The sequence below is a fragment of the Pseudochaenichthys georgianus genome, chromosome 3, assembly GCF_902827115.2.
Source record: "Pseudochaenichthys georgianus chromosome 3, fPseGeo1.2, whole genome shotgun sequence".
Classification (NCBI taxonomy): Eukaryota; Metazoa; Chordata; class Actinopteri; order Perciformes; family Channichthyidae; genus Pseudochaenichthys; species Pseudochaenichthys georgianus.
In genome coordinates, this window is record NC_047505.1 from 32,043,027 (window position 1) to 32,177,014 (window position 133,988).

Here is a 133,988-nt window from a genome sequence, read left to right on the forward strand (position 1 = left end):
TTATTTTCTTCTTTTTCAAAGGAGCAACAGAGTCTAATTTTATTCGCAGCGCATCTATAGCACTATCAACAACATGATCAATTTGGGGTGGTGTACATTTTGTATAAGTTTCCTTCCCTACATGCAGACATGCTATCGAGTTAAGTATTGGTGGAATCTCTTCCTTAAATGTGGCTATAGCACTAACAGATAGGTTTCTGCTGCAAGAGCTTTTGACTAATGCTTTGTAGTCTCGTAATAGTACTAAAAAAGTTACTAAGAAATGGTCGGATAGAGCAGGATTATGCGGTTCGACTAATAGTTGCTCAATTTCAATACCATAAGTCAGAACAAGGTCGAGAGTGTGATTATAGCAGTGGGTTGGTTTATTTACACTCTGACAGAAACCAACAGAATTTAATATAGAGTTAAATGCAACAGTAAGGCTATTTTTATCATCGTCAACATGAATATTAATGTCACCTACGATAATTACTTTGTCTGTTTTAAGAACCAAAGTTAATAAAAACTCAGAGAATTCTGATAAGAATTCTGAATAAGGACCTGGTGCACGATACACTGTAACAAATAAGATTGGCTGCAAAGTTTTCCAGGTCGGATGCGTAAGACTAAAAACGAGGCTTTCAAAGGAGGTATAATTTAATTTTGGTTTAGTATTGATAAGTAAACTTGAGTCAAAGATTGCTGCAACTCCACCTCCTCGGCTCTAGACAACAAAAGACTAAGATCGTTTTGCATTCTGTATTTATCGTTGCAGTTTTCACTCCATGTCATGGTGAAGGAGTTACCAGTAAAGTTTCCCAACTACGACGACGACTCTTTTTCTTCATTTTGAGTGGAGTTTAACTTTGTGTTAAGTCTGCGGCTTTTACGTCCGGATAAGAACATTATAGTGAAAAGACAAAAGAGATCAGTTTTTACAAAGGATAAAAATGGCTTCCAGAAAGAGTGGAAAATCATCAACCTCTGGAGGAAGATCTTCAACCTCTTCGTGAAGCAGTGCACCATGTGCTCGTGCTAAAGCAGAAGCAGCGAAGGTTAGAGCCGCTTATGCATCACAACAACTAAAACTAAAGCTGGAGTCAGCTAGGAGAGATGCTGAAGTACAGTTCGAAAAAACAAGAATAGACGCAGAACTAGAAGTATTAAATCTACAGTGTGAAGCAGAAGCCGCAGTAGCTGAAGCACAGGTTTTGGAAATGGCAGACGGCTTCAAAGTTAAAGATGAATTCCGAGCACCAGAGTCTGAAAATAAAATGGAACGCATAAGTGACTATATCCGTGAACAAAACGCACTGAAACAAAGTGCTCACTCCCAACATTCACGTGAAATGGGCCAGCCACGCATGGAGCTAGAAGAAGGATTCATACCTCAGTTGTCACCTGCTGAAGACATTGTACAACCACCACCATTAAGTAGCCTTAAAACCGAATTTAAAGCAGCCAGTGCTGTACGCTTACCTTTTCCTACCAAAGCTGACGGTTACAACCAACCATACTTATCTCAGTACACGGATGGAAAATCACAACCGTACACACCAGAACGAATAAATGTGCATGCTCAGCCCTTTATCCCGAGACAAGCTTCTCCAGCTATCTCAACACCTGTAGCAGAACCATTGGCTCAGTATTTAGCCAGGCGAGATCTTACAAACGCGAGCTTGTACCAATTTGACGACAAGCCAGAAAACTACCGGGTGTGGTACTCCTCATTCACAGACACAATTAGTGACATACATTTAAGTGCAGCTCAGGAGCTCGACCTGATGACAAAGTGGCTTGGTAAAGAGTGATGTGAATATGTCAAACGCATACGTTGAGTGCATGTGGGCAATCCAATAGAAGCGCTACGAAAAGCTTGGGAACGTCTTCGTGACTGTTACGCTGCCCCAGAGATAATGGAGAAGTCACTCTTTCAACGGTTAGAGAGTTTCCCAAAACTCAACAACCGAGATCACATCAAGCTCCGTGAGCTGGGTGACTTGCTGTCCGAGATCCTCGGTGCCAAAGAAGATGGCTATCTCACAGGTTTGTCATATTTGGACACCTCACGAGGTATCTTGTCGATCGCAGAAAAACTGCCCTTTGGTCTCCAAGAGAAATGGTTGTACAAGGGCTGGAGTTTCAAAGAAGATAACAATGGTCGGTTCCCTCCCTTTGAATACTTCTGCAAATTTGTGTGTTACGAAGCCAAAAAGAGGAACGATCCCAGCTTTATGATCCAAGGGAGTGCTGAAAACTCTGTCAATCCAGAAAGACTTGTCTTAAAGAAATTTGATAAAACGTTACCAGTAAACAAAACAGATGTCGCCAAAATAAATACCAACAAACAAACAAATGTTGACCCAGCCAAGAATTGCCCAGTGCACAACAAACCACACTCACTACAAGATTGTCGAACATTTAGAAACAAACCACTCCACGAAAGAAAGGCCTTCCTCAAGGAAAAATGAATTTGTTTCAGATGCTGTGCATCCACTTCACACCTTGCTAAGGATTGTAAGTCATCAGTGAAGTGTCAAGAATGTGACCACACTAGGGATGTGCATCTCCATCACTGAGGCCGATGCGATGCGCATCTCGATACGTTGCCAGGATACAATACATTAACGATACATTTGAAACACCAGGCGATGCGATACGATACGATTCACCCCTGTGGCGATACAGTTCGATACGATTTGATTCAACATTATGCGATTCGGTGCGATACGATGCGATTCAACTCGATGCAAAAATAATGATACTTCAATATGGTACGACAGAGGATTTTTGTTTTATTCCTTATATGCTTATATACATTAACAAAAAAGTGCTTTACATATTTGGTACTGCACATCCCATCATGCCGTTTATTTTTTTTCCTTTAAAAGCTCTCCAGAGTACAGTACAATTGTATAACACCTCACAGTTAAACAATGTAAGGATGCATTGCTCATGATTAACAATGTGCAAATAACATAGGCTGACTCACCAGTGAGCAGAAAGCAGTGGGTTCTATAGGAACAATAAAGAATACAAATAACCTTTCACAAACAGGTATTTCATAACTGCTTACAGTGAGGAAGACATTTAAACTGTTATTGGCCGTCACAGGCTGCTGTAAATTAAACACCACTCTCTCTGACAGAACACCTCACTGAGTGATTTAACTCATAATGTCTAACTTTCAGGTTTCTCTTTTCAGCCGCAGACCCCATGTCGCCTCTTTATGTGCGTCGCTAAGTTCCTCGTACTACGTGTGTACTTTAAAGCGGCTCGGCATCGTTAACAATTTGCGAGCGATTTTTCAAGTTGACCGTCTGTAGTATATAGTGCCGCGCACATATACCATCAGGACGTTACTGATGGCGTGCGGCTGCGGAGTGATACTGTGTGTATGCAAGCCCGCTTCTGGACGGATCTATGTATCATGGCTGTTACCTGTTAAGTAATAAAGATACCTCATACAAAGGTCTACGGATACCTTATTACTCTCCATGACCTGCGGTCAACTATATAGCATAAAGGACTATTACACCGTCTTTCTTGAACAATCCGAAGTATTGCCAAACGTTTGATTTGTAGGTATTTTTCGGTGCGCTGTGTTTCTCTTTCTCCTCAACTTCCGTGTGTGTTGATAACTGAGACTCTCGGCCTCCGTAGTGGCGAAGCAAATATCAAAGATCGTCTCTGCTGAGCGTTGACAAGATGAGGGGATTTTGAATCGTTTTTTTACCGATGCAAAGACGCTACGCAATCGATGCATCGCGAGTTCAACCCAAACTGTAGCCGATGTGCACTCTTTCAACCGGTGCACTCGCATCGTGAACGTTTATGCCGGTGCACCGATGTGAATCGGTGAATCTTAACATCTCTAGACCACACTTATCATGTCACAGCCATGCATCCTGGCCCGCCATTGCAATATCCTAAGGCTCCTTCACCGTCACAACAGGATGGCGGGGAGGGAGAAGCTGAGGCTAGCTACGATGATGTTAACGCAAGCTGCACAGAGGTTTGCGGCAAAGGCCAATGGATTCGCTCCTGTGCTAAGATTTGCCTCACAAAGATATATCCTAAGGACTCTAGGCACAAGGCTGTCAATGCCTACGTGATTATGGACGACCAGAGCAATCGCTCACTAGCCAAACCAGAGTTCTTCAACCTCTTCGAAATAGAAGGCAAAAGAACCCTGTATCGGCTAAGAACATGTTCTGGTTTGATAGAAACATCAGGGAGACGTGCTGAAGGATTCCAAGTTGAATCACTAGATGGAAAAGTGGTCATTACACTCCCATCACTCATTGAGTGTAGTGATATGCCAAATAATCGTTCGGAGATTCCGACACCAAGTGCTGTAATCCAACAACCCCATCTCTAGCATATGGCCAAACACCTCCCAGAGATTCTACTGCTTCTCGGAAGAGACATTTTGTGGGCTCATAAGGTCAGACAGCAAGTCAACGGTCCACACAACGCTCCATTCGCTCAACGTTTGAACCTTGGCTGGGTGGTAGTAGGCGAAGTGTGCCTGGGAAATGTCCACAAGCCGATGGTCGACAGCTTCAAAACCAACATACTGGAAGACAGCCGCCATTTCATCTTTTCACCCTGCACCGGTTACATGCATGTCAAAGGAACGCACGGCAACATCAACCAAACAGCAAAGGCTACAGAGGAGACACTGGGAAAAACAGTGTTCAACAGAACAGGACAACAGACCAGCTCCATTGATCGAGGATACAATTTTCTTGGACATGATGGATGCTAGCATCTACAGGAGCAGAGATAATAGGTGGGTTGCCCCCCTCCCATTCAGGGAATTCCATCAGCACCTTCCCAGCAATAGAGAGGAGGTCGCCAAAAGGTTAACATCTCTGCACAGAGTACTGAAAAGGAAACCACACATGGGGGAAAAATACTTTGCATTCATGGGGAAGCTCATCCAAAATGGACACGCTGAAGTGGCACCACAACTGAAGAACGTGGAGGAATGCTGGTATCTTTCTACTTTCGGAGTATATCATCCTGGAAAACCCCCAGATCTTCTCTCCATCGATGCTTTTCACCCAAAAGGCCGGTGTTCCACCACCCCTAGGCGATTTATCCGAGGAATGGTGGAAAAACAGACAGAAATGGACATCACTTCGCAGAAACCTACAAGTTGGGGATGTGGTCCTGTGCAGAGACAAGCAGGATGTACGCAACTCTTGGCCTATGGCTAGAGTCTCCTTAACGTTCCCTGGAAAAGACGGAAACGTCAGGAAGGTCGAGGTCAAAATAGCCGACCGAGATACTGTGAAGACATTGCTCAGACCAATTTCCGAAATTATGTTACTTCTCTCAGAGAACAAGGCCTGACTGGCTTGTATATTGTATTATGTGACCTCACTGAGGTCAAACGGGGAGTGTGGTGTTTTCGAAAACACTTGTAACGTTTGTTTATTTGACACTGTTCATAAAGTATTTTGAATGTATCACTTCCTGTCAATATTGCATCACTTCCTGTCATCCTGTTAGAAAATGGTAGAAACAATAGGTTACTTACGTAACCCCAGTACTCAAAGTAACATGACGTGAGATGTCTCACTATGGGATGCACCTCAACGCGTATGCAAACAGAAGCATCAATCTCATTACGCCAATCTTGATTGGCTGGTGATCTTGACATCAGCGTCAGGGAATCCACCCATCCTTTAAGTAGCTTGCGCGACGTTGCAGCGTCATTTAAAATAAAAGCGGACAAAAGTGAGCGGTGAGGACCAGCTCGCTGCTGCAGAAATGTGACCTGCTCTATCGAAATCAGTCGCATTGACCTGAAGACACATTTTGAGTTGTATACACTGTTGGAAAGAGGATATTCCTAGCTTTCTAATGATATCAGGATTGTTTTTTTAGGCCTTCAAAGTTTTCGGAGGGAAGATATTTTCGTTTGGAGGGGAAGCTCGCGAGTGTGTGTGTGTATACTGTGCATGTGTGTGTGTTTGTGTAACTTTGCGTTTGTGTGTATTGTGTTTGTTTCCCGGGGAAATCCCTCACGAGAAACACCGGCTGTTGTTATGCCTGCTGTGACGTTAAGTTACTCCGTTCTCCGCTTGTAATTATGCTTTTACAAGCTTCAAAGTTGTAGTTATCATCTGAATTTGCCGAAACAAGTTTAATATTCTGAAAGCCAAGACTTTGTTTAATTGAAATCAGATGAAAACAAACTGTAACGGACCCTGCCGTGTTATTTATGATTACTATACTCTTACATTCATAATTTCAGCCGGAGGGAGGGGGGGCGGCGCTGTGGAAGAGCAGATTGCGAGTGAGAGGTGCCCGTCTTCGTCCCTTTACAAGCTTCAAAAATGTATTTATCATGTGATTTTGGAAATAAAAGTTTCATATTCTGAAAGCCAAGACTTTGTTTGTTTAAAATCAAACAAAACACCCGAACCCTGATGTTACGTTCCCTATTGGGCTAGGGGGACCAAAGGGACACGACACGACCAGATTGGAGTTGGTATATGTTACCGGTGGTTTATTTGTAACCAAAACAAAGAACACAATAATATCCACGAACAGCCTGGACCAACAACGGACCAAACTGTTACGGTTTAACAAAAGGCGAACTCCAAAAGAGAGTTGCACGATATGATACAAAAGAAAGAAAGTACCTCACTTCTAAAGTGGAACAAAACACTAAACAAAATGAGGAGGTGTGGGAACCCAGCTGTTGCTGATCAACAGGTGCCAATCACCTGGGTCTAAGCTGTGTCACAATGTCAATAATCCTAAATGCTGTTCTACAGGAGCTAAGCAACCTGGATCTAAGCAATACACACACAACCCCTATACTAAACACAGAACACTACGACACACTGCTAATCAGTGTGCTCGCACAGAAACCCTACTGAACACACTGCTAGGCAGTCTAACGAAGCACAGAATACACACTGCTAGATAGTCTAACGAATCACAGAATATGGCAGTGTCACAATGAGAGGCTTGAGGCGTCTGTATCACAATACAGAGCCTCCAGAATGATGTCTTTGTACTCCTCCCCCGGATGACGTGGCAGAAGCGGGCGGAGATTGGGTGACGTCCGTCCAATCACCGCGGATGTTGCGAGGTCGGGACGGCCAATGACAGCAGAGGAACTGCACAGCTCATTTACATATGCATACACAAACAGAGTTAATGGCATAACAAAAGTAGCGGCTGTAACACCCGAAAAAATAGTTTTTTACGTAAATCCACTTTTATTTTGAAATGAGCCGTTGCGACTTCCGACTGATTTCGATAGAGCGGGTCACAAATGTCTTGGATGGAAACACCCTTGAACAAAGCCCAGGATGTAGCCAGTCCACGAGTAGAATGAGCATGCAGGCCCGTTGGTGCCTGCAAACCCTGACTCATATAAGCCAGAACAATCGCTTCCACAATCCAGTGGGAGAGCCGTTGCCTGGTAACGGGCTTGCCCTTATGAGGGTTAGCCCAGGATATAAAGAGTTGGTCATTGCAACGAAACTCTTTTGACCTGTCCATATAGGTGCGTAAAGCACAAACTGGGCACAGCAAATTCGGCCGCTGTTCCTCAGAGGAACACAGCGGCGGAGGAAATGCCACAATGTCAATGGGGGTACATGAGCCAACCACCTTAGGTACAAAGTCAGGGTTCGGCTTCAGCAACACTCTCGTTTGCCCCGGGGCAAACTGAGTGCATGAAGGATGTACAGAGAGCGCATGAATGTCACTCACTCGCTTGGCAGATGCCAGAGCCAGTAACAACACTGTCTTCAGTGACAGGTGTTTCATGTCAGCTTCATCCAGGGGTTCAAATGGAGGTCGAGTGAGCCCATCTAAAACCACTGCCAGGTCCCATAAGGGCACCAGTGACCTGGAAACTGGGAGGAGCCTGCGAGCCCCTTTCATAAAACGGCAGACCAAAGGATGTTTTGTTTAGCCGTCTTTCCCTCAAAGCCCACATGGCATGCAGCAATAGCAGCCAGGTACACTTTGATCGTAGAGAAAGCTCTGTGTTTATCAATTAAGTCCTGTAGAAATGATAAAATCACCCGACAGGACATTGAAAAGAGATGTGTCCTTTTTGAAGGCACCACTCCTCAAACACCCTCCACTTACAGTCATAAAGAGACCTGGTGGAGGAAGCTCTCGCACTCTGAATAGTGTTTATCACCTTCTGAGGGAGTCTCACTGTATTCAGGTTGTACCACTCACGGGCCAGGCCCATAGTGCCAAGCGCTCTGGGTGTGGGTGAAAGATCGTCCCCCCCGCCTGAGACGGTATGTCCCTGTGTAGCGAGAGCTGCCACGGCTGCCCGCACAGCAGCTGATATATCTCCGCCAGCCAGTACATTGCAAGCCAGTGCGGAGCTATCAGGATCAGTGTGTGGCGTTGTTCTCTCTCTTTGGCCAGAGTTGGGGGTATCAGAGCCAGGGGTGGGAATGCGTACAGAAGGGCCGGAGGCCAAACGTGCGCGAGCGCGTCCACGCCTAACGGTGCGTTTGAATCGTGCATTGAAAAGAACAGCTGACATTGAGCATTTTCTTTTGATGCGAACAGATCTACCGCAGCTCGGCCGTAACGCACCCACAGCTGACTCACAACCATTGGATGTAGAGTCCAGTCTGCATATAGTGGTGTACCTCTGGACAGCAGATCTGCTCCTGGTACGTGCGTCGCTCTCAGAGAGAGGAGACGTCCGCAGCTCCATAAGATCAGTTTGCGTGCCAGCATGTGTAACTGGAGAGAACGCAAACCCCCTTGGCGGTTTATATACGATATTGTGGTCGTGTTGTCTGTCCTCACGAGGACATGATGTCCTCTGAGAAAAGGCAGAAAGCGTTTCAGGGTGAGGAACACCGCTAAAAGCTCCAGATAATTTATTACGAAACCCAGGTCGAGCAGGTGTTTTACGAGGACATTCGTCTGCGTAATAGCCTCTTGCTCCGACTGTGCGAGAAGGAGCCAATCGTCCAGATAAGTTGCCAGGCGAATACCCTGTTGTCTTAACGGGGCTATCACGGCTTCCGTACACCGTACAAACCCTCGCGGGCTGAGAGATAGACCGAAGGGAAGTACTCTGTACTCGTAACAGACACCCTGAAAAGCGAACCTCAGATATTTCCTGTGTGGGTAAAATACTTTGCATCTTTCAGGTCGACTGATGTGAACCAGTCGCTTTGGCGCACGAGATGCAACAGAGATGTGTGAGTGAGCATTCTGAATTTGTATCTTTTGAGATATTTGTTCAGAGCTCTCAAATCTAGTATAGGCCGAATTCCGTTCCCTCCCTGTTTGGGAACGAGGAAATACTTGGAATAAAAGCCACTCTGTTCGGCAGGTAATATCGATATAGCCTTCTTTTCCAGTAGCGAGAAAATCTCTTGCTCCAGAATATGGGCCGACTCTCCCCGGGCCTGTGAATACAGAATGCCCGAGAAGTGAGGGGGGGTGACAGTGAATTGGAGTCTGTAACCCCGTGTTACTGTCTTGAAAACCCAAGCAGAATCTGTGAGCATCTTCCACTTTTCGCTTCTCAACGCGAGCGGAGATGTCACATCTCTGTCGTCTGCCCTCAGTGTCTTTATTTTTTGTGTTATGGGGCCCTCTAGTGTCTGAACACGGTGGTACCCCAGGTTGACATCCCCGGCCGACACTGCGCATGCGCGTGACGGTGGTGCCTTCACAATCCCGTCTATTGTCCGCCTTTTGAGAGAGGCCGTAGCCGCTCTCAAAAGAGGGGTAGACGACAGACTGTTTATTGTTTTTATTGTTTTTCTTTTCATTTGTATTGACTGCGCCCTTGGCTTCAAGCCTGGAAACGACAGTGGAAAATGATTTATTAGGAAACAACAATGATGACATGTGTTTTTGTGACTTAAACAGGCAGCGGAACTTGCTGTCTTTGATGTTAAGTCCATTTCCCTGATGGCGTGAACTTGAGGATGAGGTTCTGGCATCACTCAAGGCGGCGGGAAGATGGGGGCATGGTGGCACCCCGAAAACACATGAGCAACTAACACTGGAACGTGTTCTGGAGCTGGGGAACAGGGAACTTCCAGCTCCTTCGTCGAGGAGAGGAGAGGAGGCTGTCAGGCCGCCCGCTCCTTCTTCCTCGCCTGGTGGCTAAAAACCTGGGTCGGCTGCGCCTGAGCGGCAGCTGCCGGAACCGGAGATTTTCTTGGCCAGCTCGTCCTCGCCTCGTGCCTGGGCTGGGGACCCGGGACGGGCTGTGGTCTCTGCTGCTTCGGTATCTTGAACCGGGCAGGACGTGAGGCAGCTTGAGTGAAGGCCTGCCGCGGGACCATTGAAGGTGGCGCCTGGACCCTTCGGGGGAGACGGAGCTGGAGAGCCTCGTCTCCCTTCTTCTTTGATTCGCATCTCAGCTGCATCGAAGCTAGAGCGGAGCCAAATATGCCCTCGGGAACAATAGGCATGTCCAGAACATCCTCTTTTTCCCGTTCTGGAAGGTTCGTCAGGTTGAGCCACCTGGCTCTCTCCTGTACCACCATAATTCCCAGTGCTTTGCCCGTGGCTTGGACTGCACAGCGCTGCACACGGAGGCAAATGTCCGTGATCGCTGCGATCTCGTCCCACGCGGCAGGCTCAGGTTTGCTCGACAAATCTTCGCAGAGCTCCGCCTGGTAGGCGGTCAGCAGCGAGGAGACGTTGAGCGCCCTGGCGGACAAAGCTGTGGCTTTATAGGCCCGTTCTGTCATCGCTGACTGGAACTGGTCTGCCTTTGCCGGTAGCATGGGGTTCCTGCTCGGTGTCGAAGCCAGCCTCGGTTGGAGGTGGGCTGCCACCAGCGGTTCCATGGGCGGCATGCGGAGCAGGCCGAGCCTCTCCATACCGTCACAGTCCAGGGAGGAGGCACCCTGGATTGGGGCCTTGTTGCTAAAAGGGCGGTCTCTCCACGAGACCGACACCTCGTCCAGCATCTCCGGAAAGACTGGAAGGAGCTGCCTCTTCGTCCTCGCTGCTTGGGGCAAGTTCTTCCCCTCGTAGCGAGATCTGGAGGTCTCCTTGGCCACTTCAGGCCATGGGATGTCTAGCCTGGACGCAGCGCGTTGACACACGGCCTGCAAGTCCATACTTAGGAAGGGCAAAGCTGGTGTGCTTTCGCCCAGGAGAGCGGACATCGCTCCCGGCTTTGCAGCCTGAGCCGATGAAACGAAGATGTCATCCTCATCCGAGTCGGACAGGAGGAACTCAGGGGTATCCTCTTCGTCCTCCATATAGTCCAACTCCAGGACATCCTCCGCGGGTGGAACCATGATGAGGTCCAGTTGGGAGCCCCAGCTTGACACAGCGCGGGGCTCAATCTCTGCGGCGGACGCCACCATGTATTGATTGCCGGCCAGCGAATCAGCGGACATGAGGGGGTCCTGTCCCGACAAGCTAGCTTGGCATGCTAACCGTCGGCGGAGGCTCTTAATGGTGAAGCGGGCACAATGCCCGCACGAGCCGGGGTTATCGATAGCCTCCCGGGTGTGTTCCAGCACGAGGCAGGACGAGCAGACCTGGTGTGAGTCTGTGCCTGAGATCTTAAACCCGCAGCCGCATAGCCGAGCCTCCGAGTCCCTGACTCCTCTGGTGTGAGGGAGAGAAGGGTCCATCCCCGTTTGCCGGGGTGTCGGCGCGGAGGGAAAAGCTAGTAACAGGTATGTTACCAAAAAAAATCCAACCTTATCGTTATTCCGAAAGGAAAAACGACGGGGTAGATTTTTCTTTAAAAAATATTAACTGGTGTGTTAATATCTTTCTTATCTCCGTCTCCTCTGGTGTGAGGGAGAGAAGAGTCCGTCCCCGCTCGCCGTGGTGTCGGTGCGGAGGGATAAACTAGCAACAGGTATGTTACTATTTGAAGAAAAAAAAATCAAACCTTACCGTTATTTCGAAAGAAAAAACGGCGGGGGCAGATTACAATATTAACTGGTGTGTTAATATTTGTTCAATTCTTCTGCAAAGCAAAAAAAGTAACCGGCAAGCGCCCGTCGACCGAATGTTACCTTGGGTTCAGTCTGTGGACCGTTAAGCTAGCCCGGCTACTGATATTCGAGATGTGCTCTGAAGCGAGAAGAGGTGTTTGAATGACGCTGCGACGTAGCGCAAGCTACTTAAAGGGCGGGTGGATTCCCTGACATAGACGTCAAGATCACCAGCCAATCAGGATTGGCGTAATGAGATTGATGCTTCTGTTTGCATACGCGTTGAGGTGCATCCCATAGTGAGACATCGAACGGAGTGTTATGAATGAGAACTCAAGGAAGCCACATGTTTAGGCACTGTTAGGATCCATTTGCATCTGCATGAAAAGACCGATCAATCAATGTCGTAAGTGATTACATTTCATTGTTAACATGTTGTAGTTCTTATATCAATGCTTATTTGATGGAAAGATGTTTAAGAAATTAAGAAAAATGTAAAGTTATATTGTATACATTTACAATGCAACTAAGGGTGTTTGAATAGACAACACAAGACTAAGATCGTTTTGCATTCTGTATTTATTGTTGCAGTTTTCACTCCATGTCATGGTGAAGGAGTTACCAGTAAAGTTTCCCAACTACGACGACGACTCTTTTTCTTCATTTTGAGTGGAGTTTAACTTCGTGTTAAGTCTGCAGCTTTTACGTCCGGATAAGAACATTATAGTGTCTGACTTTATGAGCCCCAGTTGCTGTGTTTTTGTCGAGGACAGCGGAGCAGTATTGTGACCTGTTTCTGGAGATCGCACTCGAGGAAGAGTTGCGGTTGATCCTTCCTTTTTCCTGTCCAGATGGCAGCTACAGCTGACAGCAGATATGAAGTCTCTTGTGTTGACATGTCTATCTTTGAAGCTCTTACAAAAGCTCATTGGTGGCAGAAGTGTGTGTAGGAGTGTGTGTATGTGCGAATTTCAGTGGCTGTGGCTGTGTATATTTTTACATGATTTTGTTTGCATATAGAATTACGTAAGGAAAAATCAATCAAAACAGGCCATATTTTTCATCTTTCTGAACTTGGCTTATTTTTACACATTTGTTAAAGTATTGCCTTGCACAGCGCACACAAAGTCCTTTTTCATTAGACTTGATCCTTGGATAATTTGGATTTCAGCCCCAGGAACCCATGAGAGAACAGACATTTGAATACTGTACTTGTCAGCCAAAGACAAATCCCCTCTCCTCCTCCTCCTACCCATCCTGCTCTGGGGAGATAACAGAGCTCTTCTGTGTCGCAGAGAGACACTCTGCTATGCTCTGCCAGATCGGCTACCAAGTTTTTATTTTGGCTACAATTTGTTGGCTTTTATCTTGGACTGGACATAAGTCATGCTAAAGAGGAATTTACAGGAATTTGCAAAAGTTGTATATTCATTTCAACCTATATGAGGGTAAATACAAGTTCACTCTTCCTAAATTTTATTTAAATAATTTGTAATAAGCAGTAATCAGCACAATTGAGTTTTCATGTAAAAGAGAAAGGTCCATCATTTGTGTATTCTAGTAGCATGACTTCAGTCTTTACTAGGAAACACATGACTTGACAGCAAACTGAGTTTGATCAAATGTACTATCTCTACTGTAACAGTTACAACAAGTTGCGCATTATCAGGACAATATGTCGTAATGCACTATGTCTCTGTCATAGCATACCTGGATTTCGTGTTCTTCTGTTAAAAAACAAGTTACTTAACATCTTCTCTCTCTCTCTTCTTAATTCAGTGACCTCTGAATTCATTATGTGTTGTTGACATCTAATGTTAAAAACAATACAATCTGATTTAATTCAGAACAAGTTAAATTACTATTTGGTGCCAATACAGTCTGAGGTTGGGGTGGATTTGTGTCACAGTCTGTTTATTTATTTTTTTATTACCTTATTATTGTTTTATTACCTTATTATTGTGTCTTGTCTAGTTTACTTCCTGTCTTTAGTTTCCCTCCTGTGCCTGATTGTCTTATTGTGTTCACCTGCTGCCCCTGTTTCACCTCTCCTACCCAGCTGTGTCTCGTTTTGTGATTACCCTTGTGTGTATTTAGTCTTACTTTCCCTTGTGTTCTTTGTCAGTTTGTCATTGGTGGTCATGGTTTGGCTCTTAACGTCTATTTCTTGTAACTAATTCACCAGCATTTACTATGGTATGATCTTGTTTGAAGTGAATATCTGCACTTTCTTTGTTGTTCCGACTTTGAATCTTTATGGTTCTTTTATTGTAAATCGCTTTGGATAAAATCTAAATAAAATGTAATGTAATGAATGTTGGAGGGACATCCCATGATCACAATGTCCAAATACAATGTTCTAATCTCATCAACTTCTAAAATGCTTTTCATAGTGAAACCACCAACAAAATTGGTGAAAACATTTTTTTATTCAGACAAATCAAATACACAGTGAATTCAAGGGGATGAATACTTTTACGATGTCACACTTTATTTGCTATAGCTTTATACCTAGAAAGAAAAACAATAACAACAGCTCATAGATGGAACATAACACTGTAGCATCTTGACAACAGTGATACCACAAGTGTGGTTGATAATACAAAAAAAGTAATATAGTATGTTAAGGTAAATATCAAAGAAGCACATGTTGTTCTTATCCATCAATCCCAACATTAAAGACTCCGGAATTTAGTTAAACATTAGGCTATTTAAAGAACATAGTGTTCAGCCTCTCCACTACAACATGACAATGCAAGTAGGCCTATAGTTCAGTGGGGATAAAAAAAAAACAGCTTCTTACATTTCTGCCACCTTGAGTAAACATGCCATTAGATAAGAACAAAGCAGTCTCTGTGAAAGCCAAAAAGGCTAATAGGCCAACTCGACCAGTCAATGACATATAAAAGTAGGTTTGCCTTTTACTCCTCACTTAGCAATGACATTTAGGTTTCATAGTGGAGTGTGCTCCTCTTGCAGAACAGAGGAGAAAATAGCCGACAAGTTTAACTCGGGCTCGTTCACAGAGCAGATAGTTACAAAAACACAAGACAATGTACGCTGGAAATGCCAATTTGGGATGAAACTTTAAAGAAACAATTATTGTAACTAATATTGCTCCAATTGTTAACTGAGACCGTGAGCAGGAATGTATCAGACATCAGTCTTCAGTCACTTCATCGGGAGAAAACATACTCGGTGTAACTGGTCCACAGTTTGTCTTCCCCCGGGTCGTTGCTGCCGTATGAGCAGGTCCCGGTGGAGTTACAGGCCACCATGTGGAAACCGGCCTCTGCCAGCCGGTCAAACGCCTGCTCCAGAAAGTTATACTTGAGGTAATACCTGGCGGTGTATTTGTCAGCAGGGCGGTCCGGGTCGCGGCTCTCATTCAGGGTTTCTCCAAAAACCTCTTTAGCCAGAGATATCTTGCTGCACACGGTAATTCTGGCAACCCTGCGGAACTTAGCGTCTGCCTGGATGTCCCTCCCGATAGTGTAGCTGCCTCTGTACCCAATGGTGATGTAGCCGGCGCTAGCCCCAGGAGAGCGCAGCGTAGTGCCCGAGGAGGAGGAGGAGGAGGTGACCGGGGAGCTGAGCTCAGCCTCCTCCGGGTCCCCGCTGTCCTCCGTGAACAAGCTGTCTTTGCTGCCCGATGCCAGTCGCTTCGACAGCTCCGGTAACTGGAAGAATTCCGCTTCTTTTTGCAGTCGTCTCCTCTCTTTGAAAAATTCGGGCAAGAAAAGCTCAGAGTCCCGCATGTAGTCCAAAATGTAGCGGAAGAGAAAGCCGTCCCGGTCGAAGAAGAAGCGGCCCTTTCCGTCTTTAGGCAGGTCTCCCGGGGAGCTCTGGGTGAACTTGGTCCACAGCAGAGAGTTGGGGACCGCAGTGAGAGTTTCAAACCGGGTCACATACACCTGCCCACCCACGTTTAACTCCACTATCTCGGGGAAAGTTGAACTTTGGCTGTCGGTTTGAGCCATCTCGCTTTCGTTGTGTCCCTGTAAGAGCCCTAACACGGACGGACAGCCTGAGAGTCACTCACTGTACAGTAATGTGTTTACTGCTATGGTTTACTGGTGTGGCTGTGTGGGAGGAGAAGGAAAAAGGACGGCCACCAGAGACATTAACTGTTCACTGGAAAGCTCTGTAAAACATAATGGTGCCTTCGAGGGCCCTTTGTAAAACTCAACGTTATACTTGTAAACCTTGACATCATGCATGCATTGGGGTGACAAATAGGTATATACATGTTCTTAGAAAACAACATTGTCTTTCCAAGAGTTGGATGAGAAGACTGATACGATGCACTAGGAAATATATTTTGTATTAACTAAATGTCCCAACAGCTGGCCTATACAGTATCAAGATGTTTCCATGCACATCTTAAAACATGCACTGTTACAGTTTCAACTACCAAACGTTAAAGCAGAGTTTCATGATTGTGTTGTTTAACAGAAGAACACAACATCCAGGTGTGCTATGATGCAAACATGCATTATGACTTAATTTGTCCTGACAATGTGAATATTATTCAGTTAACTTATTATTACAACTGTTTATAATGTAGCCTTATGTCACTATAATGGATGGTTAACATCTGTATTGCCTGCTGTAATGCCTTTATGATAAGTCCAGTAAGGATGTGTTTATCTCTGTAACAGGAAACTTGTGTCTTTCTGTAGCAGCGTGCAAAACAGTAAGACATGTCGAAATGTGACTTAAGTTCATGAACATTATTCCTTCAGGCTGCAGAAAGAGAAAGATTGTGGTCTGTTTAGAGGCAATTGGTTAATTCATAGAAGCAGTGAAGCTGTTACTATATGAAGAAGACGTTATGAGTTAGTGGAGTCATCATAAACACCTTGTGATTCTTCTGTGTTTATTACATGAGGTTTAAAGTTCATTCTTGACCTGGGAAACAACTTTCACCACATAATGCATTTAGTACTTTAGTTGTTCTGCTTTCAATCACATCACATGATCCTGAGTAGAAGTCATTCATGGTTAGAGTTATGTTCGGGTCCATGCCTAATAACTGTGCTCAGAGGTCAAAGAGACCTAATGCATGATATGTTTTGTACAGGGTACATTATGTTGTCAATGTTGCCATGGAACATTTGTATTCTGGGCCCCCAGGGATGCAATCCTTGGCCCTCCCACTTTTTTTGAACACTGCATTCTTAGCAAAGGAATGCTCAAGTTATTTATATTGTTATAACCAATGTTGAAAACATGTCCTTGGCTAGGAGTCATTATTTTGTTTCAAAGATAAATTGCAAGAACCCAACACTCCTGTACAACTGAGAGGGGAGATTTGTGTCTGGGGTCTTTGTGTGTACACCCCTGCACTAATATAATAACAGGCAAAGGTCAGTGCACAGTGTCTCAAAAACCTAAAGGGTAAAATAAAGCTGGTCTGACGGACCTGTGCTGTCTTCACAATCCCCTTAAAAGAGTCTTCCTCAAATCCACTTAATTCTTAACCCAAGATTGATTTTAGCTTAACACCAAAGAGCTCTTTGATTTACTCTTAAAGTGCAGTGTTTGCTGTATCATATTTCAGAGAGCACATCAGTATTTCTGCTGAGGAGAACCACTGGCACTATCGCTCATCATCTGAGTCATTGGCCTGCTATATAAAATGTATGATTTAGTTTAATGCATAAAAAGCATCAGCTACTTTTGAGAGAAAATGTTGCTAAATATCCATCTGCATTTTTGGAAACAACACAAACACATTTAGAGATACAGCTGCAGTCTCCAGAAATAATACAGTATATGAAAACAACCATAACAATCTTACTGTCAAAATCCTGTTGATGCAGTTGTACAATAAATATGATTATGGAATAAATCTTGCAGAGTTTTTGAAGGTCTGAAAGAAAACTGTGTTCATTTAAAGATGAAACACAAAACATGGGAATGAAGGTAAATATTTTTGATGAAGCAAAACTGAGTTAAAACATCTGTGTATTCTGTCAAATCCAGGAATAATGTATGTTAAAATAAACTCTGTGAAAACAAAGAAGCTCAAATTAAGCACTAAAATACTTGTATATGTTTTATGTTGAATCATTTTGGTCCAAATATACAAAAATTACATACAAACAATGATTGTTCCATCGTGTCATCAAATAAATTAAGTATTCTTTTTATTAGCACATTACAAGCTCCATCAAAGACATTCAAATGATTGTTGGCGTTTCTCCTCGAGATATCTCAAACGTAAGATTAGAGCGACATCTAGTGGACAATTAATGAAGAAGCAGGTTGTTTTTGTGTGACGATACTACTTGTGGACAACCTCAAGCGCAACTTCAAGATGACTGGCAATGCAAGCAAATAAATAAATAGATTAAAAAGTAAAAAAAAGTATTGTTCATAAATGTCCCAACAAATGTAAAACTGACCACTGTATATAATAAAGGCACCATGACTGTTTATGGGTGTGTGAAATGTTTTCCATTTTGATTACAGATCATTTGTTAATATAAAATAAATGATCAAATCTCTTTCTCTGCATATACACCTAACAGTTGTCCTCTGTCCAGACTGGACCTCATATCTGTGCTATGGTCTTAAAGGTTAACATTTCTCTCACTCTGGCTGCAGATAATTGGACAGATGAAGTTGTTAAGTGTAGCTTTTCAGCAATTGCAAGAATATGAAGGTTAAGATATTGCAACTTGTTTAATTATCCTTCTGAGATTCCCTCTTTAACAGTCTTAGACATTCATCATTTGGTTTTGGTTATTTAGGTATACATTATTAAAGGTTATATCCTGATTGAATGGTTTGTATATAGAATGGTGTGTATGTTGATGTATAGGCTAAAGCATAACATAATTGAAGGGGGGACACATTTTGGAAGTTATGTTGGATTACAGTGACTTTTCAGCACTTGCACAGTGTGTGTGTGTGTGTGTGTGTGTGTGTGTGTGTGTGTGTGTGTGTGTGTGTGTGTGTGTGTGTGTGTGTGTGTGTGTGTGTGTGTGTGTGTGTGTGTGTGTGTGTGTGTGTGTGTGTGTGTGTGTGTGTGTGTGTGTGTTAAATGCTGTATAACTGTGAGCAATCATGTGACCTTCTGCCTGTGACATAACGCTGCGTCCTGATGTGACACCCAGCCAAACACTGTCAGTCAGCAGTGTGCTGGAGCCGGACCCCATCAACACAGTCTCTGTGCTCTCTAAAGCACCCGGCCCATCATCCATGGTTGGTCTCCCCTTTCTCACCTCCTCTCCAGTGAACCTACTCCTCTCTGACACAACCAAAAACAGAAAACCCTCTAGTTCAGAAGTTATTGAATATTTTCCACAAAACAATCACCAAAAATAGGGAAAGCACATTTCTCCGAACTTAGTAGTGTAGTATAACGCAGGAGACTAATGTGCTAGGTGATTTTGGCAGCACTTGAATGTCTAACAGTGGAGTTATTAAATATTACAATTATTTAAAAGCATATTTCTTCAAATTAAGTGTTGTAGTTTGACCACTGGTAGTCCATAAATGTGGGAATATATTTTTGCTAGCGTTTTACTGTATGACAGACATAAACAATGTTCAACAAAATTAAGCAAACCAATTGGTGTTGACGGTAAATGTGCTAAGTGGTGTTGGTAGAACTTGAATGTATAAACGTGGAGTTATTCAATGTTTCCCAAAACAAACAATTATTTAAATGTTTGAAAAAGTTTATTTCTTAAAAATGATATACAACCAGTGGGAGAACATTAATGTGTGAAGTGATTTTGATAGCATTTTACTGAATAACAGACGGGAAAGTAATTAAATGTTTTCAATAAAATTGTTCAAGGCAAGGCAAGTTTATTTATATAGCACTTTTCAACACAAGGCAATTCAAAGTGCTTGTTTGTTCAGCAAAACAAAGCAAATTCATTTTTTTTTAAACGTATTGGTGCAGTTTAACTAACAGGAGACCATTAACGAGTACAATGATTTTGGTAGCATGGTACTGTCGCCCATGACGGGGTTATTCTTGAAAATGTTTGCACTATGTATTTTCATTGTTGCACTTAGTCCCTGAGCACAGCTCAAATTAGTGGTTTTTTTATGACAATTACTGTGTAGAGTGTAGCTTGTTGTTTACCGCATTAAGGTTGTTGAGATACGTTTTTTTTTGTGAATGTTTAGTTGTTTGATGTATTGATCCGTCAAGTTCAAATGTATCAATATCTTTCCAACTGTATCAAACTAAACCCTCTCCTCTGTCAAACTGTCCTAGCCGGGTTGTTCCTGGGAGTTGGAGGGGTTTTCAGTTGGCTGCAATCAATGTTTATTTATATAGCCCAATATCACAAATGTTACATTTGTCTCAGTGGTCTTCACAGTTTATACAGAATATCAGTATGACAATACGACACCCTCTGTCCTTAGACCCTCACATCGTACAAGGAAAAACTTCCAAAGAAAACCCAGTTTAAAGGGAAAAATGGGAGAAACCTCAGGGAGAGCAACAGAGGAGGGATCCCTCTCCCAGGACGGACAGACGTGGAATAGATGCCGTGTGTAAATTGAAAAGATAATACATTTGCAACATAGGTAGTCCAAATGTTTGGAAATGCATGTGTGTATAATAGGAAGATGAATCCACGAGGATATCCATCCAGGACCGATGATCCAGGACCACAGCCACGACTCAAGATCCAGGGCTCGCGATCCAGGACACAGGACCGCAGGATCATCCATGTCTCCGGATCCCGGCGTATATAGACACCAAAAAGAAAGACATTTGGGAAGCTGGGTTAATCGAGATTAGTCACCCTGATCGCAAAATAAAATAAATGAAAGACCATACAGCAAAACAAATTGAACATAGAACATAACACTTGGAGCTTATAAACCTTTTTCACAGAATACACTTTAAACCCAGCTATAAAGAATGAAAGCAATGATGGGGGGTGGCAGTTCCAGGGTCTATGCAGAGCCGTCACTTAAGTTATTCGTAACACCTAGGCATTTTTCCTTCTATATTTAGGTGTCCATTTAGTTCACACACGCACGCACGCATGCACGCACACACACGCACGCACACGCACACACACACACACACACACACACACACACACACACACACACACACACACACACACACACACACACACACTATGCCACTAGAATCTGGCAGAACTTCTAAATATTTTTCAACCAATCTTGACAGGTTTTGCAGAGCTGCTCAGTTTAGATACATTTACAACTGCTTTTCTCATCTAGGGTCAGTATTACGAAATATGCATGAGCAGATTAATACATCATAAAGCTGTGTGTCTGCCATTTTAGAGGTCATAACATTGACTTACATTTATGGAGACTAACATAAACCAAACGTCAAACCAAGTTATAACTCTAAAATGTAATAATTGATTTCAACCCTGAGAGAAGGTGACAAGAACACACACACATGCACACGCACTCATGCACGCACGCACGCACGCACGCACACACACACACACACGCACGCGCACTCATGCACGCACGCACGCACGCACACACACACACACACACACACACACACACACACGTGTGTCACCTTCTCTCAGGGTTACGTCTGCACCCTTGTGCTCTTCAATCAGCTCTAATGGATCCTCTGGCTCAGACTTAGCCAGGGCACTGATCGTGATACTAAAGACGTTCAAACACACAGGGCGGGGCTCGAGGCTCGATGTGCGTCGTGATGAGCTAAGAGGTACGACAACTGTCCTAACATTTTCTTCCTGTCTTTGTCCTTTGTTTCTTCTCTTGTGCTTCACCATTGTAGTCCCTTAACGCTGAACCTCCTACATTAAACCTACAACAAATCAATGTTACACTGTCGAAACTAAAATCTGAAACCAAATCCCCAATGTGATGGACTTACATTAAAACATATCTTGATTTCTCTTTCGTCCAACCCTTAAGGCCATGTTACTGCAATAATTGCATGACATACAAACAGTACAGTATGTTCACATCTTCCTTCTGTGTCTTTGTGTCATGAACCCCCCACCCTTCACCACCACGAGAGCCCTTGTGTGCATGTGAATAGTTCACGTGGGTCCCATCCACCCTCCCTCCCTCCCTCAACGTCTTCATTCTGGGAGTAAACAAGTCCCCTGGGGCTAATGTGTGGTTTTGTGTGTGCGCGTGTGTGAGTGTGTGTGAGTGTGTGTGTGTGTGTGTGTGTGTGTGTGTGTGTGTGTGTGTGTGTGTGTGTGTGTGTGTGTGTGTGTGTGTGTGTGTGTGTGTGTGTGTGTGTGTGTGTGTGTGTGTGTGTGTGTGTGGTTGAGTGCGTGGTGAGTGAGTGTGTGTGTGTGTGTGTGTGTGTGTGTGTGTGTGTGTGTGTGTGTGTGTGTGTGTGTGAGTGTGTGTGTGTGTGTGTGTGTGTGTGTGTGTGTGTGTGTGTGTGTGTGTGTGTGTGTGTGTGTGTGTGTGTGTGTGTGTGTGTGTGTGTGTGTGTGTGTGTGTGTGTGTGTGTGTGTGTGTGTGTGTGTGTGTGTGTGTGTGTGTGGTTGGGTGAGTGCGTGAGTGTGTTTAGATGTTACATTATTCTCCCCACTGACTTTCTATGGGATGGGAAATTGACCGTCCATCCAGCCGCCCCTTTCTCGCTGTCTTTAGAAAAGAGAAGGCTGAAGGGGACATGATGTTCGGCAGGACAGCCTTCATATGACAAGTCTGTATACATACATGTTCCCATGCATCTGTTACAGTTGCTTTGGCTCAATTTTCAAAACAATATGCAACATTTCTTAATTTGGCCTTGAAATGTCACCGAGCACACAATTGAAAGCATCTGTATGTGAACTGTTTGCATGTTTATCACCACATTAATTTTAACAATAAGATTTTCATAATTAAATTATTTTGTAATGAAGTAACTGATTCCCATAAATAATACATTTTCATTTTGTTAATCAAATATGTTGTATTATTGTTAATATGGTTAAAACAGTCTAGAGTTGACCTTTCACAGTAAATCCCACATTAATACAGCAATATTATAGTTTTAACTGCATCAATTCATCTTCTCTGTTCTGATTCAACCATAACATTTGGGTTTAAGAAATCAAGCAATTGACATTATAATAATTTGTAAGTTAGTGATCAATTGTACAATCACATTGTAAAAATGTAAAGCAATTGTTTGTGAACCCTAATTGACTTGACACTAACAGCTAACAAGATATTGCAACATTTTGACAGGTATCAAAAGGAAATAAATTGTTTTACTTTGAAATTCCTCCACTGCCGGCATCTGAAATGACAAAATGTATTTAAAAGTTATTTGGCAAGGCTACTCAAGAGGGTAATGTGAAACAAGGTGAAACTCTTGCAGAAATATATTTGAGCAAATACATATCTGTAGCCCCTTATGAAATTATGAACTTCTAATGCAAAAGCTCTTTTTTGTGTCTCATTCCCTGCACCCTCCATACGTCCGTGAACCTAATGGCTCTCCACCACTTGTAAAATCTAGTCTCGGAGGATCTGAGTAACTGTTTTAGTCACAGCTCTAATTCCCAATGAGAGAAGCTGATTCATGGCTCGGACTCATTTAGACTCAGAGGGGTTTGTGGTTGGAGGAGCAGTCGCCTCTTCCTCTCGGTGAGCCCCAGGCGGTTCTACCTGCAGCCGGCCCGAGCAAAACAAGGCTGGTCCTATAATTAAGTCTCGGGCTGATTGAATTAGAGCAGTCGCTACATTCATTTTGCTAAAGATGCTCCTCAGTTGCTCGGAGGGACTAATGGAAGAGATGCAGAGATATGTGGGAAACAATTAGACATGACATGATGTCTGTGCCAAATATCTTTCTCCTATATTTACCACACACTTGTCATATATCCCTTTGAAACCTACATCAATTCTTCTTCTTCTGCATCCCTCCCTCTCAGATGTTTCAATTATATGCCTTGCAATTACATTACAGGGGACATTACTTAAGAGGGACATAAATAGTGGCCCCGCCAATGTGATGGTGCCTCAGCCAGATGAGATATGAGCTGCCGTGTGTCACGATTTCTGGAGAAGAGACAATCTGATTAGGAAACCATATCCGATGCTCGACTACATCCTGTTCAAATCACACATTTCTAACTGTTTTTGTACTTACAATAATACATTTAAAGCACCCCCTTACTTAAACTGTCTTAATGTGATGAAATAGTGTCTTTCATGAGCAGTCCCTGCTAGTACATTTCCATTTTGCATATTGCATACGCCCAGTTAATATTGCAGGCATTATGCAACTGTTCTTATGATTAGTAAGCTGAGCGTCACGTCTTCAATTGGTGGAGTGCCCCTTTAAACTAAAACTACATTTTCTACTATGATATTGTAGGGAATGTTTATTGTTCTACTGTGTAGTTCTTAAATGAAAATGTTGTTGCAATGGAATTTATTTTTTAAATTATTTTTGTGGATGCTATTATGTTGACCTCATTTATGTAACGTGGTAGCCTAGTCTGATAGTTGTAATTAGCTATATTTACCACAGGTGCTCAGGCTGGAAAAAGGGCAAATGTGGGTCTGAGTTAAACAAAAATATTTCAGATTACAAATCAGCAGCCAGCAGTGTGATACCTGGACAGTCTCCTTGCTTCAAGTCCTCTCTCTGAAGGTAGCCTGACTCCAGCATGCTAGATGTATATCTGACTGCATGGTCTGCTCTTTAATCTCATCTCGTCATGTTCTCGTTGAGGAAAAGTGCTCGAATGGGATCTTGATTCCAAGAATTCCTTCTTATCTTCTGAGGATAGTCTGGGAATAGAAGGTAGACAGCTGTAGCAGATAAAAAGTTAGTGAAAGAAAAAAGGTTCATTTTCAGATTCCATCAGCCAGAGTTAAAGTCTGCTGGTTCTCCTTTCTGATATAAGTACATCATATAATAAACAATATTCCACCTGTCCAAGACTACCAAAAGATATGTGCGAGAGGTTTGAAGGGGTAACTTTCATGGTCTTTAACCAGTTGATTGACTCAACTTTAATTTAATAAATATGAAAGCAAAATGACATCATCTGGAGTTCTTACTGTTAAAATAAAGTAAATATTAGCTTTGGTAGAAGAACAGACAAACAAAAAGGCCCAAATAATTTGAACATGCAGAACAAAAGTGTTCACTGGCATTATCAATGACTCCTGGAAAGACATCATAGGACGTTCTAAATATATCCAGTAGTTATACACGGTTACATCTGTTTTGGTTCACATCCAAATGCTCGAGAAGAAAGTGAACGCCATCCCCCAACGTTCTCCCCCTCACCCGCAAAGCCTTGAATAAATGGATTGACTTTTGGACAAGCGACCGTTTTCCTTCATAATTGTTAATTATCATGAGTGCTCTCTGATGCACTTTCTATGAATGGAGATGGGACACTCTCCCTTCCTCCACCCTCTGCTCTTTTTACGGGATTGCTCTTAGTTCTCAAGGACGTCAAAAAGGACACCAGTGATGGAGGGAGGAGGTGCGGTGGATGGGTGGGGCACCTGCGTCATTCCTGCGCATCCGTTGGTGGATTTTATGGTAACGGTTGCCAGTAAGCTAGAACCTTTCTAACCCCCCTGCCCAAGTACATCTTTCCTGCCTTTCCTGCCCCACCCACCGCCGCATGGCTCCTCCCCGAGTACCAGACGAGAGAGTACAGCACTTAAGGTAATGTAAATAACCAGAGAGCAGAGCTATTTTAAGATGCCGTCTTTCACTGTGGCCGTGGAGAGGAACAAAGATGCAAGCCAAGCGATTGTAATTTCAGTCACGTTTTCGGACATGTTCTCATTGTCCGTCTACCATGCAGCTAGCTGAAGGGCCCGACAGACAAGGAGAGCTGGGGCCGCCTGCAAATGCAATAACCTTTTTCTAAAGAAATATGTTAACCTAAAAAATGCATATACATACATGTTTTACAATAACACACAGATGAAAGTCTGAAGCTTGAGATACAATATTTTAAGCTTAACAATAAAATATGGAAAAATATATCCCTTTTAAACAAGGACCCTCTAACAGGGCCGTAAAATAAATCTGAGGGGTCACAAAATAATTACAGACTAGGACAGCAACATCTGATAATTGCTCTTTCTCTCGAGATAATTGTACCTTTAAAGTTAAGTTTAAAAACATACGACAATCCAACAGTAAAAGTATTGGTTAAACACAAGTCAACATAGCTGTGTTCAAAGTCATCCCATGCCTCACATTCTCGTCCGCGATGTTTTTCATGTTTCAGCATCACCACCAATAAACAGCTAAGAAACATCATTTTAATTAATTAAAATGTTTAAGTAATTTTTAAAATAAATTAGTTAACATAATGACTCCAGTATTCAGTGTTTGTCAGAAGAAGAAATGTGTCATACCAATGTTATCTTGCTCCAAAAGTAGACTTTATATATTTTCCTGAAATATTTTGTTCTTTTTTTATTGTTTCATCTTTTATGACATCAAAAATAAATAAACATTTAGACAGCATCCTTTCTACCTTATATGAACATTTTTAAACAGCATAATTTGTTATCTATGTATGTATTATTCTCCATATTTATACAAACATACACTTCACAGTGAAAATATTCTGTACACTGCTGAATATATACGTGAAGCAGGACCTGCCGCCACATTGTTTACAATAGCTACTGCTTGCCTTTGCAAAATCACAAACAAAACATACACAAAAAGCAGTAGAAGTTCACTACTCGGTATATTGAGATCTTTTTATGCTGCTGCAACAAAAACAATTTCCCAAATTGGGATCAATAAAGTACCATCTTATCTTATCTTAGAGGTTACATTCATATTCAAGTCTTTGTTCAGAGCCAGAGTCCAGTCAGAACTGTGGGAATTCAATGTTCTGTTTTTACGAGCTTCATTAAGGCAGCTTAATATATGATCATTTTAAACACTAATTTACACTGATAGTTATGAATAAAATCTACACCTGACATTAAAGAGAATATCAGCTAATGCTTCAAGTCAACTACTCTTACTACTTGTATATGTTCTACTTAGCTTAATACAATGATTGTTTCTTCCCTGATTCACAGTCATCATGTGTTTACCAGTTTTCGTGAATAAGCCTGTCAAAACGCTATCAAACTTAATGAGTTGAGGGTGTTGGTTAATATTTACGTGTGAGTTGATTCCCGAATCAAAACACAATCATTTCATTGATACAAATGTTTGCTGCACATAACATAATTTCAGTGGCTTGATATGACATTAAAGCTATAAAATCCGGTTTTTCTTACTTTTGTTTACCTTTTTTACTTCCACTCTCACAATCCTATTTTGAACAGGCGTTCAAACTATGTGTATGTGTTATTGCTTGTATTGATGTGGTACATTAAACCCTCCACCTTCTAACTATGCTTGTGCCATCACTTGCTTCTTGTTATATACTTGCCATTTCCTACCTCATCAAATATTGCACTACTTCTCCTCTGTAGAAACTGCATGCAGCATCTCTATCTGCACTCACGTCTCCTCCAGTTTGATCTGCTTTTTTCTTAGTTATAAATAAGGAAGAAAATCATTTAAATGAAGACAGTTTTCTTTAAATAGACCAATAAAAACGGATGCTGTACATCCTACTATCTAAGTACTATATGAGTGAATGCTTGATGTATTTCACAGAAAGAGAACTTCATGTCCTGACATTAGCAGGCTGCTACTTTATACATCCGCCATGTGGCTGGTATCACCACATGCTGGCTGTGGTACTTCTGTAGTCCCAAGGTCCTTTTTCTTTTTGGAAGGTCAGACAGAGTAACCAGTTCTCTGACAGTTCACTCTCAAGTTTTTTTCTTTTTTAAATAACATCCTGAGATTGTCATTATTCATCATGGTGGGAGGAATCAGGGCTGGACTCATCCTCCTCCTCCACTGTTTCAGCCACCAGTGTGTCTCGCCGTTTGAAGGCCGCCGCCAAGGTCACGCTCAGCCGCGGTTTGACGGGCGCCATCTCCGACAGCCCAATGTTGTTTCCACGGGTCACAAGCGTCGTCTTATCCATAATCTCTCCACTGTGCTTGGACACCACTGCATCCAGGAAGTCGTATTTGTGTGAAATCTTGCCACTCTCAAACAGGTACTTTGCCAGGTAGGAGACAGCAACGTTACCCAGAAAGGAGGCCAACATGGAGACGGTCTTAAAGGGGAACTTCTGGACAACCACATCCTCCATCTCTCCAGTCATGTGGTGTATCCTCTGCTCAGTGGTCCATCCAGGGTAATAAATGAAAGGGGGCATCCGCAGGTAGGGCTCACCTCCACCTATACGCAGCAGCATGCCGAACAGGTAGGCAGCCACAGAGCCGTACGTGTTGGTGCCTTTGACAAAGAGCACGCTGATCAGCTGGGGGAAGATGATGACGTAAACCAGATCTGAGCTCAGATACCACAGCCCGTAAACTGTCCCGGTCACAAGCGCCATCACTGTAGCAAGGCCACCGAATACAAAGATAGTAATGCGCATCACCCATACGATCTCACGGTCAGACGCCTAAGGAGGTAGAGAAGAGTGAAGAAAGGATTGTGACATGTGCAGGACGGTCAAAGAAACAAGGGTTCTGTATAAACTCTGACAGAAAACTTCAGATGACTTCAGGGCAAACACAGGTACTTACGGACTGTCTGAAAGCAAGTTGGTAGATGTTCCTGGCAAACATGGAGCTTGCTGAAAGGATGGATGAGTCTGCGGAGGACATGACAGCTGCAGACACTGCACCAAGTCCGAAGAAAGAGACGAATGGAGGGCAAAGATGTTGGAGCACGATGGGTAGAATCATGTCGGCTTGGTCCCTATCTTTAGGAGCGATGGCCCCATAACTCGTCTGGTTCCAGTCTGAGGAACAGAGAGATCACATGACATATCCAGTGTGCTTAGTATACATGTACTGTGACATAAATAAATATTAATCTCGCCTCCAGAGAAACTAACTTCTCCAATGTAAGCCTTAGATTACTCATCATATTGTAAAACATACAATTGCTACAAAACATGCACAACTATTAGCATTGCAATATTTATTTTTCATTTAGTTTCTATTTTTTTTTTTCCAATGTTTATGCTCATGAAATCAGTTTTAGAATAGTATCAAACTCAAGTAAAAAACTATTTACTGGAAATATATATAAGCAAGGTTGAACTTGACCAAGACCTGTGTCCTTTCGATTGTGTAATAATGTTTGCTTGTGATTATTCATTTCATGATAAAACAAGACAAAATAAAGTTGTATATCCTGGTGTTCACTGAGGAATCCTGCACCTGGAAATCTGGAGATCAAACCACTAATTTGGTCCCTTGCCTCCCTCTAATGTAATATGTACACAGCCAGTGTGGTTATTAAATGGATTCTTGCTTCATTATGGATGAGGTGCACCAGCTGCTATTTACCAGGCTCTATTTAGATCTAAGGGCAACATGTACCCACCCAGAGCATCCCCCCCCCAAAACAACCACAAACACAGACTGTGAGCTCTCTAACCTGTGGAGGCCCCAATGGCCCCGATGAGAACGGAGGGCACGGCCATGACCAGGCACCCGAAAGCAGCCAGGAAGGAGAGGACCTGGGCGTAGGTGGCCGAGGAGGCCGACAGGACCCTCTGGAAATACACCTGCCAGGGTATTCCTCCAAGCATCTGTAGCACATTTGGAGACCAGTGAATAACCCTCGCATAACTTTAGTTCTCTTTTGGCTTTATAGCCCAAACTCACAAATGTGCCTCACTGGGACTTAGCCTTAGACTCTTAATCTGGAAAGTAAACACTTTGTAAAACACATTTAACAGGAGGGCATGAAATTCCTCTTAATAAGAAACCACTGATTTTGAAAAGAGCTGGAGTATATTCAATTTTTTAATGACTGATTAATTCTCTGACTGTCTACTCAACTTGATGGTATTTAGTTAGTTAGTTAGTTAGTTAGTTAGTAAGTAGACCAATTATTGGTTATCCAATTGAGAGGTGAATAACTGGTGACTGTACCAGGAGGCAGAAGTTGTCGATCCAGACCCAGGTGTCGTTCTTGCCGATGCTGCCTCTCCAAGGAGACTGGTACACCTGCTTCACCGCAGTAACGGTGATGTCTGACACCGCGGGGTTGGTCAAAGCAAAAGGGACACTGATCCACTGCAGACAACCAGAAACAAGCACAGCAATAAACACCAAATACCTATAAGCAAAATGGTAAAATAACTTCTGGAGAATTTTGTCACAAATTCATTTTTGTCACACTTTGCACCTTTCATATGTGAAAATAAGTTAGAGTGTTTTAGCATTTTTAAGGTCAAGGTCAAAGTACATGTTGTGCAAGAAATGTAACAAATCTACTCAAGAACCAAATCTAATGACACTATTGGCAATCAATACTCTTACTACTGCTCAACATAAACGTACCAGGCCGATAAAGATACAGATGAGCTGCACCACGTCAGTGTAGGCCACAGAGTAAAGTCCTCCAACCAGGGTGTAAAAGATTGCAATGAGAGCTGAGATAACCACTGACATCTTGATGTTGATGTCCACGATGACACTCAGAGTGGCACCTATGGTCATGAGCAAACAGGTATTATGGTCACTGCAACATCATATAGACAACACTCACTTTAATCATATGATCCCACTATATATTTTTTTTATTGTTGACAGAAACTTACCAAGAGCAGATAAGATGGCAGCAGACCAGAAGATTTCTCCCATGAGTGCAGGTATGAAGAGGAGTCCACCCATACGTTTCCCATATATCTGCTGGAAGGGGTCCAACATGGTGACGTAACCTCTTGAGCGCATGGGCTTAGCGAAAAAAAGGCCACCTGAGACAAAGAGTGGACACATTAGAAGGTACCAGCCATCCACAGGCCATAGTCTAGATTAAACTGCCTCTTGTACTCAAGTTTGCCCTCATGTATATTCAAATGGCTTAATTTTGCACAGTTTATTTTAATTAATCTGTTAAAATTGACAAAACTAATAATGAAACAAAAAAGAGGCTGATAATCTACAGTGAAAACCAGGTTTAGGATTTAACAAGGGGAGTTAAAGTTAGCCCTCTTATAAGGATGAATGGCACCAGTGACGGTTTTACAGCAATTCAATAATTTCAATCAGTATAGTCACTAGGTAAGTTAACGTAGAAACAACTAACAAAAATCTATTGTTATACGCCTGAACACAAGTAATATTAAACATGTGTTTTTATAGTGATTTAACAACTCACCCACAACAAGGCTGAGGGCATATCCAAAGGGAGCTTGTGCCCAAGCCAAGCCATAATCAGGTAGATACACATACTCAGCTGTGCCATTTATATATCCTCCTCCAACCCAGGTCGCTGGAAAATCGTACAGAAGAAACATGTCAGTGGAGAAAACGCAGATTTAAAATAACATTTAACTTGTCCATTTTAGTAGGAGTAGACATCTGAGAAGTTCTTACCAAATGTATGACAGAGTCTTACAGAGTTTATTTGCCATTTATTTAAAGGTGGGGTAGGTAAGTTTGAGAAACCGGCTCGAGATACACTTTTTGTTATATTCCATGGAATGCTCTTAACATCCCGATAGCAATGAATATCTTACGTGCTTTGACAAAAAATACATTCAAAAAATGTAATCTGTGGAAGCCGTGGTACTGTAAAAAGCACGACCAATCATTTTAGCCGACCCGGCTAAAATAACTGGATGGCCTACCTGCCTGTCAGCCTTCAATCTGTGCACAAATGTATCTCGTGCCCTCATTGGTCATGTGCCGTTCGTGTGTGTTGGAGGAGGGGCTCTGTAAGGAAGTGGCAGATTTTTTCCGGCGGTGTATTTTCAAATTCTAGCGCACCCGAGCAGGTTTCTCCAAAATTACCTACCCCACCTTTAAGTAAAACAAAAATACTCAAACAACTCTGTTCAGCAAAAAACATCTGATTCTTTACGCGTACAACAAAAGGAAAGAACACACTTGTCTACAGAGTTTACAGTGCAAATGTTATGTCAAGTCTTGGACCTTCTCAATATAACTATAATGACTGTATGTTATTTTAGTACAGTTTCCAGATTTAGAAGAGGCCCATAAGTATCTTTGCTAATTATAAATGGTCTTTGCAATTATCAGCAGATGCAAAGACCATTGGTAATTCAATAATAATTGATAATTCTTCTTCTTCCACGTTAAGTAAAACTGACCCAATGTGAGAGGACGTATAAAGAGGCTGATTAGATTCTAATCATCATTATAGAGGTTCGTGTGTTAGTTCATGTAAATAAAAGTGTGTGCGTTCATGTGCAAACGTAGGATATGTTTTGTTAATTGGGAAATTCATATCCTGCAAGGCTCCTAAAGACGTCATGAGATATGTCATGCTCTGATGTTGGTGGTCCATATGGAAAACATGATGTTCCATGTGCTAGTTAAACATAGTTAGGGAAAATGTTCGTGTGTCATTTAGAAACCATATATAGGCTGTGTGAAACTTAGCATTACTATTACTGCTTGAGAGCAAAAGTAATGTTTTCCTCATTATTATTGATTGTTGTACAACGAAATAATAATTGATCAACTATATCTGTGTTTGTGTTTTTAAAGCCTGTTTTAAAGAAACATCGCTACTAAAATCCCAGTTGTATTGAGCATTACATACAAACTTTACCTGTCATGGTAAATCCACCGACAAATAATCCGATGTCTCTCCCTCCCACCATGATGGTCTCGCTGCGGTTGGTCCCCTCCGCCTCCCCGGAGTGTTTGTTCTTCCATGCCGCCCAGATGCCCACAACCAGGATCAATAGATAGAAGATCGCGATAGCCACAAGCCCCTCTACATGGATGGTCATTGTCGCACCGGTATGCCGCTAGGAACGGGAGGGCATGGAGACCTGCTGCCACACAGATAAAAAAGTATCATATGTAAGTAAAATAATAATAAAAAAGAACAATACATTGGGATTAAGACTCTACACCATTTTGAGTTTTCGGTTCGTTTAATATAAAGATACATTTTAGATTTTCATCTGCGGTTGTAGTTGGATCAGATGTTCAAAACTGCATTGACTTGTTGAACGGGAATGCTGTAATAAAAATAGCCACCACAAATGTTTAATTAGCTGATTTAATGGTTTCAATGCGGTCGATTGGTCATGAAAGCTGTAGCATGTCTCTCCAAACTCAGAACAGGTTATTTGCGTCGAATCTCACTCTTCATTTTCAGAAAAGTAACGTGAAAATGTATAAAAAACAAACCTGGCAGCTCTATTAATCTATTTATATTCCTTCAAACAAAGAAAAATTAAGTTAAAAAACATTCCCTTTAATTCACACAAATATGCCTATAAATGTTATTTCCTATATACATTTTTAAGAAAATAATCAAACAAATATGTGAACATTTTTGAAAATAATCGCAGTTTGTCTTCTTGCTGGGCATTTTGATCAAACCCTTTTTCTCTTTTCGTTGTTTGACCTTCTATCCGGACACTTGCGCGTAAAATTCCAATTACGCACAGCATTCACGACTAAAATATAAACACCCATAGGTTCAAAACAGCGTTATCCAAATTATATTGTGGATAATGATAAAGATAAAGATCTGCACTTTGGTCCTGCGCAAATAAAAAATGTATCATACTATAAAATATGATAAACGCAGTCAAACAGCTTACCAAAGCTTAGAAAACACATGCAGAACTTACCTTAAGTATTTCTAAAGTCATGTGCTGGGGCACCTGAGTCTGGAAAAAGAGAGCAGAACAGTTGGATGTTTTTAAGAGCCTTGTTTCCCCCTTTGCACCGCGAGGAACAGTGAAATGAAACGTTGGTGGAGGTCTCCGGGTGACTTACTGAGGCTTATAAGGGGGCATGTGCCGTCAGCGGGCTGATACACACGTCAGAGGAACCAAACGTCGTTCTTATTAAGCACCTTGCATGGAAACACGTCAGAGTGTCCTGACTGAGGACGTGGGAGAGATTCCTTCACTCAATGTGGATTGTTGTTTGTATTACTATTTGTGTACCTCTTAATAGCTTAATATGTATTTTATTGTCACCGTTTTATTTTATTATCTTTATTGTAGGCTACTACTTTGTGCTTGAAGTATGCTTCCAGTGGCTCCTGTTCCACCACCGGACGCGTAACGGCCCTAATTGCGCAGCCATACTTCATGTGGCCTTTTATCAGCTGTCACCATCTATACAGTTGGCATTTTACCTTACAACAGCAATTAAGTTTGCTCAACAGGAGCAGAGTATTGGTGCGGATGACGAACGCAAAAAAGTGCTTTAATTTAACGCTCATCAATAATTTGATCTGCAGGCTTGTTAACCTCGAAACTTGGGCCCAAAGTGGAATAATTATATGACTAAAATGCTCCCCATCTTTGAGCAATTAGAAACCATTTGGGCGTTCTATGTATGCCTGCCACTTTCTCTTCTGGATATATCAAGCAACTGCGTCTACTTAATGGCCGCCTCTGCCTTAAATCGTTTAATCTCGGCTACTCTTGTCAAAACTGACAGACATCCAATTAGGATGGATCCTGAAGAGCTGCAGGAGAGATTTAATGATACAGTCTGACTTTAAAAGAAGAAGCTAAAACACACACACACACACACACACACACACACACACACACACACACACACACACACACACACACACACACACACACACACACACACACACACACACACACACACACACACACACACACACACACAATGAGGACGGTGTAAAGGAGTAGTTCTTTGCTAAAGAGGTCTGAGGTCTCAGCTCATAAAGGGAAAGGCTGACGAGGTTATTTTTGACCTGAAGAAACACACAGCGCCCCGTTTGAGCACCAAGGACAGAGGCCAATATATTCTGTATTTGAAGGTTTACGTTGTTGGACAACATTTAAATTGTGCTTAATTGTATCAGTTGATAGGACTGCATCGTGAAGTCTTGTGAGATGTGAAATATACGCTAATTATCTTTTGATAAACATTCATTCATTTCACATTGTAATCGTTCATTTGTGGGACGATTATTGTAGAATTTGTTCATTCTAATACATTTTTTATTTCTGAAGTTTTTTCTATTAATAACACTATGGGCCATATAACTTCTTATTCAATCTTTGATCAGTTTGCCACAAAGAAAGTTAAGCAATCACAATACTGTTAATTGACGGTGATTAAGTTTGACATCTGATTCAGTCTGATACTGATGCCAACATCTAAAACATCCGGAAGACAGCTGGACAGCTTTCTAACTGCATGTTTGACTGATGGTTGCCTCATGAACTTGACACTTTCTCAAACCAAACACTGACTACCTGTTTGAGGCTTGATGATGCTAACTACACACGGTTCCTTCTTTATTTTAACGGATTAACACAATGTGTCACTACAAATAATACAAAATGTAATCCACTTGTACAACCGACAAATGTTTATGTTTAACCAAATACATTGTACAGGGCTGAGGACTCAATGTTTAATGAGCAGCTGTTGCTGGCACCCTCAAGATGTGCGTGAGAGAGAAAGGCACATAGAACGAGAGAGAGACAGAAAGCACGAGAAGATAGCATGAGTCATGATTCCAAATCATGAACCAATATTCATTTTACACAGTATTTATTCTTAAAAAGAAACACGTACAATGTTATCAACAACAAAGCTCATTTAGTAACAATCTAACATACAGTATCTGATGCTAAAGTGAACTAGTGCTCACAGGGTCTTCGTTTTGAATGAGATGTCAGGAGAATATGCAACATGGTCTCACAGGACTCCTCTCCTTGTTATGGATAACATATGGTGTCTTAAGGATAACATGGAAAGGAAATCTTCACTCTGAAATGTCTTACAGTTAGAAATAGACAATATAATTAGAAAATCAATGTGGTGACCTTAAAACACCTACAAGCTCAATTTCAATATCTTGGACTTGGGCGTCCCCCAGTGGTCTGCATGAAGACACTGATATGAGTGGGCTTAAAGTAACAGGAAGATCCATTTCCATTGGTTATGTCTACTTTCAAAATAAATCCAATCCAGTTATATATTTCAAAAAGCAACAAAACTACACTTTCCAGCTTGTGTTTCTTGTCTTCAAACAAAAATAAGGTACTTGATATGAAGGATTGGTAGATCTGTTGGTGGCCCCGACTAAGCATGATTTTTCTTTTCATTCACTCAAGACTTAAATAAGTAAATAAAAAAAAAATGTAAAGGAAGTTTTTTCATCCTATCCACCCCATGCATTCTTGCCGTACATTTTACAGTGTCTCCATGGGTGATATCAAGCTGATATTTTCTGACTACATAGTGGTTATTAAAATAGTTCTGCAGAAGAGAAATTAAAGAACATGATAAAGCGGTGTATGTCTATGATATAAAACACTATTATTTAAAAATATTTGAATGTACATGTTGGTCAGTTGATACTCTTTGCCCTGACATTACTCAGAAACAGTAACACCCCTTCCTTTCTATTAAGTTCAGATGAGGTGATGCACAAAAGCTAAAAGCAACCACACACTCTGATCTGTACAGCAATTGCTTGTAATGCAAGACTAAAGCAGATGATCAAAGGATTGCATTAAAAACTGTGTGCAGACTGAGCAGATGATTTTCCTTTTTCTAGTGGTGTGCCTTTGAATCACCGGAGTAGAATGGGTAAATTATATTATTAGGTTTTTTCTTGGGCTATAGAGTAAGACAAAGTAAAAAAATAACACTGGTTGAAATAACTTTGTAAAGACAAGTTCTGATTTTTAAGCAAACTAATTCACCTTACATTCACTTTATAACAATCAGTTTTTACAGCTAAGTTTACTATACATGTACACGCAACCACAAGTAACACATCTACATTAAATGTAATCTTTAATGCACAAAAATATATTTTCAAAGAGAGCAATATTATTCAAACATCAGTAGAGCTGCAAGAATATATTAGCTGCAGGGACGATATAGTAACTCTTGCTTTATATGTGACCCAATATCCAAGTTGTTGCATTTGTAAAAGAAATACAAAAATGTGCTTCTGTTGAAGAAGTAAATGATTGTTAACTGACATGCTGTGATGCTTCAAACACACGTAATAATGTAGCTACAGAGGCCTTGAGAGACATACAAAAAGAAATTGGAGCATTTGGCATATTTCAGTGCTGGAAACAAATGCTAAAGAACTTTCCTACAGGTTATTTTGTATGCAATAGCCCTGCACAGATTGCACGTACTTAACGTCACTGCAAAACGTTTTTTTTTTTAATCTGATGCATGGAGGCTTGAGACAGGCAGAGACTGCCGCCTGATTTCAATTAGTGGACATTCAATCTGAGCATGTATTCCCTGCTGTGTGGAAATTAATATGATTGTAGCACATCAGGCCACAAATATCTAATATTGGTGTTTTGTAAAACATGTGCTTTCTCCTCCAGGAATCTGGCACATTTCATTTGTGGAACACATGGGAGAGTTAAGGGGCTAACACATACACAATGACACACACAACCATGTCTTTTTTACAAACCTTCCAGGTATCCATGCTCCCTAAAACAAAGACAGCACCAATCAAAATAATCATGTTCCCTCTGGGCCTGGTACACAACAATATTAAGAGTGGAAGGGATAATATAAATAGATGTTTAAATGTAACTCCCCCTTTAGAAAGAGAGTTAAAGCTAATAAACACATTATTAGCTTGAACTCAAAACGCTTGCCTAGAAAAAAAGACACGTACGTCGCAAAAAAACGTGTTAAAGTTTCCAATTTCTATGTATCTCATTGACTTGGCATGATCAGTGGTATCATTTGTACTTTCATTACTAGTACCAGAAGAATCATGTAATCATTTAATGATTTTATTTTACCATCTAAATACCAAATTAAAAACATCACTGTCCCATGGTACCTCTGAAAACAGAATCAACCAATCTTCACATAAGACTTGGAGGAATGCTGCTTCTTCCAGCACATCCATCTTCATTCCTTCACGTTCTCATTGTCTTGATTTGATCTGGAAATAAAAGAAAAACACTGAATATATGGCTAAATACAGCTAAATAAAGAGCAAGTTGTGTAAAAACAACAAAACCAAACTGTGTAATTTATGTACCACTGTTTCTCATAGAGGAGGAAACCAACAAACAACATGTGGATCACCAACAGAGGAATGGATGACACTAGAGGAGACGTTTCTATGGGTGATTGGACTTCTTGTACATGCCATGAATCCAAACTGACTTTAAATCACAGAGATAAGAGACACATTATAAGGCGCCACACGTGAAGAGCTCGGCGCTCGTGAACTGTCAACGGGAGGGCGGGGGGGAGCCTCGCTGCGGGGAAGCAGTGTGTGGACATGTCAGCGCAACTTACATGATGCCGAATTTAACAAACACATTTAAATAATTGTTTTAAACGGCATAATAATAAGGACGATCGTCCGTTCTGCGATTCTCCAGAACAGACATGGCCAGTCCGCCCCTGTGTAGCATGTTATTTCGATGAGAGATGAGCAGATCGCCACTGGGCTTTCAACTAAAGACACAGCCCGCAAACACAGCGGCATTTGTACAGCTCCTTATGGGTACTGCAATTTGTGAAGTGCTTTCCTCCGTGGTGAAACAATCAGCACTGCACCACGGAGGAAAGCGGCAGAAAGTCGCCTGGAGTTAAAGAGAGCGGGGCTGCGTTGTGTGCATGGCTTCCTTCTGCAGGTAACGGGGAGACGTGCTCTGGCGGCGGGCTCGTTCAGGATCCGAAAATACAATTTCAATATTTTGCACACTTATTCCTAGTGTGCCACTGGTTACGGTGGCACGCGTGCCAGGGGTTGCCGACCACTGGTCCAGATGAAACATTTGCTCACTCAGCGATCTAAAGACTAACGTCATAGAAACACAGTAAACATGGTAAGGAAAAGTGAGGGGGTTTACATACACTTTTATAGCTATGCATTAACATACTAAATACCACCACCACACTTACAACACACCCAGTACTCACTGTATGATTTGATCTATGGAAGGATTTGAATGCGAGCGTTATACGTGATAGAAAGAAAAAAAACATATGTTGATGAAGTGGAACACTACAACTACACCCAAAGGACCTCAAAGGAAATAAGCTCTTGTGCATTCATTTGTTGTATCCTAAAATGTCTAATAAACTGCACTGTGGGATAAGCAGCCAGCAGATCACAATCGACCACACACTCTCATCTTACCTTGTAGCCAGTCGACTCCCTCCTGTAAACCTTCTCCTTTCAGAGCATCAGTGGCACTGAAACAAATCCACACATCCGATTAGTAAAAACAAAAATCCTTTCAGGGCTTTTTCACATCTTTGGATACTAGTATGGAAACACTACTGCATGTATGTTCATACCAGATGTGCCAGGGTTTGTCCTTGATATTTGCCAAACACAGCAGCTGTGAGACCTTGACAGAAGACAGAGCGTCCCTGACATCCATCTTGTTTGCAAAGAACAGGATGGGAATCCTCCTGTGTTTAATATCTGTAGTGAGAGGAAGTTAGTGGTATAAATCAGCCATTTCATTCCGTTGTACTTGGAACAATGTGAAATCTAGACAACTTGAGTAGTACATATTAGATATCTGTTGTTGGCAAAATAAAAACGTGTTGACATTTTAAAAAACTGTAACATATGAGCGTACCAGGGTGGTTTAGTAATGTGTCCAGTTCTTCTTTGGCTACTACCATCCTCAGTTTGTCTACACTATCAATGACAAATATGATAGCCTGGCCTTCCCTGAGAAAGAAGAGAAAAGAAAGAGAACATAATAATTAATATGAACATCTAACCGCAACTAGAATTGGTTTTTATGTTTCTTTAAATGCAAGAACACTCACTTGTAGTAGTGTTCCCAAAGGTTTCTGTACCTGCCTTGACCAGACATGTCAAACACTGTGAAGGACAGACTACAAGAAGGGAAGAGAGAAAGCTTTTACACGCTAATTGCCATTGTATAGCTTGAATAAACACATGATAATGTATCGGAATTCTTCAATATGATATTCATTTATTTAAGTCAGAAATATGCTAGTATTAGAAGATGACATAGCATTTCTTGGATGACCAATTTAATTGAAAGACCAACACATTGTTGTTTGATGATCAACAGCTACCTGGATGTCTTAAACTTCTCAATGCTGAAGCCAATAGTTGGGACGATGTCTTGTGCCTGGGCCTGGAAAAACAAACGCAGCCTATTTTAAATAAAAACCTTAATAATGAGAATACATTAGAAACATCTATTTCCCGGTAGCCATTAACCTGCAAAAAAATCACAAGTGTTCTGTAGATACATCTAAAGATGATTATAAAATGGATAGTTACACGCCTTGATTATAATAGGCTGAGCTATGTTTGAAGCCGTAAAAAAACTCTGTAAACATACAGCCGTGACAGCAGTACATCTGTATAACGGTTTCAAACGAATTGTCACAAAATGTCAGATCACGTTGTGGATTTTGATTCTCCAGATACGATACGATACACTTTATTGTCCCCGTAAGGACATTTGTTCTGGACCCCGTCCTGCAGTTCAGCATACATGTACATATACAAACATAGTGGACATTAAGAGACATACACATAACATCAGTCATACACCGTTTGAACAAACACAATACACACATACTGACAATGGCGACCTATTGCACAACCCTCATGGCCAACATTTAAAAAGTACATTTCATTAGACTACATTTCATGTGGATGTTAAGAAGCTTAATGGACATAGGTAGGAATGAGTGCTTATAGCGGTTCAGCCTGCTCTTGGGAACCCTGAATCTTCTACCAGAAGGTAGGAGCTGGAATTCTGGGTGGAGTATGTGGGTGGGATCAGACACAATTTTGTTTGCCTGTCTGATAATGGACTGCTCGTATATGTTTTGGAGAGATGGGTGTTTTTTAACGAGATGAGTGGCAGAGAGAGATGGGCAGGATAAAGGAGGAAGATAAAAATGAAAGAAGGATGTTTAATTACTGAGACAGTAAGTACACATCTGGAAAAAAACAGACTTTGCCCCATTTGCAGTTTTCAGAACTGGTGTGTCAAGAAAGATCTGGCTGTTTTAAAACAGTCATCAAGATAAACCAGACTCTCTGTTACGTTGGACCAGGCCCAATTAAAACAGAATGAAATGTGAATAAAGAATTAGAATCTAAACCAGTTTTATTGACACCTTTACTTAACCCATCTGTTTTGAGTGAAACATGCATACCTTAGTTATATCAGAAGTACACCAATGCTACCTAAAGGTGCAATGTGTAGAAAGTGTTGGTCAGACTTACATTAGCGGGCTTCAGCTGGTTGATGATGGTGGTTTTTCCACTGTTGTCCAAACCGAGACAAAGAACATTCACCTCCTTCTTCAACCCCAGCCATGCTGCCAACTTGTCAAACAGCCCCATTTGCTAGCAAGCAACCATCAGCTGCCTGTTTGACCTACAAGAAACAGGCCATACATTATCTTAAAATAAATGGTAACACCGGCTTATACACATATTGCAGTTCAGTTGTTTCACAGGTCTACATTAGCACCTCTATTGAAGCAGCTACTACAGAGTGACAGTTTTGTATTTCTACACTGCTATTTATTCTGCGCTGCTGAGCTCCTATTTGTGAACTATATTTGATATCTTCCTGTATGTTTGTGTGCTTTTTTTGTGTTTGAGTAGCCCGTCTTATTTCCAGCTTACATTTTGGAGGTTATGTGGCTCAAGATCTGATGCTGGCCACATCTAGAAGCTGCTTGATAACCTTCTGGATCCATCTTTTTCACATGTTCTAATTCACATTTTGTGACATGGATTGTACAACATGTACTGTTATTATGTTGGTCTGTTCTGTATACTCGACATGTATTGCACTTCTGTCCACCTTGGGAGAGGAATCTCCTCAGTGGATCTTCCTGAAGAATAGTTACATGCAGCCTCATAACAAAATAAAAGGTGATGTTTGATTTTACTCATTTACAATTATTTAATTGGCGTAATGTTATCCTCCAATTTGGTTTAGCTCCTTTGAATGTGGTTTTGGTTTGAACCGCATTTCCCTACCCATTGCATAGTTAAACTGTTTAAAGCTAACCGAGTAACGTTTTCCTTGAGAACATTACACATGGTTAATTAGCAAATACAGTTGCAAGAAAAAGTGAACCCTTTGGATTCTCCACACATAGCGTTGTGTGTTCCTTCCAAACAACTGAGCTTTGGTTTCATCTGTCCACAGAATATGTTGCCAGTAGTGCTGTGGAACATCCAGGTGCTCTTTTGCAAACTTCAAACGTGCAGCAATGTTTTTTCTGGACAGCAGTGGCTTCCTCCGTGGTGTCCTCCCATGAACTCCATTCTTGTTCAGTGTTTTACGTATCGTAGATTCGTCAACAGAGATGTTAGCATGTGCCAGAGATTTCTTTAAGTCTCTCGCTGACACTCTAGGATTCTTCTTCACCTCATTGAGCATTCTGCGCTGTGCTCTTGCAGTCATCTTCACAGGACGGCCACTCCTAGGGAGAGTAGCAACAGTGCTGAACTTTCTCCATTTAAAGACAACTTGTCTCACCGTGGACTGATGAACATCAAGGCTTTTAGAGATACTTTTGTAACCCTTTCCAGCTTTATGCAAGTCAACAATTCTTAATGGTAGGTCTTCCGAGAGCTCTTTTGTGCGAGGCATGGTTCACATCTGGCAATGCTTCTTAAGAATAGCAAATTCAAAACGGGTGTGTATTTTTTATAGGGCAGGGCCTTAACCAACACCTCCAATCTCATCTCATTGATTGGACTCCAGGTTGGCTGACTCCTGACTCCAATTAGCTCTTGAAGAAGTCTTTAGCCTAGGGGTCCACACCCTGCACTGTGAATGTTTACATGGTGTGTTCAATAAAAACATGAAAACATATAATTGTTTGTGTGGTATTAGTTTAAGCAGACTGTGTTTGTCTATTGTTGTGACTTAGATGAAGATCAGAACACATGTTATGACCAATTTATGCAGAAATCCAGGTAATTCCAAAGGGTTCACTTTTTCTTGCAACTGTACATCCTACTCCTTACAAGACATTTCACCTGATTTAATGTTAGCTATAACAGAAGGCATTCGTGTTTATAACTGGGCATTTCAGAAAGAAACGCATTATCTCGTTGCCTTTATTAGCTAACCCTTAGCTTAGCCTAACGTGCTTAGAAGGCTCTTACCAGGTTCTAACGTAATTTACGTTCACTAACAGCTGTGTGGTTAATCTCGTTATTACTGTTGCTAGCGAGCCTCAGCTATCGTCTAGCCGCTAGGTTATTACTTCAGCTTGCTATGTTAACATGGGGATTAACTACTAAAACCTCAGGTAAATCATCCAGAACAATTTGTATCGCTAATTCTACAAGACAACATAAGATAGTGTGTAGTAAACTGAATAGATAAACTATCGTACACTATAGCGCTACAGTAAACGCTAACGTGATAGCTACGTTAGCTTATATTATCCTCTCCAAAACGTTATTGTAAAGCTGGATTTGTACCTGTACTTTTGCCTCGGGGTCTTGCTTCCAGGATGCACTTTACCGTCCCTTAATCTAGCTCTTTAAATGACCAGGTTCAAATCAGTGTTTCATTCGTTTCATTCATTTCTCCTCAGCTCTTTCATGCTCTCCAGCAGCCCACAGGGAATCAACAAGTTATTTACACCGTGTTGCTGGAGACCAGCTGACCTGCTGATTTAAGCCTGCCCCCTGCCGGCCAAACAAGGGCTGAAGTCGAATAGTCCATTTAGCTTAGGAACTTTCCTAAAGGAGTGAAATGACCCGGAAGTCCCTCAGTGGCAGCCATGATAAGTGCCGTTCGAATTCTCTAGAATGATGAGAATGATAGGAAAGGAGGTTTCAAACTTCCTTTATAACCTCCTTTAGTTTAGGAACCACTGGACCTCGCTAACCGACAGGAGAAGCGAAAATGCTGCCCCACAATGCCTTGCAGCCGCAGCATTTGCCGTCACTCAACAGTCGGCCGTTCACGGAAACAACCGATTATGACGGAGAAATGATATCATGAAAGTTACGGTGCTTATTACGCATTTTAAAACATAGGTGGTAAGTTGCCAAAGTGCTTTGTTTTGAACGTTCATCAGTATTATAATCAAAGAGAGAAATATGAACGTTAGTTTTCACTGAAATTATCAAATAAAGTCAACATTTCAGTCTTTACTGAGCTGTGTGGAGTTTGTTCAACTTTTAAAAGATGTTTGAATGGTGATATACACAGTGATAGGTGTTAAGGACTAACGTTTATAATAAATACATCTGTATTGATTTTAAGATCTTTAGTTCATACAATCATACGTATTGGGATCATTGGTATTAATGTGGACCGGAGGGAGAGGGTGACGAGCAGTTTCACTTTCCTTTTTTATTTCAATTCCAACTTTGGTCCTGAAGAATATGTTTCTCTGTTGTCCACGTTCATAACGCAAAGCAGCAGCATCAGAGCACGGTGCAGAGTCTCTAGATGAGTTCACAGTAGTCCCTCGTTCTTAATAAACATCCATGTTGTAGTCCGCTGTATAGAAAACTGTGGTTTCCATAGTTTCCCCACAGCAGCAGACGCACACAATGACGTCCGCTGGCGCATCATAAACACGTCGGATAGTGAAAGTGCATTCGGATTCTCTAAAGTACCGCAGTCTCTTCTCCTAAGTCCTTTTGAATTCTCCTATCCACTATCCCTTAACCCCGTGACGTTTCACTCAGAGGTCAAGGAATAGACGATAGGGTTAGAATTTAGGAGCTGATTTTTAAACTATCCGACTGCAGCCTCGGCTTCCTCCCACCTACTGCTGTAGTAAAGGAAATGAAACCACAAAGTAAGAAAGACAGAAATAATGGAGAAAACTGAAACACAAGTACAAAAAACACAAACTACAGCCCAAGTGTATGTCGAGCAAAAAGACAACTGAAGCCCTGCCATATATCAAATGCAGTCAGCTTCTATTTATTCACATGTTCTTGTTTCATTTACCAATTTTGTGAGTATTTCATTAAGCAGTGTTTGCTTTATCTTGCATTTGTATTTTAATTTATGTAAACTCCAAAGGACAATTATAGTAAAATATGGTTCAAATTGATCAAAAATGACATCTTATGTCATCTAACCTACTGTAAGCACCTGTTCCACACATTCACCTGACAGTTCTGCATGTCCAGAAAACGTGTCTATCTCCTGAGTGACAATTAAGAGGACAGTTATATTGCATGTGATGTGTGTTTGAGAGAGAGAGCATGCTTCCATGGATACGTGTGTGTGTGAGATTTGATCCTTGAGTGGTTAGATAGAGTCTGAGAGAAAACAAAGTATTAAAATAGGATTGTTTATTAAGGAACAACCATACTGAATAAAACATACAACTTTCACAAGACTTTTTGTACAAGACATACTGCATTATCATGAGGATAGAACGTATACATCTCTATAAAATCTGTTGACATTCAGCGGTCTTAAGCTCAAAAAACATGATTGTATTTACTATTCTGTTGATTTTTATTCCTGGTGAATTGTTTCAGTTTCAGTAACCAGCTTGAATCGTTGTCACTAAAATCGCATACTGTACCATTGTTACCATACCTTCTATCCTATCCACATCTTCTCTGGTCATGAGGTAACTGTCTTGAGACCAATCAAAGTCAATAGAAACCATTGGATTGTCACTTGGAAAGAGAAGAGGTATTGGTGAACACTTGAACGGACAATAGAGAAAATAAGTCCTACATTCAAGTGAATGCTAGTGGTTGCTGAGCTAATAGAGAGACCGCATTTGGCCGACGGTGACAGAGGTTGGTTGTTGTGGAGGCTCTATTGATGGTGGTCCAAACGATGATGAGTGAATTAACTAGACCAAATGTGTGTCTAGCAGCGGAGCACTCCCACAGGAGCAGCGAGTGTTACCTGCTACACCTTACAGTCTGGTGTTTGTGCAATTAGTTACATGACGATGCCAAGGAAGTCGGTCTTGTTTCCGGCTCGGTGTGTCAAACACAGTCTGTGTTTGTGCGAGGGTCTCACACTTGAAAGCCGCTCTGTTGGATGTGGTGAAGCTGCAGGCGAAGAGACTGTATGCTGCTTATGATTCTCCTCTGGTGGCCAATCAAGCAGATCCCAATACGTCTAATGTCCCTGTAGAGGAGAAGAAGTTTTGTATTAAACCTGAAACAAGCACATTGGTTTAAAATTATAATATGAACAAAAAATACATTTAGAAAGGAAGGACAACATTATTGTCTCACTAGCAGTTATATAGATATACATATACATACTGTACAGATAATGTCTTGCTGATGGTTAAAAGTGATATCAATGTTAACATTTCCACCCTTTTTCTGTTCCTTTGATGCTTGTTTCCTTTTAGTGGGCTTTTTGATACTGTAGCTGCACTCTGTAAAATGTGGCTTCACTCACTCTATACTCATGGTTGAAATGGAATCCAGTGTTGTGTATCCTGCTGCAAGGAAGTTGTTCTTATACTGGCTCATTTTGATGGAGTCAAGCCAGTCGCCAATAGAGATGAAAAGAGGGTAGTCTGGCATGTCTTCTGGGGAGTCAGGGTAACTATGGAGACAAATAGAAAGTTGGAAATACAAGTTAACATATTGTTGATCTCAATTTTTATTTTCAAATTGCCATGCCAGTGGTTTTCAACAACATTATTACAAATAATTTTCAGACACATTTCTTAAACTGCCTTAAAAAAGGGTCAAGGTTATTGTCTGAGGTGTGGTAGGTGTGGTATGAGTCTTTAATCACAGTTAATATTGTAGCTTTTACATATATGTATACCATGTTAAACTATATTATTCTCATCTACTGACACCCCTCTATCACATTAACAGAGTATTTTCAAGCTGTCAACGCTTAACTAAAGCAGCAGTTGGTAACTTTATTAAAATAATTTTTTTTGAGAACTTTACGGAATAATCAATTTAGCTCTTTCCGTTTAAAACTGCAAAATCACCAGTATGGTCCTTTGCTAAATGTTTGTATATGTTGATACTAACCTCTGCCCATCATTCACCAGAGCCAGCAGATGACTGGGATTAATTATGAGTTTGTCCAGGAAAGAGAGCACGTTGTTGAAGCGTGGTCTCAGGTTAGACTCCTTCTGCCAGCAGTGCAACATTAACTGGTGCAGAGTAACAGGGCAGTCCATTGGTGCAGGCAGACGATAGCCTTCTTCAATTGATAAAACGACCTGAGAGAAACATCAATGAGTTAAATACAAATGACCAATGCAAATTATTTGTAATGGTTTTGATGGTGTAATGTAGTCAGCAGCTTACATCTTGATTGGACATCTCCCAGTAGGGCCTCTCACCATATGACATAACTTCCCACATGACAATGGCGTAGCTCCATACATCACTAGATGTGGAAAACTTTCCATAAGCAATAGCCTCTGGTGCTGTCCAGCGTATTGGAATCTTTCCTCCCTGACACAAAAAAATAAACACAGGAAAAACGTATTAATAAGGTGTTCAGCATTTCTAACTGTAATGAGGTTATAGTATCCTGTAGTAACTGTAGATCCACACTCACTGTAGCAGTGTAGGCTGCTTCACTGTCATCTTCTAGGACTCTGGTCATACCAAAATCAGACACCTTGCACACCAGGTTTTCATCCACCAAGATGTTGCGAGCTGCGAGGTCTCTGTGAATGTAACCAATTTCTGAAAGAAAGGTCATGCCAACTACGATGCCGCGCAGCATGCCCACCAGCTGGAGCACTGTGAACTGTCCGTCACGTGTCTGGAGTGGTTGTGGGAGAGATAGAGAGGATCAATATGATGTGACTGAAAACTCATCTCTTTCGACTCCACTTCGAGCGATAGAATGACTAACAAAGAACTGCAAACAGAGCACTTATATACTAATAAAGGACTGGCTTATCTAAAGCCAGTTGAGTAGCACTTGAAACGATTGGCTCTTTGAAACCTGATGTACTTATATGATTCTGTTTTCTTCAAGGTTGTGTCTTCCTGGTCGAATGTACTTATTGTGAGTCCCTTTGGATAAAAGCGTCAGCTAAATGCAATGTAATGTTGGAAAATATTATCTAAGGGAACAGGTTTACAGGTAAGATTTTTAATCTCAATTAGTCTTTTGCTCCTGGTTAAATACAAATAAACATCTGTAACATATTTTATCCTCTCACCCGGAGGAAGGAATCAAGTGATCCATTTTCCATGTACTCAACGACGATCATTACTGGTCTGGCTGAGGGAAAGGCAAAAGACAGGAGTTAAGTGACAAATAAAGAAAAGAGACTAAAGAGGAATGAGCTGATGCTATGCAAAACACAGTAACACAGCTTACTCCTAGTGACCACTCCCTCCAGCCGGATGATGTTGGGGTTGTCAAACTGTCCCATTATTGAAGCCTCTCGCAGAAAGTCCCTCCTCTGCTGTTCTATATAGCCACCTTTAAGTGTCTTTATTGCCACAGCAATGTCCACCCTTCCAGGTATGCGCAACCGACCACTACAGACTTCTCCAAATTCACCTGTCATAAAAACAACACAATGCACTCAATGGTGCATCTGCCATATATAATAAGACTGATTCATAATAGTATTCACAGCAACATAATGAAATTGTGAAAACAATACATGTATTGCATAAATACTGCCCATATAAGTTATCATTATTTCCTGTTCTTTGTAAAGTATAAGATAGACTTCAAGATGAGATACAAGATTGATTCCAAATTGGGACATTTTAATGTGTCTGCCTGTAAGAAAGGAGATGAAATAAATATTGTGATTCACAGTTTGTTAGTCTAAAACTTCAAAATGTAAAACAGATAATTGTGTCAACACAATTCAGTATGGACTCCTGCAGTTGCCTTGCCATTTAAAGATCTGTGGAAGACACACTGCCTCCACCAGATGGAGCCCATGTTACAGAAACTAGATCAATGGGAGGCACCAGCATAATTACTCATGGGCTAAAAAGCAGACACAATCTGTTAGATGTAACGATCCAGCGAACATTATTATCCATAGTCAGCAGCACTGCCTTTACAATACTATAACTTTCTTTAGAATCAGCTTTCTGAAAGTGGCTGTACAATGTTTAATTCAAACTTTATGATGTTTCTCATAAAATAAAGATGTTACTCAACGTAAAATGTGACAAATACTCGATTACAAAATGCCTGTGTAACCCTTAATAGGAGTTTAGGACATACATAGATTAAAATAATTGCATTATATAACCTCTTCTATCTGGTGTTATGTATTTCTCTTGCACACAGGGGACCTCTATGCTGTTCCTGCCATGAAAGCAGGAAATGCATGTACATTGCAGTATGAGTTGATGCTTGTATACATGTGTGTACGTACAGTTTTTACATGTTTTTATCCATTTTACCTGCACCAATCACCCTCTCAATGCATATGTATGAGGGTTCTATCTCTTTGGCAAATTCCTCGACAGCCTGAGTGGGGTCTTCATATGTATCTGGATCCACATAAGACTTCATCCCTGAGAAGGGGACTGAAAGAGAAGCAATGTTAAAAAAAAAAGTATTGACACATGAACATTTGACCCACATATACACATCTCAAACACACGGAAAATCTGCCGAAATGTCAATGTAACACCTCAGAGGTTTACAGCTGTGGCACCATCAGCTCTTCTTCGTCGTTATGAAAACGGAAACATGGTTCACATGATTTGTGAATCCCACAATCCCCAATCAATTTGTAAACACAATAATTGGACATAATACAAGAACACCTCTGCAACATGATGCAATCAAGTTCTATCCATCTTGATCCCACCACATACCATAGTAAAACACAGAGCTTAGTATACTTTCTTAAACGATTTATGTAAAAAAAAAAAAGATTTGCATTTTGCTCAACTGCATCTTCTACTCCCTTGCCCAATTGTTTGCATGCATTAAGACGTTAGTATGAAGAATAAATAAATGTTGTTTATTTTTTCATTTTGCTATGCGAGAGAAGTTGATTCAACTATATGAGTTGATAATGAATGTTGTATACTGTATGCTTGTGTTATACTGTAAACATATTCTGTCATTTTGTCAAGGCGCAAAGAGAAAACACAAACAAATTGAAAGAAAGCAAAAGGGGCTGAAAAATGCCCCAGAGCAGCGTATGAAGACATTACAGGCAGCCAGGCTTCAGAATCCTGCTGGCTGAGGCTGGGACGCTGCTACAGTGAGCACTGTGCATGATGACTGGCACAAATGATAACAGCCCCTGGTACACCTCCAGCAGATGAGCTGGGGACTAAATGTACGTTATAGCTGTGTCAGCTCCAATAGAGGGTTGAAGGCTTTGTCTAAGAAACCTTCCATTTTGGGGTCTACACTCTACCTCTCTCTCATGGGTGTCTAAGCTCGGCTCTATATTAGAAAATGCCTTTTCTCAGTTTGTTGAACCTGCCTAGGTGATGCCTCCACAGCACACCACAACAACAAAGACAGACAGCAGGGAGGCAAAGGATTCTACTTAAATTATGTTGATAATATTTGAAGAAAAGGCTTTATCGTGTATTTGTAATAGAACAATTCTTATCATTCTTTGTCATGTGCTGCAAGTAAAATAAGATGACTGATGATACGCAAAATTAATATACTAAACAATAAAATGGATCTGAAGAAAATTCTATCCAACTTGTAGGAAAAGGAGAACAAATTAAGAACTGACAGGCACACAGATGATAGAATGGTTGGATTTGTCTCAAGAGCATCTCAGATCGATCCTTCAATGTGTCACTGAACTGTCTTAGTAAATAACAGAACACTGTTGTGTCACCGTTCAAGAATAAAACGCCTCCCCTGTGGGGCCAATCGATGTTATCTACAAATGTAGGACCACACTCCGATGATCAATCCTGTAACTGTGCAAACATTACAGTGGTTACCTACATGTTGTTACAATCAAATAATGGTGGTGTATGAGATACTGTGATTGGTGGTTCTTGATTAAAACTTTATTAAAAAAACGGCAGAAAGCTAGGCAAATGGTAACCGGTCTTTGTAGAACGTGTGTGTCACAACTAAAGCTGTAAGAGTGGGAGCATGCAGTTTGTTGAAGAACACATGGTCCCTAACATAATTAATTTGTTCAAGCATTTCATGGAACCATATGGGAGGCCACTACACTAACATTGTTTGTTGTTGTATTCAGGACCAGGTTTCCAAATTGGTGTTGTCTCTTCAAAAACAGGAAGATGCTGCCATTTACTGATATTGATAGAACACCTACACATTACACTTACAGGAGCTTTTATGAGATCGCCTTCAATAGGCATTGATATGAAGTTGGTCCCCCCTTTGCAGCGATAACAGCTTCCACTCTTCTGGGAAGGCTTTCTACAAGATTTTGGAGAGTGTCTGTGGGAATGTTTGCCCATTCATCCAGAAGAGCATTTGTGAGGTTAGACACTGATGTTGGACGAGAGGGCCTGGCTCGCAATCTCTAGAGGTTTCTCAATACTCTAATTTCCCTTCCCCTTTCCTGGACTCCTATCCTCGATACTTAGTCCCGCCCACAGGAGATGCGAGCGGAGGACTGGAGGGGAACCGAGGAGAGAGGAGGGGAAGCAGCAAGCGGTTAGAGAAATGAGAACTCCTCTCCTCTGAGCGGTCATTTTACAGAGACGTCCATTAATGATGACAGGAGGCACAGCAGCCTCTGTCTGATGGACAGATGTGTTCATGACCACTTCTATATTTACTTTGATTCATTCACAGTGCGGTATAATGAGACAATAACAGGCTACAGATGCGGACATATACACACACATATTTATATAAATATATACAATTTTAGAATCAAACAAGTATGAGAGCACTCTCATAATAACGTAACACAATCAGAGACTGGATATATCCCCCCCCCCCCGGTCGCTGAAATGGGGAATTGAAATTACGGGCCAAAAGTTGTATACAAGTATTAAAAGTCTGCATAGGACACCAAACCAACTGAGATCCGTCTGTCCGCCGCATCTACGCACTGTACAACACGCACACACACCTACACACTGTACCACACACACCTACACACTGTACCACACACACACACCTACACACTGTACCACACACACACACCCACACACTGTACCACACACACCCACACACTGTACCACACACACACACCCACACACTGTACCACACACACACACACACACACACACACACACACACACACACACACACACACACACACACACACACACACACACACACACACACACACACACACACACACACACACACACACACACACACACACACCACACACACACACACACACACACACACACACACACACACACACACACACACACACACACACACACACACACACACACACACACACACACACACACACAGCTCCTAAAGCATATAATATATATCAGGATACAGCCGTTGTGTATTTTATTATGTGAAGCACTAAATGGTCTTAGAAAAATATCGACTCTTTGTAGATATCTACTAAACTACAGCATACAAATACAGAGAGTAATGTAGGCCTGTTATACTGAGTGATATATATTTTACACACTGCTCTGCTTTCTGCACGGACCTCACAGCTGTTCTCACTGTAAACATCTCGTTGCGATGAAAGCTTTCTAAAATAATATCCAGGGGATGCATGCAGAGCTGTCATTGGCTGAGATAAGTCCGGCCGTGCGTAACGCCTTCACCGTTCCCGGATCACTACCGGAGGACCGAGGAGGGGAAATGAGAGTATTGAGAAACCTCTTCTGAAGGTGTTCAATGGGGTCGAGGTCAGGGCTCTTTGCAGGCAGGTCAAGTTCTTCCACAGCAAACTCATCCAACCATGCCTTTATGGACCTTGCGTTGTTCACTGGGACAGTCATGCTGGAACAGAAAAGGGCCTTCCCCAAACTGTTTCCACAAAGTTTGAAGCATAGAATAGTCAATATTGACTTGAAAATAAAGCATTAAGATTAGCTGAGCCAAAAAAACACTTCCTTTATTATTATCCCTCCTCCACCAAACTTTACAGTCGGTGCAATGCAGTCAGGCAGGTAACGTTCTCCTGGCATTCTCCAAACCCAGACTCGTCCATCAGACTGCCAGATAGAGAAGCGTGATTGGTCGCTCCACAGAACACGTTTCCACTGCTCCAGAGTCCAGTGGTGGCGTGCTTTACACCACTCCATCCGACGCTTGGCATTGTGCTTGGTGATGTAAGGCTTGCATGTAGCAGCTCGGCCATGGAAGCCCATGCCATGAAGCTCCCGCCCATATCAGCACACTTTTGGTGCTGATATTAATGCAAGAGCTGCTGATATTAATGCAAGAGCTGGTTTGGAACTCTGCAGTTATTTAGTCAGCAGAGCTTTGGCGGCTTTTACGCACTAGCTAAGCACTTTACCTCAGCACTCAGCGACCCCACTCTGTAACTTTACGTGGTCTGCCACTTGGAGGCTGAGTTGCTGTGCTTCCTAAACGTTTCCCCTTTGCAATAATACCACTAATTGCAAAGTGAAGAAGAGAGAAGAAAATTGCAACTGTTGCAACGTGCCATCACATTACAGTACCACGTTTGCATTCAGTTAGCTCTGTCGAACGACCCATTCTTTCACAAACGTTTGTAAAGGCAGACTGCATGGCTAGGTGCTTGATTTGATATACCTGTGGCAATGGGACTGAATGAAACACCTGAATTCAATGAGTGGTCCAATGCTTTTGTCCATATAGGTGTTGGGGAAATATTTTTCTTGGCCCATAACTTTGACCCAGTTCATCAATGTATCAGTTTGTTTATCAGTGTATCAGGTTGTACTGCAGTACAAACAGTCAGGCATGCCCTTGCATGCAACCTTGGGCTGAAGTTCTCTCAGTGTTTTCTCTCCCTATTCCTGCCTGTTGGCGTCAGCTGATAGAGGTAGTTATAGTGCTCCTCCTGTTTTATCTTGTTATGCAGCATGTTGATTATTCTCTCAGAACTAGTAGAATACCGGGGTCTGGGGTAGAGCTCTTCAGAATTGGCTTTGGCAACTGCTGTGACACCTCGAAGCTCCAAATAAACCATCAGTGTTTGCCATCAAAGTTCCTGCTCTCTCTGTGTCTCTCTGAGTCTCGTCTCCATTGCTTCAGAAGTTTCCATCACAGTAGGTGCAGTAAAAATCTATCTATATTTCATTCTTATATTTTGACACAGATTTTTTTGATTAGGTGTGGACATTTATTTAGTCGATACATTTTTTTATTTTCTTTCTTAAAAACTGCACAGCACACAGAGTGCTAATCCACTTAACCCTTGTATGGTGTTCGGGTCTGTGGGACCGGGTTTCATTATTTATCTAAAGAAAAAGTATATCAATTATGTTTTCACACTCAATGGCCTTGGCTCATTTTCTGTGAAGAACATATATCAGAACACATTTTCAATGACCACCCACTGTACACCCCCCCTACACATTTACATTACATACAGGGTGTTCGGGGCTAACAAAAGTGTGGAAATTGTAGGTCCTGTGTACCTACACTCGGTCCTCCTCCTGTCTGGGCCTTGTGTGTGTGTGTGTGTGTGTGTGTGTGTGTGTGTGTGTGTGTGTGTGTGTGTGTGTGTGTGTGTGTGTGTGTGTGTGTGTGTGTGTGTGTGTGTGTGTGTGTGTGTGTGTGTGTGTGTGTGTGTGTGTGTGTGACTTTTGTGTTTCTGCCTCTGACATTCCCGCACAAGGTTGCAGCATTGTTGATAAATTCAAGCACCGACACCTGTATGCTCTCACAGTCTTGCATTATGTCTTGCGGGAACCAATCTTAATTTATTTTTCACATTCTATCCCAGCTGCAAATTTGGGGCGAGACTATAGACTGTATATGCGAGACACAATAAATAAAGCTTTGCCAGTTTGGATCCTTATCATAACTGATCAAGATGGCCAAAAGATTCTCTGCTCAGAGGGCCTTGCAAATGATTTTGGAAGAGAGAGAACCATTTGATGATGATGTAGAGAGGAAGAGGAAAAGGTTTCAGAATGTGAGGATCACATTCTGAGAATTCTGATTCTGACAGTGACTTTGAAATAGAGGATGAGATTGAGCATCAGCTAGTTACAAAAAAGACGAGCCACAGGACCAGCCGGTCAGCGGGCAAAAAAAACAAGTAGCACTTTAATTCATTAATGTGATCTAACAAATGTAAAAGGGCAAATATTAACCATATATGCTGTTTATATTGCTTGTAATTGGGATGAAGTAAACATCTGTTGAGTATTTTAACATAAAATAGTTTATGTTGAATTGAAGCCCAAAAAGGCAGCGGGTCCAACAGACCCAAGAACACTGGCTGAATAACAAAAATATGAACACCACACAAGGGTTAAGCAAACAGAGACAATTAACAGTGATAAAATAAAGTTATTGTTTCAACAATTTTGTATCTCATTTGGTATTATTATTAAATAATATATATATATATATAAACATTATACAGTATATAGGCCATTGAAAAAACGATGTTGGTCCACCAATAATGAAACCCATACACGCATTGTAAAAACCACATATATAAGCATACTTAGACAATACAAACTATATTCATATCTTTGCATGTACAGTACCGTGTCCACTGCGGAAGCGAGTCCTCCTCTTCTCCTCTGACTTCATCCTGGCTTTAATGTATCCTTGACACCTGTAAAGAAGAACCACAGAGTTTGTGCCACTTCATCCCCATATAAATACTCCTCTAGTCTAATGTTCATCCCAGTCTTTTTCATCACCTTCTTCCCCCTCTCAGAGGTCTCACCCTATAAATGATTTGAAATCATCAGCAGAAGACACTTAACGAACAGGTTTACTGCCCTCATGACAAAAGGTGGATAAGTGAACCCTTTTTTTCCGCCAGCAGAAATTGCTGCAACATCACCAATCATTTGGTTTGCAAAGACATCTCTGGCGGAATAAGTCATTCTTTAATTAGTCATTTTTTTCCTTGCACTTATGTAATTATTTTTTATTTACTTCCATTTCCTTGCTTTTATCCCACTCACAGTCTTACAAATGTATGGCTTTCAAGGCTTAGTCTCCATAGAGAGAAGGAGTCTGGACAAAGGTAGCTATGGAACATTTGCATCTTCCATGTAAAAAACATACCATGTCATCATCGGATCAAAATGTGCTGATACTTTAAAACATGTGCCTTAAGAAATATTTGATATGCCTGTTTAGATTAAACACACCTTTATGATATTTACACTTAAATTAACATATGTGATAGAGAAAAGTAAGTTAAAGCAGGCATTGTTACTTTTCATTTACATCATGCAGGCTGGCTCTGTACTGTTTTGTGTGGCCAATTCTTGGCAGCTCATAAGGCTAAAACAATATACAAAATAACATTTACATCTCTGTAGTTTACTCAGGACAGTAACAGGTTTCTGACAGACAGATCTTATAAGCTGTGTTGTGGTATCATATATACAGTAATATTGCCTCCAATCTTTATAACTATCAGCAATGTTCACATTTTAAGGTATGGCAAGGACAGACTCCAGAAATAGCAGGAGTGTATATCCAAGTAATGTAACTTCCAAGAAATTCAACCCATTACAAAAGTACATCCATTGCATATGTTGAGATAAGGAACACACACAAATCTTCAGGATGGATGATTGCATTTGTGCCTCTTTTTCTCCCAACACTGACTGTCTATCTGCATGAAACCAAAGCTCGCTCAAACGTGATTAGTCAATGAAACTCAGATTATAAACGGAAGCCAAAGCGCATTCCATCACCAATTTATTGCTCCTTTGCATGGATTCTGCATTGATATGCAGAATCTGTTTATAGACATCATACCGGGAAACACCTGCATCTTTTTTTCTTTGTGAGATAGGTTCATATTATGATTTTTCAGCAAATTAAGTTTGCACATTGTGTTTTCAAATAACACTTAATCTTATACCATAATAAGGTATACATTCAGACAAATTGCATACAGATTCTGCGCCATTATTCATTGTTTATGAATAAGTATTTCCAGTGGTAAAACACTGTGAACCAGAGGCAGACTGAGAACAATGGTCTGAGCTAACCTGTGGAAGTTAATGGAATGCAGCAAACTGCTGGTACATGCATTACACGCTGAGTAATTAGGCAGAAAATTGGTTCAGCCATTTGGAAAATAAGAGTGTCTGGTCGGTGGCAAAAAGAGAGGCCATTAACAGCCTTCTGGTTGTAGCGTCTCACTGGAGATGATGTGAAGCTGAAGTGTGTGTGTGTGTGTGTGTGTGTGTGTGTGTGTGTGTGTGTGTGTGTGTGTGTGTGTGTGTGTGTGTGTGTGTGTGTGTGTGTGTGTACAGTGTTAGCAATGAGCCAGCCCCAAAGAGCAAGAAGGTTTTTTTTTACTGTCCAGTGATGAGGAGGAAGAGTGTTAGGATGACCAACAGGGAGAAGCCTCCTACAGCCGCTGTGACCACCACCAGAACTTGACCCTGATCAGCGATATCAGGATCTGAGGAGAGTAATTACAAAACAAGACCAACACAGTCAGTACGTGTTAATAAAACCAGCTGTCTGGAATAGTTTAAACCAGAGAGCTGACACTACTTCGTGATACGAAGCTGCTGAAAATTACTAACCCAGTGGATGAAACATAATATTTTTGGTATTGTGTTGTTACATTTTTACATGAAGTCTGTTGGAATCAACAAATGTAATTAGTAATAGAAACTCCCATTTTACATTTAAGATGTACTTTTTTAACATTGTTGGCCTTCCCCTACTGCTCGTATAAAATGCAGCGACTGTAAAAAGGAAACGTTTGAAAAAGGTCTAAATCAGTGGCACTACAGTTCTACTAATGGGTAGAATAAGGTGAGAGAGTAGATGGCACATTTGTAGAAGCAAGATCTAAGTATATAAATGGAATTACATCAGATGCACTGGCATATGGTGGTATGAGAGTGTAGGTGGACATTTACATATTCATAACCTAACGTGTGTATCTTGTAGGAGGATGTGCTTTCCTGCATATTTCAGGATTAGAATCAGCAGAGCGTAATATGTGCATCAAGAATTTACAGAGCTTATAAACATTTAAATAAATGGCTCATGCCTGAAGAAGCACTGATGAGTTCCACTGATCCATAACAGAAAATGACCATAAAATGTCTCTTGGGATTTTATAAGGTTGTTGATCATCACTGATGACTTCACATCCTTGGCTTTCACACTCTCCTGTGCATTGTTTTAAAACGCAAAACAATACATCCATTACATTTTTAACACAAATCCTACTGACTGGACGGCTGAACGTCATTGCTGTTAGTCTGAAAACACAGCCAGTGTAAACACAAACAAAGACACAATTGCCTCATGCTCACTCCCCCGAAGTCATACCCTCAGCCGCAGTAGCAAACTCAAAGTTGGGGCTGTACGCTGTGTAGCCAGCAGCAGTGCGAACGCGAACGTGGAAGACATAGACAGTGGAGGGTCTGAGGCCTCTCACCACCACACTGGGGTTTCTGGTCCGTGTCGATGAGTAGCTCAGCTGCTCTTGCTCCTAAAAAGATAAAAATGAGCAAGTTTAGGCCGGAGACAAAAACAGTGATTCCATAAACCCATTATCAAAGCAACAAAGCACAATATTTTCATCCTTTTGAGCAGATGGTGAACAAAGTCCAGAAAGCAAGACATAATAGAGGCTCGGCATTTACGAACGGCTGCATGCTAACATGGACATTGTTATCTTAATGTAATCACTTGTGGTGCATTACAGTGCTTGAATAACTAATTCAAACCATTTAACATCAAGGAATGTGCACATAAATGTATCAAAGAAACTGTCAAACTGTCTTTTAAAATATGATAAAACACTTTACCTTCTCAAAGTATTTGACTTCATAGTCCACTTTGTCTGAGGGAAGCTGTTCAACTTCTGACCAGGAGAGGGCGATGCTGTTTTCAGAGGCCCAGTCTTTCTTGACTACACCCACCAGAGCAGGACCTTAGGGTACATTCAGAGATAATAGGGATGTCAACTCTGAAAACAACATAACGACTTATTTTGATTAGTGACTGAGTTATGTACTAAGAGTGGTGTGCCATAGAGTGGTACTCCTCCCCTGTCACCTGTCGGTGAGGTCTGGGGGTATGAGGAAATGAGCGATTCCATACATTTATTGCTCAAGCCACTGCAGTGAACTCTAAAGTGAATCTACTGACATCAGAGACACAACCACAACAGCACAGTTTCTAAAGTGTATCCAGCCATCAGAAAAAAAAATGTTGAACAAAAAGTTTCAAAGCTCCAAACTGAAAAAGAAAAACCCTGAAATATAAAACAACTTTTGAGAAATGTAAGAACCTTGTTGTAGTTTGGAAGATAAATGGTTTTAGTTTGTTTCAGGAGGGCCAAGAAAAACAACCATAACACTGTCCAGGTCCAGTTTGATGTACGGCCTGAGAGACACATTTTTGCTAACCCGACCAATAGACCTGCAGCTACGGTTTGTCATGTTTGTCATTGCTGCTGAATTGAGGGAATAATTTGGACAGGCTGCTGAGGAGACACAAACTACACAACAGAGATTCAAATAATTACCATCAATTATTCATAAAGTTTCCAGTTGAACAGAATATGATTTGGAAAACTACTACATCCAGTCCTTTTGTTTTCGGTGTGCGGTTTGGAGATCATTGTTGGAATTAAACCCAGGTTTGTCTTTAACTATCCACATGCACACATAACCAGTACTAGTATACACAGAAAGCCAGAGACAGAATGTGGCACTTCAGGGAGCTGACGTTTGGCTCCATCAAGCTGGATGTGTTGGGCTTCAGTTGCGACATAAACATTTTGTCAAAAGGCCAAGATTTTCTCACAGCAGCTCAGCCTAGACACGCCCCTACACAGTCTAACAAGTCAACCGTATCGACTTGTATTCAAACAAAATGAGGGCAGAGAGAAAAATGGTGCACACGTGAAGAGATATTTTGATGCTGACTATAGCAAATACAATACAGTCACATGCAGACTCCTGATTTGAGTCTGTTTAAATTGCACAGCACCATAAAACCTTGTTATGACAACTCTTGATAACTGAATGAAGGTTTGTCATATTGAGTAATACCTTACACTTCTTACATGACTATCATTGGACTGCACTGCCTATTAAACATTTTGCCCTGTCATCCATGTTATTCCCGGTAACATGTGCCCTCTCTTTCCAGGTGGCAGCTGGTGTCTGAGCTGAACACAGCGCCTGGAGATGTTGAGGGAAAACCTCTATAGCCTCTGTCTGTCACTGCTGCACTTATTAATGGACAACAGCAGACACACCAACAACACTATACACCATGTATTGACAGAGCACTGCAGTCAGTGCAAAAGTGCACAGGCGAGGCAAGGAAACATTCAAGGCAGTTGCTTTATGAATGTCATCCCTAGCATTCCTGAAGGATTCAGAGTCATCATGACCAGCACAGTATCTGCTCAGGCATTATTCAAAAGCTCACAATGTTAAACGACAGTTCCTATAAACAAATCTAACAGCAATTTATCAAGGTGAAATATCTGACACGTAGCTAAAATCCATTCAGATTTTGCAGTGGATATATTTGATCATTTCCGTCTGATGGGAGCACTGTTATCCAAGACCAAACATTTTTAATTAAAAAGCTCCACTGACCATCAACAGGTTAATGACTAATTTGCTTATTATTATCATTATCAGTTTTTAATGAAGTGATATGACTTTTTTAGAAAATGTGTAAGACCAGAAGAGAGTTCTACAGTTGAAATCAGGGTGAAACTCATGTTTTGTTATTAAATAAATATTGTACAAAATAAAACAGTTATGCATGTGATTACTTATTTCAAGTTTTTACGTTTATATATATGAAAATAATGGGTTCTTACATTTTTAAGCAACATTTCTTAACGTAGAAATAATGTTTTTTTTTATTCTGCACCAATCTAATATGCATAACCCATTTGGAATAACATTTCCGTGGGAATTACACTACCAGAGGGGATTTCTGTCTGCAGCAGTTTAATATTATGTATCTATCAGCGTGTGTGTGTGTGTGTGTGTGTGTGTGTGTGTGTGTGCTGCTGTGTGTGTGTGTGTGTGTGTGTGTGTGTGTGTGTCTTACTGTGCTTCAGGAGTAGAGTTTTCTGTGCGTGGATATATTTTCAATGTGAGAAAACTCTCTAAACACCCTCTGAACTCTTATGCAATAAACTGGGTTCATAAATCAATACATCAAATCGACTGGTTTATTAATCTGCTGCTTTGTAGCTCAAAGAACACAATTAGGGTCATTACAGTCCAATTACCATCCACACATCAAAAGATAATTGAGAACCCAGTAGCTCTGTAGTTGATGTATTGGCAGCATGAACAAATAGGTTAACCCTGAACTACAGATGCTTAAAAAAAAAGATGAGGGAAGGAACAAGAGAGGGAGTGAGAGAGAAAGAGAGTGAGATAGAGAGAAAGAGTGAACTAGGAGAGCTGTAAAGAATTCCCACGGGCTTGCATCTCTCCAGCATCTGAGCATATAAATAGATGTCAGCCTTATTCCCAGAGCAAAGGAGATGAAAACAAGAGAATCCACTGGGGGAAAGGGGAAAAGAGCAAATGTAAAAAGAGAGAAAATCTCCTGAATCAGGACACCACCAAACGGTGGGAAATATTTACATGTGTATTAGGCAGCCTGTCCTCCTACAAAAAACGACCATATAGGTCGATTGTTCAGCAGCTAAATACGACCCAGAGACACGTTTTAAAGTGTAGCGCCTCTAGTGGTCGTGTAAGAAACAACATGCTCCTGTCGATTGCAAACGCTCCGAAGGGTCGTTTATTCACAAATAACCCTCTCTGGAAAATCCTAAATTGTGGAATAGTTTGGCCATTAAAATGCTTTTTTATTAGATTTCTAGCGAGAAGTGTATATTGTACTTTTATAATCCACGTCCAGTGGGTGTGTAGGATCTACAGTTTGATAGATATACGAACATGATTTGAGGTCTCGCCAGGAGAACGTGTACTGTATATGGGGCAACTTCCATGTAAAGTTAGCGTGGGTGAAAACAGTATTTCCGGTCTCGAAGTTTTCATAATAAAACCGGAAGTATTCCCCACACTGTCAAATGATTACGCAGTGATATCTCCATTACTCATCCACTAAAAAACATCAGTTTATCCTTGTTAATTACACAATATTGATTGGTTTAAATTGTGTACAATGCTTTTGTGTTTTTAACCTTCGATTCGGAGAAACAAATAGTTTTTTCGGAGTTTAGACACTACAGAGTTTCCGAAGACACTACACTACCCAGAATCCCCAGCTATCGTTTGGGACTACAACATCCGCCTTGCTTTACAAACCCCGTGATTAGCCCTCAAGCTCTGTGATTGGATATTGGAGTGGCAGTGCGACAAGGTTACGCTGAGCGTCAAAGCTCTTTGAAATGGAATGGAACCACGCCAGACTATCCAAAACTGGACTTGGACGGGTCCAGCCCGGCCCTCCCCCCCAGAATTACACTTGCTGGCTATTGTGTGTTTCGCAACATGTTCTATGGCACGTCTCTGGGAAATGTAGTTTTAAAAGACGTTTTCGTATTTCCCACAATTAGAAGTTGCCAGTATTAAACTGTATACATCCCTGGAGGTTTAGGGGACACGAAACACATTGGTGTTATCGAATTTAAAACATATAATTAATACATGGGTGAAAATTGCTTGTGTCCATAATGGGCAGCATTAATACCACATGACAGCTGGTCTTATGTCTGTGTCTTATGGTCTTATGTCTGTTGTTAATTGATAAGCCTGAAACATGCACTTGTCAAGGTTCAGATGCACATTTAGCAAATATGGCAGTAGCCATCGATCATCTTAAGATAAGATACTTTATTGATCCCAAGTTGGGAAATGTTTTTGTTACAGCAGCATGTACTACTTTGTTCTACTCCACTACAATTCAGAGGTTAACCTGGTATTTTTACTCTACTACATTTATTTGTGTTACTTTGCAGATTCTGATTAATGATGTGAAATATAAACAACCCTTAAATCAGACTTTAGTTACACCTGAGTAAAATTCAGCCTTATCAGTTTGTCTGTTTTGCACATCCTCCTGTTAATATCTTTGGACGTCCTGCACTAAACTGTTTTATTGTAGAGATCACTACAGTATCTTCTAGATATTTTCCATTCTATATTTCTATCATTGACCCCTATTTTGTATGTAGGCTACTCTTAATATTTAAATGTTTTCATCAATAACTAAATAAATATAACTTATTCAACAACTACATTCAATAACGTGCTTTAACCACTAGGAGGTGCGGTTTAGACCAGTGGTCTAGTTAATAAAACATAATAATATCGTACATAATATGACTATTCACTTTATTGTGAGTTTAAAACAGAACGGTAAAGGAAAATACAGTTTCAGTCTCTCGATGTGAAGCTTATGCATTGTACCATGAACCTGTATAGACCTGTAACAGTCAACTGCATGAGGAGTTGGAAAGGTAGTTCAGAAAATCAGTAATATCTTTAAAAACTACAAAAAAGTCCCTTTCTGTCAGCTGTGTAAATACAGACTATCTACTAATTGGATCAAATATAAAAGTCAGCCGAATTAGTGTTGATACTGCAAGGAGACGTATTGTGTGAAAAGAAATGGAAGATGTTGTTTAATTGTTGATATATTTATGTCACGTATTCAGTTTTGGCGGCATCTCTTCTAGTTTGTCAAAAGGTCTTCTGATCAGGGCTCTATAAATACATATCTAGGGCAGGTATGTAATATTTAATGCAGCCGAACCGTGTATTACAATGCATTACAATGTGATGACTTTCAAAGAGAAAAGCAAGAACACTCGGAATAAAGTATTATTATTATTTTTTTTAATGTTTTCCGATTTCATATCACATAAACACCATATCCCGACGTGCATTGCGGCGTGATTTTAGCCTATCAAAACCTCTGAAAAAAGAAACGTGTCTCTCAGAATCGAAAGAGAAAAACCTATGGGAAAAACACAAAAGCATTGTACACAATTTAAACCAATTAATGTCGTATAATTAACTAGGATAAACTGATGTTTTTTTAGTGGATGAGTAGTGCAGATATCACTGTTAAATCATTTGATCATTGTTTTTATTATGAAAACGGCGAGACCGGAAATACTGTTTTCAACCCGTAACTTTACATGGAAGCTTGCCGCATATACACGTTCTCCTGACGAAATCTCAAATCATCTTCGTAATATCCATCAAACTATAGATCCTACATATCGACTGGACGTGGATTCTAAAAGTACAATATATACTTCTCGCTAGAAATCTAATCATAAAGCGTTTTAATGGCCAAACTATCCTACAATTTAGGATTTTACAGAGAGGGTTATTTGTGAATAAACAACCCTCTGTAACGTTTGCATTCAACGGGAGCACTCGAGGCCGACAATTTTCAAACGTAATTATAGGTCGTATTAAGCGCTTGAACAAACGACATATTTGGTCGTAATATGGGCTTAAACAATCGACCCATTTGGTCGTATGAGTTGGAGGACTTGTTGCAGCATTAGGCATGTGAGAAATTTGCCTGACTATTGTTGTAATTGTCTTGTAAAATAAATACTAATGTTGACCACAACCAGAGCCAAGACCATTTCTGCTTGTACTGGAATTTGAAGTTAAATACAACAACAAACTGACAAATAAATAGTCTGTCATTTCCGGATGGACTTGAGGTCCATATGAAATGTAATAAACAGCTCATATGTACATATGTATGTTGTGTAAAATCATTTGTATTCATTTTTTTAACATTGTTCTTCAAAGCTGACTTATGCTAGAAGAGGGATTATAAAAATATGTGAGCAATTGTTGTCGTATATTTTGAGAAATAAACCTTTTAAAATATCCAATGACCCAGAGCACCAAGCCAAACTGAAGGTTTAAGAAAAAAATACTGAATTATTCATTAACTTTTGGTTGCTAACTTTCAAATCATTGCGAAGAGTCAACTATGAACTAAACCAACATGTTGATGCAACTGTAAACCTGTTATACATGTGCCAACATAAACTGTGGTAAAACAGCACCAAATGATCGACAGTACCATTAATGCCAGATACTGTGCCCAATGTCCATGTTAAAAAAAATGTCAACAGCATCTACTGACTTGTCTTTGATTGGAGGGTAATCTCTAAAATTCATGATGAACTTGGTGCGTGAGCAGCTAGTCCAATTAGATACCATAGGCAATATAGGCCTACTGTAGCTATGCACACTTATGAATGTAGTAATGTGACCTCTGTAGCAGCGTAGCACAAAGCAGTGGAGTCTGGATAAAACTGAAAGACAATGAGCACAACTCTGCAGGGATTTAATCATTCAAACCAGCAGCTGTTTAAATTAGATTATTTCAGCAAAGGATCAATACATCATTCAATCTCACATTTTGCAATTGATTTGAATCAATGAGATATGTAATACAATTAATTAATTTAGATTGTTTAGGGCTTCACAAATATAAAACCTAACCTGTACAACAAACATAAAACACACAGTCCAAACTTTCAGATTCTCAATAGGCACTAGGGATGCTCCGATCGATCGGTCACCGATCGAGATCGGCCGATATCACTCTCTACCGATCGATCGGTGCTCTCTAAACATGCCGATCGCGAGAGCCGATCGCATGACGTAAAATACATGACACTTTTCTCTGTGTGCGGCAAAACAAGCTCGCCAAAATGGCTTCACCGGTCTGGCATTATTTTAAGGTGTCCGAAAAAGACAGTAAAATAGCGGTATGCAACGTGTGTGTGAAGCAGAAATCCTGCAGCTCCGCCCGCCGGACCGGTAAGCGGAACGAAACACACAAGAGTTAGAACTAACACACTTAGCTATTTTATCTACCTGTGACAAAGGTAACTTTGTCTGTGACAAAGGTAACTTTGTCACTGTGGACTAACGGCTTCGGGCCTTGTATATTGCACATGTCTTTTATTTTGAAAAGTGTTCCCCCTCCCGTTCTTTCTGTTACTCCTGATTATGTTCACCTGGTGCCCTGTGTTGTCCCCCTCACCTGTGTCTAATTGCTGATTAGTGGGTGTGTATTTAGGCTCTGTGTTTCCTGTTTGGTGGAGGCTGGTAGTGTGTGTGAGATCCTGGTGGCTGTGCTCATGTGAACAGCAGATTGAGGCGGTGTCATGTTTATGAGTAATAAATGCCCACATCGGGTTATATTTGAATTCTCTGCCTCTTTCTCCTTGCTTGGTCGGGCCGCTCAACGGTCAGCTTCACACTACCTCTGGAACAAGCTAAACTAGTTATTATAAATATATTTATTCTTCACTGTCGGGTCACTCATTACTGGATCAGTGAGCTGCATGAGATACTGGGCCCTTCTCACTTCGGTTAAATGGATTCCTTGCGTCCCTCACTTGCGTCGTTTCCCTGCGTCTAGTCCCTTCCACCAGGGAAGCATGGAGGGACGCAAGGAAACCACGAGAAGCAGGGAAATTAGTTTTAAGAGCAATGGGACGTCCTTTCCTCCGGAGCGTCACGTGAAGCGACGTCCTGATGAAGCCGCACAGCTGATCGTCTGACAGTGTTTTCACACACACCCCCGCCACACATTTACTGACACTAACATTTATATCATCTGTTGTAGACTCCAATAAATAAAATAAGAACTCATTCTAAAAAAAGATAAATGCCATTCTTAAAATGTATAAACTAACAATAGTTTGATTAATATTGATTAGAGTGCACAATAGAAATAAAATAATTGAGAGAAGAAAAAGAGATATGTTATCTATCAAAACCCAGTTAGATTAACATTCATTGGATTGCACACTTTGTTTGTTTGTGTGGATATGTAGCACATTAACATTTTAATAGCACTTAATGACTGACTGAATGGAAATGACAATAAATGAAAATGCAAAAAGAAAAAAGCGATCATGAACATTTTTCCAAAAAATGAATAAAATGATTTTTGTCCACTTTGTTGTTCAGATATATTCACATATTTGTAACTAAATGATACATGAATTGAAACAAAACACAGTATAAACTGAGGAGTGACTCCCGTGAGGTTCATGTGTTTTCTTCACTCCGCTGGGAAACTGCTCTCATGTCAAGAAGCATAGATACAGTCGGCAAGTGCATGCACTGCCTCGTCCAATCAGTGAGCGATACACAGTAAGGGGGCGGGGCGAGTGTCTGAGGATTTCATCGAAGGATGGTCTGGTGGTTCCTCGGTTATAGCTCCTCCATTATCGCTTCTCGATCCTCGATCCTCCGGCAAAAATAAGGCCATTGGGACGCTACTCAAGATGGCGCAGACAAATCAACTTCCGGTGAGACCGAGACCGAGGAGCGAGGAAATGAAAAATAAGAGAAGTGAGAAGGGCCCACTGACAGGCTGTCAGGAGAGAGAGAGAGAGGGGGAGAGAGAGAGGGAGAGGGAGAGAGGAAAAGAGAGCGCTTCCGCTCATTTCTCCCGTGTTATTATCCAAAGTGAATAATACATTTGAATGTAATAATTAAGTTGATTGTTGTTTGTGGAAGCTCCAGTGAATGAGCCCCATTAACTGAGTTTAAACATCACTTTAAATGGAAGATTTAAATTTAAATCTTCCGTTTAGGCCCCGCCCACTCGATCGGATCGGCGATCGGTATCGGCCGATACTGATTCCGGCGATCGGCCCCGAAATTGGCGATCGGAGCATCCCTACCAATTTGAGCCTCTGCTAGGACGGGATCTTTTAGCTTACATAAGAATGATTTTTATCTATATTTGTGGTTATCTCTCTGCTCTTGTTGTAGGAGCACAGTTTTCCTTGGTGCAACAAACACCTTACACAAATGTTCTCTCCTCACAGAATACTGCAGTGAACTTTGTGGGAGGAACTGTGGTGAGAAACGCTCTGCTGAGCAATAACTACAGTGTATTTTGAGTGGAGTGCAGTTGGCTGTTCATAGACACACAGATCATCCTGCTCACTCCGCTCTGCGTTGCTGCCTTGAAAGGCGTTATGACAAGGGATGACCTTCATCATCCTCAACAAGCAGAACACCAGCACTTTGAAAAGTGAGGAGGAGAGTGTGCACAAAGAGCCATTCAAAGTTATCAAATGGGTCCTCAGAGAATCTATGACAAGCTAAACAATTGAATGATAACTCCAGTATAACATATCGGCAATAACACACTTCACTCTGTCCAAAGAGTGATCGTGCATGGGCATTATAACCTATCAAGGTTAGACAAGCACACAGGCAGAAGGGAAGAGCACATTATTAGTAAGCCTGATTAATAAATTTAGCAGAATTAAAAGCATAATGAGTCATTAATATGCAATTTACAAACAGATAGCATGCCAACAGTAAACAAAGTCTCCCTCCTTCTTCCAACGAAAAATCCAGTTAATTGCTAATTCTTATTTTGATTGGCTATTATTCTATCGTTGACATAATATCACAATCAATTACATGAATCAACTTGCAGCATCTGCCCTAATTGTAAATAAGCCAGTCCAACCCGAGTCCATCCAAACACAAGCTAAGACAGGCACAGATTTACAACCAGCCTTTCTCTCTCAACTCAATGACTGTTGCACCTCATTTGAATGTAAAGTATGTTTTGGAGTGCTTGACAAGTGTTGTGCACTTAACAACAGACATATGGTGCTCTGAAGAATTGAATTACATTTTCCAACATTGGTCTGTTTTTAAATGGCATCTTCAAGAAGATTCCTTAATGTTTTCATCTATGTACACAGCTGATTCCATATGCACATTACTTGTTCATTTATATTGTAGTTGTTGAGAATATGGCACATGCATGACACTGATATATACAGGTAGCACACACACACACACACACACACACACACACACACACACACACACACACACACACACACACACACACACACACACACCACACACACACACACACACACACACACACACACACACACACACACACACACACACACACACACACACACACACACACACACACACACACACACACACACACACACACACACACACACACACACACACACACACACACACACACACACACACACACACACACACACGGCTTATATATGGCAGATATGAGTGGGAGAGAGGGAAAAACAGGAGCGAACAGAGGGAAGCGCTGGCTCACAGTATGCAATGCTGTAGATAGTACATGGATAGCAGATGTCATATGTGCATGGATTTGATTACCTGCTTGTTTGCATGTGTGCCTATCTGTGTGTGAATACACTGTGTCTACTGAGGAAAGGGGGTTTGACAAGTTAATCCATTCCAAAACATCCTAATGGAAACATCCCCACAGGCTGCTTTTCTCCTCTGCACAGATTATTTTGCATTCCAACTTCCTCCCTTCAATCTAGCATCCTTTTCCAGGGAGAAACTCAAACACACCTGACACCTGGGGCCTATACTACGAAGCTGGTTCAACCTAACCTGGATATGTTTGAGTTAGCCGGTTGGCCTAATCCAAAACATACGCGCTGTCGCTAAACTGTACTACGACGCGGGTTATCAAGTGGATCGCTCAAGCCAGCCGTGTCCTATCTAGTTAGGTGCGCGTTCACATGAAAGGGGTGGTATTTGGAGCATTCGACCAATCACAAACATGGAGAAGCGTACTGACAGCGCAGCGTCATACTTCCTGAATGAAAAGTGAACTTTAATACTAGTCAAAAATGAAGAAGTTAAACTTTAAACATCCATGACTTAAACACTTTATCCAGGATAAAAGCCACATAGCTGCACCTGCAAGGTGAATACAGCTGGCAAAAGAAAAAGTGTTTGCATGCGTACATTAACAGGTTTATGATATCACTGCCCCGTCTCTAAAACACGATCTGACTTTAATTACATTTGACTCGAGAGTGTTTCGTCAACTTAATGTGTTGCTTAAAATAATACTTCTGCATACAGTATGTGACACTGTAAGTGTTGCACGGCCAGATACGGCTCAAGAAGCTGACTCAGATAAGGAGATATATGATACATTATGATGTGATATGAATGATAATGGGACACATCGACGTCTGCACTCAGTGTACTTATGTTGTGGCAGCTATTTAATTAACTTTCTTAACGCTAATGTTATAATAGTCAGATTGCTCTGAAGATGGGTGGTGATATTCTATTAATGTTCACGTTCACACAGTCGGTGATTTTTGCCGGCCGTCTTTCCTGCAACGGCAGCTTTTCTGTCCCGACCAGGTTAGCCGCTAAGCATAAGTTACCATGGAGATCTAGCCTGCTAAAAAGAGAACCAGCTTCGTAGGGCCGGAAAGCCGGAGTTTTCCCTGAATTTAGCCGAATTTCGCAGTATACCCCCCAGGGGGGTATACTGAGAAGCAGGATTTTCGCTTAGCCGGCTAAATTCAGGGAAAACTCCGGCTTTCCGGCCCTACGAAGCTGGTTCTCTTTTTAGCAGGCTAGATCTCCATGGTAACTTATGCTTAGCGGCTAACCTGGTCGGGACCAGGTTAGGTTGCAGGCTAAGAGCTCAACTCAGTGAAAGCACTGCCTGCTGACCAATCAGAGCTCAGTGTGCGGAGTTTAAAGCGATCAAGTCATATTACAGGAGAAAGGAAATGCAGAAAAGCTGCCGTCGCAGGAAAGACGGCCGGCAAAAATCACCGACTGTGTGAACGTGAACATTAATAGAATATCACCTCCATCTTCAGAGCAATCTGACTATTATAACATTAGCGTTAAGAAAGCTTACTTAAATATCGGCCACAACATAAGTAACCGGATCAGAGTAACATTAAGTACAGTCCGCGGCATATCACTTCATAATAATAATAATAATAATAATAATATATCAATTTTATATAGCGCTTTTCTGAACCCAAAGACGCTTTACATTTGGGAGGGAGGGTAGACAAACAAAACAAAAACAAAGACAGAACCAAAAAGAAACAAAACACAACAGAAAAGCAGTCAGGAGGAAGTTGATTGAGAGGGGGGGGGGCTTATGGATAGAGAGTTGAAGAGGTGGGTTTTGAGGCGGGACTGGAACAGGGTGAGGGACTCAGACTCACGGAGGTCTTGGGGGAGGGAGTTCCAGAGCTTCGGGGCTGCCACAGAGAAGGCTCTGTCCCCGAAGCTCCGGAGTTTGGCCTTGGGGATTGAAAGCAAACCGGCTGAGGAGGATCTGAGGGACCGGGGTGGTTGGTAGAGGGTGAGGAGGTCAGTGAGGTAGGGGGGGGGGCAGATGGTGCAGGGCTTTGTAAGTGAGGACCAGGAGTTTGTAGTGGATGCGGTGTGAAACGGGGAGCCAGTGGAGTTCTTTGAGGACCGGGGTGATATGATGCCATGATTTGGTGTGGGTGAGGAGTCTGGCGGCTGAGTTCTGGACACGCTGGAGTCTATTGAGGGAGGTGGAGCTGATGCCGTAGAGGAGGGAGTTGCAATAGTCAAGGCGGGAGGAGATGAAGGCGTGAATGAGTCGCTCAGCTGCAGGGCGGGTGAGAGAGGGACGGAGTTTGGCAATATTGCGGAGGTGAAAAAATGAGATTTTTACAACATGACGGATGTGGGGCTCGAGGGAGAGGGTGGGGTCAAATATCACGCCAAGGTTGCGTGCCTGGGTAGAGGGGGAAACAGGGGTGCCATCAATGGTGACTGTCAGGTTGGGGGTTTTGCTGAGGGTGGATTGGATCCGATGAGGAGGAGTTCAGTTTTATTGCTGTTGAGTTTTAGGAAGTTGTGTTGCATCCAGGATTCGATGTGGGTGAGGGGGGGGTTGTTGGGGGATTTGGTGCTGAGGTAAATCTGGGTGTCGTCGGCATAGCAGTGAAAGTCCAGGTTGTATAGGCGGAGAATCTGACCAAGGGGGAGGATGTAGATGATGAAGAGGAGGGGGCCGAGTACTGAACCTTGGGGAACACCTTGGGTGACTGAAGCTGTGGCAGAGGAGTGGTTGTTGAGGGAGATGAAGTGGGATCTGTCGGAGAGGTAGGACTGGAGCCACCTGAGTGCAGTACCATCGATACCAATGTCATGGAGTCGGGTAAGCAGGATGGTGTGGCTCACGGTATCGAAGGCTGCACTCAGGTCGAGGAGGATAAGGATGTTGAGGGAACCGGTGTCAGCAGAGGTGAGGAGGTCATTGAGGACTTTGATGAGGGCCGTTTCTGTGCTGTGGTGGGGACGAAAACCAGACTGAAGGGGTTCAAAAAGCTGGTTGGTTTGGAGATGGCGGTGGAGTTGTTTGGAGATAATGTGTTCTATTGTTTTTGAGAGAAAGGGGAGGTTGGAGATGGGACGGTAGTTACTGAGGGAGGAGGGATCCAGACCGGGTTTCTTGAGGATGGGAGTGACAGCAGCAATTTTGAAGGCAGAGGGAACGGTTCCTTGGGACAGGGAGGAGTTGAACAGGTTGACAAGGTAGGGGCAGAGGACGGGGAGACAGGACTTCAGTAGAGGGGTGGGTAGAGGGTCAAGGGAGCAGGTTGTGGGTTTGGAGGAGCTGATCAGTTTGAGTATTTCAGGGGGGGTAACCAGAGTGAACTGGGAGAGGCGACCGTGGGGAGGAGGAAGGCTCGGGAGGTCCAGGGAGATGGGGGGAGAAATTGTGGCGGTGGATGTTGGAGGAGATGTATGTGTGTCAGATGCAGCGGATAGGGAGAGATTAATGGCAGTGATTTGTAATGTATCGTATATCTCCTTATCTGAGTCAGCTGAGCCGTATCTGGCCGTGCAACACTCACAGGGTCACATACTGGATGCAGAAGTATTATTTTATGCAACACATTAAGTTGAGGAAACACTCGAGACAAATGTAATTAAAGTCAGATCGTGTTTTAGACGGGCAGTGATATCATAAACCTGTTAATGTACGCATTCAAACACTTTTTCTCTTACCAGCTGTGTTCACCTTGCAGGTGCAGCTATGTGGCTTTGATCCTGAATCAAGTGTTTAAGTCATGGATGTTTAAAGTTTAACTTCTTCATTTTTGACTAGTATTAAAGTTCACTTTTCATTCAGGAAGTATGACGCTGCGCTGTCAGTGCGCTTCTCCATGTTTGTGATTGGTCGAATGCTCCAGATACCACCCCTTTCATGTGAACGCGCACCTAACTAGATAGGACACGGCTGGCTTGAGCGATCCACTTGATAACCCACGTCGTAGTACAGTTTAGCGAGAGCGCGTATGTTTTGGATTAGGCCAACCGGCTAACTCAAACATATCCAGGTTAGGTTGAACCAGTTTCGTAGTATAGGCCCCTGGTGTCCATGGTATGATGACAGCCTATCTGCACAACAATTCTAAAAATCACACTGATCCGATAAGCTTTTGTTCTGTTTTTACCAGGGGACAATTTGCCAAAAACAATAACTGTTGAAATATTTAACATATCTGAAATGAGAAGGAGCCTCATTCACATCCTTTCTCAGTTGGACATTATAATTGGAACCATTTCACCCAACATACATGCACTTCACATGGCCTAAAGAACAGAGAGAAGCATAAACACAACTATGCTAAATCCTTACGGAGAACAAAAAACTCAGGTTGGTAGAGAATGAGAATATTTGGTAATGTTTTGCTTTTTTTTTGTAATCACAAAATGAACTTGGAACAATAATCAGATGGAATGTAATGTTGTACAGACATACACGTCCCCTTCAGGACAATCAATTATTTAAATTAAAACGTTTATTTTCTTACAGATCAGTGCAGATTAAGTACATACATCCTCAGCTGTACTTGGTGTTTTGTGATAATGAGCAAATGTTATGGTAAATATGATCATCAGCATGTAAGCATTGTCAAATCTTGGTAGTCTTGTTGTAATATCACACAGCACCAGACCAATGTCTTAGAGACTTTCCTCCTGCTATATTGTCTATTGTTAAACTCGAAAAGAAGAACATATGATACACTGTTGTATGAAGGTATGCTCTGCACTTTCTTCCAGTCACCTCAGTTTCCTTATTAACCAAAGGTATTTTTTCTGGTGAGCTAAAATAAAAACCATTACAATATTACAGCTACAATAATGGCATCCTATATATATCTGAGCAACTGATGAGCATCTGTCTTCTTTCTACCTTCTTGCTGGGCTTTCTGAAAGCGGATTAAATGCGCACATACATCAGAGTATAATTTATTATTTATCCACTCCCTTTCGTTCCTTCATTTCAACCTTCACCATCTATTATACCATTAATATTCTTGCCCTTAAAAGATCAGGTTCAGGTTCCAGTAGTCTGTAGAACTCAGATGTCTTGATTTTTTCAATTCAAGCCTCAAACAGTGCTGCCTTGAGGACATTTATCTGTAGTAAATATCAGGTCAGCAAGATAATGCAAAAATATATCTAGGTTAAGGTCTTATCTTATCTTAATGGCTCTGTCAGCTATTGAAGGATCTAAGACCCCATTTACACGGGAGCACAAACGGACCGAATTTTTTATCAAAAAAGTATTCCGTTCACACGCATTCGGCTCATTTAATGTGTCCGTTCACACGAGACCACTGGAGACGCTGTAGTACATATGCTGGGCCTGTATGTGGCGCTGTACTTCCGCACGAGACCGCTCGTAAGCGCTGGAGACGCTGTAGTAGCCTACATATGCCGGGCCTGTAAGTGGCGCTGTACTTCTGCCACAAAATACCCAAAAAGCAGCGAAGAAGACCCCCCGAGCATGGTTGTCCTTCTGTTTATGCCCCACGGTGGATTTAGCAACATGAAGTTCATGTAATTCTCCATGTCCACTTGTTGCTGATGGTTGTAGTAGAGGAGCTGTAGATTTTTCACTAACATCTGTTGCAAGGTCAGTAGCAGTAGCACTAGCTACTGACGATGCTACAGCAGTGAGCAGCAGAGGTGGGGCTATGGCTTAATAGTTATCAGGAAATGATCGTATAAGGCGTACACACTGAGCCGTTTGGCCCCCCAGAGCGTTCCGTTTGCAGATCTATCCACCTTGGGACCCGTTATCGTTTTAGGGGTCCGTTTCCGCAGTTCCGTTACGGCCTTGTGTGAACGAACGGGCTATACGAAATAGAAAAGTAGCAGGGCTCGACATTAACGACTGCCCGATGGCCCGGGGCCATCTAGTATTTAGCAATGAATGAATGAATCTATTATGCCAGTATCATGCAGCTCGCGGATCAGTAATGAGTGAGCCGACAGTAAAACTAAACATATCTATAACTAGTTTAGGTAGTTTGAGAGGTAATTAAAAAAGCTACGTGTGATATTATAACCTGAAGTGTGTTTTGTCCGCTCACCGCTGCATGTGATCATGCAGAGCTGCGTGTCGACTCGTCAGCAGCAGCTGATCTCTCTCTCCCGTCAGATTAGACTTCACTCGCGTTTATGTCCATATCGATCAGATCCAGCTAATGATATGACTACCTGTTTATTAAAAGACACCTAAACAATAAGTGTCGCTATGCAACTGGGTGAGGCCACAAAGTATAGCGCAGCATTATGCATTTGTTTACATGCCCGTCCGGAACCCCGAGGCATTACCAACAGATCAACGCACAATCAACCCATACAGGACATCTCTTTCTCCACATTAAGTGTTAGACATTAGAATTGACTATTCTTGTCTGTCACATAAGTGGCGCAACTGAAGCGGTATTGCGCTAAAGGGAAATGATTTTTGACCGGACATTTTGACGGAAGAGATTTAGATTTGCCAGCTAACGGGAACTCTGACGTGTGCTTCGCGGATGTGCTCGGCTCCTCTCGACTGCTGCTCGGGTCTGCTCGGTCAGCTTCCGGATGAGGAGGCATTCGTTCGACCAACTTACAGTAGATAACATTACAAACATTTTTAACAGGGGCCATAATAGTGTAAATAATGTTTGTTTTGGCAGTTATAACTGAATGTAATGTTTTCTACTTTTTTCCATCTGGGAAGGCATTTTCTTCATCAGATGGAAAGTGTCTTGACCAACAACTTAAGTATTTCTTATAGCTATGCAGGGCATGCAAGCGAGCAAACACAAACAAGAACAAACAAACAATTGAAATGAAGAATACAATTGAAATTGTACAATATAATATTGTGGTGGTTCATCTTATAATTCAGTCTAGAGCAGGGGTCACCAACCTTTTTTAGGGTGAGGGCTACTTTCAAAAAATAAAACAAGTCGAGGGCTACTTTTACTCCTCTTTTTTTGTTTTTTGCAGTGTATATATGTAGCACATTTTAACATTATTATATGCTGACCTTTAACCTGTGTGTGCTGTTTGGGTCTGTGGGACCCGTTTGCAGTGTTTACTAAAAGAAAATGTTTGCAATTTAATTAATGTAACCTTTTTTATTTGGGGGTGGATCTCACCTCCTCTAGGGGGGTCCTCACCGCCTCATGAGCATGCATGGAAGATTTTTTTTTAAATGTTGAAGTGAAATGCATCAATCTGGTGCACTTTGAGCACAACATGAATTCATGGATACAGCTCTCAACACTCACATGAAAGGGAGCTGTATTTTCAATAATCCAAACATCTTTAGAATATGATCACAACCAATAACAAATCATTTAAACTTGTTTATTCTTATCTTATGTTACCTATTAGCATTCTTTCTTTTTCTTTATGCATATTTTACTAACCACTCCCCTTTTAAACTGTTTTTTTACTGTCCTATAGTACACATTGGAATTATTTCTTACTTTATCTATATTAAATAGATCAATTTAATCAATTTAATCTATATTAAATAGATAAAGGTGTGCTCTCCCTAGCTCTCTTTCTCTCCGTCTCTCTGTCTCTCTCTCTCTCTCCCTCCCTCCCTAGCTCGCTCACTCTCTCTCTCTGTCTTGCTCGCTCACAAAGGCTGTGTGCTCCTCCGTGGCGATGACGGCTTGCGTTAAAAAATAATAATAAACATATTTGTAAAGTGGGGACACAAAGGTGATTTCGAAAAGTGCGGGGGACATGTCCCCACTCCCCAGTGGAAATTACGCCATGCGTGTGTGTGCGTCAAGTGCAATAAATATATAAGTTACAACACACAGAGTAAAACTCTGCCCCTCATGTGTTGTATAGGCTGGCATGATAGGCTGTTCAATGGGGCTGATGTGTAGTGTAGATTCTGCCAGAAGGAAAATCAGCGGGGAGGTGCCACTTTGGTTTTCTTCCCGACTGCAACGCTGGTCCCGCAAATCAAGCAAGAACGTGATTGGTCGATATTCATTGTGGGGGTGGGGGGAGGGGTGTTATAGAGTTGTAGTAAGTAGATAGAGTTCGCTATGATTTAGGTTTCGTTTATGCATAGGGTAGATTCTTTTAATTACATTTCCTTTTTTGTTTTGTGTATTTTATACATTTTGGATTTGCTTGGCGAGCTATTCTTAGAACATGCCCGGCGGGCGACTCACGTTGCCCCTGCGGGCGACTAAGTGCCCGCGGGCACCGTGTTGGCTACCCCTGGTCTAGAGAATGCACCAGACAGCTAAGACCTGCAACAATCTAAATGTTCTTGGGGAAGGCCCCCCCAAACCCTTCGTGCGTCATTTCGTCCGTGCGCATTTTTCAGGGCAATCTCTATTGGGCTCAGGGCCATCTGTAAATTAGTTTAGATGGCCCACAGGGCCATCTCCCAAAATCCTTAATGTCATGCACTGTAGGCCTACAACCCGTTTCGTTCTCGTGTAAACACCGCCTCACATGTGCTTTGTCTATTGACACATAAAGCTAGATGCTGAGACAGAGACTGTGGAATAAGAAACAGGTTGCTCAGAGAGAAAGGCAAACCTATAGGCAGAATATATTAATGTTTCTCTTATTCTAGCATAAATATGTCCATCTGGTCCAGCATTCATAGGCAATGAGTCAGGTATTATGTAACTACAGTACTCAATATGCATATGTAAAGCATATACATGTAATCATTAAGAATTCAGCCAGCATAAACAGCCACCATCCACCAAAATCATGGAATTTCATATTGGCAGCATAAATATCAGTGAGCAGAAGCATTTAGCCTAACATTGTCTCTCTAATCCAGTCCACAGATACTCAAAATAATGCCCCAAATGGTATGTGATGGATGCAGGAGCAAAGCACTACAAGAAAGGCGATTAAAATGTAGTTTAAATTCAGTGTTTCTGTTGAATACCTTAATCTCTTAATCTTAATCTCGATCTCTCTGTCTGTACACACAAACTGAAGAATTGACAATAAAGTTGACTAATGCTCATCCAAGTTAGGTAGTTTTGACTCGGGCAAGATGAGCTTGTGAAGAAGAACCCTGGTAGTTTTTGCAACCTACTTTTTTAACATTTTGTTAACATTTGTATCGGTGTGGCCATTGCACTGGCTAAATGGTCCATCGGAAAAATTCCCACCATTCCAGACGACCATTTTGCCAGTGCCAGCAGGATTAAAAAGATTAATGTATTGCAATGTTTTGTAGTTTATGTACTTTTTCAGCCCTGCAAAATGTTTTATAATAGATTGATATTATATAATGAATTGCAGCAAATAAAATCTGTTGTAATTATTCATTTAAAAAAAAAAAATGTAAATAGGTTAATCCGAAAATAGTGTTCAAATGAGACTGTGGAGCCCAAGTTGAAAACTCTGAATTCTGTGTGTCATTTTTTATTAATAAATGACAACACAAAATATTTTGAAGTTAATGTCTGTTGATCAAATAATCATTATCTGTTAATTTATTTGTTAATTAATTGTAAATCTAATCCAACTTGTGAATATCAATATGAATGAATCTGCTCGTCATAATTACCACAGCAGGATGTGAAGACAGTACATCAAACAGAATTGGAAAGATGCACTAAAGTGAAGAAGAGCTCTGTCACTCACCGGCTTGGTTTGTATTGACGGTAACATTCGCTAGCGAGCGTGGAGACACCCCGAGCCCAGAGACGCCATTCGCTGACTCCACATGGAAGGTGTAGTTGGCGTGTGTTGCAAAATCTAAAATTGCCACAGAGGTTCCAGTCAGACCAAGCGGCCGCGGGATGAACCGCAGGTCTGGCTCACATGGTTCACACTGGGCCACGCCACTGTCGCCATCTCTTTCCTCACAGCGCTGGCACAGGATGTTGTAAGTGATGTCCTTCCTGCCTCCTGTATCGCTAGGAGGCATCCACAGCAAGAAGAGAGCTGTGTCATTGATCAACGAGACCAGATTCCTGGGAGCCGACGGAGGCCCTGGAGAGAGAAAAAAGGAGTTTAGAGATCTTTTTTTCAGAAATACCCTTGAAGCAAAACAGCATAACACATATAGAGGTGTTTGGTTATCGTCTTACTGAATACAAGAGTGGACAAAAGACATGATCAATGATCACATTGTGATATGTCCGACTTTACAGCCACTAGGAGTCTACCATCATACAATGATGAAATTAGGAGAAAGAACTCCTATGATACGTATAAGTACTAAATATAACAGCAACTATACACCACGTTTGAACTCAAGGGTAAAACTAGTGAACACATGATTACCAAAATCTGTCAATTAAAGGACAGCAAAGGTGCACCATTAAGTATGTGTGTTTATGTATGAAGGTGTTTGGCTTTCAAGTTATAATGGAGTATTTGTGTTCCAATAGCCTATGTGTCAATTTCCTGACATGCAAACAGAAACTAAATAGTTGTTTTTAACGACTTTACTTACTCGTACAAGGCATGGCAGAAGAGTCTTTGATAGCTCTGTAGAAGCCTTTGTCGCAGTGGCAGATGGTGGCGGCCTGGTCATGGCTCGAGCTATGTTGTGGACAATCGGTGCATTTAGTGTTCCCAGCATATGCCTTGAAGAAGCCAGGTTTACAGGCTAGTAAAAAAGAGAGGGGGAGGAAGAAGCCAGTTATACAAGGTTAATGTTTCTCATGAGATTGCTTTTTCATCATCACACACACATTTAATTATATTTCAAGCTGCTTCTGATCTGTTCTCGCCTGGTCTGACCTTATTTCTTGAGATACTATGGATCATTGTAGCTCACAAAGCTTATTAGCAAATGTTGCTGTTCATTGTCCAGTCTAACAAATGGCACACACCTGTAATGTTCATTTTCTTCCAAAAACACGTACAAAAAATGCCTAGAAGGCTTATCACTTGTGGAAAGTCACCAAAACGATACGTTACACATTAGTCTACTTGACAGGACAGGTGCTTCATTTCGTATGCAGTTTCTTCAAATGCAGAAAACTAGGACATTGTGGTTAAAGCCAGTGGTTTATAACGACCACCTGAAAGGCAATGGTCACTAACAATCAACTGCTAACGTAGCAAGGTGACAAGTGACAACACGCAAAACTCATTAAGTCCCGTCGTCACCTCACCTGGCTGGGAATATCAACACGAACTGGGTAAACCGAGTGTACGTGTACCGCTGGCACAATAAAGCTGCATCACGTTGCCGTTGTGTTTCCATGGAGAGCGGTGCCAACCGGCTAGGCAGAAGCACTACCGTGGGTGTTGCACACAGGTTGCGCATTGCTCGAAATTGCCAAGAGCTGCGTTCAAAGTTTAAATTGTTTCAACTTTGACCTCGTTTACAGCTGACCTTTCGATGCGCAACTAATCAAATGAAAGCAGCATAAAGCGTCGCGAGTAACTAGCTATTTTCATCGCAAGGCTCTGCGCCCAAAGAGCACATCGCGTATCATGTGAATGCAGTTTAAGGGAAAACCATATTAACACAACTGCATGAGTTTAAATTGAAAATAACTGACAAAAATCTAGATCCAAAACTCAAAAATTAAAAAGCAAATAAATTGCAATATGTGTTGATTAAGTGAAAGCATTACACGTCAGTGATCTTCGTTCTCTTTTTGGCAGAGAAAAGGTTCTGCTTTAGGAGCCCTCTATGCATGCTGCGCCCTTCCTTCTAGACCAGTCTTCAGCTGGACCTGACCCGGACCCGATCCACTCAATTCCAGGTAGGCCTAAGAGCTAGCCATGATTCCCTCCAAAATGTTGAGTTAACACTGCGATAACTGCGTTTTGAAAGTACAAATGAACAACGTTATACGTTTTATTTTAACCAATGGACTGTTTGCTTAAATTAACTTTATACTATTAGCATAGCAAACTTGCTGGATGGTAACATACTAACGTTTCGCAGATCACATCTTGTTGGTGTTAATTTGAAGTTTGCTTGTTAGCTAGATTTTTAATGCTGGACTTTTACTTGTAACAGAGTATTCCTACTCTCTGGTATTTCTACTTTTCCTAAAGTACAAGCTTTAAGTACTACTTCCACCTCTGCAGGACAGGCATTGCACAAGTTTAACTTTAATAATGTAATGCTGGAACAAGATCGAGACTTAATATTTTGTCATATTATAAAAATAAAAAGGTTTTACTCTTTAAAAATTTGCTGAGCAGGTTTAGAAACCCCACTCCCAGATATCCTTGAAAACAGGCAGAAGTATATTTGTATTGTTTGTAGGGAAGGTTAAAAAATAGCGAAGCAAATCGTGCTTCCAAACTAAAACCTCTCTCCACTTAAATGGTCCATTCTACTTACTGTAGGTATTCTCCATCTTCCTGTCCTTAGCCCAGTTCACTCTCCTATCTCATTACTTCTAAAGTTCTTTCTTGTTTGACATTTCCCTTCATTTTTTTCCACCAATTCTCCTTTACTTATCCCTCCAATGTTTCAAACTGTTGAATATGTTTCTTTCCCCCATGTCTTCTGCTGTCCGACCCTTCAGCCTTTAGCTAAGATCTATCTGAAGGTGGCACACTGTTGCAGATTGTCTCCTTCACAGACTAATCTCATCAGAAAAGCAATAAAGCACTAATAGGACATTGGTATATAACGTATTATACAGTGTGAGAATATTATGTTTGTGGATGGGGTGGAGTAATTTGAAAAAAGTATCAAGTAAATATGCCAGTTATTAGACAGACAATGTAATGATATAAAAGGCAACATTGGGAAATATAATCAAGCCTTTATATGACAGCCGTAGGGAGCCACATTTATTTATTTTCTTTCTCATTTTCTTAGTGACAGACCATACAGTATTACATACATCTTTTATTGTCTGATCAATTCTTGCCTCCATTGAGAAACATTACCACTCTAATCCTTTTGTTGATATTAGCCCTTTTTATTATACAGTGAAGAGTTTCATATACTGTTATGAATTGTGTCCAGCTGCTCCAGTGGATTATCCTGGTAAATAAAGTAGTTGAATTGAACTGCTGCTGGTACTTATATTCCTAAAATAATTGACATTCAGATTCAATATACCTGAGGCAACAGTGCTATTTTCAATCGTATACCATCAACATTTCAGTTTTTCATTCAACTGATAATTCAATTCTGTGTAGAGACCTGTAGTGAACTATGTCACACCAGCAGCATGGAACATTCTTTTGATGAAATTCAAATTGGAATGTTTTGAATATATCTCCTCTTTGTCCATTTCCACTGAGACTTGACCTAACTGAGCACGGACCTTCTTAGAAATAGCAAATCCTGTATGAGCGACAGGAAAGTAACTCATTTCTTGTTCCCAGCCATCTCAAATGATAGTACAATTTGATGACTGTCTAATATCTGAAAAAATAACTGTCTGCAACAGGTGCACATACTTGAGTATAAAGATATTTATATAATGGATGAGATGAGGGTTTGACATGCAGACAGAAATCCTTGCCAAAATCACATTGCTGATTAGCTTGTAATGGGAAGAGTATATTTGTCAGCAAGATTCCAATTTTTGAGTCTCCTCAATCACTTGGTTATTACTTTCTTCCAATGCTGAGCTCCTGCCAAAGGCTACAAACACACCGATTCATTTGAATTTACAGCTGCTCCCCCCTCTCTGGTATTTGCTGGCAAAATCACCACCAAAAAGCAATTGCAATTCTAATTAGGGTTGCAAAGGGGCGGAAACTTTCCGGTACATTTCCGGAAAGTTTCCATGGGAAGTTAAGCTGGGGAATTGTGGAAATATTCGATGCAAAATTAAACTAAAAACATGACATTTCAACAGATACATTTTTTTTTTTTTTAAAGTAGTACAGAAGAAGTTTTAATTATTTTATTGAACAATTATTTGTTTCATTGAAGAACGAAAACAGGAATGTTGAGTTAAATATTACTCATCCCCCCCAACCCCACTCATTAAAAAATGAACAAAATGCACCCCCCCCCCCCCATCCAAAAATACCCACAAAGTCCCATTCAAAATGTTAAATGAAAAGGTGTGGCTTCATTTGTCTTGTGCTTTGGGCTCCAAAGTGTGATCCAGTCTTCTCAAAATCATCTGTGCATGTGATGGAGGAATGCACAGTGCCTGTGGGGTGTGGTCTCAATAGCCATGCAGTGTGCTATGGCATGGATATCCAAGTGTACTTGAATGGCATCTGTTTGTTTTAGTCAAGATTATGCTAAAATATACTTTCCCCAACTATATTTAAGTTCCCTACGAAGAGCCAACCTTCAATTTTGAAAAGTCCCAGTTTATTCCCATAAATTCCCGTTAATTCCCATGGAAGGTTTCCATCTTTGAAAATTCCCGGAATTTTGCAACCCTAATTCTAATACCACTATTTCTTTCAAAAGGTTTGAAAATGCCTCTGACACATATATACACACACACTGGCGGGAATTGATATCTTATTTGTACTCTATCAGTCTCAGTTTGTGGCTTTTTTGCCATGAACACATTCTTATTCATGAAAGGAACACAAAATACACTTTTTCATTCAGATCTAATACTGCTGTACCAGTGATGTTCATGTGGTGAAGTGCTGGGAATATATAAGTGGGTCCCAGATAAGATGTCTAATTGTTGACAAAACAAGTCAGTGTAAACTATCAAAAAGTCAAAAAGTGATCCTTTCATCTACAGTGGTTATTGGGATAAAACCACATAATTGAAATGCTAAGGAAATACATTATCTTCTTTTTGTTTAAAGATTTACTGTAGGTGCCATAACGCTACTTAGCCCAAGTTCATTATTTGTATTATTATTATTTGTTTACGTCACTTGTATTTGTTTGTTGAGCACTTCCGGTAATTGTCACATGGGTGTGGTTTGGTTATATAAGTCACCTGTTTGATGTCGAGTGTGGATGACAGAGGGTGAGCTTGTGCTGTCATTTTTTCTGTTGACCGTTTTGTCCATAGTTACTATGTTTATAATTTTGTTTATTAAATATCGTAAAACTATCTTGCTTCAGTATGGACTTTCTCTTCGAAAACGAAAAAATTGAGCCGCCACATTTACTTTGATTCATAAAAAAGATCAGGATTATTAGTTTTAATTATGTTTTATAAGCTACAGTAAGAGGTAGGGTCAAGGAGTTAAACAGGTCTTAATTCCCTCCATTATCCATTTTAATGTCCATTTATGTGAAAACATCTTCACAAAAATTGGCTTGCTTAAGGTTCTCTGCTAAAACGACCTTTTACAAGGTAACATTTACCCCATTCCTTTTCAACGTATCAAGTTATTGACTAATTGTTGCAGGCTTAAATACCATCACAGTTTTTTTATCGATGAGACTTTCACAATTTCTAGCACAATGTCTTAATTCTATATGGTATGGCATCATAGCTTCTCTTAGATTTGTTTGTAATCCTTAGCAGTATTAGACACTGTAGTTTCATACAGGTAGAGTAACTAAAGTTTTACTCTAATAAACATACATTGTAGTTTTTCTGGCCATTAAGGTGCAAGCTAGCAACTGATATAGAGCTATTGATGTCATCTGAAGCAATTTACTCTCTACCTCTTTGTTGGTGTTCACCAAAGGGAATAATTGAAAAATGACTCTCGCTTTTTAGTGCAAGTTCAACAACAGGTTGCTTACTTACTGGTGTGGTGTTGAAAAGTGGGTTTTGGTGTGTTTTTTTTGCTGAAAATAAAACAATGAGCTGGAAGATAATGCACATCTTTGTAGAGCTGATGGAAGCTGCAGAGTAGGGTGCTAATTCTCTGTGGGTATACATCATTGCAAGTGGTCTCTTTTCTAATAACATCATCATAAGATCCATGGAAATATTAATATTTGAGAGTATTACAAATACCTTGCAATGATTAAACTATCTCTAGGTTATGCAGCATGCTTGAGATTTCAGTTTCAAAAGATAACCTTCAGGGGTTCAGTCAAAGGAAGCTCATCCCCTTCACATTTGCAGTAAAGTAATGTCGTGCCTACTAAGAGAATTGGAGTTGTTTGGGTGTGTAGAGTTGGACGTTTTTTTTCTTGGCTTTACGTTGTCAGAAACAGATGGATCCAGAGACTATAGCCTGTTTACCCTGGACTCTGAGCTTTGATATGCAGATGGGAAGTTCACAGAGAATGAGTGATGCTCTAGTCTGGTAGATCTGCGTTAGAGGCCACAGTAAACACAGTCTGCAAATGGACAGAAGAGGTTGAAGCTCTCCCATACAACTGCACAAAGAGAATGTATTGATTTCCTTATTTCCTATTCAACTTTACCTCAATTCAAGGTCACAAGTGTTTTTTCTTTCTTTTCCTGCCTGATCAGTCCCGTGTCTTAAGACAGCAGAGGTCATCAGTGAGCAAGCTAAGTTTTGTTAAATTCTGGAGGACTCGCACGGATAGATCATGGAGAAAAGAGCAAATGGAGAATACTAATTGACATTGTTGTTTGATTAAAAATGTTTTTATGTAACTAGCTTCCTCACTTCATGGTGCAATAAGAGAAACATGTTTGTGTTTGTATCAACCTAATGAAAAACACAGGAGGTGTTAACAAAAAGCATGATACAAAAGGTTTTGCTAAAACCTTAAAAATATGTTTTCTTTATTGTGTAACCACTTAGCCAACTGATGGGTTTTTGTTCTTGTCTGCAAATATATTCTGATTCAAATGGAATTCAAAAGGACGTCTCTATTAGCTTCTGCAATAATTCACTGCCTCCTTTTTAAATATGGTGTGACGAAAGGATGTGGAACAAATAACATTAGCTCTATGATGTTGCCTTATCTAGGTCATGATATAACCAACCTATCTCTGAGTAATCCTCTTGTGGCTGACACTGAATGAAAGGAATGGAATAATAAAGCACTCGATTGAGATGTCAAAACAGTCTGGCAGAATGCTATCGGGGGAAAGCAGGGTTTCATAAGCGCTGATGCCTTTGTATAGGCAGCTGGGAGGGAAAGAACGACGTGTTGGTGCAGAGCTCTGCTTATATTTGGGAGCGCTGGGGTTTTCCCTGTTCTCTCGCTCGCTCTCTCTCTCCCTCTTTTGCTCTTTCTCCATGCTGCCTCTCAGACAGCTTTGATCACAGCACCCTTTGAAGCAGTGTTCCAAAATGAAAACGAGGAGAAAGCAGAAGTCACCTAAAGTTCATGCCTAAACTTCCTGCAACTACTTGCAAAGTGCACATCTTCATCACAGCTCAAGCCCTGCAAGACCTATGGAAATGATTGATACAAACGGTCCGTTATTTATTAAAGCCATCAATCATTCTTTTCAAGACCATAATGTGTTGTTACTATTGATACACTCTTGCAATCTCATGTTAATGAGTTCAAAGATGTCATTTGAGATTGCAAAGCAGATAAAAGTCGATAAATGCTAACTGACATTTCAGAATTAGACTAAAACTCCTGTATAGTGTAACCATGGAGCACAGCAGTATCCCTGGTTTTATTTACCCCAGATGCAACATAAAAGTTTTATAATTTTTTATTGACATGCTGTTGACATTGGACACGTAGTAATGTGTAAGTTATTTGTTATCATTACAGAGACTATTCTTTTGAATAACTGGATGCAACAACCAAGGTCACTGTGTACAACTCAAAACACTCTTCAGCATTCCCATGAATGAATCTGAACATAGCACAGTTTGGCAGCTGCCGGTTCATAAGTTATGATGTGAACTCTGTATTTTATTTTTAATGTAGTTGAATACATTTATTATTTGACTTAAGAACATCATTTATATCCATAGACTGTTTATGCTTATATCACAATGTATATCAATATTGCTATGTCAATAGAAGCTTTTGACAACTTGGGTTTGTAACTTAGGATGAACATGTAGAACACATCTTAATAGATAGACACACGCACATTGCTTTCTAGTGCCAAGTGGGTTACTGCTACATGAGTTACTGACCCATTCAATGTAGCGGCTGCCAAGATCCCCTAGACACTGTTGCTACAGTACAATTGAGAGAAGCTCCAGTTAGCCAAAGGGGAGGAACGGTTAGAATAAAGATGTAGGACATGTACACGGCACACAGTGATGGTGCTGCCGTCAGTAATCTTTTGTGACAGGCTTCTGTGTTGTTTAAATACATATCTGAGATGAATGAGGGAGGAAAAGGATAAATAAGAAGTATGCAAAAGAGGAGAAGATAAAAAGAAAAACTACCCCCGCGGAGCAAATGTTGGAGATCTTACAGCGTGGCCTACATATCAGCTTTACTAATGACTGTTGGAGATCTCTCTGCACTAAGCTGAGTAACTACATCACCACAGGGGTACTACATGAATTTCACCCTAGCCAGCTGAGAGCTCTGTAAATCTACAAATGTAGCAAGGCGCTAAAGGTGTCCTGCAATTGTAATCATGCAGCGTGGCTCCATTAGCACCTGCCTTAATTACAACAGTCAGTTCGAGCTTCATTAACTCCGCCAGGGTTGGCGAAGTTAAAAGAATATACTAGGTGTGAGCTAAATTAGCTGTTAAACTAACAAATGAAGACAATTAGCCAGCTAGCCTCCAGTCTGTCTGCACAGTCTAATTGAGAAACCAGGCCAACATCTATTTCTGGAAAACCTTTTTCTTAATCGGTTTCCCTAACAATCGGCCACATTTAAGAAATGCTACAAGTAATTACAAACAAAAACAAAAAAACTTTTAAAGAAAGAATTTATCAAAGTTGTTTGATTGTTTATGTAAATCAGGGGTGGGGAACCTCCAGCCGGTATACGGCCCGCGAGACAATTTTCTACGGCCCTCGAGGTAATTTATAAAACACACGCAAAAAAGAAAAACATTTAAGAAAGCTAGACCGCAAAAAAATTAAACAAGCGAGTGCCTGTTTTTCCTGGCCAAGGTCAGGGTCCTTGAACACAACACGATCCTAACGTGTCGGGTCATCACGTGGTATATGTCTTCGACCTTCTTTATATATACAGACTCTATGGTCTCGACTGACAGGAGAGTGATTTGTAAAATATCCATAAAGAAAAATAAATCTGCTTCCAGTTCTGTTTCATATGGGTGTTGAGAGATGTATCCATAGATCTCCTAATGTTGCTCTCAAAGTGCACCAGATTGTTGCTTTTAACTTCAACATTTAAAAAAAAATCTTCCCTAGGGAGCATGCCCCCCGGACCCCCCTAGAGGAGGTTAGGTCCCCCCGCCACTTAAATCATGTTCACATGGATAGGAAACTAAATACATTTGCACACATCTTGTGTCCATATCTTTCTGTTTTGGTGGTCACGCCACACCGTGCACGTGCATGCATACACGAGTCATGGTGAGATATCTGGATTAAGAGGTTGCTTTTTCTTTGCACAGCATGAAATGAATGGGCTGTGATTTTTGTTTTTTTAAGCAGAGGTCAATAATTTGTACGGCCCTCTGAGGATATTGTAAAAATTGAAATGGCCCTTGAGAGGAAAAAGGTTCCCCACCCCTGATGTAAATGTTATGCAAGTGGATGTTTGCATTTATCTACGACATCATGTCATTTATCAAGACAGATTAAAATGTAACAGCAGACATAAAAGCAACAAACCTAAAACAGTTTGTTATTACAGGAAGTTTGAACCAAATAATTGATAGAGTCCAGAGCGTTTGATATCAAAGCAGAAGTAATTATTTTTAAATGTCATTAAATCCTTGGTGACTCCAATAATCTCTTCCTATTATATACGATCCCATAGGAGAAGAGGTTGGTGATGAGAGACAGCAAAAGTGAGACTTAAAAGGGAAGGATGAAAATAGAGCAAATAAAGGGACTTGGAGGAGAAAGAAGGGCGGGGTGTAAGTGAAGCGTAAACAAAGTGGACAAGAGAGGAGAGAAGATGATGGGGGGAGGTGGAGCTGTGAGGAGAGATGTGGATGGAGAGGATCAGAGAAGGATGCAGGATCTTAGAAAGAGAGGAGGGAGTTGCAGTTCTGTAAACTCAAACGCCTGCAGTTGACTGGAGAGGCCCTAGAGATCTGATAATGTAATCCAAGGCCTTTTCCTCTCTTACCTTCTCCCCATTTCTCTATCTCTATCTGATTGTTCTCTGTATCTTTAGTTTAAGTACACAGTTGGTGTTCTGTGCTACATTTAACACAAACACATGTCTTACCTTTGCAGTAGCCTTCTATCTCCTCGTGGCCGATACTACACACACAGCGGCCCAGGGGTACCAGCCAGTCTCCGTCAGCACCACAGTACAGTTTGGGTGTGTCTCTCTCTTCTGCATTCTCCACACAAGCACCCCTAACCTCCACCAGAGAGGAGGAGTCCATATGTGGCACTGTGTCAGGAAACGCTGCCAGGTTCCTTAAGGTCGATGGGCAGCGTTTGTAGAACACCTTTATGTAAAAGGAAGTTAAAGTGAGCTGTCTGTCTTAATAAAAGCAAATATATTTTGTAGTTCATGCAAATATCAGTTGTTCCACATCAGTTCACTGACCTTAACAGACACGAGAGCAATACACGCTCCCACGTCCTGGAAGGCTAAGTAAAAGCCCCTCTGGGTCACCGGGCCCACCTCCCTGACCTCAGTGTTGAGGCGAAGAACACGGTCGCCAAGATCCGTCTGTGTAAAACTCTCATCTGCCGCTATAGTGTCCACCTTAAAGCCAACAAGAAACAAGCAAACTTCATTATACTTACTGATTAATACCATTAGCCCAACGGAACACTATTTTTCCTAATACGGTATGGCTCCAATAGCCAACCTTGGCATAGTCAGTAGGCCTGAAGCGAGTCCCTCCAGAGAGCTGCTCTTCTGTCTGCAGGTAGAACAGGTTGAAGGTTTCCTTACAGGTGCCAGACACCCAAGGGATGGAGTTACAGTCTCTCAGGGTGAAACGCAGCTCCACATACACCTGAGTTAAAATATTTTAAAAAGCAAGCTCATTACACATAAGAAACACAGGGCTATTACACATGTTGTAGTCAGCTCTACATAGCCAGAGCAATTACCAGCTTTTTGTATACAAAAATCAAGTGAATCAGATAAATGAATTTCATAATATTAAATAAGTAAACAATAATCAATACTAAAAAAGGACAGCCTATGAATGTTCATCAGATAAAATGTGTGAACAGTCTTTGAAAAACTGACTTGGTGGGATCAAACTATGAATACTTCTGGGGCTTTTGATACAGCTCTGTTTCAGACTTAATGAGCAGTACTTCACGTAATGAGTAGGAAGACATCTTGCTCTTGATCTTTGATTTCTTATGAACTGTTCTGAATTGAAATTCTTCGCATATTAAGTTCATATTTTTTCTTACAGCCCTGACATTTATTTGTCTTATAAGATAGCATTTGCTCCAGTTAATTTGACACTTTCCCAACTTTAAGATAATGTCCCACCAAGCCCTGCTTCAACACTACTTCATTTGATTTAAATGTCTGAAGAAATGCTGCGATGTTGTCCAGACCCTCTGTGCAGCCTGCCTCTGGATCCATCCCGACCGCAGCCAGTTGTTCTGGTTTGGCTCCATTACGTGACAGACCTGGAAGGTGTGAATCGGTCTGTTCTGCTCATCCATCTCTGTGATGGCGTCCCACTGAAGAGATAAGGGAAGAAATTACTGTATGGGTACATTTGACATACAGCAATCTTAATAAATCTATCCACCACTCTCAACATGACTTCTAAAAATAGACAATCTAGACAGTTTAGTTCGCTAGTATATTTTCTAAATAGTTCTTGTCGGGCATGTATGCAATAATAAGAATGTCCAATTACTTAATGCCATCATACTTTTTGATCACATGGGTGAACTGACCCTTTAAGACACCAGTAAGTTTTGAGTTGGTGATTAATTATCTGTCTTTAGGGCTGTTCTATAAAATGGACAACCTGTGCATTTCGTATTTCATGTAGTGAAGCCTAATTTCTATAGAAACATGATGTTTGACAGGCACCATGTTAGTCTCACCAATGTTTTCCTTGTGTTGCATCAGCCCGACTCTTTCATTTGTCTGCTTCACTTTAACGGTTGGATGATCACAGCTTCAAAGCTCAAACGTATATTTACTGAATCTCTTTCTCATAACTGTCACAACAAATGGACGGCTGGGATTGTGTAAGTTACACAGCTCGAAAACGTGATCTCTCAATAACTGTATAACACTCCACAACGTTTCTATGTGTTTACATTGCCTTCGTTTTATTGAAAACGTATAGATAATGCATTTTTTGAACAATACTCAAGTTAATAATATGAACAAAGCAAATGTAAACACTGCAAGTGCACTGCCATGCATATATTGATTGTGATTTAATATAATTTCAGTACAATTTAAGCTGGGGTTGAAGGTATATTTTGGCATCACTGGGAAGAAATGACAAAAGAAAAACCTTTCAATACATCTAATAATTATGTGGTAACTTTTTTGGAAATGCTGCAGCTGTGAGCATTTGGCTATGACGTGCAGAAGGCTAGATTATTATAGAAGAAAATACTTTTTTCACACCAGCTCAACACTCTGAACAGGTCAGCAGTAAGTATTTATCTTGATAGCCCGCAGAGAGTGGTCTGCCCACCCCAGATGAGATTCATTTCAACACAAAATGGTCCACTCATAAACAACTCCAAAACTGTCATGGCCATATTTATCATTAAAGTTACAAAGAGAATGTGCACTTAACAACACTGTGCTTAACAATATATCCAAGCTAAAAAGGAACAAACTGAATAATGTATTCCTCCATTGGCCTGTCTCCATATGTTTTCTGTTACATGGAATAAACTAGTGAAAAAGAGAGCAAATTCTAGAAAAATACAATGTCATCGTCCTTTACCTTACCTCTTGACATGGATCACTCAAACTTGCATAATGGATTATTGGATACTGACTTCTGTTCAAGACTACGGTTGTCATTGTGGGCAATAACACACTTTTGGAAAACCCTCAAAATAAAAGGGTCCTTTCAGCCTATTGCAAAGGTTTTGGTCTGGAAATCTTTATGTCTATGTTAGGATCAATCCCCTAAATGTGGACAGAAATACTAAAATGGTGTCTGTTACGGCTGCTGCCCTCCTAGTCCTCTTAACTGTGTTAATGTGTGTTGCATGTAAATGAGCTGTGCGATTGCCCTGTCGTGATTGGCTGCCATCTCCTGGTCCGCCCCCTGAAGATTGTGATTGGAGCACGCCGGGCCCGACGCACTCCAATCGCAGCGCACAGCCGGCGCACACCTGCTGGAGACGACTACAAAGCCTGGGGACAATCATCACTCTGGAGGCTCTGTTGAGTGAACAGACGCCTCTCGCTCTTCGTTCTGTGGTTAAATGTTGTGGTCTGTGTTTGGTAGTGTGATATGATTAGATGTGACTATGTGATTAGAGTATCTGAGTCTCTACGTTGACGGTACTTGTTTAGTTTAGCGGTGTTTTCTTACAGCCTCCTTTTCTTTAGTTAGTACCACTTTGACAGTGAGGGTTTTAGTTACTATTTAGTTATCTATTTCTTTTTATGTAAACAGGCTCCCTTTTTAGAGTCCTCCGTTTGTTTGGTTGTTTATGTAAACTTGCGCCCTTGTGGCCACTTTGTTTGTTTCAGGCTGCCTGCCTGCCATTTTGTTTCACCCTGGTATAATAAAGCCATTTATATTTATTACCAATTCCAATCTGGTGTATGTTGCTTTCCTCTTCCCCTAGTCGGGACGTAACGGTGTCACTATCCAATATGTCTCCCAGTGTTCTCCGAGAGGCAAGACACTGAAGCCTCTTCCACAATCATTTCCAGGAGTGGACTGGAAGGAGGACCTGAGAAAGCATAACTAGCTAAATGGAAAGCACTCTGCAACTGCTTATTGATTTCACTCTCTACCTTGTTGGTACCTACATTATGTCATTCTGTATCTGAGTGATATCTACAAAATGGGCTGTTCAATAGGAGAACAGTCACTGCTCGAATGTGCTATGCATACAATTTAATTTTAGAATGCACATGGTGTTGCTGCTAAGTCCTTAATGAACATCTTAAATATGTTTAACAAAGGACCCGATGAAGGTAGATGACAGAATTAAGTAGTAGAGAAAGTGAAACTGAGGTAGAGTGTTCTCTAATATTAATTATTAAAAACATGTTAACCTTGACTGGAGCGTAGTAATTAATCTAATATTAATCAAGCTATCTAAATTAGCTCTATGTGACGCCTACAGGCTAAATAATGAATCAATCATAATCACATCCTCTTTCGTTTGAGACTCTAGCCAGACAATAATGCTACGTCGTGCCTTTTGAAGTCAAGTAATCAACTATCATTGCCATGGCAACAAATGAGCAAAATCAAAAACTGGAGGAAACACCTTGGTATAGAATTCAGTTATATGTTCATACAATAAGCTTTATTATAATGTAACTAGGTTCAGATATGTAAACATTAGCATAATGTTATAACTCTATTTGTTGTATTATTAGCATTTAACTCCTCTTGGTTTTTCTTTGAGGGGTTTTAGTTAAAGTTGTGGCTCAAGTTTGCAGTTTGAGACAGACAAATCAAACAGGTGTCTTCCAAAGTTTCTTCAACATGTTCCCTTTGTATTACCATCCCTCCACTGCATTGCAGCAGACTAACACTACCTGGGGAAACAAAAATTGAATTTTGTATTAGACAGGCTGCAACTTACGAAGATACCAAAGGCCCATTTGATTTGATGAACTTTAGGATGCATTTTGCTCTGAATGAGACCAGTGGATTTTGTTCCCCCAGTACATAGGAACATGTTCCGAGAGATGTCTTTATCGCCAGTAAGAGCAGGAGAACTGTTTACAGGACACAGGAACTGATTTGTGTTCAGGTGGGCATTTGGCAACTAAGGTATAAAGGAAGGTGGGGAGAAAGAGTGGATGACTTGCAGCAAAGTGACGTTCATCTTCATGGAACTTGGATATCTGTAGCAATTTCCTTGGCAATAGATCTGCTAGTTGAGATATTTCTGTCTTGACCAAAGTGTTTGACTGACTGAGAGACATACATTGCAATCCTTAGTAACACTAGCATGACTGAAAATCTGAAATGTAATGATCATGCCAGTCAGCCTGTTACTGCTGAAACTCCCTACAAGTGTATCAAAGTGGAAATGCTGTAGAAGTTATAGAAAGGAATTGATAGTTCAAGCAAGACTCACGCACTTGAGAGGAGTTTCTGTAACATATACTCTGTCATTTCAGTGCCCTCCTTAGAGACCAGAAACAGAAACACAGTATCTTGAAGTAAAGCAGGCTTTCTGGTTTGCATAAGATCAGCATTAAGTAATTTAAGTCCCATTATGCATACAAACAACCGAAAATGGTAATTTGTCACTTTGTGTGCCTCGGTGTTCTAAAATGCTCCCTTGGGATGTGGCATGGTTCAGAGCAGACAAAACAAATGCAGACCTCGATTTTGAAAGATGAGCTGCAGCACACGCGCTCTGAGGCAATCAGATATGCACCTACTAATCGCTTTGCCTATTATCCCCAAGCCTAGCAGACTGTAGCAGGCAGAACACAGGTTTTGAGAACAAGGTGTTTAATTGATTAATGTATTGAACTTACAATAATATTGTGATTTGACAGTGCAGTACAAGTTTTTTTAAATCTGGAAGGTAAAAAAAGTTATTTGTTGACTTTGTTTGGAGTCTGACTGAGACGAATTACTAATGAAAACTACAGGTGTATAAAAACAATTTGGGGCTTAATTAGTTTGGCTTTGTGACCCTTGAGATTGTTCTCACTTATTAAGCAATAAAAACACCTCATCAACACAATGACCATACAGTTAGACCGGCCCATTTTAAGCGTCCTCATGGCTTTTTCTTGTTCAGACACACTTTTAAATGTCCAAAGGGATTTAAAGTCTGCAACCAACACAGCAATTAAGGACTATGGTGTCTGCATACAAAAGGGGATTTGAAGGAGAGGCAAAGAAACATGCAGTACTTCAACATTGTTGCTTAGTAAATGAAAATTGACTTATTTGCGTTGATGATTTATTATTGTACTAATGTAAACGCATGGTTATTTCAGTTTTGAAAATGCCATATGACCGGAAGCTCTATGAACTATCAGCTGGTTTTAAAATGGTTTTTGTGATTTGGAAGGTGTGTGCTTCAACTTAAGTTTTCAAATCCTTTTCGGCATGTTATTGATTTTCCTCTTATAATCATTAATTATAGTAATTGAATTGTCATGTTTAATCTGTGTTTCTGTTACTTCTTATAGTTTATTTATCTGTTCAAGTGACTGCTAAATCACAAATAATGAGAACCAGTCAAAAATAACCATGCACATTGCTTGACATGGATGCTGTTGTAGCACAGTACAGCCCGTTTTCTCCCATGTTTCCTCCCTGCAGTGTTTTTGTCCCAGCACTCAATACTGGACGGAACAGCTGCCACCTGTGCATGTAAATCCCAGTATGTTTATTACACATCCTGTCTGCACCGGGCTTCAGGGTAGACTCCTACCTCTTAGGTGAAGTAGTGTTCTGCATCCTTATTTGAAAACTGACGATGCCAACTGAGCCCTTTTCTGAACTCACAGAGACACACACTAGCCTTCCTTCCTGACATAAATAAGTTGTTGCAAAGCCTCGTGCAGAGAGAGCCAGAAAGTGGAAACTTTCTACAGTTTTCTAACATTTCTAACTCCTCTTGTTGGGATGTTTTTAGTTTATCTTGCACAGTTGTTCTCTGCAACTCAAGGTCCGCACTCGGCTCGACACAGAAATCTTTGACGGCCACTAAAGTTAGTCCCTGGAAAGTTGTTTTGAAAGATTTAGTAGAAAAAGAGATAACCTTCAATTACATGGTTAGATGTTTAATAAAGCGACATCATCACAATCCTAATAATTGGCTGGGAATAAAGCTAGGTGTCAAAGTGTGACTTCAACTTTATATTCAACACAAGTTCGCTGTAGTACGTTCTAATTTTGTGTTACATAACTGCACTTCTCAGCCAGTTCCCTCTCCTCGCCCACTTATGGCTTATGTATGTTATTAAACTATAACTACACTGGATGTGGCAGCAGAAGAACTGTGTGAAAAGGGAGCTCAACAGAAATGGAGCAAAGAGGTGCTCTTTAATGCGATAATTGAATGCAAATTCAGTGCCGTTAGTGCCAAGGAATACTTACACCCTTCAAGAGAGCTTTTGAATTTGGCCTCAACCTATAAACTACAGTATGTGATCATTTTATTAAATCATAATCTCATACTGACACTAGACGATTACTTGTTTTCATGTACCAGAATATGTGAGACAACTGTTGACTTGAAGCCGATACAAGGACAGGTTTATTAACCACCTACTGTCTGCCTGCGGGACACATAACTTTCACTGACTTTTAGAACATTATAAATCTACTACATCATGTATTAGATGTATTTATACATCAGTCATTCTTCTTTTCAGTCACTGTGGTATCCAACTGAAATCATGAAAGTTCGATTTGTTCATTTATTCATTCACATCAATAAATACAAGTAAACAAAAACACACATGTACCTATATCAGCTAAAGCAAAAAAAAAGCTAAACTCAGTTACTATTTACTTAAATCTGATCAACCAGTGTCAACAAATATAAGAAATAACAAACCAGTATCACTTCATTGGGCTGACGAGACAGACATATCGAGCATCAATAACCAGTACTAGGCATCCAACTATACAACACATAAATAGCCTGTATAAGAAAGGTCTGAGCTGACTACTCCCTGAAGAGGCTCAGGTCCTTCAATGTCTGATAAGGATGAATCATGTAAAGAGTCCTGTCACAGTGTGATGTTGGGAGCACCAAAAGAAGGCCAACAGACTGAATCAACTTCTAAAGACGGCTGGGTCTGTCAATGTATCCAAGCTGGTCTCACTGAAGAAGATGGCAGAGGACAAAATGCTGGCAACGCTAGCTATCATGGATTAAACCTCCCACCCTTTGCACAACCAAGTTCATATTGGAACACTTTAAACATTTGGAAAAGCACACTGTAATATTGTTCATATTGATTGACTTTATATTCAAATTTAATTCTAACCTGTGTTTGCTTCATTGTCATCGATGCCTATTTATGTATCTCGATGCTATATGACATTTTAATTCAACTGCGGGAAGTAATAAGGTTAACTATCTATGAATATCACATCAGCTACATTAATCGAGCACAGATAATGGCATTCCTAAATACACTTTGAACATTTGAAGTATTCCCATGTTTCTCCTGTTTAATCCTTGTTGAGCTTGTGCCCCCTGGACTTGAGGCCCCAGTTGTTCAAAGATCAGGAGATGTCAGGGGAAAGTACCACAAAGTATTTCCTTAGCACAGGGAAGCATAGATCAGTGAGTCACTCAAATCCATTTACAGTTCTACACACTTTAACATTTATTTTGGTATTGGCTACCCTGACAACAATCTTTTTATTCTCAGTGGGTAAGCCAGGGTCACCTGTATTTGTATCTGTATGTGTACAGGGAGGAGCAAATGAATATTGTAGAGTTCCTTCAAGGTGATCATTTTGAGTAATAACCTTTCAAGCTGCTAGGCTTTGAAAAAGACATTACACACATTCTTACGCTCTTACCTACGTTGCACAGACAGATATTGTTGTAATAGCAAGGCTAAGATGTGTGAGGCTTTGATTAGAACAAGACAATTTGTCATTGTCAGACTAAGGGGAAGAGAGTGAGAGAGGCGTTATGAAAATATCATTATAATCTCTGTAGTTGTAATGAATTATTGATTTGCTGTGAATCTGGATGGTGGTGTTGTGTTTTTGATAAACCAATTAATGATGTTGTTGCTCCCCAAAGCAAAAACCTGTGTAGGCTGTGTGCAGCGTAGAAGCTGATGCAATATTGGTATTTGGCCCCGAAAATATCTTAGTACTTGGTTTCTATTTATTGGTTTTGCGCAAAAGGATTTATCACACTTCTAATAATGGCCTGACAGCACAAACAGTCCCGCTTCCATATCTTGTCCTGAATTAGACACACTGTAGGAACAATATTCATGTTTTTGATGATTGCTCAGTCCCAGCTGAAATATTTGTCAGAATTAAATCAAAGGCATTTCCACTTTCTAAAATGCTCAACACTGTAAAAATAATTTGCTACAATTAAATTAGTTAAAGGCTTGGTCAAATCTGTATTTATTGCGTGACATTTGAAAGACGTGATACCTGCTCTAGGAAGTGTTTATGTTCACACAATGGTCTTTTCACTGAAAACATCACAAAAAGCTAGTGGAAATGGGGCCTTTCATAGTAGTCCTTCATTATGTTCAAGGTATGATGTTTAAATAAGACATAATATAAACAATATCCCTGAACATTTAATATGTTTTTTTCCCACGTCTGCTGTATGCACAAGCATGTACGCAATTCAGGAGAAGCCGACTTAATCTTGCATAATTTACTTTACTAGTACCTTGATTCTGATCATCTTAACAACCTCTGTTTACTGGATGTGGATCCTCATTTCAAGAATAAAGGATGATGGTGACACATGAGTTTATCCAGGCATTTACCACTTTGACATGTAGACCATGATATTGTTAAATATTGTATTGTTTTCTGGTTAAAAAAACATCACATATCTTAATATTGGACTAAATTTGGTTGAAAAGTTAACTTAAAGTAGCATATAGCTATGGTATAGACATCTTCCATTCACTGCAACATACTGTATTTCCAACACACACTAATCGTGGTAGTGTACTAAAGCCATCAAAGCTCTGCACATTCTGCATGGCAGCTGCCACGCTGCTCACCCTAAAGCTAAGCTGTCACTCGCTGCTCCGGCTGACACTGTTCAGCATTTCAAAAGCCCTACCTCTACAGCAGCATCCACCCAGATGGTATTATTGCTCTTCACTGCCAGCTTTGCCTTGCTTGATGTTTCCTTGTGTTGGTCAGAGCCTTGACATCAATGATGTGTATATTATCATTCAAATAATACTGACTGACTTGGCTAACTTAACTACAGTCCAATATGAAGCACATGTTGAGGTTAAGCATTCAAATACCATTGAAAGAATGTAATGTAACCAGGACACCTTAAACACTTCACTTGTCAACTATTTTTATGATGGTTTTAACCTTGACATAGAGGTTATATATTTGCAGATTTGTTTTATGGAGTTGTTGACACTGGATGACACATACTGTAGGTCTGAATACTGTCAAAAAGGTTGGCATGATGAAAAATATGAAGCCTGCTGCCTGTATGTTTACACTGAGACCCAGGGTCCTGTCTCCTGTTTGTCCCTGACACTTACAGTTTGAGCAAAACGTTGACAACTTTGACTACTCTAGCTCAGGTTGGAAGGGGTTTTAGGTCAGGTTTATGACTCTTTGGATGTTCAGGTCCAATGAACATCAAAGAGTCCAATGTTCATGTCCAATAGTCATTGGTTTATCAAACAGTAATATTTCATGTTGTATAATACATTTTGCTCCCTTGTTTGACTGGCAAATATTGGCAAGTTTCTGAACAACAGACACAAAATACTGTTGTGAATATTCTTATTTACTAATGTTACTTACCCCATTGACAGGATATGTATTCCAGTCCAGTTCGCCTAGCACTGTCGTAGTGTCCAACAGAACCACTAGAGAGAATGGGGTGGAGAAAAGAAAGTCATGTAAGTTGGAGAAGAAAAGTTGGAAGAAGGACAATATAACACAAAGTGTGACATGAGAGGGGAAGAGAGAGTGTGAGAGATGTTGGGCAGTGAATTTAAAAAGAAGCGAAATAGAGGTGACAAAATAAGAAGGGAGCAGACAATAGTTATCAAGCTGTCAGTGAGAAGCAGACAGAGCTGTAAAGCCCTTATCAGATTCAACCAGCTATGAAATAACAGCTTTTAAGAAAGAACACCAACAACACTACCACCTGGAAGTCTGGCAGATTAGTACTCTCCTTTTCAGAGGTCAGGAGTGTACATCAAGATGAGCCAAAGATGCATCAAGGAGAAAGACAAAACTTCAAATATTTAACAAAACAAATAGGACCTAATGAAAGGATAACAATAGAAAATGTAAGACAAATAAGTTCATCTTTTATCAATGGGGACAACCTTTCCATTAGGAACAATACATTATTGGAATTTCACTAAAGTGCCATTGAGCCAATTCATCTCTTGATAGCAAAGCCTTGTATCCCAAAAACGATCCCCATATTGGATGATTACTCACAATTTAGGTCCAGTTGCAACTATCAGTACCAATGTGCTTGGAATGCTGGTTAAGTCTACGGTAAATCTTTCATGCAGGAGGGGAGTTTGCCTTAAGCAACATATCTGATCTTTTGCCTTTTTATTAACAACAGTCATTCCTTAGACATGTGTATTAGTTGCCTTACTCTAAACATAACATATTGTTTTGCCATAATTAAATCACCATTCTGTAGTTGACATGCAAATATGTTATAGAGTGATAATTAAAAATATATACATATTAAAAGTCACTAAAAGTAATCCAGAGTTTTGCAGTTTCATACAATATTGACGTTCCTGTTTTGCGATAGCTGCAATGAGATGTGTGAACATGTTTTGTCAAATTGGGAAAGTGTTGTTATGTACAACAATACATGGATTAGTGAACAGATGAGTGCACAAGACGATCTGGGCCTCATTGTTCTAAAAGGCAAATTTGCATTGCAGAGAGTATCCCCAGTGAACAAACAAGGAAACACATGATCCCAATCTGAACACGATCCAGTGTGACAAGACAAAAGGTGAATGGATAGACAGATGAAAGACAGATGAACCGACTAATTATATGTTTTAATGATGAGGGACAGCCACTTTTTGCATTTTGGCTTAAGATTTTGTTCACATCTGTCTACCTTATGTCCAATTCCGACTGTACAATATGAGCCTAACCCTCTGGCAGACTTGGGGCTTTGCTCATTTTAGTAATAAAAGAAGCATTGCTTAACTGGAAAATAAACTACTCGGCATTTGAGATACATTGCAATCAACAAAAAGAGTACCAATTCATATTCCTTTTCCCTTTTGTCTAGTTTTGCAAACAATAGAGTGGTGCAGTGACGAGTCCTAAAACCGGAAGTGAGTTAGCATTTTCCCTCGTCTCGGAGCCAATGGGATTTATCCATAGGATTTTTGGAAAATAGCTTGAAATAAGGTCTGTGGTTGACACAAATTTAAGAGACGGATCACGTTTTGTTCTACGACCTTAAATACATCAGCAGTGACCCCAGTGGTGATTCTTGAAGAGTTTACGTGTCTGAAAAACGATGGTTGATAGTAGCTGAATAGGACTACAGAAGTTGTCGAGGACGTTGTACGTCATTACACCGAACACGTAAACACTCCCTCTAAATTTGTTTGCCCTGTTCTGCTTGAAAGCAATTGCTTGCCTCCTGCAAACTGTTAAAACAAACGCTTCAACTTGTACAATTTTGAATCTGTATTTTTGAACATCGATCTCAAGTTGGCGTGACGTTGAAGCAGCGACCCTGCTGTAGTTCGTTTATAGCATAACGTTAGCATTTTACTTCTGGGCTGGCGATTAGATTTATGATAAGAAAATTATAAAAGTAGGGTAGACATGTCCATATTATCCGGCTGAACAAAACGTGCAACAGGTTCGTTTTCCACAGGCCTTATTTCGAGCTATTTTCCAAAATCCTATGGAGAAATCCCATGGCTTTTTTGTCGAGGGAACCCATGTGCAGCTTACTTCCGGGTAAATACGTCATCCCTGCACCACTCTATGCAAGTCGTGAAACAGAGTACCTCTGACTCGTCCAGTTCTAAAGTTTAGCATCGCTCGGCCATGTCATGCAAAGAAGGACTATTGTCACAAACGAGCTGAGGACCAAAATGCAGAACACGGGAAACCAGGGATAGTCGGTAACCAGCTTTATTAAAGGCAATAGGCTGGTAGGAGACAAAACGGCAGATAGTAGGCAAAGGGTTCCAGGAGAAAGCAGGACGGGAGTCGCAGGTACAGAACGGGTCAGGAAGCAGGCGAGGCAGGCTGGTCAGGGACAGGCAGGGTCGAAACCGGGAGAGCAATCTGAAGGGTAATGCGGGAAAGACTGGCATGCTGCAAAGTACGATCTGGCACTGAGGTGAAAGTGAAGTGGGCCTAAATACTAATGGAGCTGATGGGTGCAACAGAGTGAGAGAGAGACAGGGTGTGACTACCAGGTGACTAAGGAAAGTTAATGCAGAAAATAGGTGAGTGAGAAAGCAGACTGTGACAACTATAGCTAATTTGACGGTGAGACGGTGAGCATGTTAAAATAAGTAAACATGGTGGATTCTAATCTTGCCACTAGTGTTAGGTGTTTTTTGGATGAGCATGTTAACAACTGTGGTACTCTGTAACCACATTGTGTACATACAGGTGTAACATCCTCGAGCTGTCTGCACTCTGGTCACGGATCAGGCATGAAGAGCCATTATCTGGCCCCGCGCTAAGCCCCCTCAGCCAATTTGATAGGATGAATGTGCAATTTCCTTTGTCTCCACACAGCCAGTTAATTACAATCTCTAACAATAAAGTGCGTCCTACTTATGCAGTCGACACTCTAGACCAGGGCTTCTCAAACTCCGGACCAAGGTCCGCATCCGGACCGAACTGAAAATCAATCCGGACCGAGCCCTGTGTCCCATTGTAAAAAATAATAAAAAAAAATAAAAACGTTCTGATTCTGATGTAAATTAGATTGGTTTGTTGGAGGGTTAGGAGAAACAGGAGATGTCTGAGAAATGAGCGGAAGCGCTCTCTTTTCTTCTCTCCCTCTCTCTCCCTCCCCTACCTCATGCAGCTCACTGATCCAGTAATGAGTGACCCGACAGTGAAGAATAAACATATTTATAACTAGTTTAGCTTGTTCAGGAGGTAGATAAAATAGCTACATTTGTTAGGTCTAACTAGATGTGTGTGTTTTGCTCCGCTTACCGGTCCGTCACAGCGGCAGGATTTCTTTTTCGGACACCTTAACCATTTTGGCGATGTTGTTTGCCAGGCACAGAGAAAAGTGTCATGTATTTTACGTCCTGTGATCGGCTCTCCTGATCGGCCTTTATAGAGAGCACCGATCGATCGGCCGAGAGTGAATATCGCCCGATAACGATCGGCGGCCGATCGATCGGAGCATCCCTAAAATTAATGTATATTTTCTTGTGTCTGACGCGTTGTCAGAATGAACGTGCATATACAGTTGCAAGAAAAAGTATGTGAACCCTTTGGAATTACCTGGATTTCTGCATAAGTTGGTCATAAAATGTGTTCTGATCTTCATCTAAGTCACAACAATAGACAAACACAGTCTGCTTAAACTAATACCACACAAACAATTATATGTTTTCATGTTTTTATTGAACACACCATGTAAACATTCACAGTGCAGGGTGTGGACCCCTAGGCTAAAGACTTCTTCAAGAGCTAATTGGAGTCAGGAGTCAGCCAACCTGGAGTCCAATCAATGAGATGAGATTGGAGGTGTTGGTTAAGGCCCTGCCCTATAAAAAATACACACCCGTTTTGAATTTGCTATTCTTAAGAAGCATTGCCAGATGTGAACCATGCCTCGCACAAAAGAGCTCTCAGAAGACCTACGATTAAGAATTGTTGACTTGCATAAAGCTGGAAAGGGTTACAAAAGTATCTCTAAAAGCCTTGATGTTCATCAGTCAAGTTGTCTATACATGGAGAAAGTTCAGCACGGTTGCTTCTCTCCCTAGGAGTGGCCGTCCTGTGAAGATGACTGCAAGAGCACAGCGCAGAATGCTCAATGAGGTGAAGAAGAATCCTAGAGTGTCAGCTAGAGACTTAAAGAACTCTCTGGCACATGCTAACATCTCTGTTGACGAATCTACGATAGGTAACACACTGAACAAGAATGGAGTTCATGGGAGGACACCACGGAGGAAGCCACTGCTGTCCAGAAAAAACATTGCTGCACGTTTGAAGTTTGCAAAAGAGCACCTGGATGTTCCACAGCACTACTGGCAAAATATTCTGTGGACAGATGAAACCAAAGCTGAGTTGTTTGGAAGGAACACACAACGCTATGTGTGGAGAATCCAAAGGGTTCACATACTTTTTCTTGCAACTGTACATTTACTTGTGTGCGCGAGCGTGACACGCATTGCAGACCGCATGTTAACCGCAAGTTTAACTTGATTTTCTAATGCTCCCATAAAACATTGGTAGCATTCGGGAGGGGGAGGAGTCAGGGATTGAGGGAGTTTTTCCCCAATCAGAAGCGCAGCTTCATTGCTATGATATTTTCCTGCACACATTATTGCAAATGCTGGTAGCATGTCGTTCTCAAAGTTCGCAAAGGAAAGTTGATCAAGAGAACCGAGAACTCAAAGAAGAATGGACAGAGAAATATGCATTTATTCTCCCACAGTCCAGCACCAAACCAATGTGCTTGATGTGCACAGAAACCGTGGCCATCATAATGGTAATGTGAAACGCCACTATGAATCGAAGCACAGCTATTTTGAGCAGCAGTATCCCCAGAACACAGAGGTGAGGACAGCAAAACTTGCTATGTTAAAATCTGCGTATCAAGCTACAAACAGTCTGTTTGTCAGATCTATGTCAATGCAAGAGAGAGTAAATGAAGCCTCACTCAGAGTGGCCTGGGTTTTGGGCAAGCACAAAAAGCCCTTTTCTGATTCAGAAGTAGTGAAGGAGTGCATGACTGAAGTAACTGAGGCTTTGTTGGTAAGGAGAAACAGGAGATGTCTGAGAAAATTAAGCAGATACCCTTATCAAACTCCACTACAACCAGGAGAACTGAATTAATTGCTAAAGACCTGGTGACACAGCTGACGCAGAGTGCATTTCATTGGCTGTTGATGAATCAACTGACAGCACTGACAACGCCCAGCTAAGCGTCTTCTTAAGGTATTACAGTGAGGCAAAGGGAACATTTTGTGAGGACATATTAGGCCTCAAAACCCTCCATGGCCACACCAGGGGAGAGGACATCTATGAAGCCATCATGCAGATGCTGAATGAAATGGGAATTGACCTCACGACTGTGGTGTCCATTGCAACTGATGGTGCTCCAGCCATGATTGGGAGAGAGAAGGGAGCTGTTCAGCGGCTGAAAGAGCACCATCCAGACCTGCTGTCATACCACTGCATCATTCACCAGTCAGTGCTGTGTGCCAATCTTGGAAAAGAATACTCAGATGTCATGGAGACAATTATGAAGCTTGTGAACTAGCCTCCTCAGCCCTTCAGCACCGCCTTTTGCGTGCATTTCTGACAGAGGTAAGTGTATTACTCTTGGTTGCATTGTATGATGGCCAGTCATCTGTATTAAACAGACTAGGTTTACTTTGTTAAAATAATTACTCTTATTTTGACATTTGGCTAAATCAAAAATGAAAAAAAGTATTATTTTGAGTTCATAGTAAAGAAAATGGTGTGTGTGTCTGTCACTGTGTGTCATTCTCTCTCTCTAACCAGGTCAATGCAGCTTATGATGACATTCTCCTTCATAACAATGTGAGGTGGCTGAGTAAGGGAAGGGTTCTGGAGCGATTTTGGGCCATCAGGAAAGACCTGCAGATGTTTTTGTCTGAGCAGAAAAATGCCAAAGCCAAACAGTACCTTGATTTTCTGCAGGATGATGAAAAGATGGAATGTGTGGCCTTTTAGGTGGATGTGACATCTCATCTAAATGAGCTCAACCTCAAACTCCAAGACCAAGGCAACACAGTGGTGTGTGACCTTATGTCTACAGTACGTTCTTTCCAAAGAAAGTTGGAGATCTTCAGGAGTGACATAACAGAGGCACATCTCCACTTTCCAACTCTATTGGAGCAAACTAATGGTAATCACCATCACACTCATGTTGCATTCGATGATGAGAATTTTCAAAAACGTTTTGATGATTTCAGTCTTGGTAAGCAAGTCCTGCTCTGTATTGGATCTCCATTTCTGGTGAAGAATGTTCAAGAATTCTCAAGAGAGGCACAGAGCATCTTCCCTTGGGCAAATGTTTCATCTCTGCAAACTGAGCTCATAGATCTCCAGGAGAATGTTGCTCTGAAGGAAGTGGACTGTGACCCTGTGACATTCTGGACAAAGATGGCTACTGCAGCAAATGTCCCCCACCTTCAGAAGGCCATTAATTTGCTCACCATGTTCGGTTCAACATATTGCTGTGAGTCTGGATTTTCCACAATGAACATTGTGAAAAACGCATACCGCAGCAGTTTGACAAATGAACACTTGGGTCAGTGCCTCCGCCTGGCTATCACACTTTTTGTGCCAAGGTTCATTTCATTTCATTTCAAACCTTTATTTAACCAGATTGGTCCCATTGAGATCGTAGATCTCTTTTTCAAGGGAGACCTGCAGCATATAGGTTCCACATGAAACATAAAACAATAAAGGACATTATACATTATATTTACAGGATACATAGTTATAGACATTTACAAGTGCCCATTGTATCGGCAAGCATTTCATTCACCCTAGCTTTAAAAACATGCAGAGGAATGAGATTGCTCAGTTTCAATTCTTGCTGAAGATTGTTCCAAGCAAGTGGAGCTGCGCACATAAAAGCTGTCTTACCTGAGACAGTCCTTGCTCTTGGCACATCCAACAAGACTACATCATGTGACCTCAGACAATAGCTGCTTGCAACTCTCTGTGTTATCAGCGAGCAGATATAATACGGGAGTTTACCCAACAAAGCTTTATAGATAAAAGTGTACCAATGACTGAGCCTCCGTACAGAGAGAGATGGTAAACCTGCCTTGGTATACAGTGTACAGTGATGTGTAAGCGCTTTACAATTTGTGACAAATCTCAGAGCACTGTGATACGCAGCATCCAATTTGCTCAGGTAATTGGCAGGTGCATTCATATACAACAAATCCCCATAGTCCAGCACAGGTAAAAAGGTCACAGTGACTAGCCTTTTCCTGGCCTCAAGCGAGAAACAGGACTTGTTTCTGAAAAAGAAACCTAGCCTAACCCTCAGTTTTTTTAGCAGGTTATTGACATGAAGTTTAAAAGAGAGACAATCATCAAGCCAGATACCCAGGTATTTGTAACGGGCAACAACTTCAAGTTTTGTTCCTTGCGTAGTTACAATATCTAAAACAGGCTCTGGAGTCTTTTTAGCTTTTGAAAAGAGCATTACCTTGGTTTTCTCAACATTTAAAAGAAGCTTTAGTTCAGAGAGCTGAGTCTGAATAGTGTTAAAAACAGCTTGTAATTTAACAACAGCCTCTTTAATGGAGGGACCTGCACAATACATTACAGTATCGTCCGCATACAAATGTAAAGTAGCTTCATCCACATCATCACCTACACTGTTAATATATATGGAGAATAAAAGTGGTCCTAAAACAGAACCTTGTGGTACACCATTAGAAATGTTTAACCACTCAGAAGACAGCCCATCAAAGTGAACACATTGGGACCTTTCAGAGAGGTAGTTCACAAACCACCCCACTGCATGGCTGGATATGCCAATACTGAGTAGCCTCTGCTTTAAGATGCGATGATCAACGGTGTCAAACGCTTTGGAAAGGTCAATAAACAGAGCTGCACAACTCTGCTTATTATCTAAAATAGTAGTAATGTCATTTACCACTTTCATTGTCGCAGTGATGGTACTGTGTTTCTTTCTGAATCCTGACTGATGTTTAGACAGGATATCATTCATACATAAAAACTCCTTTACTTGTTCACTCACTAAGCGTTCGAGCACCTTAGCCAGAACTGACAATTTAGAGATTGGCCTATAGTTATTTAAAATAGTTGCCTCCCCTCCTTTCAGTAAAGGCAAGACATAAGCAGACTTCCATACTTTTGGAATTGTGTTCGTGCTGAGGGAGAGGTTAAAAAGAGAAGTAAGAGGTGGAGCAATAAAATCTGCAGCTATCTTTAAAAAGAAAGGTTCTACGTTGTCCGGGCCAGCCGGTTTCCTAGGATCTAACTTGGATAATGCTTCATGAACAATACCAACAGTTAAAGGAGTAAAACTGAAAGGGTTTTCCAGACCACATTGTTCAGAGTCAAGGATTGGAGTGTTCACAGGAGCCACACAGCCAAACAGAGAGCCACAAGACACAAAATGCTTATTAAAACAATTTAGCATTGTAGCCCTGTCTGATATAGTGCCAGATGCTGTGGTAAGGCACGGAGGTAGCTCATTTGGGATATCACCAGAGGAAATCGATTTTATGGCTTTCCAAAATTTCCTAGGATTATTCAGGTTTTCTGTGGTAACCGACAAATAGTACTTTGATTTAGCACTTTTTATTTGGGATGTGAAGCTATTTCTTAGCTGCCTAAAACGTAGCCATTCTACCTCTGAGCCTGATTTCCTAGCCTTAGCCCAAGCATTATTTCTCTCATGAAGGAGACTGGACAGCTCAGCAGAAAACCAGGGATTGTTTCGTCCCTTCACTCTAAATTTACGCAGAGGTGCATGTCTATCTATAATTTTCATAAAACCAAGATAAAAATAAGACCATGCAGTTTCTACATCAGCACACAAATTGATTCTACCCCAATCAAAATCAAACGGATCATGTAAAAAACCCTGCTCCACAAAGTGTTTTTTGTCTCTCTTTGTGATGACACGTGGTTTAACCTTTTGGACCTTAGTGTCCCTAATTGTGGCTACAACACAGTGGTCACTCACATCATTAGCAAATACTCCCACAGATGAGTATTTATGTGGAACATTTGTTAAAATTAGATCAATTAAGGAGGATTTATTTGGTGACTTAATATTTGGGCGAGTAGGACTGTCTATAATCTGGGTAAAATTCAAAGAGGTACACAGGTTTTTAAAATCCTCTGACACAGAAGTTAACCAGTCCCAATTAAAATCACCAAGCAGCACTATTTCCTTGTAGGAAAGTTGCGATAACAGTTTTGCCAATGACGATAAAGAGTCCTTGACAGCCGAAGGGGCCCTGTAGCAGCCCACCACCATGAGCTGTTGACCCTTTGTTACCTCAATATTCACGGCTAAAAATTCTAGCTGTTTACTAACAGATTTGGAAACCATATTAGTTACACAAAACTTATTTTTCACATAAATGGCAACGCCACCACCTTTTTTAGGCCGGTCAGTACGCTATACACTGTAACCATTTATGTAAATGTCAGAGGCCAAAATGGATTTATCTAGCCACGTTTCTGATAAGACAATGACATCAGCATCAGTAGAACTCGCCCAAATACGGACAAAATCTAATTTAGGTAACAGACTACGCACATTTAAATGAATTAAACCTAGCCCAGATCTAGATATAAAATCAGCAGGAGTAGCTATTTGACTAATACTGCTCGGTGGACCTGGATTTGGCTGTACATTTCCTGATAGTAACAACAATAAAAATACCAAGCACCTTTTCCTCTTAATCAACACACATACATTGTCAGTCACCAGCAAACTTCGCGAAAGTGAGATTAGAGTTTAAAAAACAATTCTGAAGGACCATCGTGGCAGGCATGTGAGAAAGACAAACATTTTCCGAAATGAATGTCCGCGACAGTGCAACCAGCAATTGTTTGTGCAACACCTCCGAAACTGTACAGGGGATGTCCACAGCGGGCGGCAGAACATACCCGAATCCAGTAGATTGTTCAGGACGACTAGCGATCTTCTCCTTGTCCAGCACAGCCAAGAAAAGGCACAGCAGAAACACGACACCCGCCATTCTCCCAGTCCAGCACAACAGTATCCACGCTGTTCCCGGAGCAAGGTGGAGCAGGCCTCAGCTACAGCAGCACAGCACAGCAGAGCAGATCAGGTGGAACCAGGCCTCAGCGGGCGGCAGCACAGCAGAGCAGAGCAGGTGAAACCAGGCCTCAGCTACAGCAGCATAGCAGAGTAGAGAAGGTAATCCCACCGCGTTACACCGGCTATTTAATCCATTTTACATCTCCGCCGGTAGCACAGGCTCGGAGAGGAGCGGCGATACGCGGTGTGAGTAGCGGCGAGAGGAGCAGCAAGAGGAGCGGCAAGAGGAGCGGCGATACGCGGTGTGAGGAGCGGCGAGAAGGGCGGCGAGAGGAGAGCCGGGACCACACTTCCGACTCTTTATCTCTGCAAGAGTTGCTCCCTCTCGTGCTAAATCCACTCGGCGGGCAAAAGTAGGATCCCAGAAGTGATTCGCCCAGTGTGGAGTGGCTCCTGAAACCCTTCCCGACGTGCCTTTAGTGGAACTCGGGTCCGCTGTGGTGGATGAGGTTGAACGTGGCCCTCATTCGGAACTCAGCAAAGGTGGATCACGTCTCAGCGCTGACGGCATGTAACCTGTTCCTCAGGTGAGTTTCAGAGGTTCAAGGCATTGGCTACAGGCAAACAGTGCCATGTCTCCCACTAGCTCAATACAATATATGTATTGAATGTGTGTGTATATGTTATGGATGTTGATTTATGTCACGCACTTTACTGGCATTGTTCCGGACCTGTGACCTTGTTTAAAATTCACAAGTGGACCTTTAATAAAAAAGTTGGACTGCTCTAGACGAAGGAGTCACATCTTCAGACGACCTGTCACTCCAGTTTACGGCGGACTTTGCCAAATCTGGACTAATCTAATGGGGTTCCTTCTGTTTTGAGAGCAACAGATAACCAGAGCAGATACACTTTGATGAGACTAAATGAACCGCTTCAGTATTTACAGAGACTTAATTTAGCCTTGATCCCCTGCTGGTAATTAAGGGCTGAGTTATAATAAAATGGCCTTGGTTCTGTTTAAAAGTTGGACACAGAGAGAAAAGAGAGAGAAAGACTGTGAGATTTAGATTTTTTACTTAATTAGCCTAGAAAAAAACAATCCTTGACTGATCCGTTCCATATCATGTTTGAAAGCAGCAAACTTTTCCCAACAACTCCCTTCACTGTGTTTCTGTCCGTGTCTTACACACACACTAACACTCTCTCACACACACACACACACACACACACACACACACCACACACACACACACACACACACACACACACACACGCACACAAAACATACATACACACAGTATCGTAGTCATAAAATAATTAAATTCCTGCAACTGTCTTTGCAGCCAGGAAATAATAGATGACCCAAGACCACGGTGCTGAATTTGATACACAGATTTTTATCACTCAGGAGGAAAGCAAATCACATTACTCCTGTCTGGGTATTGTGTCTGGGAGCATAGTAATCTGCAAATATATTTTGCTATAGGACCATCGGATAAATATAATCACATTTCAGAAAGATGGTGGGTACAAATAATCTCGATAGCAATAAACTGCCCCATTTTCTCATGTGATCTCTTACTGATACACTTGCAGTGACATTGTCGGGTGCACATGTTCATTGTGTCAGCAAACAAATGTTTAACAATCAAATCCTGAAGCTTTTTCAGCTAATCTGTGGCATTCAGTTTGTTTCTACCTGCTTGAAGCTCACTCACACACTCATTATGTAATAACTGTGCTGTTGATAGGCGGTTGCTTAGCTATAAATCATTAACGCCTAACTGCTTTTATAGGCATATTGTTCTATCAAACTGAACAAAAAAGTTTGAACCAGTAACAGAGTAATCTTAGCATCTGACCGTGAACACAGCCCAAAACAAAGGCACTGTGAACGTCACGGCTTCAATGTCACAGGAGAAAATAACTCGACTTGTTGCTGGATATTTTTGCAGATGAATCAAAGACATCAAACTTAAAAGTGGGCTTTCTTTTTGTTTTGGAGAGAACCAGGCTAGCTTTTTATACCTTCTTCTAGTTATATGTTATTGGATTATATTGTGATACATTTTGTTGACCTTATACTTGCCAACTCTCCTGCACCAACTGTTATTGTCTTGTGTCCACATGCACCACATGTCAATGGCTCACCTACTTACTATAGTGGCATAGATTACACTTCAGTACACATCCTTCTATTGAGCGATACATATTTTTAAACTTGCTCTGGGTGACTACATGCGGCTCATGAACACTCAAAATTAAACCAAGTTAGTATTTGTCTGAGTCTATCCAAGAAGAAAAGCTTGGTTTAAATCTGCCAGAGACAACAAATTATATAAGGCTCCTCTTTTTTTTCTGTTTCTAGGATGTGGTTACAGAAGACCATTGGGAGAGGAACAGTCATTATTTTCTTTATGAGATGATGATAAAAGTTGACATCTAATTCACCTGATCATGACAGAGTTGATATATTAAAATAGGAAAACAGTGCAGCATCTGCCCCGACGCTACTGTTGTGTCAACTGTTACCGAGATGTCCGACCCATCCTTTTAAAAACACACTAGATAACTAAGAAAGGCTTAAGTATATAGTTGATTAAGGAAATAATTTATTTACAGCTAATTTGCACAGTTTATGTGAAGACATTTGATTGGGGCATGTATACTTTTCGTACTTCTTAAACTAGAACTGGTCTAATTTGACACAGTTGATAGTAAAGTATCTTTATATTGACTGCATTCACAACAGCTAAAATACCAATCAATATCATGTTATATACAAACTACATATCATCTCTCTCACTTCCCTCAGTCTGAATACATTCATATTCAATTCACATTCACTAGCAAACTCACTCAGATAAACTGCATCAGCTAACATATAGAATAGCCTGCTCTCACTCAATTCTAAACTCCTCACGTTGTCTTTTTCTAAAGATTCCCCTGTGCATCCCCTCGCCTTCAAACCTGTCACCACCACAGGCAGACAGGCATCCTAAGGGGAACACTCAGCAAACACACACACAGAAAAAAATGAAGTGAAGGAGACTTTGACATTTGGCTCCTGTAGTCTTTGAAAATATGTATCCTAAACATTAAACATTCAGGAAGGAATATTAAACTGACCCCTGCAAATGTGCGAGGTGGAATATGTCAAGAACAGATAACATCATGGAAACCCATTTCCCATGTGACTTATGATATGGACTGAGTGTAAATGAAATCATTATGTCCCATGTTTCTCATAAATATGCAACATGCTGCCCATATGACTAGAAAATACATTTTGAAAAGCAGGAAATTATTCTGTGTAAACTCCAACACAATAAATATATAATGTTTTGAAATAATTATAGCTAAAGTAAAGGGAATCTGGTGTGGCCATTATTGAAAGATATTATCAGCTATGGATGAACTCAGCGTGGGGGACAGAAAAAACTCTAAATTATGACTACATTTGACAGAGTTGGCCAGAGGCTGGCATTTACTGTAACAGTCTGTGATCTCTGGCTTTGCCCATGTTTCTGTGCACTCAGATTTGGATGGTGAAGTATCAGAGCCTTAATAATTTGGGTGATGGAGATCTCAATCTGTACCGCACACAGAACCCAGGTATAAATGTGTGCATTTTGATTCTGAAGTGGATAACAAAGTACTAAATGATGACTTCCATTGGCATGTTTAGTCTTTTAAAGATGGGTGCTCTAGTTGTACAGAATCAGTTATTAGTATAGAAGAATGATATCAGGAAAACGGAAATGTAATGTTGTCAATGTGGTTTTTTTGTATAGGAGATTGAGCGTGTTGGACAAGTGGCCAAGATATATGATATCAATGATTGGATGAGATTAGATCTACAAGAACCAATTTTTTTTTTTTACAAATTCAGAGTAAGATTGATAATGAAAGTAACCAACACGTGATTATTACTGCTAAAGATGAGTTTCTTAAACTAGCCTTCAGTATCAGTGAGGAGTACCGTGAGCCTCTGCTAAGATCAATGAACTTGATTCCAACACATCGACTATATCACATGCATTTTGAAGCTGTACCTTTTTTAATGTGGATTCCTTGTTAACTTCTGAATCAAATATATTTAGTGAAGGATTAGGTGTGTGAGTCATTATTAATACTGCCATATGTTAAGTCTTTCAGAGACGTGTGTGATCAGGACAACAGATAAAAGGATTAAAACCAATACTGAGATCTTTTGGTTTTAACCAACATTGTTGAATGCATTTTTAGGCGACACATGCATACATGTGTGTTGTTCTATATAGATTCATAGCCAGATCAGAGCCAACACATTGTTATACTGCATGCCAGTTTTAGTGTACAAGGTGTTGTGTAAGCTTTAAAGTATTGTTAGGTAAGATACTGCAACACAGACTGATATATATTGGTTCACACAACATATTTAAATATTTGACATATATTTTTAGGCTACAAATAATGAAATTGTTTAAATTGTTTGCACATTTCAAACCAAACCTCCACTCAACCAAAAAAACGATGCTATAGGGTCCAATGTCGATGTATTGGTTGTTGAATAACTAATACATTTACATTTATGGGGAATGGTAAAACACCTGAGGTAAAAAACAAGTCACTTTATACTGTTACTTTAGCCTAGTGTCACCTGTGAAAAGATTACACTTAATCACACATGTAAATAAGGTGACTGCATTAGATCAGACTATTCTTATTTTGTTTAAAGTGTAAATATATGATTGCAGACCGTAAACGAGATTGAACAGCACAAGATTAAGTTACCTTGTGCGTAATGGGGAGGGCAGGGGTTCCGTGTTTCTGGAAATGCTCAACATTTGTCAGATTTGTTGCACCCAACCTTGTTCTTAAGGTTTAAATGTTCTTTGTACTCACCCTGGTTTGTGGTTCCCGGGTCCGACAGAATACTTCTGAACAGAAACAAAAGCACACAGTATTTCCCCCCGGAGCACATCGTTGAGTCAGACACAAGTGCGCTCGGAACTAAAACGCTGCAAAGACTCCTAAATAGATCCCCAAAAGGGAAATATGAGGTTTCATGTAAGAGGCTATTGAAATCGTCCCCGTACGCACACTCAGAAGGTCACTCTCGGATCCATAGGAGTTCTTATTTATTTCTCAGCCATTCCAGACGATATAAACGGCCAGCCATTGCGCGCAAAGAGCCCGATTGCTTCAGCTGTAGCGAGTTTAACAACTAACAAAAATAAGTGGAGTAGTGTCCGTGTCTTAAACTCAAACGGGTGCACAGTATCCCCAAAGTATCCCAAAGTAGTAGTGTTTAAGTCAGTTAGTTACAGTTAATGTTAGTACCCCTTTTATCGAGAGAGAGAGAGAGAGAGAGAGAGAGAGAGAGAGAGAGAGAGAGAGAGAGAGAGAGAGAGAGGAGAGAGAGAGAAGAGAGAGAGAGAGAGAGAGAGAGAGAGAGGAGAGAGAGAGAGAGAGAGAGAGAGAGAGAGAGAGAGAGAGAGAGAGAGAGAGATGAGAGAGAGAGAGAGAGAGAGAGAGAGAGAGAGAGAGAGAGAAATATATCCCGGACTTCCCGCTTCACTTTCAGCCAATGCATCCCTCACTGTGTCTCTGCATCCGTGCGTGCATATACCCCCCTCGCTCTCTCTCTATCTCTCTCTCACTCTCTCTCTCTCCCTCTTTCTGGCGCAAGCTGAGGAGCCGATTTTTAAATCACATGTCACTGCGCGCACATCTAACTTGGTCTGTGTGAAATCTCTCACTTTGCTTCTTGTAAACGCGCGGGTCAGTCCTTCCCATCAGAGCAATGCATGGGCTTCTCTGTTATTGATTCAGGGGGATACACTGGGGAAATGGAAGGAAATATGAAGCCATTATTAAAGTCAGTGTATCCCATCTGTGCCATGATGTAGCCATAGGTTATACCTGCATTGGATTATGTTGTTGGAATAGTAATGTGTCTGGGCCGTAGGGTCTGGGCCAGTTTCTATTTATGGTGGCAGGAGAGGAAGGCGAGCATACTAATAGTATAAGTTGATATGGGGCATGGTGGGTTGAAGCTGCACACACACACATATTAATTTACACTTCATTGCTGTGAGTGAACATTTAAAAGCTATACTCTGCAGCCTATTCAAGTACTGTAATTAACTGTTCCTCTTGCCATCACATGCAACACAACGGGGGTACCCTAGTTCTATAAGCACAGGCGGAGCCCTCTACTGGACTCTATGGGTACTACTCTCATCAATGATACGCGAGCGTTCACACACTGAAGTTGTACAAACATAGCCGGCCAATCAGGGTGAGCCTACCTGAATTTGCGCGCAGGCATACAGTATATAAGGCGACTACGCCTTCTGGCTGACTGCCATCCTACCCTCTTCAGCGAGCGGCATAGGAAAGACAGGGCCTCTAGGTAGAGGGCTCCGCCTGTGCTTATAGGACTAGGGTTACAATACGTAACCCCCCGTTCTATCTCACACAGGCTCCGCCCTCTACTGGACTCTATGGGTACAGGGTGGAGCCCCGATGGATAAACGCCCTGTCGTCCTACAACTATGGGCGATATGGCCAAAAAAAGAAATCCCCGATTTTTTCACAAAAAATCCGATTTACGATATAAATCGATTTTCTCGCCCCCTCCCCCCAATTCATATGCAGATGACAAAGTAATTGTTCCCAAAAAAAAAATGTATTTGGATTTTTCCCCTTGGGGTTAAAGTGCAATCAAGAACAACTAGCCAAAAAGACAATATGGCAGGCCCTGCCATTGTAAACAGTGAAAATGTAACATAACATAAAATGTAACATACAATATTTCTTTAAACACAAGTTGGACATCTTGCTATTAGTAGATTGGAGGTAGTTCTGAAAAAGTGCCAACAAAACATTCAACAGCATTAATTATCAGTGCATGAGAGCATAAGGTGTTTTTTTGTTGTGCTGTTTTAGTTTGAATATCCTTTTCTAAACATTCTTAGCCAGGAAGACAAGCCTGGATTGAGAGGTATTTTTTTGCCAGGACACTTAGCCTAGAAAAATTCGGTTGGTGGTGCTTCCACCACTCAAGAGGATTGGTGTCTGGGTCTACCTCAGGGGTCAATAAGAAATATTTCAGCTCAGTCTCTATCTTTTATGCCTCTGACTGGTTGGGAGGTGACACTGGATTCTTTTTGAAGAAGGCCGCTAAAGTCATCTTTTTCTTGGGTGGAGGCTGTGCATCTTCTTGGCGCACCTGCACAGCCGTGCCAGGCTGCTGTGGTGTACTGTTCATCTCAGCAACAGCTCTTTTTTTGACTGGTTCCACCTTGTCTGGGTCAATGTAGGTTGTGCGGAACCTTGGGTCAACCAGTGAGGACATGTCCAAGAGTTCATCTTTTACAGGGTACCGCATTATTTTTCCTTTTATTGTTTTCGTGAGCTCTACGTCTTCCTCCTCTGGCTAGGACACTGGTTTTGAACAGATGGAGCACTGGTTTGATGTATGAAACACTAACATAAGACTCCCCGGAGAGTGCATCAGTGAATTCTTGGAGTGGTTTTACAGCTTTATTTATCGACTCCAACACATCCAGATCTTGCCAAGTGGGCACAAGATGGCGACTTTTCTTGTCCGAACCCAGGACACGGACTAGAGCCTTCTCCTGTTCGAGAAATCTCTCAATCATTCTTTGGCGTGAACCCCATCTGGTCGGGACTCTGTTATCAGCTGATGAGTGGGTAGACCAAGCTCTGCCTGTACTTCACTCATGTCTCTTCTTTTTTTCCAGCTGTAAGAAAAGGCAGACACAGCCTTTTTACATACCCCAATAGCACGATCGATCCGTGGGTCCTTCACACCATTCTCTGTAGTAAACGAAGAATACATAATCAAAACACATTTTAGTGGAACATACCACTATATTCACAAACTTGTCTTGCTTCAATTTCTGCAAAATATTAATGCACAAAGGACACACACACACACGGCATGTATACCATTATGATTAGATATTTATTTATTTATTTATTCATACACATTTTGTCAAAATATTGGCTTGATATAATGCATTAATTACATGATGTATTAATTAGACTGTATTGCGAATGGGAAAAAATTCACCATCATCTTTCAGTGTGTTGTGTTTCATGTTTTACATGCACAGTCGTGATGTTGTACGTTTAGCTGTTAAGTGACCACGGCCCCTTTAAGACGAGCGGTATGTCTTTCATGTCATTCACAGAAATAAACGACTCACGCACTTGCGTGGTCAACGTGAGAAATAGTTTTGCCTCATTCTTCATGCAATTTCCACAACTTGATGTATAGCCATTAGACTTACTTACCGATAGCATTGTGCAATCTGTGTCCAAAGCACTGGAGGTTGGGCCACGCATCGTCCTTCAGAGCTTTAATCATGTTGCTGCCGCTGTCAGTAGTCATGCAAATGAGTCGGTCTTTGGCAAGGTTCCATGAGTTTAAGGCATCTTTTAGCCCCTGGGCTATAATTTCACCTGTGTGGTCATCTGGAAAGTATGCCGTTTGGAGGCAGACGCTCCGCAGAGTCCAGTCGTTGTTAATAAAGTGCACAGTAAGACTCATATACGGCTGCATCGTCCGACTCGACCATAAATCTGTGGTGGCAGAATAAAAGGACACCTCTTCCAACTCCTTTGCGACCCGTTGTCTTGTGCTATTATATAGCTGAGGCAAGGCAACTTCGGAGAAGAACTTTCGGCTTGGTAACACATACCTGGGGTCCAAAACTTTAATCATGTTAATAAACCCCGGCTTTTCCACCGTATATATTGGCACCATATCCTTTGCTATATACATACCGACCGCATCTGTAATGGCTTTCCAGCAGGCCGAATTCTTGTCATATGGGATGCAGTTTGAAAATGTTTGTGTTACGGTGGACTGTATTTTGGCGGCTGTGCGTGAGGTACTTGTATTGCCGCGGTCTTTTTCATTCCGCTGCGCGCAACATTTCTCCCATTCAGCAGGATGCTTTTGTTTGAGGTGCTGCAGTACATTTGTCGTACTGCTGCCTTTGCTAGCAACAGAATTCAAACATACTTTGCAGCGGGGTGTTGTTTGGTCTAAATCTGACCTCACGAAGGCAAACCAATTCCAAATAACGGATGACACCGTGCCTTTCTTTGGAACAAGTTCTTCCCTGCTCGTTGTCATGTTGTTTGTGTATCCAACACATCCTCACTCCCAGGTCGGCCTATGTTGACGTTATGTCAAGTCCCCTGTGTCGGCTTTTTCCAACGCAAGGGGGGGGGGGCCTTAGCGTCCATTTTCAACGCAAGGGGGGGGCCCTTAGCGTCCATTTTCAGCTTTCCGGGATGTCCATATGCTTCTATGGACGCTCATGGCAACACATCCTCACTCCCAGGTCGGCCTATGTTGACGTTATGTCAAGTCCCCTGTGTCGGCTTTTTCCAACGCAAGGGGGGGGCTTAGAGTCCATTTTCAACGCAAGGGGGGGCCCCTTAGCGTCCATTTTCAGCTTTCCGGGATGTCCATATGCTTCTATGGACGCTCATGGAAGCACGGCATTCGTTTGTGTCGACTGCCCTTAAAGGTAATGTGAGCGTCCATTCTCATTGGATAACGGAGAATTGTACACCCGGAAGTAAGTATTCCCCTTACTGTCGATTGATTTTACAGTGATATCTGCACAACTCATCGACTAAAAAACACCAGATTATCCTTGTTAATTACACAACATTGATTGATTTAAATTGTGTGCAATGCTTTTGTATTTTTCCCCTTCGATTCAGAGAAACAAATATTTTTTTGGAGTAAAGGATGGCAGAAGACACTACACTACCCAGAATCCCCAGCTATCGTTTGGACTACACCATGTGCTCTGTTTGACAAACCCCGTTTTTTTTCACCATTCATTCCGATGGCTGGCGTCTATGTCACATGATCTTCAAATTTCTCCCTGCAGAAAAAGAAAACATGGCCGAAATTCGTTTTATTCTCGGTAGAAAATGCCTATTTTAAAGTTAGTTTGACCATTAAAATGCGTTTTGATGTCATTTGATGCGAAAAATATGAGTTGTTATTTCAGATTATGTGTGCAGTGGATATACATGATCTTTAGTTTGCTAGTTATTACGAAGATTACTTCAGGAAATCACAACGTTTTCATTGTTACCAAGGTGGTTGCTAGGGACGCTGCTATCGATATTATTTCTGTTATGTTGTGTAACTGTTTAATGGTGTTATCTTTATTGCTACCTCCTTCCCCGTCAATGTATAGTGTTGGTCCACAGCGCAAACATATTAGTTTAACAAAATCCGCATCTAAAGATAGCCTACGTTATTTTCCCCTGTGCAATTCCAGTCTCACATCTCAGAGCACATCGTCATTAACAAATACCGGAAACAGACCGAAAATATTTAAAAAATACTTTATTCCGAGTGTGCTTGCTTTTCTCTTTGAAAGTCATCACATATCGGCATTGTAATACACGGTTCGGCTGCATTAAATATTACATATCTGCCGTAGTTCTGTATTTATAGAGCCCTTATGAGAAGACTTCTAGACAAACATGAGGAACTGAAACGTGACGTGGATCATAAATATATCAGCCATTAAACAACATCTTACATTTCTTTTCACACAATACGTCTCCTTGCAGTATCAACATTAATTCGGCTGACTTTTACACCATAAAGGTGCACAGCTGATTTAACTTAGTGGTTAAAGCATGTTATTGAATTTCATTATTTTTATTATTAGATATTAATAGGATCCCTATAAAGTATATTCATTACTCGTTATTCTCTACTAATAGTTAATTAAAGACTGTATATAATGACTATTTTGCACATCCCCTTCAAGATTTCAAGATTGTCTAAGGTTTATTGACATATCATATAGGCCTACACAACTATAGTGTAGTTATGCATTGAATGAAAAACTTGGGTCGCAGGTTCCTCAACAGTGCATTACAAGACATCTATCAATATGTGTATACCTCCAGCAATGTTAACTATGTTGAAGCACTTATTTTAACTGATATTATACATAATGTATTATACTCTTAGAAGATGTATGTAGATATTTCATCTCCGGCCTTGTCAGGTATTGAACAATCAATAAATAAAGAACACAGAATTGTTAAATATAAAACACAGAATTTGTGTGATTATACTAAATGATTTACAAATAAACACCACTGCATATTTAACTGTTACACATGCTGATGTAACGCAAATGTTCCAACTTGGGATCAATAAAGTATATCTTATCTTAAGCTGATCGATGGCTACTGCCATATTTGCAAAATGTGCCTCTGAACCTTGACAAGTGCATGTTTCAGGCTTATCAATTAATGTAACGTAATGTTATCACAGGGGTCACAAACATAAGACCAGCTGTTAAATAAAGCTCTTCTGACCTTAGCTGGCATGTGGGTATATATATTAATACTGCCCATAATGGGCACAAGCAATTTTCACCCATTTATTAATTATATGTTTTAAATGTGAGTGTTTCCTGTCCTCTAAACCTCCAGGGATGTACACAGTTTAATACTGGCAACTTATTATTATGGGAAATACAAAAACGTCTTTTAAAACTACAACTCCCAGTAGAGACGTGCCATAGAGAACATGTTGCGAAACAGAATAGCCAGCATGTGTAGTTCTGGGGACGGGGTGGGGGAGGGGGGAAGCGGTGGACCCGTTCAAATCCAGTTTTGGACAGTCTGCCGGGGTTCCATCCCATTTCAAGTGCTGTTCGAGAATCGGCTTAACCCTCGGAGCACACTCTCCAATCACAGAGCTTGAGGACTATCACGGGGTTTGTCAAGAGCACATGGTGTAGTCCAAACGATAGCTGGGGATTCTGGGTAGTGTAGTGTCTTCTGCCATCCTTTACTCCTGGGAATGGACGCTCACATTACCTTTAAGGGCAGCCGACATAAACGAATGCCGTGCTTCCATGAGCGTCAAATCCCGACGCAGATGGGAATACATTGCAATCAGTTGAAAGCTATTTGCGTCCCTTTATGACGCTGAAGGAGCCTAGGAGCGTCACAATTGGACGCCACGGACACTGACCAAACGTCGCTATTGGACGCTTAGGGAGTGAGAGTGTGTTGGTAATACACATCAACTTGATGCTCTGCTCACGGATGAGCATACAACACTAGTAAGATGATGACCTTACGTGTGTAAATATATTTTTTTCTTTGAGGGGGTCTGCCCCCAAAAAACAGTTTTAAGTCCTGAGAAATTCAAATAAGACGGTGTGTAAAACTACACTGCCCAGCCAAAAAAAAGTAACCACTTTGATTTAACTAGGCCAGTAGGTAAGGACTTTCCACTGGATAATAACTGAAGTATAAAAGAATGCATGACTGAAGTGATGGAGACCATGTTGAAGGCAAACACAAAGAGGAAATAACAGGTCAAATCAAGCAAATCCCCCTCTCAGATTCCACAGCAACCAGAAGAACATAAATACTGGCTGGTGATTTGATTAATCAGCTTTGTGATGGAATATAAAATGCACAGTGCATTTCCTTAGATGTGGGTGAGTCTACTGACACCACTGACAATGCTCAGTTTCTGGTGTTTGTGAGTTTTTATGATGAGGCAAAGGGGGAGTTTGTTGAAGATGTGTTGGGCCTGACGAACCTCAGTGGACACACAAGGGGGCAAGACATTTATAAAGCAATAATGGGAATGCTGAATGAAAAAGAGTGCAGCTGCCTTTATTCATAACTGTGCAGCTCTTACACTGCGACTCTGAGGGGTCAAGCACAGACACAATAACAATGAAAACTGCTGCATACAGATTATTTTTGTTTTTGCAACCTTGTTTTAAGAATCTTGTTGCAATTGTTTAAAAGTTTGAATGACCGTAATAAACGGACCTTTGTCTTATTGAAACATTTCTTTTGGACCTTTAAGATTTGTATTTGAGTACCCCTGGACTACACCATGTGCTCTGTTTGACAAACCCCGTGATAGTCCTCAAGCTCTGTGATTGGAGAGTGTGCTCCGAGGGTTACGCCGAGCCTCGAACAGCACTTGAAATGGGATGGAACCACGGCAGACTGTCCAAAACTGGATTTGAACGGGTCCACCGCGTCCCCCACCCCGTCCCCAGAACTACACATGCTGGCTATTCTGTTTCGCAACATGTTCTCTATGGCACGTCTCTACTGGGAGTTGTAGTTTTAAAAGACGTTTTCGTATTTCCCATAATAAGAAGTTGCCAGTATTAAACTGTGTACATCCCTGGAGGTTTAGGGGATAGAAAACACTCACATTTAAAACATATAATTAATAAATGGGTGAAAATTGCTTGTGCCCATAATGGGCAGTATTAATATATATACCCACATGCCAGCTAAGGTCAGAAGAGCTTTATTTAACAGCTGGTCTTATGTTTGTGACCCCTCCTCTTGTTCATTGATAACATTACATTACATTACATTAATTGATAAGCCTGAAACATGCACTTATCAAGGTTCAGAGGCACATTTTGCAAATATGACAGTAGCCATCGATCAGCTTAAGATAAGATATACTTTATTGATCCCAAGTTGGAACATTTGCGTTACATCAGCATGTGTAACAGTTAAATATGCAGTGGTGTTTATTTGTAAATCATTTAGTATAATCACACAAATTCTGTGTTTTATATTTAACAATTCTGTGTTCTTTATTTATTGATTGTTCAATACCTGACAAGGCCGGAGATGAAATATCTACATACATCTTCTAAGAGTATAATACATTATGTATAATATCAGTTAAAATAAGTGCTTCAACATAGTTAACATTGCTGGAGGTATGCACAAATATTGATAGATGTCTTGTAATGCACTGTTGAGGAACCTGCGACCCAAGTTTTTCATTCAATGCATAACTACACTATAGTTGTATAGGCCTATATGATATGTCAATAAACCTTAGACAATCTTGAAATCTTGAAGGGGATGTGCAAAATAGTCATTATATACAGTCTTTAATTAACTATTAGTAGAGAATAACGAGTAATGAATATACTTTATAGGGATCCTATAATATCTAATAATAAAAATAATGAAATTCAATAACATGCTTTAACCACTAAGTTAAATCAGCTGTGCACCTTTATGGTGTAAAAGTCAGCCGAATTAATGTTGATACTGCAAGGAGACGTATTGTGTGAAAAGAAATGTAAGATGTTGTTTAATGGCTGATATATTTATGATCCACGTCACGTTTCAGTTCCTCATGTTTGTCTAGAAGTCTTCTCATAAGGGCTCTATAAATACAGAACTACGGCAGATATGTAATATTTAATGCAGCCGAACCGTGTATTACAATGCCGATATGTGATGACTTTCAAAGAGAAAAGCAAGTACACTCGGAATAAAGTATTTTTTTAAATATTTTCGGTCTGTTTCCGGTATTTGTTAATGACGATGTGCTCTGAGATGTGAGACTGGAATTGCACAGGGGAAAATAACGTAGGCTATCTTTAGATGCGGATTTTGTTAAACTAATATGTTTGCGCTGTGGACCAACACTATACATTGACGGGGAAGGAGGTAGCAATAAAGATACACCATTAACAGTTACACAACATAACAGAAATAATATCGATAGCAGCGTCCCTAGCAACCACCTTGGTAACAATGAAAACGTTATGGACGCAATTTCCTGAAGTAATCTTCGTAATAACTAGCAAACTAAAGATCATGTATATCCACTGCACACATAATCTGAAATAACAACTCATATTTTTCGCATCAAATGACATCAAAACGCATTTTAATGGTCAAACTAACTTTAAAATAGGCATTTTCTACCGAGAATAAAACGAAGTTCGGCCATGTTTTTTTCTTCTGCAGGGAGAAATTTTAAGATCACGGGGTTTGTCAAACAGAGCACATATAGTCCAAACGATAGCTGGGGATTCTGGGTAGTGTAGTGTCTTCTGCCATCCTTTACTCAGAAAAAATATTTGTTTCTCCGAATCGAAGGGGAAAAATACAAAAGCATTGCACACAATTTAAACCAATCAATGTTGTGTAATTAACAAGGATAATCTGGTGTTTTTTAGTCGATGAGTAGTGCAGATATCACTGTAAAATCAATCGACAGTAAGGGGAATACTTACTTCCGGGTGTACAATTCTCCGTTATCCAATGAGAATGGACGCTCACATTGCCTTTAAGGGCAGTCAACACAAACGAATGCCGTGCTTCCATGAGCGTCCATAGAAGCATATGGACATCCCGGAAAGCTGAAAATGGACGCTAAGGGCCCCCACCTTGCGTTGAAAATGGACTCTAAGGCCCCCCCCCCTTGCGTTGGAAAAAGCCGACACAGGGGACTTGACATAACGTCAACATAGGCCGACCTGGGAGTGAGGATGTGTTGCTGCAGCTTAGATCCCATTGCGGGGTGGAGACATGCACCACTGGGCGCTGTCTCCTGACCCCCTGCAAAAAACGCGCCATAAGCGGTTGACTAAAGGCTGACCTGCCACCAAATCCCTCATGGTAGGACGAGATGGCTGCTGCATACACCTTAATTGTGGAATGAGCAAGCCCCCTGTCCACCAGTATCTGTAAATAGGACAGAATAGAGTACATTATAGAGGCTCTAGACTCCTTTCTTCACACCACAGCTGGAATCTCAACCACTCTGTCCTGTAACAGGCTGTGGTGGATCCTACTCTTGCTGCCTGGATAGTCTGAATAACTTTGTCAGACAGTCTCTCCGGTCTCAGCCTGTCCCTCTCAGGAACCAAGCCTGGAGAGGTTGGCCCAGAGTGGATAACGCCCCTATTGCACCTGCTTCCTGAGACAACGCCCCCCAACCGTCCAGGGCTGGCCCACCATCATCTGTGTCACCTCTGCGTACCACAGCGCCAAGCGGCGACTGACAATCATTCTCGTCTCACCCTCTCCAGGAGGGAGAGAATGACACTCAGCGGTGGAAAGGCGTAGAGCATGTAAATAGGACAGAATAGAGCCCAATGTACTGGACAGAGGCTCTAGACCAGGGGTCTCCAACCTTTCTCCACCTGAGAGCTACTTTGAAAAAATGAAAGTGGCCAAGAGCTACTTGCATCACATCGCTTACATTTATTCACATAGCACTCATCAGTTGAATTAAGCTACTTTTGTACACGTGTGAAATTGCAATACCTAAAGCTTATCTAAAATCTTAACTTCACATCAAGGTCCAAGAAAACGACAATTTCTCAGATATTAATATGGCCGTCATAGTAAGTACATCGCCTTAATCACCACCTTGCAAGTATGCTTATGGCACATGTGTGTAAAATAAGTGCATTCACTCTTTTTTACAGTCAGTGAGATGAATGGCACTGCATGGAGTCCACCATAGAGGGGTCTGCTGGAGTGTACCCACTTAGGTTCACTCTAATAGAGTAATTTACATGTTCATCAGTCTTGTTCTGTATTTAGATTTCATTCATGTCAGAAAAAGCTGCTTCACAAAGGTCTGTAGAACAGAACCAAATAAAGCAGACATTTTCAGTGCTGCTTGGTGAATGTTCTTATAGTTGTCTGGGTCTACAAGGCTCCAGAAATGTTGTGAGTTTTCTGAGACTTCAGCTGAACATGATTTTGGAGATTTATAACCTCCATCTCCACAGACACTGAACAGTTCAGGCATATTTTCTTCTTCTTCGTCTTGACATTACATTATAAACCATAATAAATCAATTGTATAGGTCTAGCCTCCCTATATCTGTGTGTGACATTTTTCTATCCTCAAAAACAAAAAACTAATGCTTCTGCAGTCGAGCAGCAGCTTCTTGCAACGGTCTTCTGTTAAAAAAAGGATAGCATTATAAAAACAAAAATAGGGCATGTGGGTGCATTCTCTGTCTTACTGTTGCATACATCCCATGAATGTATGAGATTAAGTTAGCTTCATCATATCTCAATCAGTGATTAAGTAAATAATAACGTTTCTATCGGGTCACTGTCAGCCGTTAGGGGAGGGGGCGGGGTTTGGAGGAACGGAGAGGAGACGGTGATTGCGGAAGCTTTCCTCCTGCCTTCACAAACTTTACACACGTATTTTGCAACTGAAAATAGCAGGACATTCATACTCTGCAATCCAAGACTTGATTGAATCCACCAAAAACCTGACATGACGATAACGAGTGTTTTTCAAAAACACAAATCCCTCCCTGTGTGTCTCTGAGCCGCAGCGACACGGCCTGATTCAGAGCGGGTCATTCTGCCGTTGGTTTGACTGGTGGCTGCTGGAGAAAGCAGACTGCTCCATGTGTGGTGTCGCTGTGCGGCTGTCATGTCTGTTCCTTGATCTCTGCAACACGGACCAATTTTATATTTGTGTGCCAGAAACAATTCTAAATAAAAACACTTTATTGTCCGGCCGCGGCCGAAAAATCAAGAAGCAAACGTTACTACGCTATAATCGATAATCGAGCGGCGAGCTACTGAAAAGCTGCCCGCGAGCTACCGGTAGCTCGCGATCGACGTGTTGGAGACCCTGCTCTAAACTCTCCTACTCACACCAACATTGGAATCCCAACCACTTCGTCCTGTAACAGGCTGTGGTGAATCCCACTCCTGCTGCCTGTATAGTCTGTATAACATTGTCAGACAGTCCACCCCTTCTCGGCCTGTCCCTCTCAGGAGCCAAGCCTGGAGAGGTTGGCCCAGGGTGGGTAACGCCCCTATTGCACCTGCGGTGGAAAGGCGTAGAGCAGCTATCTTGGCCATGGCTCGTGTGCAAATGTGTCCACCCCCAAGGGTGGATTGTCCTGCCGAGCCAGGGAGAACCACCATTCCTCTGGCAGGGGCCCTGCTCTTGACATGAGGCCGGTCCCCCTGTTCTCCAGTCCCGGAATGTGGGGGGCCTTTAGAGATAAAAAACATTATCTGAGGCCCCACAACCACAGGTTCTCCGCTGCGCTAAACAAGGCGGTGGAGCTGACTCTGTCCTGCCTGTTGATGTAAGCCTCTGTGGTGCGGTTGTTGCTCTGTAGTAAGGGTTTGCAGTGCTGTAGGAGCAGTACTACTGCCCGTAGCTCTAGAAGGTTGATGTGCCGAGTTTCTGTCAGAGGCCACCCACCACATATAGCTCTCTCTAGGCAGGTCCCCCCCCATCCTGTCACGGATGCATCTGTGAACACCGTGATGTAGGTCACCCGCCCAAGTGGAGTTCCCCTCCGCAGATGCTTTGGGGACCCCCAGTATCGGAGGTTGCCCTCCACTGAGGGGGGATGGTCACCAGACGTCGTTTGTGCCTCTTGGGATCTAAACGAAGGCCGGCAAACCACCTCTGCAGGTATATGCAGTAACCCCAGCGGTACCACGAGGTGAGCAGCCGCCATGAGACCCAGAGTCTCCATGATGGTCAAAGCTGTCACCGTTGCCCCCTTTCGCAGTCTGCAAACCGCCTGAAGCAGGGATGCCTGTCTGCTCTGACAGGGTGGCACGTAGTCTGCCTGCATTGAGCAAAATCCCCAGATACTCCACCTGCTGGTGAGGTATGGGACTGCGGAGGAGGCCGGACCAAAACCGTGGCGCAACCGTGACGCGACGCAGACGGACCCGGTGGAATCGAGGGGTCAGCCTAAGGTCTCAGCCTCTCGTGCGCACGAGAAAGTTACCGGTGCGCCAAGTAGGAAGAGGAGCGCACAGGAGACAACCGTTTCATTGCAGACTGTTGTGTTTATGTGGGGAAATGGCAGTGCATACATTATTTGGGATATATTTCAAACTCGGACTTAATTTTAAGGATATGTCGGCCAGGAGTGTAGGGCTATTTGTTTAAGCACCGGATTGGCAAAACAGGAGAGTCTGTAAACCCGTCTGCCTTGATCTATGAATTCATGTACTCTCACAGCTGTTTTATAGAAGGAAACCTCATTCACTTCATGAAATGGCTGCAGCATCAGGAGGCAGCGGGATGTGCAACTCCGCCTCTGAGAAGTGCAGCACCAGCGCGCAAACAGCTGTGCCTTTTTACGCACTGCCTTCACTGTGTTTACTTTCATCAAAACAGCTTAAGCCAGGGCACGAAGGACAGGCCCGGGTCTCTAGAAGTGGTGACTCCACGAAGGTATGATAACTTCTTTCTTCTTCTTTCAAACGTTTTACTTTTCTCTGCTCGCTGAAGAGAAAAAGATGACAGTCAGGAGGCGTAGCCGCCTTATACTGTGTGCCTGCACACGCATTCAGGTAGGCTCGCCCTGATTGGGCGGCTACGTTTATACAACTTCAGTGTGTGAACGCTCGCGTATCATTGATGAGAGTATTACCCATAGAGTCCAGTATGGGCGGAGCCTGTGTGAGATAGAACAGTTATTCAACATTGTGTTTTTCTCTGTACCAAAAAACAGGAAATAAACTGAAAATGGTTTCCTTATTCCATATTTATGCAAGATAATGGCTGATAGTTTCAGCAGTGCTTCCTGCTCACTCAAGACAAATCTACCTCACACTTTTTTAATTTTCGCTTCAAACACTTCTACCTGTCCTGACTAATGGCCTGTGAGTGCAGATGATTATTAATACTCCAGAGGGAGAAAGTATGATGACCCTTTTGACTCCAGAGTCACAGGACAAAGGTGCTGCTTGGACTGATGGGTTTCATCAGTCACTCATTGTCTATTTGAATGATAGCTCAAGTAATGGCTGGCTGCATTGACAATGGGATTGCAGCAATTAGGGAGGGCATGCAGTTCAACAATGTTAGCTGGTGATTCTCGGTTAGTGCTGACAACAAAAGCCATCTCTAGTATTTCTTTGGGCAAATTAATGGTGTTGCAGATGCACAGTTTTCATGTTATGCTCATTATGAACCATTGTCTAGAAGCCCAACCAACATGTTCAAGGTTACTCTTATGGGTTGGCCTATATGGCATCATAAGCAAATAGGCAACAGACTGGAGCATTATTGTTGCTTTCATTAGGTTTTTAGTTGTGTTTTTTAGGCTGAATTCTCCTTTAACCCATGTGGTTTGAAAATAGAGTCATTATTTATATAGAAATGTTCACTTCCACTTGTGCCCCGTAAAGAAGGCCCCTTCCAATGAAGGGAAATGGGCTCATCTCTTCTGTTCATGCACCTCAGTGTGAACCTAGCATAATACTGATTCCAGCACCATGGACAGTGACACCAGACTGCCTTGAGTGATTTGAAATAAAGTCACGGGGTTTTCTCAATGCCGAGGACGCTTGCTTGGTAGCACATGTCTTCCGAGTCACTTGCTTCAGAAGCGAGGCAAGAATCCTTCCTAGCCTTGGAAAACGAAGAATTGTGGAACAGGCTAACAGGTGTGCAGGTGTGCGTCATATGCGAGGCCCTGCCTTAAATGGAGTGTGATTTCCGCCAAAGATTTGGAAATGGGTCCGTGCGCAAAGCATTGTGGGATTTTAAGACCGCGGAAACTACACATGTGCAGCCTCGAAATGTCTCGCTACGAAGTAGAATTCTTCGGTAGAACAGTCCTTCGGCGGCACTCGATGACGTAGTATGCTTGAAATAGTGGCTCTGGAGCAGCCTTCCTCGACATTGAGAAACACCCATAGTGTGTTCAGGAAAGTATTTGTGCACCATCTGCAAAGAAAATACTTTTTTTGTTTTTTTTTATTATAAACACGATTTCCTAGTAAATATTCAAATATGTATTAATAAGCTAATAAATCAAATAAATAAACCAGCTCCCCCCCAGAACTACACATGCTGGCTATTGTGTGTTGTGCAACATGTTCTATGGCACGTCTCTACTGGGAATTGTACACCCCTGGAGGTTTAGGGGATACAAACACATTGGTGTTATCAAATTTAAAACATATAATTAATAAATGGGTGAAAATAGCTTGTGTCCATAATGGGCAGCATTAATATACCTGCATGACAGCTAAGGTCAGAAGAGCTTTATTTAACAGCTGGTCTTATGTATGTGACCCATCCTGTTGTTCATTGATAAGCCTGAAACATGCACTTGTCAAGGTTCAGAGACAAATTTTGCAAATATGATAGTAGCCATCGATCATCTTAAGATAAAATCTTGATACAGCAGCATGTACTACTTTGTTCTACTCCACTACAATTCAGAGGTTAACCTGGTATTTTTACTCCACTATATTTATTTGTGTTACTTTGCAGATTCTGATTAATGATGTGAAATATAAACAACCCTTAAATCAGACTTTACAGTAGTTACACCTGAGTCAAATTCAGGGAAGGTGATAACTCCGCCTCTGAGAAGTGCAGCACCAGCGCACCGAGAGCTGTGCCTTTTTACGCACCGCCTTCGCTGTGTTTACCTTCATCAGAACAGCTTGACTGCAGGCTGCTAAGTGTTAACCACACACACTTCTACACACTCTCACACACATCAAACTGCCCGATTACTCCCCCTTTTATTAATTGTATGAAGGAGATGTCCATGCAGTCACCAAGGCGTGTGTGTGTGTGTGTGTGTGTGTGTGTGTGTGTGTGTGTGTGTGTGTGTGTGTGTTGTGTGTGTGTGTGTGTGTGTGTGTGTGGGTGGTGTGTGTGTGTGGTGTGTGTGTGTGTGTGTGTGTGTGTGTGTGTGTGTGTGGTGTGTGTGTGTGTGTGTGTGTGTGTGTGTGTGGTGTGTGTGTGTGGTGTGTGTGTGTGTGTGTGTGTGTGTGTGTGTGTGTGTTGTGGTGTGTGTGTGTGTGTGTGTGTGTGTGTTGTGTGTGGTGTGTGTGGTGTGTGTGTGTGTGTGTGTGTGTGTTGTGTGGTTGTGTGTGTGTGTGTGTGTGTGTGTGTGTGTGTGGCTCTGCTCTGCGTGAGTCCGACACCGGCATTTGTTTTCAAATGACCATGAACAGTAATTTACACATCTGTCCATAGCCTATATGCGGGTGTTCCCAAAATAAATTAGTTTAATCTTAATCTCGATGTAGTGCTAAATGCTGTCGGAGTGCACCGGAGCGAACGACAGTATCATAATATCTTCTGAAAACAAATGCCAGTGTCACACAGACACACACAGACACACACACCCTGGCGACCGGACATCTCCTTCATGATGCGCTTCTCCTCGTTTTCCCAGCATTCACTGGATTATCCGTAAATCCTACAAACAAAACCAAAACGTTGATTTATCTGTTTTCCCGTTTTGGGAAACTAAATAACGTCGTGTTTTTTGGTTTTCCGTTTTTCAGAAAAACCAAAAAACGACCGGTTCTTTTTTAAACGTTGTTAATATGTTTTGGATGCATATTGTTCTAGTATTTGTTCAGGCTGTTACATACAATTTGCCTCTGTTGCTACCTGCTGGTGAGTAAATATTAAAATCAGTTAAAATTGACAGCCGATCCGCTATTTTTTTTAAATGTATCTGCCGGTCCTTGGCACAATAAAGGTTGAGAACCCCTGGTCTAGTTAATAAAACATAATAATATCAGCTATTGGAATTCTGATTCCATAGATGTGTCTCCCATCACCCAAAACCCCTGACTATTCTCTCAACTCAGTATATTACATTCTTTAATTCAAAGAAAATCAGTATATCTTTACAAACTACAAGTCCTTTTATATCAGCTGTGCACCGTTATGGGGTAAATACAGCCTATCTACCAATTGAATATAAAAGTCAGCCGAATTAGTGTTGATACTACTGCAAGGAGACGTTTTGTGTGAAAAGAAATGGAAGATGTTGTGTAATTGCTGATATATTTATGTTCCACGTCACGTATTCAGTTTCGGCGGCATTTCTTCCTGTTTGTTCAGAATCTTTTCATCAGGGCTCTATAAATAAAGAACTACGGCAGATGTGTAATATTTAATGCAGCCAAACCGTATATTACAATGCTGTTATGTGATGTCCTCTAAAGAGAAAAGCAAGAACACTCGGAATAAAGTATTATTTAATTTTTTTTAAATGTTTTCCGATTTCATATCGCATAAACACCATATCCCAACGTGCATTGCGGATAAAACATCCAGGATTATGGGTAGTTTGATGTTTTAGCCTATCAAAACCTCTGAAAAAATAAATGGGAAACCTATGGGAAAACACAAAAGCATTATACACAATTAAACCAATTAATGTCGTGTAATTAACAAGGATAAACTGATGTTTTTTAGTGGATGAGCACTGCAGATATCCTGTTAAATCATTTGGTCATTGGTTTTTATTATGAAACTTCGAGACCGGAAACACTGTTTTCACCCCGTGGTGGTGGTTGACGCTAACTTTACATGGAAGCTGCCGCATATACATGTTCTCCTGGCGAAATCTCAAATAATCTTCGTAATATCTATCAACTATAGATCCTACACATCCACTGGACGTGGATTCTAAAAATACAATATACAACCTCTCGCTAGAAATCTAATCAAAAAGCATTTTATGGCCAAACTATCCTACAATGGTCAGGGTTATTTGTGAATAAACGACCCTCTATAACAACACACTCTCACTCCCTAAGCGTCCAATAGCGACGTTTGGTCAGTGTCCGTGGCGTCCAATTGTGATGCTCCTAGGCTCCTTCAGCGTCATAAAGGGACGCAAATAGCTTTCAACTGATTGCAATGTATTCCCATCTGCGTCGGGATTTGACGCTCATGGAAGCACGGCATTCGTTTATGCCGGCTGCCCTTAAAGGCAATGTGAGCATCCATTCCCATTGGATAACGGAGAATTTTACACCCGGAAGTAAGTACTCCTCTTACTGTCGATTGATTTTACAGTGATATCTGCACTACTCATCGACTAAAAAACACCAGATTATCCTTGTTAATTACACAACACATTGATTGGTTTAAATGTGTGCAATGCTTTTGTATTTTTCCCCTTCGATTCGGAGAAACAAATATGTTTTCTGAGTAAAGGATGGCAGAAGACACTACACTACCCAGAATCCCCAGCTATCGTTTGGCCTACACCATGTGCTCTGTTTGAAACCCCGTTTTTTTCACCATTCATTCCGATGGCTGGCGTCTATGTCACGTGATCTTCAAATTTCTCCCTGCAGAAGAAGAAAACATGGCCGAAATTCGTTTTATTCTCGGTAGAAAATGCCTTTTAAAGTTAGTTTGGCCATTTAAAATGCGTTTTGATGTCATTGATGCGAGAAATATGAGTTGTTATTTCAGATTATGTGTGCAGTGGATGTACATGATCTTTAGTTGCTAGTTATTACGAAGATTACTTCAGGAA

At 41.2% G+C, this 133,988-nt stretch overlaps 4 protein-coding genes across 6 annotated transcripts; all 4 read right to left on the reverse strand.

Annotated features, from left to right (window-relative positions):
- Positions 1 to 14,331: 14,331 nt before the first annotated feature.
- Positions 14,332 to 16,013, reverse strand: LOC117466603 (BTB/POZ domain-containing protein KCTD12-like). The gene has a single exon (XM_034109955.1). It carries the CDS (start codon positions 15,899 to 15,901, stop codon positions 15,098 to 15,100), a length of 804 nt encoding a protein of 267 aa, XP_033965846.1. The 5' UTR covers positions 15,902 to 16,013; the 3' UTR covers positions 14,332 to 15,097.
- A 10,339-nt stretch (positions 16,014 to 26,352) lies between these two features.
- slc5a7a (solute carrier family 5 member 7a) lies at positions 26,353 to 33,691 on the reverse strand. 2 transcript variants are annotated; one of them, XM_034109810.1, is made up of 9 exons: positions 33,590 to 33,691; positions 32,551 to 32,776; positions 31,132 to 31,245; positions 30,572 to 30,727; positions 30,312 to 30,460; positions 29,901 to 30,044; positions 29,401 to 29,554; positions 28,539 to 28,756; positions 26,353 to 28,414 (listed from the first exon to the last, which is right to left on the reverse strand). In XM_034109810.1, exons 2-9 carry the CDS (start codon positions 32,732 to 32,734, stop codon positions 27,746 to 27,748), a joined length of 1,788 nt encoding a protein of 595 aa, XP_033965701.1. In that variant the 5' UTR covers positions 32,735 to 32,776; positions 33,590 to 33,691; the 3' UTR covers positions 26,353 to 27,745. The 2 variants fall into 2 exon arrangements, with proteins under 2 accessions (XP_033965701.1, XP_033965692.1); XM_034109801.1 differs by having other exon boundaries at positions 32,551 to 32,779.
- Positions 33,692 to 36,747: 3,056 nt separating this feature from the next.
- arl6 (ARF like GTPase 6) lies at positions 36,748 to 44,076 on the reverse strand. The gene is made up of 8 exons (XM_034076475.2): positions 43,435 to 44,076; positions 41,206 to 41,359; positions 40,035 to 40,096; positions 39,759 to 39,827; positions 39,563 to 39,657; positions 39,273 to 39,402; positions 39,112 to 39,167; positions 36,748 to 37,899 (listed from the first exon to the last, which is right to left on the reverse strand). The coding sequence occupies exons 2-8, from the start codon at positions 41,323 to 41,325 to the stop codon at positions 37,874 to 37,876; spliced, it is 558 nt and encodes a 185-aa protein (XP_033932366.1). The 5' UTR covers positions 41,326 to 41,359; positions 43,435 to 44,076; the 3' UTR covers positions 36,748 to 37,873.
- Positions 44,077 to 45,259: 1,183 nt separating this feature from the next.
- Positions 45,260 to 115,155, reverse strand: LOC117466611 (ephrin type-A receptor 6-like). Of its 2 annotated transcripts, XM_034109968.2 has the most exons (20): positions 114,727 to 115,155; positions 99,666 to 99,730; positions 90,568 to 90,696; positions 89,856 to 90,005; positions 89,588 to 89,749; positions 89,258 to 89,486; positions 79,607 to 79,762; positions 78,790 to 79,140; positions 58,792 to 58,916; positions 58,310 to 58,472; positions 57,317 to 57,422; positions 55,531 to 55,601; positions 49,327 to 49,452; positions 48,272 to 48,457; positions 48,111 to 48,172; positions 47,495 to 47,704; positions 47,239 to 47,388; positions 46,957 to 47,150; positions 46,361 to 46,510; positions 45,260 to 46,078 (listed from the first exon to the last, which is right to left on the reverse strand). In XM_034109968.2, the coding sequence occupies exons 1-20, from the start codon at positions 114,803 to 114,805 to the stop codon at positions 45,964 to 45,966; spliced, it is 2,979 nt and encodes a 992-aa protein (XP_033965859.1). In that variant the 5' UTR covers positions 114,806 to 115,155; the 3' UTR covers positions 45,260 to 45,963. The 2 variants fall into 2 exon arrangements, with proteins under 2 accessions (XP_033965859.1, XP_033965868.1); XM_034109977.2 differs by lacking the exons at positions 45,260 to 46,078; positions 46,361 to 46,510; positions 46,957 to 47,150; ... (3 more) ...; positions 48,272 to 48,457; positions 57,317 to 57,422 and having other exon boundaries at positions 49,363 to 49,452.
- Positions 115,156 to 133,988: the final 18,833 nt, after the last annotated feature.

What these genes read in the sequence shown, in the direction of transcription:
- arl6 (XM_034076475.2), bottom strand. Translation starts at nt 41,325, where the DNA reads ATGGGGCTGTTTGACAAGTTGGCAGCATGGCTGGGGTTGAAGAAGGAG. An exon ending in CTTTGGGAACACTACTACAA is followed by an intron (nt 39,658 to 39,758) that starts GTGAGTGTTCTT and finishes CTTCTTTCTCAG; the next exon opens with GGAAGGCCAGGCTATCATAT. An exon ending in GGGAGTCGACTGGCTACAAG is followed by an intron (nt 37,900 to 39,111) that starts GTAAGATGAGAG and finishes TTTTATTTCCAG; the next exon opens with ATCAAATCAAGACAATGAGA.
- LOC117466611 (XM_034109968.2), bottom strand. Translation starts at nt 114,805, where the DNA reads ATGTGCTCCGGGGGGAAATACTGTGTGCTTTTGTTTCTGTTCAGAAGT. An exon ending in TTCTGCCATGCCTTGTACGA is followed by an intron (nt 79,141 to 79,606) that starts GTAAGTAAAGTC and finishes TTCTCTCTCCAG; the next exon opens with GGCCTCCGTCGGCTCCCAGG. An exon ending in GGGAGATGTCCAATCAAGAT is followed by an intron (nt 47,151 to 47,238) that starts GTAAGCTGCTGA and finishes TGTTTCTCTCAG; the next exon opens with GTCGTTTTATCAATTGAAGA.
- slc5a7a (XM_034109810.1), bottom strand. Translation starts at nt 32,734, where the DNA reads ATGACCATCCATGTAGAGGGGCTTGTGGCTATCGCGATCTTCTATCTA. An exon ending in TGCCCTCAGCCTTGTTGTGG is followed by an intron (nt 30,728 to 31,131) that starts GTGAGTTGTTAA and finishes TCTTTGTCTCAG; the next exon opens with GTGGCCTTTTTTTCGCTAAG. An exon ending in GGCCATTGGGGCCTCCACAG is followed by an intron (nt 28,757 to 29,400) that starts GTTAGAGAGCTC and finishes TCTGTTCCTCAG; the next exon opens with ACTGGAACCAGACGAGTTAT.
- LOC117466603 (XM_034109955.1), bottom strand. Translation starts at nt 15,901, where the DNA reads ATGGCTCAAACCGACAGCCAAAGTTCAACTTTCCCCGAGATAGTGGAG.